At 44.9% G+C, this 102183-nt stretch overlaps 3 protein-coding genes and 2 non-coding genes across 6 annotated transcripts; 2 read left to right on the top strand and 3 right to left on the bottom strand.

The window, feature by feature from the left end:
- Positions 1 to 1588: 1588 nt before the first annotated feature.
- On the bottom strand, positions 1589 to 1661 carry TRNAF-GAA (transfer RNA phenylalanine (anticodon GAA)). Its single transcript has one exon. It is a non-coding gene; the product is annotated as a tRNA-Phe (tRNA).
- An 865-nt stretch (positions 1662 to 2526) lies between these two features.
- Positions 2527 to 2598, top strand: TRNAA-UGC (transfer RNA alanine (anticodon UGC)). The gene has a single exon. It is a non-coding gene; the product is annotated as a tRNA-Ala (tRNA).
- Positions 2599 to 5644: 3046 nt separating this feature from the next.
- Positions 5645 to 23949, bottom strand: DHX37 (DEAH-box helicase 37). 2 transcript variants are annotated; one of them, XM_054082654.1, is made up of 27 exons: positions 23781 to 23948; positions 22980 to 23149; positions 21799 to 21911; positions 20782 to 21109; positions 19918 to 20066; positions 19074 to 19163; positions 18513 to 18609; positions 18013 to 18126; positions 17271 to 17372; positions 16657 to 16771; positions 16194 to 16289; positions 15526 to 15602; positions 14656 to 14794; positions 14321 to 14397; positions 13530 to 13762; positions 12998 to 13109; positions 12308 to 12414; positions 11438 to 11626; positions 11200 to 11324; positions 10814 to 10930; positions 10506 to 10678; positions 10002 to 10116; positions 9443 to 9580; positions 9001 to 9095; positions 8493 to 8566; positions 7488 to 7585; positions 5645 to 6884 (listed from the first exon to the last, which is right to left on the bottom strand). In XM_054082654.1, the coding sequence occupies exons 1-27, from the start codon at positions 23884 to 23886 to the stop codon at positions 6802 to 6804; spliced, it is 3432 nt and encodes a 1143-aa protein (XP_053938629.1). In that variant the 5' UTR covers positions 23887 to 23948; the 3' UTR covers positions 5645 to 6801. The 2 variants fall into 2 exon arrangements, with proteins under 2 accessions (XP_053938629.1, XP_053938628.1); XM_054082653.1 differs by lacking the exons at positions 5645 to 6884; positions 7488 to 7585 and adding an exon at positions 7592 to 7917 and having other exon boundaries at positions 23781 to 23949.
- Positions 23950 to 25459: 1510 nt separating this feature from the next.
- BRI3BP (BRI3 binding protein) lies at positions 25460 to 32958 on the bottom strand. Its single transcript, XM_009555729.2, has 3 exons — positions 32736 to 32958; positions 30667 to 30769; positions 25460 to 30013 (listed from the first exon to the last, which is right to left on the bottom strand). Exons 1-3 carry the CDS (start codon positions 32922 to 32924, stop codon positions 29595 to 29597), a joined length of 711 nt encoding a protein of 236 aa, XP_009554024.2. The 5' UTR covers positions 32925 to 32958; the 3' UTR covers positions 25460 to 29594.
- A 10444-nt stretch (positions 32959 to 43402) lies between these two features.
- On the top strand, positions 43403 to 85069 carry AACS (acetoacetyl-CoA synthetase). The gene is made up of 18 exons (XM_009555728.2): positions 43403 to 43601; positions 46621 to 46724; positions 51125 to 51245; positions 54158 to 54271; positions 61758 to 61855; positions 65778 to 65892; positions 66475 to 66556; positions 67199 to 67346; positions 71365 to 71445; positions 72533 to 72657; positions 75270 to 75334; positions 75512 to 75634; positions 76797 to 76910; positions 77412 to 77537; positions 79106 to 79175; positions 80053 to 80111; positions 80945 to 81147; positions 83749 to 85069. The coding sequence occupies exons 1-18, from the start codon at positions 43484 to 43486 to the stop codon at positions 83884 to 83886; spliced, it is 2004 nt and encodes a 667-aa protein (XP_009554023.2). The 5' UTR covers positions 43403 to 43483; the 3' UTR covers positions 83887 to 85069.
- Positions 85070 to 102183: the final 17114 nt, after the last annotated feature.

Genomic DNA, 102183 nt, shown 5'->3' with positions numbered 1-102183 from the left:
CAGAGGCTGCCCAGGGAGGTGGTGGAGTACCCCTCCCTGGAGGGGTTTAAAAGTCTAGTAGATGAAGTTCTCCAGGCTATGGTTTGTAGAATCATAGAATAGTTTGGGTTGGAAGGGAGCTTAAAGATCATCCAGTTCCAACCCCCTGCCATGGGCAGGAACACCTCCCACTGGCTCAGGCTGCCCAAGGCCCATCCAACCTGGCCTTGAATGTCTCCAGGGATGGGGCAGCCACAGCTTCCCTGGGCAACCTGGGCCAGGGCCTCACCACTCTGATGGTGAAGAAACTCTTTAATATATCAATTCTAAATCTGCCCTCTCCGGTTTATACTTCATCCTATCACCAGAAGCCTTTATGAACAGCCCCTCCCCAGCTTTCTTGTAGCCCTTTCAGGTACTGGAAGGTCTCTGTAAGATCTCCTGGGAGCCTTCTCTTCTCCAGGTTGAACAACCCCAACTCTCTCAGCCTGTCCTCGTATGGGAGGTGCTCCAGCCCCCTGTTCATCTTTGTAGCCCTCCTCTGGACTTCTTTCAACAGCTCCATCTCCTTCTTATGTCGAGGATTCCAGAACTGGACGCAATCCTCCAGATAAGGTCTCAGAAGAGAGGAATAGAGGGTCAGAATACCCTCCCTTGACTTTATTTATATATATTACAGGACTCTATCACTCAACTCCAAAACATCGGGCAAAGCCCTGCCTCTTTGCTTCACAAAGCAATCCAAATATGTGTAGGATAAAAAAAGTTACCATTTCTTTGACATGTGTGAATTATGCAAAGCTGCTGGAGCCTGGGATGTTCTGAGCACCCCTTTGACAGCCAGGAGCTGCCAGGAGCAGGTGCAGCAGCACTTCTAGGCACTGACTCTGCCCCCTCCCCGGGCAGCCTCTGACAACCCTTTCAGTAAAGAAATTTCTCCTACTCAACCGAAATCTCGCCTGGTGCAACTTGATGCCACTTCCCCTGCCCAGTCCCTGGTGACGAGGGAGAGGAGACCAACCCCACCTCACTGCCCCCTTCTTCAAGGTAGGATCATAGACTCGCTCAGGTGGAAAAGACCTTTGAGGTCCCTGCCCAGCACTGAACACCTCATCTGGGGAAGGGGCTGGAGAACAAGTCTTACGAGGAGCTGCTGAAGGAACTGGGGTTGTTTAGTCTGGAGAAGAGGAGGCTGAGGGGAGACCTTACTGCTCTCTACAACTACCTGAAAGGAGGTTGTAGAGAGGAGGGAGCTGGGCTCTTCTCCCAAGTGACAGGGGACAGGACAAGGGGGAATGGCCTCAAGCGGCGCCAGGGGAGGGTCAGACTGGATATCAAGAAAAATTTTTCACCGAAAGGGTCATGGGGCTCTGGCAGAGGCTGCCCAGGGAGTCCCTATCCCTGGAGGTGTTTAAAAGACGATAGAGGATGTACTCAGGTACATGGTTTAGCGGCAGATAGGAACGGCTGGACTCGATGATCCAAGAGATCTTTTCCAATCCGGGGTTTCTATGATCTCCTCTCTTTTTAAGCCCCTCCACGTATGGGAACTCCGCCCGTTCCCTGGGCTCACAGCAGAGCAGCCTACTGGGGAGCAAGAAAACGTTCTTGCCGAAACCCGGGATCGAACCAGGGACCTTTAGATCTTCAGTCTAACGCTCTCCCAACTGAGCTATTTCGGCCGTTATAAATGTTACCGCTGCCCGTTTTCACCACCCCGCGGCGCTGCCCCCCGGCGAGAGCCACACCCACTGCAGCAAAGAGAGAGCGGTTTGGTTTGAGCTAGAGCAGTTAGCTTCCATCTAAATAATTGTGTTTTCTGAAAGTTAGAGAGGATGTCCCTCTGTTTTCTTTCAAGCAGTGTTTTTCCAGGCACTGAGTTCTTTGGAGGTGGTAACAGAAGTTCGTTCTTTGGACTGACCTTGTGTTCAGTCTGATCTGTGCCCAACAGGGGGGTGTTCTTCTGGGATCCCCTCTGTCTGCAGCCTTCCCCATCTCAAAGGCACGGTCAGGCCGAGCTGGCTCCGAAGCTCCAAACGAGCAAGAGTTTTGACTGTTGTGAAGTTGATAATAAGATAAAAATGAGTCCTTGGAAAGTAACAGAATACGCATAAGATTTCTGGGAAAATTTAGACATGCCTGTGAGTGGGAAATCTATCTTGTACCAGCTCTTGTCTCGTAGCACAGGACTGATGGAGCTCGTACCCTGGTGTTACTCAGGCCTGATAAAGGCTGTTCACTTTCTAAAACGCGTCTTTCTACATTCCTTTTGCCAGCACCTTCAGTGTCCCTCCAGAACTACTCCCCACAGCTCCCCGGCGGGGACTGCGAACCCAAATTTCCCACGCGGTACACAGGGATTTTCCCCACCGCGCTAAGCATTCCTGGCGAGGGGAAACGCTCTCCCGCCGTGTCCTGCAACGACGCGGTATCCTCGCGCCGCAGGTGCTGCTGAAGGCCCGGCGGAAGGGGCGGTGCCGCACGGGTGGAGAGAAGCGGATGCGTCCGCGCCCACTACAGATACCGCACGAAAACGTTGCCTAAGAAGGGGATGTAGCTCAGTGGTAGAGCGCATGCTTTGCATGTATGAGGTCCCGGGTTCAATCCCCGGCATCTCCACTTTTCCTGGAGAAGAACGATTAATCCCGTCTACTTACCCGGAAGAGTTGTTTTATAATTCTTAAGTAGGCCCCATGTTTTCCTTCTTTTCCCTTCCCTCCCACGAGGGAACCTGAAGGGGCTCTAGGAAAGCTGGGGAGGGTTTTTTTTACAAAGGCTGGCACTGACAGGACCAGGGGCACTGGGTATAAACCACAGAGCGGCAGAGTGAGACTGGACATGAGGAGCAATTTTTCACAATGAGGGTGGGGAGGCCCAGGTTGCTGCCGGACCCCCTGATCCAGGGTGAGGTGTCCCTGCCCGTGGCAGAGGTGGAACTGGATGGGCTTCGAGGTCATAGAATCATAGCATAGTTTGGGTTGGAAGAGACCTTAAAGATAGGTGATCAGTCCCAGTCAATACGGGTCCATGAAAGGCAGATCTTGCCAAACTAACCTAATCGCCTTCTATGACATAGTGACTCGACTACTGGATGGGGGAAAGGCTGTGGATGGAGTCTTCTTGGACTTCAGTAAAGCCTTTGACAACAGTTTCTCACAGCATTCTGCTTCAGAAACCATCAGCCTCTGGCCTGGACAGGCGCACACTCTCCTGGGTTGAAAACTGGTTGGATGGCCCAGAGAGTGGTGGTCAATGGAGTTACCTCCAGCTGGAGGTTGGTCACAAGTGGGGTTCCTCAGGGCTCGGTACTGGGTCCAGCTCTGTTCAGTGTCTCTATTAATGACCTGGATGAAGGCACTGAGTGCACCCTCAGCAAGTTTGCAGATGACACTAAGCTGGGTGGAAGTGTGGATCTGCTGGAGGGTAGGGAGGCTCCAAAGGGATCTGAACAGGCTGAGACCAATGGCATGAGGTTTAACAAGGCCAAATGCCGGGTCCTGCACTTGGGGCACAACAACCCTATGCAGTGCTACAGACTGGGGGAAGAGTGGCTGGAGAGCTGCACGGAAGAGAAGGACCTGGGGGTGCTGGTTGACAGCCACTGAACATGAGCCAGCAGTGTGCCCAGGGGGCCAAGAAGGCCAATGGCATCTTGGTTTGTATCAGAAACAGCATGACCAGCAGGTCCAGGGAGGTTATTCTCCCTCTGTACTCGGCACTGGTGAGACCGCACCTTGAGTACTGTGTTCAGTTCTGGGCCCCTCACCACAAGAAGGATGTTGAGGCTCTGGAGTGTGTCCAGAGAAGAGCAACGAAGCTGGTGAGGGAGCTGGAGAACAAGTCTTATGAGGAGCGGCTGAGAGAGCTGGGGGTGTTTAGCCTGGAGAAGAGGAGGCTGAGGGGAGACCTTATTGCTCTCTACAACTACCTGAAAGGAGGTTGTGGAGAGGAGGGAGCTGGCCTCTTCTCCCAAGTGGCAGGGGACAGGACAAGCGGGAATGGCCTCAAGCTCCGCCAGGGGAAGTTCAGGCTGGATATCAGGAAAAAATTTTTCACAGAAAGGGTCATTGGGCACTGGCAGAGGCTGCCCAGGGAGGGGTGGAGTCACCTTCCCTGGAGGTGTTTAAGGGACAGGTGGATGAGGTGTTGAGGGGCATGGTTTAGGGATTGTTAGGAGTGGTTGGACTCGATGACCCAACAGGTCCCTTCCAACCTAGTGATGATTCTATGATCATCTAGTTCCAACCCCCCGCCATGGGCAGGGACACCAGGTCCTTTCCAACCCAAACTATTCTATGATTTTGTGAGCACCCAGAGCAGTTCTCAAACTGTTTTGCAGTTCTCGCACAAGGACAGAGCCCAGCCAAGAGCTCTCAGTGGTCTCCTGCCTGTGGTGACCAACACCACGGCAGCACAGCCCAGGGAGGTGGTGGAGTCCCTGTGCCTGGATGGGTTTAAAAGATGAGTGGATAAGGTGCTCAGGGCCATGATCAAGTAGTGGACGGGGATGGCTGAACTCGATGATCTCAGAGCTCTTCTCCAACCTAGCGATTCTATGATTTACATTATAAAGGCACAGCTACCCCCTTTTCTTTCTCACTCAAAAATGAAAGCTAATGTTTTGTCAGCATTGGATATTTTTAACTCCTGCTCGTGTCCTAGCCCACAGCCCCGGAGGTGCGCTTGGGCTGCAGCAGCTTCCTCCCACCTCTGCGCAGTGTCATCAGCAACAGCAAATGCAGGGTTTACCACGGAGGAGGTGAATGGAAAGGCAAACTCAAGCCGTGTATTTTCTTTGAGGATTGCCAAAATTTCTATCTGTCAAATCAGCAGATGGAGTTAAGCCCAACCCATTTCCTAAAAGCCGCTTCATTCCCAGAAGAGCTCCAGGAAACAGAGGATGGCTCAGGAACATTTGTCTCCACAAACCAGCGCTGGCAAACCATGTAGCCGCCGGGTAAGGGCACCAGGAGTTCCAGGCACACACAGCACCAAGCCAGGCACAAGATTTGAAAAAATAATATTGAAAGCAAGATTAATGAATATTCTGGACTTGTGGCTAATTGCTAGAGAAGCAGGAAGAGAAATATTAAGGTTTGGCTGGGCTGGAGTTGATTTCTTCATAGCAGCCCATACACTGCTACGTTTTAGATTCGTGGTTAAGCCAGTGTCAATAACACACTAGCACTCTGGCTGTTTCCAAGCACTACTTGCACATCGTCGAGGGATTCTCTTTTCCCACCTCTGCTTCCTTCTTAAGTAGGCCTAGGATGGGCAAGACATGCTGGGAGGGAACCAGGAGAGCTGGCCAAACGACAGCACGTGCCACATAACGTGCTCCGATACCAGCTGGTCATCATGTAGGAAGGGGCGAGTGATAGTCTTTGCTTCATTTGGATGTTTTCATCTTCTTCCATTCAGTAATTAAACTGTCTTTATCTCAACCCATGACTTTTCTCACTTCAGTGCTTCCTACCGTGCCGGGGGCACAGGGAGCAAGAGAGCAGCTGCGTGCTGCAGAGCTGCTGGCCAGGACCAAAGGTTCAGTCTGGAATCTTGCATCTGCAGACACGCATGAGGAAGGGTCCACAAAGGTCTGAAATTCTGCTTCTTGCAGCACCCCACATAGAAAACATTTCTCCATTCTAAACCAAGAACTATACATATTTATTATAGTCCATACGACTAATATAGTCCAAAGAGAAACTTCAGATAAAATACCGATCTGTAAGATACAGGGTCCAACACAAACAACTCCAGACTAACCTATAGCTCTGGAACCAAGAGTGGAGAGGAGGTTATAGAACATGCATTGCCGGCTGAAGATGAGCCAGCAATGTGCGCTCGCAGCCCACAGAGCCAACCGTGTCCTGGGCTGCATCAGAACTGTGACCAGCAGCGTGAGAGAGGAGATTCTGCCCCTCTGCTCCACTCTCCCCTGCCTGGGGGTCTGCGTTCAGTTCTGGAGTCCTCAGCACAGGAAGAACATGGGTCCGTCAAAACGAGGCCAGAGGAGGCCATGGAGATGATCCAATGGCTGGAGCAGCTCCTGTACAAGGACAGGCTGAGAGTCGGGCTTGCTTAGCCTGGAGAAGGCTCCAGGGAGACCTTAGAGCTGCTTCCAGTACTGAAAGGGGCTCCAGTAAAGCTGGGGAAGGGCTTTTTATCAGGAAGTGGAGAGACAGGATAAGGGAGAACAGTTTTAAGCTGAAAGAAGGGAGAGTGTGATGAGATCTTAGGAAGAAATGTTTTCCTGTGATTAAGCACAGGTTGCCCAGAGCAGTGGTGGCTGCCCCATCCTTGGAGGTGTTCAAGGCCAGGTTGGATGGGGTTTGGAGCCCCTGATCCAATGGGAAACCCAGAGCAGGGGGATTGAATTGGAAGATCTTTCAGGAAGATCTTCCAACCCAAACCATTCTACGAGTCTATGAAAATAATCTGCAGAATTGCTTTGAACTTTGGCAGCATCGTACACAGCTGTGTCTCAGCTCGGGAGGGAACTATTTCAAAGGTGACTGTAATTAATTTTCTTCATTTGTTAAATAGAAAGACTTAGAGGCAGTCTTGGGGGTTTTTGTGTTGGACCTCATATAATGGATAAAATTATCCAAACATTAATATTACAAAATACCAGTGAAACAGCTGATAAGGCTTCTGGGAACACAGAAGGCTTCCCAGAAAACTAGAAGAACACCCATTTCACTTACAAAAAGGTATCACTAACAGTTAGCACATTCATCGTTGTCATCAGATTTCCAAGGAAAGCCAGGCTCTCACAACACCTCTGAGAAAAGGAGTCCATCAAGAAGAGAGTCAGGCCCTTCACAGTGCTACTGGTGGCCACTTCTTGGCTACATCATCATGCAGAGCTTCAGGGATCCACTGACAATAGGCTGTGAGCAAATCTGGAATGAAAGAGGAGTGATCAGATGGCTGTGGGACGCAGGGGCTGGAGCGGTTTTGCTGGAAAGCTGAGATCCTGTGGCATCACCCTGCCCTCACACTGAGAGCAAGAACCGACTTCCCATCCCTGGGACAGTGGTGGAGCTTAGGACACTTGCATACAGAGATAAAGGTATGAACCATAGGAGAATTACTGCGAAAGCCATCACTGCATCCCTTGGCTGCTGCTTCTATAAAGAAGCCTCATAAACTGGTCCCTGAATATTGAAAATCCATTTTGTATGGACAAAAACATTTTCCTGTATCCACTGACAGTACCATCAGAGTCTAATTTTTCAAAAGCCCAAACCAAACACTTCAACTGTGGTACAACTACAGCAAAAATTTCTTAAAAATATAAATAACGTTGCTTTCTAAAGCACAGGAAACTCCAGTTCTTCACAGGAACCAGGCATAGAGCGTTACTGTTTCTGGTAAGAAGACAGCAAATATTTGAAACTTATCAAGGAAAATCTTCCATTTTTAAAATAAGAATGCAACGGTGCTCAAAGGTACTACAAAGCCTGCCCTGACAGTACTAATAATTAAGCAAGCAGAACACTTACATTTAGGATTTTTCTTCCATGCAGCCAGTAAAGCATCGCGATTATCACAATTTTCTGCCACTAGAGCTTGCAGGAGGGCTTCTGTCCTGGGCTGAAGCCTAAATCAGTCCAAAATAAAATGGTGTGATAAAGCAGTGTTTACTACTACAGTTTAGCAAAGTGTGAGAGCATCCAGGTCACATTTCTCATTCATACTCTCAGCAGCTTGAAAGGGCTCAGTACAGATGTAGAAACACACCACCTCTGGACAGAGAGATACATCGCTGGGTCAAGAAAGTTTACCAGCACAGTTCCCCCACCTCCCCAGACTTCGCTGTTAGCAGCAGCACTGGCTGCTCTTGCTGCCGACAGCCTGGAGTTGTCCGCTATGCAGCCAGCACACGGGAAAGCACAAAGGAATCCGCAGATCCCACGCTGAGCTCTGCATCGACTAAAACAGGGAAATACTTTGTCACTGCAGGACCCTCCGAGGACATCAGTCACTTCTAAAAAAGGCTTTTGAAATCCTTGTACCCCTCCACCGCATGAAAACTCACGGAGGACTCGGGGAAAGCTTGTTTTGGTAAACGAGAGAGGATGCTGTGGGGACAGCAAGGGAAGGAACAGCTGAGGGTGCTTTGGAGGGTCACAGTTCTATAAACGGAATGAAAACCACAGGAGAAACGTGGTCTGTTGGGAACATGTTTCTGAAAGGAAATAAAGACAGCAGAATGGGCCAAACCGCAAAGAAAAGCCCAGGAAGCAGTAGTGCTCATCTGAGCTTCTTACACGTGTGAGCAGAGTCCCCGCATGAAGCAGCCTGCAGAGGTCGGCGTGTCCTTTCACGCTGCCCTCACAATCACAGAGACACAGTTTTTCTTGGTGGGAAAACTCATTTTCCTCTCCCTGCAGCTAGAGCCAAGATCACTATCTAGAACACCCCTCCCAGCACTGAACTTTAATTTAAAAGGAAGTTAAAGTGTTCGCTGGAGACAACGAAACTTAAGTTCGTTTTTAGCAACTCACTTGGACCACGTCTTCAGCATTATGAGGGGACTGGACAGCAGACAGCAGCTGTAAGCACTCAACTTTTCGATGACCTGGAAGATTTGTTACAAGAAGTATATAATGAACAAGGTAAATTAATTGTTCTGTGGAGACAATCATCAACAAAATTGAACTACTGTAGACTTTCATCCCACATCCTCTACTGCCATCTCTCTCCCATCCATGTCTCCATACCAATCTTATCCTGACTGGCTCGCTAGATGACTTTTGTGTCTCAAAACAGACACATGAGCCACAGTTCTTTTCCTCTGCAAAAGCAGGACTTAAATTTGGGGGTCTCCTTCTCCCAAATGCTGATTTTCGTGCTGACCTCTTCCCTACTACCTGCGGCAAACTCCTCCAGCCACCAGCAAGTTACAAGGAATGGGCAGGTGCACAAAGAAAGAAGCCCCAAGGCTTCCTCCTCCAAAAACTGGGCTAAAAACTTGATAACATCAAGGAAGTAATGCAGCAGGAACACACTCACCTTTCCTTCAAGCAGGAACCTGGCAAAGTATTTGTAGCAATCAATACCCTCTGGGTAATCAACTTCCACAGCCGGGAGCTGCCAGCTGACTCGATCTGAAAGGAAGATCACACCGAGTCTCCCAAATGCTCGAAGAGGAAGGTATGTTTCCAAGGGAGATGTGACAACACAAGTGCTAAGAGAAGTAGAGAGGATACTGTCACCGCTCAGCCAGCCTTTTTTCTTCACAGGGCAGCAGATAGGCAGAAAATGCCCACACCAGTGGGAAGATGCTGATATTTAAATGCTATGAATTCCACGGAGGAACCACTAAGCTATTTGAACAGTCCAAGCTGAGCTTGACCTTTCTGGTCTGCTGACAGTCTTGTTAAAAACAGCATTGCAGTAACTACAGAGCAGCCCTCAGACAAATCTGCTGAGCGAGATATTTCAAGACACTTACAAAAGACACTTGGTCTGTGACATCGGATTCGGCCTGTTTCAGGGCAGTACGACGGAGGAGGATTTTCCAGAGGCTTCCCAAAGTGGCAGTATGGTGGCAACAAGGCAGGAATCCACTCGGGTTCAACTGCAGACACACCTTAGAAAGGGAAACCCACACACATTAATGAGGGATTGCTGCTAGGAGCTGCCACTCATGAGCAGTCACGAGTACAGCGCACGGTCTGGATCTTGGCTCCACAGATTTACTCATATCTCATTTTTCAACTGAACTGTACAGATTTACGTTCTTCTGTTTGGAGACCAGCACCAGGTCTAACAGGGCTGGTGCAGAGCAGCTATTTCAGAAGCTGAGCTTTGCTCCAACCCATTGTGCTAGACAAAGAATAAGCCAGGCCAATTTTTCTCCTGGTCCCAATCTAAAAAGCACAAGGATCCAAATCCCAGGAAAGACTACCTCTCCATGTAGGAGAACTCTCAGTCAAGAGAAACATTCTGCTAAGGCATTTCTGAATTCCCCACCACACCTGCAGGACAAGAAGTGATTGCAGCACTCTCACCTTTCATATACATTTTTGTAGTCTCAACAATTTCTTGATACACCACAAACTCTGGGAGTTGTTTGAAGAGGACTGAGCTCGGATGGATGAACACTGGGTCGTCCAGAAGAGCAGTCTAAGAAAGCACAAGAAATTTAAGCAGAGGAAGATGAGGGCAATTCATTTTTTTTTCATTTCATCTGATTTCAGTCTCCTTCAGATGTACATTTATATGGTTTCCTAATGTGGTGGAGATTTTTAATAACCCCATGATTTTCTGGCTCACCTTCTCTGGTGGCTTCTAGCAGTTTGCGAGATGGACTATTGCTACTTCTTAGCTCTTTTATGACAATTCCTATATGAGGACTGGAAAATTGCAACACTGGAAATGTAAATTCTAGGGAGAAGTTGCAGAAAGCCAGCGCACACAGACCCAATGCTGCATCCAGGCAGAAGCCCAGGCTTTGCACAGGAGTGTCTTTCTGCCACACAGGAAGAGGAATTGAGTCAAATCAAGCTGTTTACCTTGTAGGCATTTTTCCATTTCTCATCCAGAAGCTCTTCTGCCTGAACCCTTCGGGCAACGTGATCCCCCAGCCCTGCCAGCACAATCTGCCTCAAGTAAGTTGCTTGAGCTTCTGTTGGGGGCTTCATCTTTGGATCAACATAGAGACCAGCATCAGTGCAAACAGAGTTCACTGCCGGTGAAAAAAAATGAGTTAAGATTCAATAGGAAAAAAAAAAAAAAAGAAAAGGTGGTAACAAACAGCCAAGTTGATTCACCACCCCCCAAAAGAGAATAAACGCATCAACTCCTCTCAAAACCCACTTACCTGCTGTTGTCAGCTGCCCCCTCAAGCGCCTGATTTCCAGCACAGCTTTGTATCGGAGCCCATTTTCTTCACAGAATTTACGGGTACACCCAGCATATTCACAGGCCCCCACTGCTCCTGGAAGCGAACAGTCAGGTGGAGAAAACAAGTCAGCTGAGCAGCTCTCCTGATTAAATCAACTGCAGCACTGTCACGGTAGCCACAAACACATCAGTTCCCACTCGTCAGCCTGGGACACGGGCAGGCTGCCCAGAGAACCAGAAAGCACCCCGCGGGACTTAGTCCTGCAGCACAGGGAAGCCTTTAGTTGTGTAAAGTCAAGAGCTCATGGGAACAGAGAGGAGAAAAGAATGGAAGTTAAGACCACAGGGAAATGTCTGCAATACCTAACATCACCATGAGGTCTCCAAGCTTTTGCATCGGCCCCTGCCCAGCCCAGATCTTTTGCATCTGTAAGAGCCTTGCTTTCTTCCCCTTCAGTTTCGCTGTCTCTTCTTCACTTACTGCTGGTCTACAAGAAACACAAACGGACATAAATGAGGGCGGGGAGACCCCAGCATCAGAGGCATCAGCTGTAAGAAGGTGACACGTGCTGTAAAGAGGGTGGCAGGCTCCCTCACTCACCTGTCAAACTCTTCAAAAAGCTCTCGGACGGTCATGGCAGACACGATGGTGATGGTGTAGGGCAGACAGTCCTGCTGCCTGCTTAACGCCAACATCTTTGCGTAGCGGGGGGCGACAGGAAAAGTGGCCATTACTCTGCCCAGGGGACTGATGGGGCAACTCAGCTTCGCTGCCAGCTGCTGCTTCAGCCTGGGGAAGGCAGAGAAAAGTCATGTAGAGAGGTGGGTGTTGGTCTCTTTGCCCAAGTACTAGGTGATAGGATGACAGGGAATGGCCTCGAGCTGCATCATGGGAGGTTCAGATTGGACATTAGGAAAAATTTCTTTACTGAAAGGGTTCTCACACACTGGCAGAGGCTGCCAGGGAGGTAGTGGACTCCCAGTCCCTGGAGGGGTTCAAAAGCCGGGTAGATGAAGTGCTTAGGGATCTGGTTTAGTAGTAGACAGGTACAGCTGGACATGATGATTTCAAAGGTCTTTTCCAACCCAGAGATTCTATGATTCTATGAACTTCTGCATTAGAAGAAGGTTGTGTTTCTGGCTTTGGCAGCCCAATTAATTTGGTGTATATTCTCAGGTTTTGTTATGCACTGGTCCTAAAGGCTGGTGAGAAGGATCCCCCCTCCTCATGCAGCTCCCACCTGCCCCGCATGGCACACGCCTCACGGAGTCTTTCCCTGCCCAAACACTAAAACAAACTTGGGTGCACCAGAGACTGTTAAACTGATGCCCGTCTCTGTACAAGAGCACATCCTTAGATGCGAGGGTTGATCTGGAAAAGCAGACAGAAGGACAGCAACGCCCACTGCCTCGATAGTGGAGGCTGAGCAGCAGTGCCAAGAAGAAATGTGTGCGGGACCACAGACATTACCTTCCTGTCATAGGGGGCTCCTTCAAAGCACCAAGGGCTATCAACAACTCCTCAGCTGCTGCCAGTGCTTCAGTCGGAGGTGGTGTTGGGAAGGGGAAGTTGATTACCTATAGACACCAAGAGAAAATGCCTCTCAGTGGACACAGCTCCCGTTGAAAAACAGAGTCTAAACACACTAACAAGTCCTTGAAGAAGCAAAACTCTCCCTCCGTTTACATGTACCAAAGAAAAACACTTCGATGTTTGCCAGGAGTGAGAGGAAACTACATAGAATAGGAGGAAACACTTAGAACAAAAACATCAACAAATGGGAATACCAGCGCCACCCTTAGCAGCCACTGACTCCAGCCACCGCCCAGGGCAGGCTGCTTTGAGGTCTGACTTTAATTATCGTGCTTTCTGAAAGTGCTTGAGTACCTCCAAAACACAACCCCTGTTTCAACCGGGTTTTACTCACTTTGAAGAATATAAGAAAGCTCTTACTGCCTGAACAAATACATCTGCTTAAGGTCTGGTGGAGTTCATGGCAGCTTCTGCATTTGCAGAACGAAAATCAAGTCCCAGGATCCTAATTTCTCACACAAGGAACACCCTCAAACGATGATGATAAAAGGCATTTATGTTTCTTTCTGCCTCCTAGGGGCAACCGCATTAATGAACACCGTAGGAGAAAGCCAATTTACACCTCACCTTTTCTATATTTAATGCCTTCATTTGCAGAATCAAGTCTTCCACCGGTCGCCTTGTTATTTCTGGAGCAGAAAATTTCTCAAAGTCCATGAAGACTGCTGAAGAGTAAAGCCTAGGGGACAAGAAGTGCTGCTCAGAGGTGTAAAAGAAATCTTAACTCAAAAGATATGCATGAAAAACAAGCAGCTGAGGGTACTATTGACATATCAATGTAATTAGGTACATGGTTGGGGCATACCGCTGTATTCACAAAAAGCTGACTTAGAGTGGAATCTGTGCTAATCGGGCCACCAAAATAAGGGGTTTCTGCAAGAGAAAGGCCCCAGAGAAGCTGAACTGTCAAACCAACATCACTGTGTCAGTTCAGGTATGGCTTCACCTCTCCTGTTTGAAAGGAGAGCAGACAAAACCCAGACTCTTTCAAGCAGTACTGGCTCCTTGTGAAAGAGGCAGCAGAACAAGGGAAGCTGTCAAATTTGGACACACATTGTGTTTCTCCTTCTTCTAATCCTCTCCACGGCGGGGAGCTGACCTGTAGCAGTGCCCTGGCTCTGTGCGGCCAGCCCTTCCTGCCCGCTGGTTGGCTGAAGCCTGAGATATCCAGGTGACTCGGAAAGACGAAACCCCAGTGATTTTGTCGTAGAAACGCTTCTTCACCTTTCCACAGTCAACAACATATTTGATACCTGGGATGGTAAGTGATGTTTCAGCCACGTTGGTGGCTACAACACACAGTCTCGTGCCAGGAGGAGGAGCCCTGAATACCTGTAAGAAGCAGATGGGCATGTGAAATGAACAGCCAACAACAGAAAAAAGACAGGCAGTTGACTTGGATGGGCTGCAGAAGGATAACAATGCATATGGCGCTGCAGGTGAAACCCAAGAGTAAGACTAAAGACTTCATTGTCTGTCTCTCTCTGCTCTGGAGCTCTCTATCCAGCTCAGTTAATCTCTTAGAACTATCTAAGGGGTGGAGCAGACACCAGTGCCAAGTTGTATTTAGTTGTATTGCTGCTACCTCCCAAGCCCAGGAGGGAGTGCAGGAATTTGTACGAACTGCCTCTTGGCAACGAACTGCCTCTTGGCAATGGGATCCTGCCAGGCCTCGGGGTGATGACTAATTTTAACTGTGCTGCAGGACTGTTACTGCTCAACCCTCCCAACCCGCCCAACTGGCACATTAGGGAGATTCCAGCTCAAGCAAGGGCTGCTCTGATCCCATCCCAACTCGCCCCCCGGGCCATTCCAGCCTGCTGCAGAGTCCAAGATTGAAATTTTAACTAAGAAAGCATCATTTACTCCTTGTGAAAATAAAGCCTTTACCTTTGCTTGTTTCTCTGGCGATAGCAAAGAATAGAGTGGGAGCACATAGAGTGGAAGGGACGAATCAGATTTCTCATCTGTGAGGAAAGAAACAGACATTGTAAAATACACAGCAAGTCAGCTTCCAGGCTCAGTCCCAATGTCTTCACAAACACCACTTCATTTAAAACCAGAAAAGTATTTGGTACAAGGCTTGCAACTGGAAATTCTTAACGGCTTTTCCATGCAACACATGTGCTGTGTTATCACACCAGTTCAGCAAAGGACAACCATCTCATGTCACACACTTCCCAGGTGACAGGAGATAGGAAACTTATGAAATGTAAGTGCCAAACCTTCTTCCGAGTCTCCATCTCCTAAATCAAGGTCACTGTCAGATCCTGCAATATCCTCATCAGTTTCAGCATCTCTGTCTTCATCTCCTTCATCCACCGGTACAACAGAGTAATTGTCCAGATCAATTTTGGGGAGTGTCTGAGAAAGACCAGAAAGATGAGGATGGAGTGTTAAAGGGGGACACAAACTGCACTGTTTCTTGATTTAAAAGCAAAGCTGAGCACTAACTCCACACATTTGACCTAAAGGTGACAGAGGGACCCAAAGATTTCATTTGTATTCTAAGGCTGAGGTTCGGCATTTGGTAACTGTGTGAATCAGAGGGAAATAACCCAGGTATTTTAAACAGCATTTTGTGCTAAGCTTCTTCACTTGAAGGATAGTGGGAAAGGGCAAAACTTCTTTGCTTCAGGCTGCTTCAGCTATGGGATGTCAGTGGACAGTATCTGTGCAATCAAGATCTCCTGCTATGAAAGTGCTTGTAGGACTTAGGTGGGAGCCGAATGCTATCCTTTCACCATAGATGCATCAGTCTTGATTTTGGGTAATGAATGGTGAGATGAGGAGCAGCCCGGGAGCCAGAAAGTCTGGAACTCCTCCCATTAAAGTTTTGGCAGTCAGTATGCAGCCACAATCCATCTCCTGCCCAAAATATCCAGGGACATGTTAGCACTGTGCTGGTCATAACACAGCAGTTATCAGTGTAGGCAGCATTACTAGATTTCCTGAGAGGAACATACGTAGCCTACACGGCCTCATGCAAGTCTAAAACAGCCTGGTGAGAAACACAGCTACACAGAAGTCCTACTCTGCAAGAAGGTACCTGATCCTTCCTGTCTCTTGGAGGAATTCTAGCCATCACACATTACCATAACTTTCTTCTGCTTCCTCGATTTCTTAAATTTTCTGATTTCTTCCACTGATTCTTCTTTGTCATCATCTCCTCCTACAAAAACAGCAAACGGAATTATCATTAGGTGAGTATGCTTTCCTCTTGGAAAAGGTAGTAGGGAGACTCTGGTCCCACTCCCTTTCTATGGGCGATTCAAGAAGTGTCACATTATGAAAGAAGCAAAGAGTTGTATTGAGGGCAGAGGGGCAGGGATGACACACAAGTTTAACGTTGTAGTTCCATTTAGGAGCCATGCAGAGGACTGACAGCACACACAGCAACTGTACGCCCTGTGGTTTAGGAGACAATTAGCTGAGAACTTGACTTCCTAAAGCCATCTTGGGAAAGGCCACTATCCTGAAAACAGTCAGCAATAAGAAGCAGCATTTTCACTTTAATTCACAAGCAACGGAAGAAAAGCAATGGATTCTGGGAAACTGGAAGGGATCATAGCCATAAACCTTTTCCCCAAACTCAAACCAGCACAAGCTTAACAACCAGACACACCAAAACCATCCACAATAAGCCCCTTCCCCAACCCATTTGTTTGTTTTAAATAAAAGCTCTTATTTTTAGGAGCAAAGTGAGCTCCTTTCTCAATGGGACAAATGTAAAGTTGAACAGTCCTTTATTCTTGAGCATTACCTGCGGTACCAGTTTTCTTGAATGGAAAGGCTTTCCTTAGTCTCCTACAGAGAGAATGAACTTCGGCTTGGCCTGTCAAGAACACCAAAATCCCACCTGCAGGAGAAGAAATCACTCTCAACCTCATAACTTTTCACCTTGGAAAGCTTCAGATCTCATTCTTGATAAAAGGCAGGTCGAACATACTCTGAAGTAACGAGGAGGAACAGCATGTTTGACTGCATTTGTTGTCTTCTCCTCTCTCTCGAAGCACGCTAATGTAACTACGACTTAACTGAAGGGTAATGTTCACAAGAAAAAACTTCTAAGTAAGAGCACACACGCATCATTGCAGTCCCACGTTCAGAGTACAAAAAACCTCACTCCAAACCAAAACAACAAAAAACTCCTCTCTCAAAAAAACCCGGAAAGCTTTGACACGTTGAGCATAAAGAATTTGAGAGGCTCCCAGCAGTGGCCTTACCTGAGGGCAACATTCGATGGATCTTACACACCTTCCTGAAGCACTCCCCACTATAGTCATCCAGGGGAGTTTTCTTGTTAAAGTGAACAGTCACAGGGAATTGCCTTGCATCTACCTATAGAGGAAATCAAGAAAAAAGGGTTTGTTTGCCATCCAAACTCCAGCACAATCATTACGGCTTTCATGGGAGAACTAGAAAAGTTCACCCTGCATTTCTGTTCAGCTCTTGGTTTTGGTAATCCACAAAACACTGGACCCACAAGTGTTATCAGCGTTGTTTAGCCTGAACACCACAAAACCAAGCTAGAAACCAAAACTTTTCAGATCATCAACTTGGATTGAGGCTTTCTAGCTCTCCTGAACTGTAACTTGCAGTTCTTCAAGACAATCAGATTCCGCCAGGACAGTTTTCTGATAAAAGTGCAAAGAAAAATACCGAGGCCCTAAAGAAACAACACTCTAAACAAAATAACTATTTTTAAATTGATATCTGATAGATATCAGCACCAACTGGAAAGATTAGAGCGCCTCTGTTTAACTGGTTTGGTAAAAGGAAGCCCTCGTTGTGTTTCAGCTGTAACATCTGACATGGACTCCAATGACAAGAACAATACCTGAATAATGGGAGGGGGAACAGAGAACAGTCTGCTGTTATCGGTGAAATCTTCAACGCGGAGGGTAGCGGACATGACGATCAGCTTCAGCGGCAGCCCCTTCTGCAGGACACAAATGTGTTATTCTGTGCCTGAGAGCACGCGGCTGGTGAGCTGCTCGGCACACAAACCCAGAGCTGTCAGCAGCACTGGATACCTATTTTCTGCACCAAAACACTCAACATCTAAGACAACAAAAGCACCCCGTCAAGGGACAGAGGATACACACAGCTTCAGAAACACCATGTCTTAAAAAACATAAAAGCCCATGCTGGCAATCCTGATGCTGACAATGCCCACTCTATTCTCTCTCCATCCATAAGTAAAACAAACACCGATGCCAAGCACTGCCCTGCGGTCCCTCCACCCCCAGCATCAGTAAGGACCAAACACTTCACAATGTCAGCCCTAAAACCTCTCTTCCTAAGCACTGCTGCTGGCAGCTTATTCCAGTGTAATTAGCTGGATACTGACTGAAAAATTATCTGTTGGTACTGAGATGTACTGTTGTTCCCCTTTTTGTAGGCTTTGTGCTGCTTTGATCATTGGGAAAGACAAACGTTAGCTGAGGGTTATTTCATGGTTTCCGTCCAGTTTCCATTGACGTTCACGTTGAAGTCCCTTCTCCCACAGAGCCTCTTCATATCTAACATCCTCCACCCCAGCACGCCTGTATCTAATGCAGAAATATCACTTCTCTTACCTTTTCACGAAGAGGCACGATGCGTGACAAGAGGCCTATCAAAATATCCGTGTACATACTCCTTTCATGGGCTTCGTCAATAATGATGACTTTGTACTTGGAAAGCAGAAAGTCCTGAGAAAAGAGATCGATTTCACCACATGAAGCCTCACCCAAGGCTATCTTTACTTCAAGGCAACCTATGGCTACACAAACACTGGCTGCTCCATCCTCCTGGCTGTAGTCTCTCCTACATATCTGAGCACAGTTTAATGAGTTCGTGCCACAAGAAGCAGCCTCGTTCCCCAGAACCTCTTCCTCGCTCCCATTTTACCCAGCAAAATAATCTTATGTTTAGGGATTTGGGGGCAGGAATATAACGGGTCGAGATGAAACACCTCTGGTGCTAAAAGGGATTTTGCTTTGTAAAGGCTGGCAACAAATGCATGCAGAGCAACTTGCCTCTCTTCCTAGCTATACAAAATACTTTTCTTTTTATAACACTGAGGACAACAACTTACCTTCTGGATTTCTTTTAGCAGCACACCATCCGTCATGAACTTGATTTGTGTTTCATCTGTAACATTGCCTTCGTATCGGATTTGATATGAAACCACTCTGTGAGGAAACACCAAGGCAGCCACAAGAAAAAGCATGGGGAGAAACAGAAAATTCACATTCAGACAATTCTTTGGCTTAACTAAATTAAGCTGTGATGCCGGGACAAGACAAAAAGCACACCACTGGCTCCCCAGAGCCCAGCACACACGCAGTGCTGGGATATACGGCAATGTCACTGAATTATTACACTGTTAGGGGATGCTTTCTCAGCTGGAGGCAAACTGGGACCACTCCCCACACACCACCTTCACAAAGCTCCCTCTAAATAACCGGCAAACACGAGCAGTAACAAATCTGCACTTTTTTTTTGTAGACAATCCCACAGAGGGGTTGAAGAACTTCCCCACAGTTCTTCACCAAAGACTGAATCAGGGAAGTGCAAGTCTTGATTTTAGTCTATGGCACACACAGAGCATCTCAGTGTTATCTTCCGAGCAAGGTCTCAGTTTTTTTCTCCTCACCTGTGTGACAAGTTCATTTCCTTAGCGACTCGCTGGGACATGGACACTGCAGCCACACGCCGAGGCTCCGTGATCCCAATAGCACCAGAACTAAAAGGGATGACGGAAAGAAAAGAAGGGGTTGTTTAGCTGCTTTTAAAGAGAGAAACACTTGGAAAGATGACAACAGGAATTCTGCACAATGGCTCTAAAATAAGCAGCATCACTTACACAGCATCACTTTTAGTCATAGTTTGAAGAAAAAGACAGAAAGCAAGCTCTGGGATTACGCTTCTGCCATGTGTGTATTGATCAGAATTTTTTTGCCAGATGCTGTAATTCCAGCTCACTGAACTCCAGCCGCCCTGGACATCCACCTGGCAATGGGGTCCATTTCAGAGGAACCGCAGCACAGAAGTTTGATGCAGCTCACAAGAAGCATCTTATGAGGTGCCCAAGCTTATAAATGTCACCAATAGTGCCGCATGAGGCACAGCTATCTTCAAAGTTGTTCTGAAGAGGTACACACATCTTCTTGCAAAGGTAAAAGCCAACCTCTGTAAGCAGAGGCTGAACTACATGAGATAGGCAGGCAATAAAGCCCTTCCGTGAAAAACGGAATAGTGGCTTTGGAGAGATCTTTTACCTTAAATCTTCCAAAAGATCACTTACGTGAAGAGACTTTTTCACAATCTTATTCTCTTCTGATTTTTTTAAAGGCCTGTTCAATATGGCACCAACACAGCACAGAACAGACCAGGTTCAGTTCAGCCACAGCAGAAAAAAAAGAACCAAAATCTGAAGTGACTGAGCTCATCGTGAATTCTTCTCATCACATGTGCTGCAAATGAAAGATGACCCATACCTGGTATAACCAGCTTCATAAAGAAACTGAGGCACTTGAGTGGTTTTCCCGCTTCCTGTCTCTCCACATATGATGACAATGGGATTCTCACTAATGGCTTCCATGATGACTTGCTCTTCGGCAAGGATCGGAAGCTTTAGTCTTGCTTCCTAAAGAATTTAAAACGCATATTTTAGTTGCACTGCTTTGCCTCTTGCTCCCTTTTTGTGTTCCACAGGACTGAAAATCTTTACTTTCCTCGGATTATAAAACCCACAAAAGGAATTCTGCAAGCTTCGTGGCTCACAAAGCTCTAACCCAGTCAACATCCCATCAGCACATCCAAGAGCTACAGCCATCAGAACAGCTTCCCCGAAAGCACCCAGCAAGCCCTGCTTTTAAACTGGTGAAATTTCAGAGTCTTTAATAACTTTATTAATACAGCACTGCAAGCAAAAATTATTTCACCACTCTGTCTTGTCTGTTCAGACACATGCAGAGCTTTTCCCATTTCTGTAGAAGCCTTGCCTACAGGAAATGGAATCAAACCACCCTGCCTAAGATACAGCGTAACGGAGAGCTAAAAGTGACTTCACAAGATCTCCCAGCAAAGAGCAACAAAAGACTAACAGTAGATTCTACATTTAAAACTAAAGACAAATGCTTATATCCTCAAAGAAAAATAAACTACATTTCCTTCTGCTAGATTAGACAGGTTTAAATCTCAGACACATATGTGTACAACTTGCCAGAAGAGGACCTGAAGCACACACTGCTGCCATGCAGCGTTGGCAAGAGACAAGGGTCAGCAGTGGCCTAACGTAACAGAGCGTACCAGAACCCTCAGCCCCCTTGAGAAGCCCTTCACTGGGCCCAGCGCCTCACCTGAATCGCAGGAGACCTGTCCACTGGAACGAAAACTGCAGGCCTGCACGGTGCTTTGTTGGAGGCTGCCTGGCAAACTGGGGCACCAGCGCCCGACGGCGCCTGCTGCGCCACTGCTTCCTTCACACCCTCGTCTGGTTTCTCAGCAGCATTCAAATCGCTGGCTGAAGACTTTTCAATTTCTTGTTTCTGCTCTTCCTTCTCCTCCTCAGAGATACTAGGTTCTTCCTCAGGCTCTGATTCCGAATCCGAGCTGTGCCTTCTCTTATTTGCACCACTGATGCTCCTGATCTTCTCAGGTACCGCGATTACTGGCTCCTGTATGATCCTAGAACAAAACATCACCATGTTAACTATGTTTTGGTTCAGGACCTCAAGTCAGACACGTCTTCCACACAAACCAGAACGGTCTCAACATTAAAAGTCACCGCCTGAGCTTGAACCCAGGTTTTACTGAAATAAGGAAAACTTCTACATTTTGGGTGCAGCACAGAGCCAGAGAGGTTACCCAGCGAGGTGGAGACAGTTCTTCAAGGATCTCCATTCTTAAGATGGTTTCCCAGCTCTGCTACAAAATCCTCATCTGAGCCGATTGGTGGATTTGTATCAAAGCATGTTCTGTACAGACAGTTATTCATTTCTTTAGAAAACATCTTTGGAGTTTAATACATATCAGCTTCTGCTAAATGCAGCTCTTGATAAATCCAGTACCTCAGCACTACATCAGTCACTGTTTTCCAACACAACAAAGAAGTAAACATTTATCCACCGATTATGTAGATGATTATAATTTGTAAGAGTACACAGATATAACTGTCATCCATCTCACCCCTTACAAAAGGGATGACCAAGTTATTTTAACCAACATCCTCTCAAGACGGTGTCAGTTCAACAGATAAAAATAGAAAAGTATTGAAGTCAATCCATTCTGAAGAACTCGTACACAGTACAAAGCAGAAAAAAAAAATTAAGTATAAAAAGCTAAGAAGACTGCCAGGTTTTCAACCACAGCTTTACCTTTTGGTCTGGTACATGCGCTCCCCAGTACCCAGTTTGGAAGTAGTAAGCAGAAGTTTCATTTCTGCCTCGGAAGCCTGGACCTCGTTCAGCTTGCTCAGCAACTCCGCTCGCTATTTGGGAAAAACAACCAAAATCAGTGGGAAATCATTTCATTTCAAGATTCTCGCTTGAGTTTTAAAGGGTGTGCTCTGGCAAATCCTGCTGTGAAGCTGTAAAGACATTCCTGCTGCCCTCCTCGATGAAGACTTCAGCCCTGCACGAGGCAGTGAAAAGCTCAGCTGCACCCTTCAAAGAACAGCAAAGAAAATGGATTGGAAGTACAATTTTGGAGTGAGGGCTGGAGCAATGGAAGCCTCCCTTCCACTCCCGTACGTGGAGGACAGCGCTGGCAGGTCAGACAGCAGCAGTTTTAAACCACTGCCAGTAAGAGAGTTCGTTTGCTAAAGCCATTATTCAGGCACAAAAATGAATAGGAAAACTGTAGTAGAAAGCTTTTACAAAGACAGAAAAAGTCTATTTGAGTACAGAAAATATAGAAAAGCTGGAAATAAATATTTCAGAAGCACCAGCAGGAGCAGAGTGAGGGTGCATTAAGCTTTGCACTTTGCAGCAGGACAAAACTGCTCAAACAATCTGCCTCACAGAATGCTTTTAAACTACAAAGTTGTTTGCCCTGCTAGCAATGTACTTCACAATACTCTTCTTATTAAGTCAGGAATAAAGAGACGATGGGAACCAGGACCCAGAAACAATGCGCTCCTGAGAGACCCGACACACAAAGAGAGGGGAATGCCCTTCCCCACAGGAGTCATGCTCAGAGCGCAGGAGCGGCGGCCTGTTTCTGCTGCAGGCCCAGCAAAACGTGGCTAACGCTGCTGTGACCTGAACTCTAAAGCTTCAGCATCCTTGAGCAGTTCCTGACAGCTTCCTTCCCCACACCTTGAGACGCTCCTGACCGTTCCCACCCTGATGCTGCTCGCGGGCTCTGCAGCGCAGTCGCGCACCTCTGCTTTTCACACCAGCCACATATTTGCACCACGTACCAGGGATCGCCGATGTTGGTGGCAGCCTCAACAGCTGCTTATTAACATCAACCTCTCCCACAAGCTGATGTTAAACTCACTTTATTGTTTTAACACAAGCCACAAAGTTGGAATTACCAGCATACACTAACATACCTGTTTTTTCTTCTCCTTCTGCTCCAAAACCTTCTGCAAGATTTTCTTCTGTTTCTTGCTCAGGGGTTTCTTTTGCTTTTGTGCCACACAGGCTACTTTTTTCTTCTTTGCTCTTTTGGCTGGCAGGACCAGGGCATTGCTTCCATCGATTCCCTTCAGCGTTGCTTCATCTGAAAGCAAGCGTTCGATTATTCACCCGGCACAGGTGGGATATTTTCAGTGCGCTGCGAAACAGCCTTGATCACAAACCACCGCAGATTTAGCTGCTTTAAACAAACACAACCCTCAACCCCAGCCAAAAACCATCTTGCTTCATCAGCAAGGGCACAAGACCGTGGAACTCAGGGCCCGAGAGCTCCAAGCTCGCTGCAGGCAGCGGATTCTCCTTGACCTCAGCAGCAACACTGATAGTTTTGCCTCTTTCTGTGCCCAGGCCGGGGGCAGCGGAGCCGCCAGGGCACGGCCTGGCCTGGGGCGACCCCGCAGCCTCTGCCTCTGCCTTTTTAATGCCGAAAATCCATATTTCTACAGTTTGAGTAATAAAATCAATATAATAAGCATGTGGGTTTTGAAGTAACAGTTGAGAACGCAAATTGTAGACACTAAAACACTTTTAACAACTGCTTTAATAAAGAATTGCTCAGACGCAGGAGCCGCTCGAGCAGCGCCGCCGCCGCGGAGCCCATCGGACCGCTCGAAGCGGCGATTTCACGCTCCGGAGATCGGCATCGTGACCCCGACAGCGACCTCGGGGGCGCGGCGAGCAGCCCGGGCCCGCAGTAACGACCGCCCCCGCCGCACCTCCCAGCTCCAGCGGCGGCAGCTCCGGCGGCAGCTCCGGCGGCGGCGCGGAGGGTCCCGCCGGGGCCCGCGCCTTCCAGTTGTGCCGGCGGCGCAGGCGGCCCATGGCGGCACCGGAGCGGCCACACGTGCCTCAACGGCGGCGCCGCTTCCGGGTGCGCCAAGTCTCGCGAGAAGAAGCGGGTCTGGCGCTCAGGGGGCGGGGCGGTTCCTCAGAGGCCGCGACTTACGCTCAGGGGGAGACGCCGAACGGTTGGGGGGCGGGGCCAGACTCTCGGGGCGGGGCCATGCGGTCAGGGGGCGGGGATTGACGCTTAGGGGGCGTGGTCTAACGGTCACTGGACTCAGCTGGCCGCTCAGGGAGAGCGGCCGAGCGCTCGGAGGGTTAGGCGGGAGCTCGGTGCTCGGGCATTCACACTTAAGGCGCGGGAGCCGAGGCTCAAGGGGGCGGAACCGGGCACTCAAGGGGCTGAGCGGGCGCTCAGGGGACGGAGCTGTAGGGGGGTGGGACCAGACCCTGGGGACGGGGCCATAGCCTCGGGGGTCGTCGTCATGCGGTTGGGGGCGGGGCCATGCGCGCAGGGGGGCGTGGTCAGGCTCTGCCTCCGCCCCCGGCGGCTGCTGCCCGTCGTGGGGAGTCTTAGACTGTCTCGGTCTTTGGGTTCATTGAGTCCGAGCGTCCCTGTGGGGCCCTGAGCGCCTCACCCACCCGCCTTATAACCCCCTCCAGGCATTGACTCTGCCCCATACCCGGGCAGCCTCCGGCAATCCTTTCAGTAAAGAAATTTCTCCTCCTACTCACCCCAGCCCTGACCCTCAGCCCGAGCCCCTCCAGGGATGGGGACTGCATCTCCCCCCGAGAGGCCTCTGCCAGGGCCCGGTTATACTTGATTATATTTTCTTTAAATTCGCTCTCAAGCCGCGCTGCCTGGCAGGACGCGTACTCCTCAAGCTGTCAGGGATGGACCGTTCCATTTCCCAAGTGCCGGGTGGCTGGAGCAGAAGCCTTGAAATGAATAAGCTTGAAAAGAACTTCCAAGTCCTTGGAAGAATGGGAGTCACCAGGTTGGAAAAGCCCTCGGAGATCATCGAGTCCAACTATCCCTATCTGCCACTAAACCATGTCCCCAAGCACCTCGTCTACCCGTCTTCTAAACACTCCCAGGGCTGGTGACTCCACCTCTCCCCTCGCAGCCTCTGCCAGTGCCCGATGACCCTTTCTGTGAAGAAGTTTTTCCTGATGTCCAATCTGAACCTCCCCAGGCACAGCTCGAGGCCAGAGACGTGGAACCAGCAGAAAATGCTTGGATCCAGAACAGCAACAATCAGAGAGCAAATCGACCTGGGTTGTAAACCAGAGATGGAGACATCAACGGGAGGTTCAGTTGGAGGCTGGCCCTCAAAGACCCCCACCTCAAATACCTGAGCACGCACAAAGGTGAGGGGAGATGTAATTAATATGTATGATTATTCTGGGAATTCTAACGATAATCCGTATTTTCTTGTAATAAAAGAACCGACAGAGCAGTTTGGCATGCACAAAAGGTGGAACGAACCCCCTGCATCCAGCTCTGCAATAAGAACACCTGCTTCCTAATACTACATCGGTATTAATCATAGAATCATCAGATTGGAAAAGACCTCTTGGATCATCAAGTCCACAAAGGAGATTTGATTTTATTTTATTCCCGATTTCTGGGCTGCTCCTCCACAGGCATTTCCCTCCGGGCTTGGCACAGGGCGGCTCAAACCCCCTCCCAGGAGACTGACGGAGGGGTGGAATGGCACTGGCAGCTGGAAGCAGCGTCCATAACCATTTTATTCCATGGCCAATGTGTGGGATCAGTCTACAGCCACTTCACATCACATGAATAACTGCACGTGAAGCTCCATAACTAATCCCTCTACAAGATATGTAACTACTTCACCACATTGTCAGTAGAACCCAGTCATTCCCTACGGATCACGCGTCAAAAGCACACATGGAGCGTTTCTTCAGACCGAATTATTTCTTACATAAACACAGTTGTACAAACTCAAGCACTACAGTCTGGAAACAGGTACAAAACAAGATGCGAGTCGCTAACAGCAGTGCCGATAATGAGTGCCACCACAGCAAAGAGCATTCGAGGAAAGGAAAGATCAGTTTTTAAATGCGCAGCCATCACAGTTGGACGGAATTACCCAAAAGTTTAAAATACATGCGGATACAATGAAACCTTTTATTTTCCAACCCGGACAAAGAGAATTACAGTCATTTATGTCATTAGCTGCCAAATACGGATCAGTACGTGAGGCAAATCACACTGAAACACTCCCACACCATTGCAGAGCTAAGGGTGATTCTGGTCTATTTTCCACACTAACGATGCAACGAGTCTTTACAAGCAAACCACAGTTTGGCAGATGCACTATGAAGTACAGCACTGATTTACACCAGGTTTTACACGTTGTACTCCAACATCCAACACCACTGTTAACAGCATTATGTTCCCAGGATGACAGGGCAGGTATCTACAGGGGAAGGTGTGCTTCCAAAGAAACAGCGACTCATGTTCGTCTTGCAAAAAAAGTGAACACATTGAAAATACTATAGTCATTTCGAATATTAGGTCTTAAGTATGAAGTTTTAAACACTTGAGACCTCACCAGCATTTCATACTGGACAGTCTGAAGTCCATCTTTAACAGTTGAATGGGGTGACATTTTCACGAGGCTGCTGCAAGCAGGATGGTCAATCGACAGGAATGGGTCCTTGCACACAGCCTCTGGAGGGAAGGGCAGCGGGGTGTGTGCCCACCTCACCCTACTGGAATAGGGGAAGCAGAAGATGTGCGACCCACCTTCCATCAAGCCATCTAGTGGTTAGAGCTGAAGGCCAGGAGCTCAGGACATGGGGTTCATTCCCATTTCACCACCGACTCGGGCAGCCTGTCACATTCGGTGTCTCGGTTTATCCACGGGTGAGGAGGCAACACCTGCGTGGCCGCGCGTTCGCACAAGGTGCTCTGGCCAATGGCAATACAAAAGCAGTGCAACCACTGTCACCGGAACGGGTTCTAAAAAACAGCAAACACCTCGATGGATCAACTTGATGACTCGGTATGGAAAATATTTCTAAAAGGTATTTACAAAAGTCAGAAGAGGTTAAATACAATACCACATTCATGTCCCCAAAGCGCTTTCACTACAGTGCATGTTTAAAAATACAGAGCATTTTTAAAGTACATATACTGAAGATTAGATTGTGCTTTAAAAAAAAAAATCATTACTTCTGAATTTGACTAACGTGAAAACTGAGCGCTGGGAAAATACTGATTAAAAATATCCCACTTTATATATACCGCTTTTCACATAACATTCTGATATACACGGGATGCAAGTAAATATAAAAATACTTTTTTTCAAGCAGCAGGGTGATCAAAATTAAGAGTATTCATATAGGAGTGCTGATTTTACAAAACTAAGATAAGTTATTAGACATGGAGAAACTATAATCCAAATTAACTTTTATATAGTATTTTAAATGAAATCTTTCTTATAGACAACCCTTAATATATAAACGATTCATTATTTTTCACTTCAGCATTAAATACAGATTATATAAAATACACTCTATGCCAAACCAACTCATGCACGTTGCCCTACTGAAGCCGACGGAGCCGCTTGCACGAGTGAGGTTTGCAGGCTTTGGTCCTCAGGCCTCAAATTTGGCAAAAAGCATCAAGACCTGACAAGCTTTGCTCATCGATTCCTCATTCCAGGTTGGTGTCTTAGCCCGGTCCTCTGCATACAACAGCAGGACGACTGAATTTACAGGGAAGACTCTGTAATACTATGGAAAATGAGCTGTAACAAGGAATATACTGCAATTTACACTTTCAGCCTAACAGAGCGGACTACTTGTTGCCATAGTACTTATCTGTGCACGGGAAAGATTCTGAGTTATGAAAAGCAGTTACTTTGCAATTCTAAATATGCGTTTCTTGGTAAATGGGGTGCAGGGGGACTCGCAGGCAACACAAAAAATTAAAATGGATTACAGCAGTGCCAACTGCAAATGAACTTCAACTGTGTTGAACTGCAGCGATCACAGTTTGGAATGAAGGCCATTGACATGGACTTTAAAGTAACCCCGCAGTCAATGTCACATACAGACCAAAAGAGCTTAGGCAAGGGACACACATTTTAAGAAGAGTATTAAACTTCAGCATTAAGAGAAAAATCAATTCACCCCACAGTCACATTCAGTTAAGCTTTGCAGCCAACAAAAGCTCCACCTAACAAAATGAGAAGCCGAAGCTGTGTTCTGGCTGGCCCTGGAGCTGGCACTTGCAGGCAAAGCAACAGCACATGGATCTCCTACTCGTATTTGCTCCCTTTTTTTTTCAGCCAGTCCCTACAACAGACCAATTTTTGTGTCGCTTTTCCTCTACTTGTTCTTTAAGACATTATGGAATACGTAGTTGTTGGCTGTGGTCCGTTTTCCCTCTGCAGTGCTCTGCACGGGTGCTTCCCCTCCCTTCCCGTTTCTATCATTGAATGCCCCGGGTTCCCACGTCAAACCACGCACCAGGCTTTCTTCCCTGAGGTGACTTTCGTTTCAATGCATCTCAGCAAACCTTACAAAGCTTTGGCAGTCTACCAAGCCAGACAATTCTAAGGTCATAAATACACAGAATCCTTCAAAATATTAACAGAATTGCTTAAAAGCTCCTACGTCACTTTGAAATCTGGCTGCTTAATACACCCATCTCACAAGGTGACTCGCTTTCCTCAAAACCCAATGGAGTGAGGACAGAGACTTCAAGCAAAAAGCTCCTATAAAACTCTTATAATTTTAGAAAAAAATCCAGATCTTCCTGAAGGTAATTTATTGCCGCTTATTGGTCCTGAGAAAGCTTTAAGCAACAATACATTTGCAGGTGTTTTAACTGCTGCCTTTTTTGAGAAAGTATGTGGGTCCTGACATTAAAAATCATGTTTTGTTCTATTCTATGCTCTTATGCTTGGAAGATGCTTCACTGTGAAGATCAAATATGAATTACAGTTTGCCATGCTACATCTCTTCCTTTTCTGTCGATTTATGAAAGCAGATTTCCTTTCATATATCATATTAAAACTCTTGGGATGACATGCAACGGAATAATGCCACACGTGCACATCTCGGCTCCTCAGACTGGACTGGCATTTAAGGACTTCAAATTTATGAAACCTTCCTTCTCCCTCATTCCCCACCTCCTATTAAAAGCTGTGGTGTGAATTTTTTGGCCTGGATACCAGAAAATTCCTCATCTGATACTCTATGAAAGGCAACTTCAAGGCAATGAAATGAGCCAACAATAAACCAAAAACAACCGCAACTTGGAAAAAAAAAAAATGTGGACCCACAGCATTTACTTCTCAATGGAAGTTGTTTGAGAGCTTGAGTTTTTTTTTTTCTTTTTAACTTTTTAAGTGTCAAATTTGCATATGTTGAGCTCAATTTCAGTATTTGAAAGACTACTTGATTTGCTTTTATAAAAACTTTACAAAAGATGTTTTTAAATGCTTGTAAAAGTAAGCTTTTATCTACTGAGAAAATTCTAGTACTGCTTAAAACTTGGAATATACAGCTGAATTGTTTAGATGGTTTTTGTTTCCTACAAGTATAATGGCTGAGTGTATAATCTAGGTAAGTTAGTCTCGCACATGATGAAAAGTTATAACTTTGCACACTTTTTACCATGTGATGTTTTGTTGCTTTGTAACTTCGAGTGAAACAGTGCTTAGGAATTTTCTAGAGCTGGTGTACAGTGGTCTGTGGGGGCTGGTTCATTGGTCGCTGGCTCTGTCCAGGTTTTCAATCACCCTAGAGAGACGTATGTTCAGAAGTCTGATCTGACTATCCAGGTGGTCCATCTTCTCCTCAAGGCTGCTGTTGGTGTTTCTTCTCCAGTAAAATCCAACTGGCCCCGTCATGAAGTAGACTGCTACAACAAAGCAGAGAGGCAGGACTGCGTGTTCTGGGTCACCTTCGTACTTCTGGAGGATGTAGATGCATGAGAGAGTGAAAAGGGCAACCCTTGCGATCCAGAAAAAGCGACCAAACAGCATGTGCAGAAGATAGAAGAAGAATCCAAGGAAGAGAGATAAAAACCAATAGGCAAGTAAAATGGCACCAATCAGGAGAAGAGCACGGGTCGGGTTGTTGGCAATTGCCGCTGGGCTGAAATAATGAGTCAAATTGGAGGCTGAAAAACAAAGGAAAATTTACAGAGCATTAACAATCACATGCCAAAGTGATAAGGGCAAAAATGCAAGCACAGCTTCAAACGGCCACCATGCAGTGGGGTCATGACTGCTTTTTCTAAAATAAGGGGTAAAGTTAGTTCATCTATTTCTGGATGGACCTTTTTTGAAATCACTGGATCAGCTCCAATGATGCAATTGAACGAATTCTTTTAAAATAGAGGTGCTAAAGGTTCTTTAAAGACAAACTACTACGGGGCCTAAGGTCAAGTTCATACTGAAGCCAAAGATCCTGCTTTTTAAAAGTTATATTCTAAAGGCTCTCGATTGCACCTTTCCTTCTTCTAGTAATCCTTTACCTCTCTGCACCACTCCTGGCCGCATGCATCCATTTAATTATGGTACCAAGAAATCAACCAAGAGCTGTAAGGTGTTATAGATGTCCTGTAGATGCATATACAGAAATGGAACAGCTGGGTTTAGTCCTCTTGTTTGAAAGTACTAATAGCAAAATCAAAGCCACGTGAAGCAGATAAAGATACCACAGATAGACATTTAATGTGTGATAAAATGTAATTGTTTCCCCACTTGGCCTATGCTTGTAAACATCAATACAGGCTGGTATGGTTCCAGAGTTAACAGGCATCACACTTACCATCAATTCCAAGAACATCTAACAAATCAGTCCATATTCTCCAGAATGTGTCCATTAATACATCCACCCCATTCACAAACCTCTCTGTCAACCTTGAGAAAAACTGAGAAATAAAATTGAAAATTAAAATAATAAAAAAAAAATCCTCAATTCCTTAAAGGCACTTTGAAACTGACTGGTCACGATCAGAATTATAATTCATGAAACACAAATTGCAAACTATTTTCAAATCCTCAAAGGAATATAACATAACTGTACACGTTTTTTAAACACTGTATCTCATAGATTTACTTATTCCAATTGCCCTTATTCTAGGTATGTAGGCGTTTCCTCCTCTCTGTTCCGCTCTTGTGAGATCCCATCTGGATCCCTGTGTCCAGTTCTGGAGTCCCCAACATAAGAAGGAGATGGAACTGTTGAATGGGTCCAGAGGAGGCCATGGAGATGATGAGAGGAATGGAGCACCTCTGCTATGAGGACAGGCTGAGAAAGATGGGGTCGTTCAGCCTGGAGAAGAGAAGGCTCTGGGGAGTGCAGCTTCTTCTGTACTTAGAGCAGCTTCCAGTACAGAGAGGGGGCTACAAGAAAGCTGGGGAGGGACTTTTTCCAAGGGCATAGAGTGACAGGACAAGGGGGAATGGCTTTAAAATGGAGAGGGGCAGATTTAGACTACAGAAAAGGAGGGAATTCTTCACAATGAGGGTGGTGAGAGCCTGGCCCAGGTTGCCCAGGGAAGTTATGACTGCCCCATCCCTGGAGGTGTTCAAGGCCAGGTTGGATGGGCCTTGGAGCCCCTGATCCAGGGCAAGGTGTCCCTGCCCAAGGCAGGGGGGTTGGCATTAGATGGGCCTTAAGGTCACTTCCAACCCAAACCATTCTAGGATTCTATGATTATGCACATACATTTATATGTTGATGGGAGTTAAAAATGCACGTTGTGGGCTTTCCCATTATCGTGATGTTTACAGGAAACACTGGTGCCATCAATGGAACAGTAAAGCAAACCAGAGAACCAGAGTTCTGATAGAAGTTCTTAGAGCAACTGAGAACCGAGCCCATCTGTCTCAGGATCTGCAGGTCGCTCTCTCAGATTCTGTTCCTTCTACCCCGGTGGAGGGGAGGGATGTGCGGGTACCGTCCCTCTGCCCAGGATGCTGTGCTGATGCGCACCCCATGTGCACAAAGAACTCCCCCACGGCCGCCTCCCCTGCCTGAAATAACCCTTATATTGAGATTTATTCATGGAGTTTTTTTGCAGCGGGCCTGGCACCAAGCATGGTTTCCCCACCCAAAGCCCCCCTCCTGCCATGGGTCCAGCACCCAGGGATGTGGGGGGCAGCCAAAGGGAAAGGAAGCGTGGGGATGGAGGGGAAAGGGAAGGGGAAGGAGGGGGAATGGAAAAGAGAAAGAAGGAGAAAGGAAAGGGGACCGGGGGAGGAAAGGGGAAGGGGAGAGGAAATGGAAAGGGGAAGGAGGGGGAATGGAAAAGGGAAAGAAGGAGAAAGGAAAGGGGAAGAGGAAATGGAAAGGGGAAGGGGAGAGGAAATGGAAAGGGGAAGGGGAGAGGAAATGGAAAGGGGAAGGGGAGAGGAAATGGAAAGGGGAAGGGGAGAGGAAATGGAAAGGGGAAGGGGAGAGGAAATGGAAAGGGGAAGGGGAGAGGAAATGGAAAGGGGAAGGGGAGAGGAAATGGAAAGGGGAAGGGGAGAGGAAATGGAAAGGGGAAGGAGGGGGAATGGAAAAGGGAAAGAAGGAGAAAGGAAAGGGGACCGGGAGAGGAAAGGGGAAGGGGAAGGAGGGGGAATGGAAAAGGGAAAGAAGGAGAAAGGAAAGGGGACCGGGAGAGGAAAGGGGAAGGGGAGGGGAAAGGGGAAGGAGGGGGAATGGAAAAGGGAAAGAAGGAGAAAGGAAAGGGGACCGGGAGAGGAAAGGGGAAGGGGAGAGGAAAGGGAAGGGAAGGAATGGAAGGGAAGGGGAAGGACAGGACACGCGGTCATGAAGGGGAAAGGGACACGCGGGATGGAGGAAAAGGATACGGCGGGATGCGGGGGGCAGGGACCGGCGCTCACCTTCTGCAAGGCCCTCACGTTTTCCTCACCGAAGACACCACTGACGCCTTGGTAGAGGCCGCTGGCGGCTCGTCGGAAGCTGTTCTGCTTGTCGGCCCCGCGGCCCCTCGCCGCCCGCGCCCCGGGCCCCGCCACGCCGCCCAGCAGCAGCACCAGCACCAACAGCGCCCGCCCCGCCGCCATCGCCATCGCCCGCGCTCGGCGGAACGGCAACTGCAACGGCAGCGCTCCCGCCCGGCACGAATAAGAATTGCAACTGCAGCGCCCCCGCCCGGCCCGAACCGGAACTGCAACTGCAGCGCCCCCGCCCGGCCTGAAAGGGAATTGCAACTGCAGCGCACCCACTCGGCCCGAACAGGACCTGCAACTGCAGCGCCCCCACCCGGCCCGAACGGGAACTGCATGGAGAGCCGCCGGGGCGCCCCCGCTCGGCCGCACAGCCAACTGCAACGTGGGCGCCCCCGCCCGGCTGCATGGCTGCAGCTGTATCAAAGGGACTCCCCGAGCCTCCTCTCCTCCAGGCTGAGCAACCGCAGCTCCCCCAGCCTGTTGGGTTCCTGTGCAGCCCCCCCTGAGACGGAAAGGTCTGTGCAAGAGATTTTATCGCTCTCTGCAACTGTCCACTATAGTGGTCAGTATAGCCCTTCTACTGAGATCATAGAATCATGGCTTGGCTTGGAAGGGACCTCAAAGCCCAACAGGGACACCTCCTGCTGGATCAGGGGCTCCAAACCCCATCGACCTGGCCTGGAACCCTCCAGGGATGGGGCAGCCACCACCGCTCTGGGCAGCCTGGGCCAGGGCCTCCCCACCCTCACCAGGAAGAATTTCCTCCTCGTGTCTGATCTAAATCTTCCCCCATGCAATTTAAAGTCATTCCCCCTCACTCTATCCCACCAGGCCCCTCCCCAGCTTTCCTGGAGCCCCTTTCACTACTGAAAGCTGCTCTAAGATCTCCTCGGAGCCTCCTCTTCTCCAGGCTGAACAACCTCTCTCAGCCTGTTAGGTTGAAATTGGTTGAAATTTAGGTGTTCTTGTGCAGTCTCCCGGAGGCACAAAGGTCTGTGCAAGACACTTTATCACTCTCTACAACTACCTAAAAGGAGATCATAGAACCACGGAATGGCTTGGCTTGGAAGCGACCCTAAAGCCCTCAGTTGCTGTAAGACCTTCTATCAGAACTCTGATTCTCTGGTTTGCTTTACTGTTCCGTTACTGACACCGGTCTTTCCTGTAAACTTCACAACAATGGGAAAGCCCATAAAGTGCATTTTTAACTCCTGTCAGCATAACAATCTACGCACATAAATTTATAAATGCATGTAAATTTACATACGTAAATGTACAAACAGAATCATAGAATCATCAAATGGTTCAGGTTGGAAGGGACATCAAAGCCCATACAGTTTCACCCCCTGCCATGGGCAGGGACACCTCCCACTGGCTCAGGCTGCCCAAGCCCCATCCAACCTGGCCTGGAACCCCTCCAGGGATGGGGCAGCCACAGCTTCCCTGGGCAGCCTGGGCCAGGGCCTCACCTCCCTCACTGTGAAGAATTTCTTCCTAATCTCAAATGCAAATCTGTTTCTTCTGATTTAAAGCCATTCCTCCTTGTCCTATCACTACAAGCCCTTGTAAAAAGTCCCTCCCCAGCTTTCTTGGGCTCAAACAGGAGCATGAGAAGTTCTGTGTGAACATGAGGAAAAGAAATCTTTCCTGTGAGGGTGCTGGGGTACTGGAACAGGCTGCCCAGGGAGGCTGTAGAGTCTCCTTCTCTGGAGATACTCAAACCCTGCCTGGACGTGTCCCTTTGCGACCGGCTCGAGGTGACCCTGCTTTAGCAGGAGGGTTGGAGGCTCCAGGGGGCCCTTCCAACCCTGACCATGCTGTGATTCTGTGACTCTGATCTTCTGACTCTCCTGCTGTCAGCATGCACCTTTGAGAAGGTTCTGGCTCAAATCTTCTCTGTTCCAGAGTTAAGGTCTTGCCTTTGCTCTCTCCGAGCCCTCTCACACACCCTGTGCTCCAGGCCCCTGCCCTGCTCTGCGCCTGCTGTTGGACTGACTCCAGTATCAACGTCCTTCTCGCAGCGTGGAGTTCAAGCCTGGGCACACCACTCCATACATGGTCTTGGAAGTGCCAAACCAATGGGAAGCATCACGTTCCTCCGCCTCCTGGCTATGCTCTTACTGGCACAGCCCAGGATGCTGCTGGGCACCTTTTCTGCAGGGGTGCATCGCCGACTCATGATCCTTTCTCGACCCCAGTTTGTCTCCTGTGGAGCTTTTAATTTCAGGTTGCTACTTAGGAGAGACTCATAAAAATCCTCAGAGAGAGTAGAGCAAGCTGCCTCTCCTGCATGGGTATCCCTCTCTGACCAGACTCCCAGGAACAATTCCCAAGGGACAAAGGGAACATAGAAGTGTAATGTGAAAAAAAAAAAATGACACCTATCTTTTTGGCAGACCATTAACTTCAGATTGAGGGATTCTGAAAGATTCTTGTGTCTTTACCATTGAGAAACTCTGACTCAGATGTACACGCTGAAATTTAGCACACTCTTTGGCGTGACTCTTTCTTCTGACAGGTTTTATGTTGATCTGTCTTGAGTAACCAGGCTAACAAAAGACCGATTAGGAAGTATAAACCCATGCTATCAGCTCCTCCTGGGCAGTGAAACCCAACCAGGATGTTAGCAGAGTGAGGAAAGAATCCCCGGGAGACAGAAAAGTGCTTTATTGCCTTCAGAGCACATTCTGATTCATTGTTAATTGCCTGAGCTAGACAACATAGGAACACAATGACAACAATATAAGATCAGATCTGTAGGTCTGTGGTGCACATTCTGCACCCACTGATGACATGAGCTGGGGCACGAAATGTTTGCTAAATCACCCAACAGCTACTTCAAGGCACTGGGGATCCCAACACCCTCCCTGAGTATCTTGTTGTGTCTTGGAAGGTTCTGGTGGCTCATAGTCACGTCTGTTGTGTGAGGATCTCTGCTTTTACCTGCCCCTTCCTGGGGAGCTCCCAGAGTCAGGGGTGCAACTGGGAGCTCTTCCAGTCTCTGCATTAACTTGAGGTACTTTTCTTGGACTTCATTCCATGCATCCCTGATGCTTAAACCTTGTGGCTGAGCCTGAGGCTTGCTGCTGTGTAGTCAAGTAGGCACCTAGAATACAGATATCCGGGTGATGGCCTTTTCCCCCAGTTTTAGTCTGGCCAAAACACTCATTTTCCTCTTTAGCAGAATGGCCTAGACCTTTCAGCATTTATTTATATTTGTCCCTTAAAGGGTTGGGCCCAGATCCAGGAAGGTACTTAGAATCTTACTTGATTTTCGGTAGGATAAAGGTTCATTATATATTTATAAATGGTGCTTTCGTTCTCTTTTAAGGTGGCATATACCTGTGTATATTCTGAAGTCTAACTCACACTTCTCCAAGAATGAGTTGTTAACTCCTGATGGATATTTCTGAGGTTCCTAGGAGGTTCCTGGATATCTGCCCTCAGCGTTGTGCCTGGGTTCCCAGCACACAGTGCAGTGGCCACTTCTGGGGCATTTCTTGCATGTAAAGAGCCATGTGGTACAAAAACACGATTATAACTTAATTAACTGTCAGAAGCGTTGTTTCCTGTGCCACTTCTATATGCATCCAGTTGGCATTCCCTGTCTGGGCCTCCCTTGGGCTGTTTCTGGTCTGATGGGTCTTGTTTCTGTGTATCTGGGGAAGTTCCTACTTCTTTATGTGACTTTCCATCATGGGATCCCCCTCAAAGACACTTCTGCAAAGTGTTTGTTGTTTCTTTCCATCCATTCTTCACAGAGGCTCAGAGGTCCATTTCAGAGGCTGCCTTTGGAAACCTGTGCTTGAGGTTGTCCTTCATACGAGGTCATATAAGGATAATCTGGGAATCTTCCCTGGCATTTAATTGATTTCCTGACCTGTCTCAGTGAGTTTATTTCAGGTACGTTCATCTCTCCAAATCCACAGCTCTTATGAAATTACGCAGTATTTCACCTTTCTCGTTTAAATAAACGAAATTGCATCTGCTCAAAGAATACATTGCATCACGGCATGAAATATTGATCTCAACCACACTGAACTTCTTAATTAGGACAACTGTGAGGTTCTAGAAAGGTCCTTTGATGAAAGTCTCACTGTAAAGAACCAGCATGAGTGGACTCTGTTTCCTGATCTGAACTAGAAACTGCATAAGATGTCTTACTCAGATACAGGGATTTCACACCGATCTGAACAGTACCTGAGAGTACATTGGAGCCTTCTTGATGTCAAAGTTTTAGCACATCATAGGATTGTCTCTTCTAAAATAAGTTTTATAATGAAAAAAAAAGCACAGCCAACTAGTGTTTCTGCGGACCAGTCCTTAACCTTACTGACCCTTATTTTTCTGTTTTTACTTCATCTCACAGCCTCAATTTGTCACAACTGATTGCTTTATGACCACTTGTCCTTTCAGGGCTTTTCTCTCCATGTTTTGCTGCCAGCTCTGCAAGGCTTTTCTTGCAATGTGTCACCGCTGCTTTCCATCTTTTTCTCTTTTCCTTTTCTTTTTTCTTCCCTTTCTGCAAACACTTTTCATCTTGATTCTGGTTGCTTGTGCTCCTGACACCACGCTGAGGTTTCAGAGATCATGGATGCCAAATGAGTCAGGAGTTTCTGGTTCTTACAGACTCATTAACCAGCTGGTGCCCACTCTCAACAGGGGATTATTTAAAACCCTTCCAAAATCTTTAGATTTCCTAAACCAGGCGTCGGATCAATGGATCACGGTCAGGCCTCGGCATACTGCATAGATTGCTGCGAGGTATTATTACAACACTTTTATCTCACAGGTCCGTGGATTTCATCACTTGTTCTAATTTCACAGACTGCTTGCAGGTGGGTTACCTCATACACCACAAACCAAGCAGTGTCATCGTTATTACTGCTAATCAACCCTGAAGCATCTTTTGCAGGGCTCCTAATTTAATCTAAAGCAGAAAACATGATTTAATCTTTAACCTATTATAAGTAGTAGGCATAAAGCAAAGCTTAAGGAGATTTTGAAATGGTCAATTCCAGTTAATTTTATCTTTCCTCACAAGGGAAGGAAGGGGAGGAGGAGATGGAGCTGAGCTCTTCTCTCTGGTGACCTTCTCTGTCCTGCAGAGAAAGACTTGGGAGTACTGGTCGATAAGAAGCTCGACGTGAGCCGGCAATGTGTGCTTGCAGCCCAGAGGGCCAACCGTGTCCTGGGCTGCATCAAAAGACGAGTGGCCAGCAGGGCGAGGGAGGGGATTCTGCCCCTCTATTCCTCTCTTGTGAGACCTCATCTGGAGTATTGTGTCCAGTTCTGGAATCCTCAACATAAGAAGGAGATGGAACTGTTGGAACGGGTCCAGAGGAGGCTACAAAGATGATCTGAGGGCTGAAGCACCTTCCACATGAGGACAGGCTGAGAGAGTTGGGCTTGTTCAGCCTGGAGAAGAGAAAGCTCCAAGGAGATCTTATCGTGACCTTCCAGTACCTGAAGAGGCTACAAGAAAGCTGGAGAGGGACTATTCATAGGGGCTTGTGGTGATAGGACAACGGTGAATGGGTATAAACTGGAGAGGGGCAGATTTAGATTAGACATAAGGAGGAACTGCAGGGATGATCTGGGGAACTACAGGCCTGTCAGTCTCACCTCAGTGCTGGGGAAAGTCATGGAACAGGTAATCTTGAGTGCTACCATGAAGCACATGCAAGAGAACCGGGTGATCAGGCCCAGGCAATACGGGTCCATGAAAGGCAGATCTTGCCAAACTAACCTGATCACCTTCTATGACATAGTGACTCAACTACTGGATGGGGGGAAAGGCTGTGGATGGAGTCTTCTTGGACTTCAGTAAAGCCTTTGACACAGTTTCTCACAGCATTCTGCTTCAGAAACTGTCAGCCTCTGGCCTGGATGGGCGCACACTCTCCTGGGTGGAAAACTGGTTGGATGGCCCAGAGAGTGGTGGTCAATGGAGTTAACTCCAGCTGGAGGCCAGTCACAAGTGGGGTTCCTCAGGGCTCAGTACTGGGTCCAGCCCTGTTCAGTGTCTTTCTCAATGACCTGGATGAAGGCATTGAGTGCACCCTTAGCAAGTTTGCAGATGACACTAAGCTGGGTGGAGGTGTGGATCTGCTGGAGGGTAGGGAGGCTCCAAAGGGATCTGAACAGGCTGGACCACTGGGCTGAGGCCAATGGCATGAGGTTTAACAAGGCCAAATGCCGGGTCCTCCACTTGGGGCACAACAACCCTATGCAGTGCTACAGACTGGGAGAAGTCTGGCTAGAAAGCTGCCTGGAGGAGAAGGACCTGGGGGTATTGGTTGACAGCGACTGAACATGAGCCAGCAGTGTGCCCAGGTGGCCAAGAAGGCCAATGGCATCTTGGCTTGTATCAGAAACAGCATGACCAGCAGGTCTGGGGACGTTATTCTCCCTCTGTACTCTGCACTGGTGAGACCGCACCTCGAATCCCGTGTTCAGTTCTGGCCCCTCACCACAAGAAGGATGTTGAGGCTCTGGAGCGTGTCCAGAGAAGAGCAATGAAGCTGGTGAGGGGGCTGGAGAACAAGTCTTATGAAGAGCGGCTGAGAGAGCTGGGGTTGTTTAGCCTGGAGAAGAGGAGGCTGAGGGGAGACCTTATCACTCTCTACAACTACCTGAAAGGAGGTTGTGGAGAGGAGGGAGCTCCCAAGTGACAGGGGACAGGACAAGGGGGAATGGCCTGAAGCTCCGCCAGGGAAGGTTCAAGCTTGTTATCAGAAAACATTCTTCACGGAAAGGGTCATTGGGTACTGGAACAGCTGCCCAGGGAGGTGGTCAAGTTGTCTTCCCTGGAGGTGTTTAAGGAAAGGGTGGATGAAGTGCTTAGAGACATGGTTTAAGGGAGTGTTAGGAATGGTTGGACTCGATGATTCAGTGGGTCCTTTCCAACCTGGTGATTCTGTGAGTCTATGAATTTCTTCATTATGAGGGAGGTGAGGCCCTGGCCCAGGCTGCCCAGGGAAGCTGTGGCTGCCCCATCCCTGAAGGTGTTCCAGGCCAGGGGCAGCCTGATCCAGTGAGAGGTGTCCCTGCCCATGGCAGGGGGATGGAACTGGATGGGCTTTAAGATGCCTTCTAACCCAAACTATTCTATGATTCTATGATAGGACATGAGGGGATGGCAGGAAGATGCCAAGGGAGAGTTAAGGTTGGACATTAGGAAAACATTCTTCCCCCAGGGGGTGGTGGAGCCCTGGAACAGCTCCCAGGGAAGCAGTCCTGGCGCCAAGCCTGACAGTATTCCAGAAATATCTGTACAATACATGGAGACACACAGGGTGAACGTTGGGGTGTCCTGGGCAGGGCCAGGAGCTGGACTCGCTGACCCCTGCGGGCCCCTTCCAACCCCGGTTGTTCTGGGATTCTGTGATGATTTGGGCTCTTTTCCTCCAGCTACGCAAATGTAGTCTCCAAACTACTTCTGGCAGTCACCACAGTCCTCTTAATGTCCATTTTCTCATTAAAGGCTTGTTTCTTTCTCCTTTTCCTTCCCATTTTTCCAAAGTCATTTTTGAAAGAAAAAACCAAAACCGTTTGAATCAAGAAAAACTGGAATGAGGACGAGGAACATGGAGGCATAACCAGTTCTAAATAAGGATGCAATAGTAACACTGCTGTTAATGACGAGAACGCCTGCCAGGCTTTCCCAAACCCCGGGTTCCAAGAATTCCCAGCGCTCCCTTCCTCGAGCACTAACGGGGTCAGTCCACTTTTAGCCTTTTTCAGCTCAACCAGAGCATTTTTTGGGTCCCTTCCCGGGTGATTCGGCTGCGCGTTTCATTTTGCGACGCACAGGCCGCTTGGCGTGGCGGAAAGATGCTTTTTCACCTTAAAACGGGAAAGATGTGGACAATCCGCGCGGCCCCCGCGGCTCCACGGAGCGACCGCGCCCCGCCCGCTGCCCATTGGGCGCGCCCCCTGCCGCCCCGCACGCTGATTGGCCCGCGGCGGCCGGCGCTTATGAGAGCCCTGCTCTGATTGGCTCGTCCCGGCGCCGGCGCGTCCCCCGTGGGAAGAGCGGGCTCTGGGCTGATGTGGGGCCAGGCGCGCGGCAGCCAATCAGGGGCCGAGGCGTCGGGATCCCTCCGCGCGCGGGGCCGGCGGGGCCGAGGCTGTGGCTGCTGCGGGTCAAGGGGTGTGTGGGGGGGGGGTTGTGCGTGAAGGCGAAAATGGGGTTAAAAATGGGAAATTAAACATTTGTTGCTAGGTGGCAGCGCAGCAGGTGTTGTGCGAGGGTCCAGAGGACGGCGCGGGGTGCTATGGGGACACACAGAGAGCAGGGGTTGTTATCCTGAAGAAGAGAAGGCTGTGGAGAGACCTCAGAGCAGCTTCCAGAGATCTCAGAGCAGCTTCCAGGGCTGAAAGGGGCTCCAGGAAAGCTGAGAGGGGCTCTTGGTCAGGGATTGCAGGGATAGGACAAGAGAAAACCGTTCTAAGTTGGAAGAAGGCAGATTTAAATTAGACATTAGAAAGAAATTATTGGCAATGAGGGTGGGGAGGCCTTGGCCCAGGTTGGGAAGCTGTGGCTGCCCCATCCCTGGAGGTGTTCATCCAGGCTGGATGGGACTTGGAGCCCCTGATCCAGTGGGAGGTGTCCCTGCCCATGGCAGGGGGTTGGAACTGGATAGGCTTTGATGTTCCTTCCAACCAGAAGGGGGCACGGGAACAATCCCTGTTGAGTCCCCATCCCTGGAGGTATTTACAAGACAGGTAGTCAAGGTGCTCAGGGACATGGTTTAGGGGCAGATAGGAATGGTTGGACTCGATGATCCACGAGGTCTTTTCCAACCTGTTGGTTCTATGATTCTGTGATTCCATGTAGTTCTTGCCATGGCTCCCTTGGCCAGCTGGAGCCGGGAAGCTCCCGTGCCCGGGACTCCTGCATCCCTCTCTCTGTCTGTGGCTGCATCTCCCACATAACCACTGCCCTCCCCAAGCACTGCTGCTGAGGTGCAGAAAAGCATACAAAGAGTCTTGATGCCACCTCTGGCTGGCCCAGGCTCTCTGGGCTCTGGGGAATTCCTTACACATGTGCCATATGGAAGAGTGTCATGGTTTAGCCCTTCCCAGCCTGACCGACAGCTAGATGTGAGCAGCTGTGATCCCAGTCCCACCAGGCCCCCAGGGAAAGGGAAATGAGGGAGAGGCTTGTGGGCTGCAAGCTAAAACTGAGAGAGCTGTAATGAAACAGTAATAACGAAAATAACGAAATTTATTGAAACAGACAAATTCATCATAGAATCATAGAATCATACAATGGTTTGGGTTGGAAATGGAACCTCTTGATGACTCTCATCATCACGGATGCTGCAGAACAGGAACAGGGAAAGTTCTTGGCACCAGGAGCTGAATCTGGGACCAGAACTCAGGAACTCATGGATCTGGGATTAGGTGCAAAAGGACACATGAGGTTTATGTTAGATGCCAGCCATCCAAGGCGAGGGCCTGACCCTTGTGGTCCGGTTGCGCTGGATGATCTTAGAGGTGTTTTCCAACCTTAATGATCCTACGACCACTCAGTTTCATACCACATGTGACATATATGACGTACACTCTGTGGTCAGTTTTGGGTCCTGTCTGCTCCTCCCTGCAGGTGTGACCCTTTTCCCCACTTTGATAATCTACCACCTCAAGGATGTCCTTCACCTCCATAGGAACAAAAAAATGCAATGGTCTTTCTGCCTGCCAGTGCTTCATTACTTTAGTGATAATTATAAATTCTCAGTGTTTTCATCTCTAGAGACAGACATTGTCTAAACACACGTGGTGAACTTAAAACAAATGAAGTTACTCAGCTGAGGTTTGGCTGAAAAGTTAGAAAATTAATAACACTTCAGCTCAAACCAGAACAAAGGTCTTTCTTGGGACAAATAAAAACAGCAGGATTGTTCAAATCTCATTGCCGTGTTTTGCAAGTTTAGTAACACAGTTGTATTTCAGCAGCCAAAAAAATCTCAGTGGAATTTATAGCGAGCATACTGTCTAGTGCATGTGTTTTACTTCTGTATTTACACCGCGTGGCTGTACCATCATCATCAAATTCGTGTTTTTCGAGGCTCCTGTGACTTAGAAGGGGAATCACGACCTTGGAAACAGCAGTTGTCTCAGCAGCACGCATCGCCATGAGGTGCTTCTCCAGCTCTCTGTGGCCAAAATGAGCTCTTGCGACACAGCGATGGTCAGCGCGAGACCTCGCGTTCCAAAAGAAGCGATCGATTTTAATCCGAGGTGCGGGATACGCGGGCGCTATGGAAGCGAACTGGGGAGAAACCTCCCAGTATTGGGTCAGATGCGTTTCCCAGGTGATGCTGCTGAACCCACCCGAGCAGCGGGGATGCTGCGGGGATTCTGCAGGGATGGGGATGCGTCGGTGGCTCCTGTGACCTTTAGCGGTTCCAGGGTGGGATCTGCCCTGGGAGGGGGTTCTACGCCCCCCGCAGCGGGCAGTGTCTCTGCGGGCGGGGCGGGGCGAGGCGCGGCGCCCGCACTCTTTTCTCTGCGGCGGAAGGTTACGGAGGGGTGGGTGCGCTGAAGCTCGGCAGCCTTTAAAGCTCGGGGCGGGGGCGGGGCCGCTCAGTTGGGGTTGCGGGGGCTGTGCTGACGAGGGGAAGCGAGCTTGGTTCCTCGCCTTCTCCAGTTCGTTCGTCTCCGCCGCCACCATGTCCCGGGAGCCCGAGATCATGGAGTCGCAGGTGATGTGGGAGCCCGACACCAAACGCAACACCCACATGGACCGCTTCCGCGCCGCCGTGGCCAGCAGCTGCGGGATCCGCCTGGGTGAGCGGTGGGCAGGGAGGCCCTGGGGCTGCGCCTCCCCAGCGCTGACCTGGCCTTAGAGAGGGGGGCGAGGGGTCCAGGCTGCGACCGCGATGCTGTGGCTGCGAAGGCCCACGGTGATGGGAAGCGCAAACAGCCTTATCTGGGGCTGCTGCTGGCTGCCGGCCCGGGCAGCGCCGGCGCTGGTACCTGCTGGCCGCTCCCGTGCGGCCGAGGCCCTGCCTGCCGGGGTTTCCAGGGAGAGGAGCGGTGCTGGAATGACTTAGGGGGTGCGGGAAGGAGCGGTTGCTGCCATCGTGGCTGTGAGGTTAAAGTAAGCCTTAATAGGGCGCTTTAACAGCGTTTATGCGTGAGCCTTGAGGTAATGCCATGCTTGCAATCTTATCTTTGTTTTTTTTTGAATCTGTGTTTTTACTTCCCAGCATACTTAAAAATTACAAGGTGGTGTGTAAGCTGGTTCGGTGGTGGAAGCCAAGTTTCTTTGCTGTGTGTCTGTCCAAGCTCTTGAACTTCACACTTTGCTTCATGCTCGTTCAGAAATACCTGTATGGTTGTGAATAGATGTGTGGTCCTCTGACACGTAAACAGCTTGTCGGTTTAGAATTTAGCCCAGCTTTTGGCCGGAGGTTGGACCTCCAGCAGTGTCTTTCATCCCAGATTGCTCTGTGTTTCAGTGACTACTGACTTTAGTGATGTCTCTAGGGTGTCAAGAGTCAGTGGTGCTGGCCATGTGGGATCTTTAACACCACGAACCAGGTGGAATTCAGCGCATGTGGGGGTCAAGCCCTCCAATGCTGACTGGCTGCTTTTATGTTGTCCGTTCTCCTTGTGTATCTGGGGACTGAGTTGCTTATGTAGCTTCTGTATAATCATCTCTCTGGTGGGGGTGGAGGGAGTAGTATTGGCAAGTGATCTGACAAGGTTCAGTCCAGTGTAAATGTCTGTGGTCTAAGCAGAGATATTCTGGAGTAGTGACAATGTTCCTAGTGCTTCTAGAAGTTCATGTCTGTAGGAGTTGTATGTATTGATTTGGAACTTAATATGTGGGCAAACCAGATCATTAGTTTGACTGCTGGGCGATTTCCCATTAGAACAGAAGTGGATGGTGTCTAACTCACCTGCTACATAGGAAGCAAGTTGCTCCAGGGTTTTGGCTAACTCCCAAGTAGAAATGTCATGTACCTGGTATTCATGTGAGCAAGAATGAATGCATTTTCAGGTGGGTTGCCCATGTTTGTAGCTGTAATGTCTAGAGCTTTTTTCACCCCACTTTGAAGTGGTTGTCTCCAGTTAAAGTGGATTCCTGTGCATATATAGAGACCTTTGTCAACTTCCATTAGATTTGAACTGATGTGCTTTTCAACAATTAAGAATGGATTCTTTATGTAATGTCAAGATGTGGACTGACTGAGGAGAGCTAAGGGCAACAGAACCATTGAAATGTCATGGCTCTGTCCAACACTGAACACACAGTAGTGAGATGCCGTGTTTAATTGCTGAGTAACAGGGCTGAGTAATAGCCCTGAAGGACTCGCATGCTAAAGCTCCTTTGGGGCAAACAGTTTAGGTAGGACAGAACAATCTCTTCATGTTATAAGAAACAAAGTTATTGATGACTTGTAGCTTTTTGCGTTTATCAAATGATTTAGAGCATGTGCTACAATTCGTTTTTCAGGAGGAGAGGGCAGCTTGAGCTTCCCTTTGTTAAAGTCTTATGTATCCCCAGAACAGCTGGAGTGCTGTATGCAGAAGTGAAGAGTAGCTTAGATGGAGTAGTAAGAGTTATTTAGATGGCTGAAATTGAAGCAATATGTGGACAAGAGTTGGGTTATGGAGAACTCTTTGCTCTTGCTTCTACTATGTGAGTAATATCTAGGGAGTAATATTGCCTTGATGGAACAGAATGACTGGGAGGGATGGAGTGGGTGGAGAAACAGCTGTAGCCATCAAGTGCGAATAACAGTGTAGAGATGGTTTTGAATGTATTTATCTTGTAAAGCTGGAAGATGTTCTCCTTGTAGGAATGGCATGGGGAGATGACTTCTGAAGCAATCAGGTGTGTAGCAGGATGACCAGCCAAAGATAATGGGAGCAAGTGACTTCAAGTGTTTAGCTGAAAGCATCAAATAGGAAACACAATTGGCAGAGCAGGAGACTGTTACTCCTGTTGGTGATGGCGAGTATTAATGTTTAATTTGGCTGTTGGCACAGCTTCAAACAGCATGGACATGACTTGGGAGTGTCATTTACGAGCTGGCAATGAGAAATCAGCTTCAGTTATTCATGTCTAAAACTATTTTACACATTGTATTTAGTTTGATTTGTGTTTTTTTGATACATGTTCTTTGGGTTACTTCATTTGCCTCATGATCATGTAAAACTTAAACTGCTCATTTCCACATGTTTCATGGCAGGTCATGGTTTTTATATCTAGCTAGCAAGCATCTTGTTTTTCTTCATTCATGCTGTTTTAGCGCAAAAAGTTAAGCTGCATTCTGTGAGAAGCCTTCTTTATTGAGCAATACTGCATGCTTCCTTTTAACAGTGTTACTATAGGTAGGTAATGAGTGTATCTTATCTGCATGCTGTCCTGGACTAGAACTATGCAGGAAAAGTCTCTTGTCAGGACAGCTTGTTTACCTTCTACTGTATGAAAACATCTTGATGATAGAGGGAGCGGAAGACACAGTGAGCAGGACTCTGTCCGGCTGTCAGAGCTTCAGTGTACTAATGGGGTGGAGGGGCAGATGCTGCGCAGTTAATTAGAAAAGGTCCCTGTCTCTCCAGTGGCAAGGGGCTTGTAACAGTTGGGTGGAACGATGCCATCTGTTCCAGTAGACTATTTCTGTTGATGCCAGAGTCACTTGCCTTGAACAGAGAAGTGATGCACTCTTCAATCGTTTTTAATTTAATGATTGTTTTAACCACAACTTTTTTTTATCCAGGATATCTCTAAAAGTAATTTGCCTAAATTACTTTAATTCTCTGCGTAACACTAATGGATTTGTGTTACTTCTAGCCAACTACGATGACTTATACCAGTGGTCAGTAGAATCCTACTCGGACTTCTGGGCAGAATTCTGGAAATACAGTAACATCGTGTGTTCTCGACTGTACGATGAGGTAAGTTGGTATTTATCTTAGTCAGGTGCCACACAAAGGGACGATAAACCTGTTCTGCAGTCAATCCTTTGACCTGCTCCTGGAACCTTTGCACGTGGTATAAAGAATCTGTCAACTGCGTAGTCCTGAATTTCCCTGTTTAGTGGATGGTGGTGTAGTTGTCCTCATGTGGTGACTAGTGGTGTTCTGTTGCTGATACACTTCAGGACAGTGATGTCCTCAAGTTCTGTTGTCCTAAACAATTCTAAACATGAGTGTCTTTTGTTGTTGTTTGCTCTCGTATACGTTGGCAGTCTTGGCTGCTAGTGAGGAGTCTGCCGGTATCCTGCCTTGCGCTTTAGGATTATGCTGGTTGAATATCATCTTGATTTTGTACATGTTGGTGTGCATTTAAGTTCATATGTGTGTTCCAAGACAGCTTACTATGTAAGCACACCTGTTCCACTCCAGTTTTGTAGAACTGATTATGGAAACCTGCAGTCAGATGTGGGCTTGAAATATTTTTGAGGGAGTGGTACTGGTTGGATGCAGTCAGAGGTGGAATACCAGACCATGCCACAATGTTGCTTTGAGATTTCTAAGTCCTTGCAAACCGAGGGCAAAGCTGGAACCCTCCTGGTGTAAGATATCGACATCACCCTGCAGTTTTCCACCTGAGCAAGATAGAGTAATTCAAAAGCTTGAGTAATTCAAAAGCTTGATGCAGGGGAACTTGGGGCCTAGTGGAGAGGGCTGGGTTTGTATCTTGATCCCTGGAGGCCATCTGTGCCAAGAACACCCAGAGTACCGGTGATTCTGTAGAGGGAACTGGTACTTTTCTTTTGCCTTTTCTGAGTTTCTGTACTGTATGCTATGATTGACACCTGCACAGGAACCACTTGATCTGTGTGACCCTCCTTTTACTGTTAATTCATCCAGAGTGCAAGAACTAGCCTGCTTTTTGAAGTATGTTGCCTGAAGCTTGGAAACATTTACTCTTATTTTTTTTTTCTATAGATGTATTTCCAGATCTGGTCAGGTTCTATTTGGGTACTGTCTATTTTCTGTGTTCTGTGCTGCTAGCAAGTATGTTTTTCTGTTTCCACATGAATGCAAATTGTCCTGGGCAAGTACTTCAGAGGAGCTGTTTTGCCCCCGTGTTTCTGTACTAAGCAGGCTGGACAGTAACACTTGTTATTCTCTTGCCTGGTTGGACCGGTACTCCTGGAAGTCTGTCCTTCCAGACACCACCACTGGCTGGTCAACTGGAAGGAAGACTGAAGCAGGCAGTGGTGGCCTGGAAATGTTTCCTGAGGATGAGAAGATGGGAATATCTAGGAAGGCTTTAACTAGACTACTTGTGAGCTTACAGGCCTCTGTGTGTCTGTTCTGCTGGAGTCTTGCTGTGATGCAAGGTCTTAAAACAGGAGAAGGCAGAGTCAGTTGATAAGTAGCTGCCCTGGAAGATACTTGACTCGCTCTTCATGAACGTTGCTGTTTGCCTCTAAGTTTCCCTCTGTCACCATGGAGTCAAGCCTTAAAAATGACACACTTTACTGAGCTTCAAAGCTAGTGTGGTGTTAGACACTTACCATTGGTCCATTTCTCTTGCATGTGAAGACAAAAGGCTAATTGCAGTACCTGAAGTGTTCTGTGGTAGTTAAAGAACTGAATAGCTTAATTAGAAGTGGCTTAAAACTTGATTCCTGCTGCTTGTTGACGTAAGCATTATACGTTGTGGGAAATAAATTTTCATGAACTAGAGCTGACTCTTTTGTTTCCTGGCCAGTGAAACTGTTTCTGGTTTTACAAGTCACTCTAAGAAAAGCAGTAGGATTTTGTGTGTATTAATGTGGGCAACCAGTGTTTATATAAACTTAAAGGCTTTAAGTATTTGATGTGGACATACTCATGTCACTCTACAGCAATTGATATCCATGTTACTTCTGAGAAGAAAAGTTCTTGCTGTATGCAAGGCTGTCCTATCCTGGCAGCACTGATGTTCTGTCAGGTTACAAGTAGCTGTTGATTTTAAATGAGGAATGTAGTTTGAACATGTTTTTGCTACAAGAAGCACCCGGTAGCTCTTCCTGTGGAGAGGCTGCTTTGAGCATTCTGATAGTATGTGTTCTCTAGCATTTCATGAGGCATGCTGTTTTGTTGCTCAGGTTGTGCAGACTGTTGTGTACCACAGCAAGGCAAGGACTGTCTGTCTCATGGGAATGATGGGATTCATTCTCAAAGGCATAGTCTCTGTTTAGGGTAAGTGGAATCTCCAGGACATGATAATGCGTAGTAATAGCACAGCTAGCAAACTGCCTCCAGGAAGGGGAATGCGGTAGTGGTGTGGGCAGAGGATGCTGCGCATGTAATGCTGCTTTTTAGATGCTGAGGTTTGGGAAGTGGTCACTGGTGAACTGCTGGAAAGAGCAATAGTAGAACAGGACTGGTAGCTTGGGAATGCAGCAGATGCCTGGCAGGTTCACCTGACTGCACAAATAAGGCCTTGTGTGCCTCAGTGCTGCTGTTAGGAGTGAAGCCTTACTTCTTAACAAGGACAGCACTTCTTACCCTTTCCTGTAGGCTTGCCTAGCATTTGTTGGGACTGTGTGAAGTGAAAGGCTTTGTGCAAAGCTCTGCGCTGTTGTAGCCTTGCTAGAATTGGGGTCTTCTAAGTAATTATCAGACCCTGAGTTTCAGTTGCTTGCTGAGAACTTGCCTGGAAGGGAGAGAGCAGGTTGTTCCTGTAACAAAGTACCACTGCCACAGAGATCTGGCTTAACTAGGAGTTTTAGGTGTTACCAGAGTAGAAAATCATGGAACATGAAGTGGGAGTCTAGCACCTTTTGCTAGTAGAGCTCTTTGAAGGGGTGTTGCACTTATGGAAAAAATGGGGTTATACTATTTACTGTCCCAGAAAACATTCTACTTGATTTTCTTCAAGCTAAAGTCAGTACTGAGTCAATTTTAAGAGTGGATTCTAATTACTGCAGTAATGTGTTGCTATTAAAAAAAATACTAGTTCAGCCTGAGTTGATAAATTGTAAATGACATAACTTGGTTCTAGGTAATTGCGACAAATGAAGAACTCTTGAGTTCCATTTTTTAGAAAAATTCATTTGAAATAGTGAAAAAATAGAGCATTTCCACGTGAGCTTTAATGTCACTGACAAAACTAAATTTTAGGACTGCCTCTGGTGATACACATACTTCATGCCTCAGAGCACAACAATATTGGGCTTTCTGAAATGGGAGGTATTTTGAGTTCTGGCTTTCAGAAGAGCCTTTTACTTGGTCTGAAAGAATAATGTTTCTGTAATGCATGTGCAGTCTGTAGAGAACTTGAGGGTAATAAACTGAAGCTTTCAAGCCCACAGCTATTAATGTTTCAATTGAAAGATTGCAAAATAAATGTACTGCTGTCCAGTTGGACCTCTAATACTGGGGTATATGAAGGCATTTACAGGCTCTTGTGGCTAATGCTAAAGGGCTTTTTAGCTATTATCATTATTAAAGGTATAGTCTTAACTGACATATTGGGATAATTGAATATTTGAGGCTTGGTTGGTTCAAGATGGGGAGGAGCTGTTTCAGTTGAGTGTATTCTTTTCACTGTGATTTTCAGTTGTTTACTTGTCTTAGCCCTAAGTGAGGAATTAATAAGGGCTTAAGTTGTTGGATGTTCTCTTTTGAAAAGAAGCAAATCAAGGGTGGTGGAAATAAAGCCTGTAATCCTGTATGTGTTAGTTGGAGAGGTTGTAGTGGTGCTTCTGAGCTGTGGAGTAATTAAATGTTTACTGCGACTTAATCTTTAAAAATGGAGAATTGGAATAATAAACTTGAACTTTCTATTTAATGTTTGATGGTGGAAGTCACTTATTTAGCCAAGGGCTAGTTTGAATTTGGGTTGTCTTAAGTTCTGAATGGTCTCTGTACCTTGTGACTCATGCACAGAAGACTGGGTACTCCCACCTTCACCTGCTGTGATGTCTATAGGAGGGGGGCTGCAGTGTGAGCTGTGATATGCTGTTCTCTGTTCAGGATGTTGCCAAAGGCAAAACCCCAGTGTGCCCTGTGGGTTGTGGGAACCTTGTGGTCTGGGTGTAGCCACAGTGGTTTGCTTTACTGGTGTATTTAGGGCTGGTTCAAAGGTAGAACTACTGACAAGGAACTGCTTCTAGTTTTGTTGTAATGATGTCTTTGCTTGTGACAGTTGACAAGTAAAGTAATCTTTCCAGGCCTGTAGTCACAGGATCTAGTGTCTGTTTGCCATCTGTAAGCAGGAAGAAATGATCCTTGATGATCAGAGTGATAATGAAATAAGAGTGTATGAAAAGCTTAGAATTAACTGATTTCTGTACATTACTCTGAAACAAATTCTATTGTAGTTTTCCAAGAATGTATTTTATTTCTTTTTCTAGGTGGTTGATACATCCAAAAGTATAGCAGATGTCCCGGAATGGTTTAAAGGCAGCCGTCTGAACTATGCAGAGAATCTTCTGAAGCACAAGGACAATGACAAGATTGCGCTGTATGCAGCAAGTAAGAAAGAGTTAATGGCTTGTATTTATAGCTCACAGGAGTAGGCCTTAAACAGCTCTGCTTTTTATGAAACATTGAAATAAACTGGCTTGGGTGAGGGGAAAAGAGGGAAATCAAGTCAGTAACTGTACAGGATCTATGATACAGCTCTGCAGATAACAGCAGAACGTGCTCTGGAAATACAGAAGTTCTTGAAAGTCCTTGGGAAACTGAAAAGTTTTGGGTGTGCTTAATGGCAGTAAGGTAGTGAAGATGGTACTGAGTTTAGCTTGCCCACTGTTTGAGCTATTACTTCATGCTTGTCAAATACTTGCCTAGTGCCTGTCTTCACGTGGTATTTTGGCACTGTGAATATTGTTCTTCCCACCCTTTTCCTGTGCCTATTATCTTAGGAATACTAGGGACTACGTGGGGCATAGGTAGGAACCAATTCTGCTTTTTGACAATACAGTTGCATGCATGGAAGACTTGGAATTTCACTTTTCTGGAACACTAAAGCTCAGTCAATTTGTTTTACTGGGGGAGATCCAAGCCTAGTAAAATCTGTATGCTCTTAATGAGGGAGGTAATATTAAGACAATAAAGTCCCTTCTGTGTACCTACTGACTTGGGTAACTTCGAAAGATGTTTCTAATCTTCTTTCAATGGGATTAGCTTCTGTGCAGGTGTGTGAATGCTTCCTTAGGGAGTTGTGTTCTGAGCTTGTCTTCTGCTGGACCTAATCCTTATCATAAGACTGACCAAGCAGTGATGCTTCTTAATAGCTTAACAATAAAAAATGCTGCCTTACAGCTCGGTAGCGGAGAAAATTATGCGGAACTATAGCTAGATTGTGTAGGTGTTAGAAGTCTTAGTTTCAGGTTTTTGGTGCATGAAGATCAGTTACTGAATTACGTCTGTATTACTGTTATTCTGAAAGCTGTTTGAAAACAATGTGAGGCAACAGAATCATCTTCTGTAAGCTTACTGCTGAAGAAATACCAGTTGCGTTTTACTTTTTGGAGGTAGGGAAGAAATCTCTCTGATCCTATATGTATGAAAATAGCTATGAGTTAAGAGAATGGGAAAACCCGTGACCTAGTTTTGGTGTAACAAGAATTGTTCTGGTGAGTTCTGACAGAAGTGGGGCTTGTAGCAGAAAGCTGGTTTCAAAGTTCTGAACTTATCACTTTAAGATTTTGAGATCATGAGAAAAGCTTCTTATGTATTATTCAATGGAGGAAAAAAAATCGATGTAGTTAAGCACATGTTGTGCATCTACTGAAAGCCACTGATCAGTGAGTCTACTCTAAATGTGTGTAGAATTGATGTGATTGATTTGTTAATGTTAAAAGCTAAATGAGAAACTTGAGAACTTGAGAAAATGGAGTCAAATACTTTCAGTTCAAATTATTGAAGGAATTATTTGGCTTGATATGGGGCTAGATTGGCCCTGTACATCTTGTTCCTGGTTAGGAAGTCATGGTGTGTACTGGAGACTCACTGCTGTGTCATCTGATCACATGTGTTAATATCAAAAGGAGCAAAACTATTTTCCAGTTGAGTAGTGTCAGTGCTGGAGTGAACACATTTGCTTCTCTGAGGTGAGCAGGCTTCCACCTGCATTACTTCATGACCTTCTGCTGTGTTTAATCTTCTTAACATCTCTTAAGTCAGAGTGTTTTTCGTTAACCCCTTACTGCTAGGTCAGAATTGGTTAGGGAACCTGTGTCAGGCTTGTGTATTCACTTGGAATGATTGTGTGGGAGCAGTGTGGGTGTAATAGAGCACAGGAAGGTAGGTGTGACTTCCCTAAACAATTTCACTTATCACTGCCTCCCACTGTGAATCTTTGTGACTCCCTCCTCCTGGGGGCTTTAATTGTGGACCAGGATCAGAGTCTCCTTTTCTGTTGTTCTGTGGGAGCACAGAATCTGTCAGCAGCCCTTGCTCAGCTTGTGAACTGCATGCTGCATTGACTTCTGTGGTGTTCTCCATCACAACCTGCTCTCTTGCTCAGCTTAAGCCCAAATTTAGTGGGATGGAAATCTTAGAAGGCAAAAGAGTAAAACTGCTGTTCTTTGCCTAAGGAAATAAGACTGATGGTAGCTGATTGGCAAGTACCTGCTGTACCAGGGCATGCAGTACACTTCTGTTACGTCAGCCTTGGCATATGTATTTTCATAAGAAGTGCTGGATAACTGGAAATGGGACAGGCCAAATGGTTTGTAGGAGTTGCACTGAGGAATTACAGGAAGGGACCTTTAGATGACAAACTTTGCCTTTCATGACATTTAGATTTGTTTATTTTTGTTTCACATTTACTAACAGCTTATGTAACATCTGACATTCAGTACCAAAATGAAAACACCCTGCAGATCTTTTCAGAAATGAATGGAGTCCAGTTCTAGTTAATTTGCTTTGAGGTATGTTGGCAAATGCAGATGTTCAGAAAGCGTATTGGAAGTCAGACCGTAGTAACTATATGTACCTGATTTCTCTAGTCTAGCAACTTGCTGTAATAAAACCTAAAAGCTGGCACCTTGCTGCTGCTTCCTGACTGAATGAGAAAACTGTGCGAAAAGGGAAAATGAAGTTATTTCTGTTAGAATGTAGTCTTGGTGAGTGCAAAGTATTAATCATGAAAGCTTTTTGAGAGCACACCTTTCATCAGTGAAGTTTGTTTTTGCAGATGTATGTTCCTGTCTTTAACAATGTCCTGGTGTCTACTGAATGAATTGTTAATGTTTAACACTTGATTTCCTTTAAAAAGGAAAGCTTGATGTGGAACTTGAAAAAGCAAAAGGTATAATTATTAGTGGAAACTCTTCTCCCAGAATTGCTTTATATTCTTCCAGAACTAATGGTTTATGCATTGCGACACAAGTAGAGTGTAGCACAACTTCTGACTTGTTTTAATTGTCTTTCTTTAGAGGAAGGCAAAGAAGAAATCTTGAAAGTTACTTTTGAAGAGCTGAGACAAGCTGTAGCTTTGTATGCTGCAGCCATGAGGAAGATGGGAATAAAAGCAGGAGACAGAGTTGTGGGTGAGTAACTTTTTTTTTTAAGGGCAGGAGGTGAAAATTTTCTTGAAATATGCAAGTGAGTATTTGGGTTTTGAAACATTCTAAAGAAAGGGTTCTTATGCTGCTATGTTTACATTTGTAAGAAATGGGCTTTTGGAGGGAAGAAAGCTGGATTAGCCTTCACCTTCTCTGGCACTGAAGGGGAAGGAAAATACCTCATTCATAGCTTCACTAAGGTCCGCTTCATAAGCTGTCTGTGGAAGCAGAAGTTGTGGAGACTTTGCATCTGGCTGAGCTTTGACTATCAAGGTCTGGCAGGTTCACACAGAGGCAGTCTTGGAAATTACATCCGCGGTTGCTGGTTCTGGTGCCAGCTGGCATTTGCTGACCCTGTGGCCCCCAGCAATGTGTTGTACTGTGAACTACAGTTCTTGAGGAATGGACTTGGAGTTCCTTCTGCCACCAGTGCTTTTGGGAGTGGAGACTTCCAGAAAGCTGAAAGTGAACAGCTGGTGAGCAGTAACTTTTCAAGTCATGTCATTGCAGACTTTTTAGTGTTTAGAACCCTGTGATTGTCTCCGTAACTCAGAATTTTCTGGAGTAATATTTCCTATCATAAGACCATAATGCAGATTTTCCTATATTGTATGAACAGCTTGTACAGTGTAGGTAATGGGAAGGAGTTACTCAAGCTGGCCTCAATCCACTTATTTCTAAATTGCTCTGTTTGGTCTTCCAGATGAGCTGCTTAATCTCTGTTTCTTATGCTCTGTTACATATGCTCTTTAGTTTGTCTTTATGGCGCAAGTCAAAACTGTGCCATCCTTGAAACTTTGACTCTTAGCTGGTGGTTCTGCTGATGTGTGTATCCATCTCACTATTGGAACCACATGTTCTTTGAGCAATACTTGGGCATTATCCTAAGTATGTGTAAATTCTTATATGATGCAAAACCAAAGTGATGAAACTTTTTTCTGCATGTTACAAACCACAACTGGAACTCTTGCCTTCAAAAGACAGAACGGTATGCATTATTATTTTTAGTAAACTTGCAAATACAACCTGCAGATGTAAAATATCCTTGAGGGAGCTCATACTTAATGCATGCATTCTTTGGAACTGGTAACTGAACATTTAATTATCCCAGCTGGTGGGTTGGTTTTTTTACACAAAATTAGAGCTAAATCCTTAATTGAGTACGAACCATCCTGTGAAGTCAGGAAGGTTTGTCTGAATTAAGACAAAGTTAAGATGTTCTAGTTTTGTCTCCATTTTCAGTCTTAACACAGTCATGTTTGTATCTGACGGCTTGCTGAGCAGGAGCAGCCTCTGTCTGAAACCAAACAAATGAATCAGAAAACTTGAGCTTTATGAAGCTGAAGTATTTAGAATTTTAGGTGTTTCTTGCTACCTGTCCTCCATCTAATGTGATGCTAAATGAGTTTAATCTCCATGAAGAAAATACTGCTCACTAGGGTAACAGATGGAAACTGATGTTTGAGTATGACCAGCTCTGATCACGTTTATTGACAACATTCATTCTGAATTAAGATTAAAGTATTTTACCTACATGAGAGTGCTTTGTGTGTTTTAAGTTGTGAATTAAAAGTCCCGTTAGCAACCTGGTTGTCACTGCTAGAACTCTTCTAATCAAAACCAGTTAGAAATACTGTTTGGGAAAAGAAGACAACATGATGCGATCTTATCTGTACTCATTTTGTGAGTGGTTCTTGCACTTTGCAGGGGAAATTTTCTCTGTAGTCAGAGAAAATGCACTACTGAAATACAGTTGCTGGTGCTAATAATTAGGCTAGCAATGCTATTATAATTTTAATAACAGTTATAGTGACAGGATTTTGCTTAGTACAACTGGAGCTTGGCTGTCTCTTGAATCTTGTTTGTCTTGGGAGCTGGTTTACCTCTACTTCTTTTAAATTAAAAAGCAGTTGATATTTAAAAAAAATTGTATGAATAAAATAGCATGCATTAGATACTGCTTATTTTTATTTATATGGGCTTATTACATACTTGCAGAAGGTAGCAATTCCAAGTTTCTGTTAAAAATTAATCCTTAATGTCAGGGCTTCCTCCCACAAAGGGGAGGATTAACCCTGCACTTTGTCTTGCTCTTGGGAGAGAGAATGTGCACATTGATGCCAATGGAAAACCTGGAAGGATTTTTAGTGATTTCAAGAGGAGGCACAAATTGCAGTCTGTCTGTCTGCTGGTGGTACTGCTATTTAAAAAATAACTACCAAAACCCCAACAAACAAAGGGAACAAATATATTGAAAATACAATTACAACCACTGTTTGTATTCCAGCTTGTTAAATCTCTGGAGTTAAGCTCCCCTTGTTTGAGTAAGCTGCAGCTCTGTTTTTTCCCTTGGCCTTTTTGTGCATTTCCTGTCTGCCATGTCCTCAGCAGGACCCTTCTGCCTGGCTGCCGTAGGTACCAAGTGTTGGTCCTTGCCCCCTTCAGCATTTCAGTGACTTACACAGGTCTTTATGAGCACTTATAGCTTATTTATGGAAGTGGGCTTGCGTTGTGCTTGAAGCCCTTTTACAAAGACTTTTACTTTTGATAACAAGGAAGATTAATGAATCTAGGAAACCTCTTTGTTTCGTTAAGATCGTGGTACAGTTTTGGGCTCAGGTAGAGCTTTTAAAATTATCCAGAGTCTGTGTGCTTTTTTTCTTTCTAGGCAATTTCTCAGTTCTATTTTTTTTTTTCCATTCTTCCCCCTTACCTTGGCTGATGAGAGACTATTTCCCTGTTAACTTGAGTCAGATGAACCCATGTCAGCTCCCATCAGCTGAGCTGTTGTGCAGATCCCCCTCTCTTCCTCTGGTGCCCCAAGTCGTAGGCTCCTGTCTCACAGGTTGGTTTGTGTTGGGTAGCAGCCCATGTGTAGGAAGAGCTCCTCTATGAAAGAATCTGATGGGATTTTAACAGCAGTCCACCTATTTAGAGAGAGATATGTATCAAATTTGGTCTCAACTTTTGCTATGTTTCTTTTCTATGCCAGAGGATATAGTGGCAGTGCTTGGAGGAGCTGAAACGTAACGAGTGGTCAGTGATTGAGGCTGCAGGTTGTTCTCCAAATCCCAAATTGAAATGGTGGAGAGACATTAAGTCTTGGGTGGGAAAGTGAGTCATACACCCACTTGTGGCATCAGAGCTCGGAGACTCTAAATCTTGGCAAAAATCTGCTGAGACCTAATTTGGTTCAAAATTGATAGCAGATGGCAGAAGGGCGATTCTTCATGTGGTTTGTAGCAGTAACACAGGGCCTGCTTTTGCTGCTTCTGAAAAATCCGCCTTTAAATAGAAGGGAGATATTTTATTATAATTGCTTAGCACCTGGTCAGCCTGCCAGGTTCTGATGCCCTCTTTTGCCAGTTTCTCTTAACCACTTGAAATCTTGAACTGTAAGAATTATACACAAGATGAATAACACTGTTTTCTTGTGAATTTCATCGCTGTGCTTTACTGCTTCTAAGGCAAGACTAATTTTTCGTTGTACTTAACATATCCCCTCGTTCCTTCAATATGATTTATGATTGCATCATGACAGTAACAGTATGTTAAAGTTGGAGGTGGGTGAATGTGGGTGGACAAGCTGCCATGTCAGCACTTTTTCAGCTTTATTTCCTCCTAGTCTTTGCTTTCTATCACTAAGGCGATAGCACTTAATAGTAAACATAACTGAAACAGATGTATGGTGAAACATATCCCTTTGTCAAAGGAAGTCTTGCTGTACTGTCAGTGGTGCTTAAACAGTTGAAAGAGGCACATAGAATATGTAACGCGAGCTACGCAGATCCACAAGGCACACAGAATACGTAACGTGAGCTACACAGATCCACGTGTGAAGGGCTCCTGGTCTCCCACTGGCCATCTGTTCAGCAAATAACAATGACTGCAGCAGGAATAAACTCAAGCAGGGAACGTCTAGGTTGCTTCTATTATATCCGTGTAGCCAGCTTTGTTCTATTACAAGTCAGCAGTTAAATAAACTAATCTTCCCCATGTGTTCACACAAAAAATCCTTAGCCAAACATCAATGAATGACATTTTTTTAAAGCTGATATTTTATCTATAGTAACTGTATTAGCCCTAGTTGCTTACGTGGGTTTTAAAGCTAGCTTTGTAAGAAGATTATCATGTTACTAATAGTCTCAGACAACAGTAATGTTAGGTGGGATTGCCATTCTGAAGTCCTACGGGAGTATGAAATGTTATATTACCATCCGAGAGAAACTGGAAGTGTGATCTTTCTGCTTCTTGAGGGGCTGCTGTAGATCAGTAGTATAAGCGATTGAGAGGATATTTCAATTGCAGCTCCCTACTTTCCTTCCTCCTGATGCGTTCTTTCAAGGCTTGAACAGAATCTGTGATGTAAGGTCCAGTTTTTTTTCATTCAGATTACTACAAATATTTTGATGCCTCTGTTTGAGTATGTATTTATTGTGCTTTATGAAGACATGAGGTGCTTGCAGGGAATGTGTTCTCAGCACTCTGAACTGAGGCTTTGGCATAGTTTCCAGCATGATTATACCAGAAATTTTTAGCTACAATTTTAACCTATCCTTTTGGTAAAGGGTTGTAGTGTAAATGAACAAATCTAGGTTTAATTTCAGTGTACACTAGATTAAGTAAATAGCAACTGACAGAAAAGGCTGTGCTGAGCTGATTTGGCTCAAGTGCCTCTTAAAAAAAAATCCATACAATGTAAGTTTAGAAATTTGCCACAGGCTTTGTCAAAGTAAAGCTTTTATTTCTTTGTCCTTATGGAAATTTTATATGAATGAGTCAGGAGAAATGCTGCTAGAACAGTTGGTACATCATGCTCTGAATTCCTAGGTGCTGAGTTACCAACTCCTGGGCCCTCTCTTCAGTTGCTTTCTAGTTCCCTCAAAGAGAGTCTGAGGTTCTAGTAACGCAGGTAGTTTCTTCCTTTTTTACGAGCTTCAAGAAAGGGTTAGGTGAAAATAGAGAAGTACCTGCTGTAGGCTACGCCTGTGTTGACAAATGCTAGGTTTGATCCTTAGCTGAAATGTCCTACGAATATAGAGTTTCTAGTTAAATATATGAACAAATGCATCATCAATATTTGGATGAGCTGTACCATTCTTCTGTAGTACAGTGTGTTTGTACAGAGGTCACTGTTCTGTGACCCCTGCTGTGAATCCAGCATAAAAAGTTGGGTATTTCATCTTCTTTGTCAGCAACATTCCTGTTCACCAAGACACTCATGACCTCTGTCAGCCTCCTGAATGCTTGGAGGAGTCAGTTGACACCTCAAGGGACATGCTCACATGCAGGGAGTTTTACATACGTGACAGTTACTGTAATTGGTTTGCAGAATCTCTGATGTGAGAAAGGGAGAAATTGGTTTTATTTCTGAGAATCCAGTTTTAATCTGAAAGACTGACGGGAGAAGTAGTTTGTGCCATTCAGAAATGGGAGAAAAAGTCCTTTTGAGAGAAAAGCAACTTGAGTTCTTACATAGCTGTTTGGACAATTGCTTTCTTGAGCAGAACTACATGTTATTTGTAATACCTGTTGTTGGGGATTAGGAAAAATAGATGAAGACCCTGGTGAGCCAGCAGGCTCAAGATACAGAAATGCAGAGTAAGTTGCCTTGTGTGTTTTGTACCCTCTGGCATTTTTGGCTGATACCCTCTAAAGCTCAAACACTACCTCAAAACAACTGACAAATGAAAGTAATGATTTAATTGTCTGGCTCACAATAGTAAGCAGAGACTTGTTCTCGCCTGGAGGGCTATCGCAGGAGTGGTGAAAAGGAGAACTTGCTTATAATAGAGCTAGTGCTTGTGAGCCATGGCAAGGTAATAACTGCTCCAGAGCATGAAGAGACAGCTTTCAGTTTTAGTTGCACTCTGGCCCCAATAATCCCATCCAAGAAATACTTGGTGGAAATATTTGGCATCGATTAAAAATAGAACTGCTTGCATCACGCAATGACACTTCAGTCTATTCTGGTTCATAAATTCCAAATTTCAAATTATTGTTCAGGGAGGAGGATTTCTCAGAAATCACTAAAATCCTGGGATATTGTGCATTGTATCATAAACCTTGACCCTAAGGGAAAAATAGCAGAATAAATAATGCCTTTATGGGATTGAGGTTTTGCTGCACTTCATGTACTTAAGTACTTCACTGAACAAACCACCACAAACTGTAGGCAGTTCTAGGGAGTAATTTGTATCTTACTGTGGTTGAGGTTTTTATTTACAGTTGTGGGTTGTTACAGAAATTGTTGGCCTTAAGTCATGATGCTGTTTTCAAAGTTGCTACTCCCAAAAGCACAGGAGCTTACAGATGAACTGAGGTGGTCAAAGTGGTTTCAAGAAACAGAACTCACTGTTTGAACTGTGAAGAAAAATCTGTTTAAATTACTGCTCAATTTTAAAGTCTATATTTTGCAAAGTAGAAAAGATTTTTTTTTTCAAGCTGTGTAGACAAACTGGCAAAACCTGAGCTCAGCGCCCTCCTACTTGATCAGGTTAACTTAACAGAAGCTGCTCTTGAGATCCGAGATCTTAGTTCCTGTCCTGAAATGTACATTCATAAATATCTCGCTAGAGCCTAGCACTAGAGTTTTTGCTGGGTGATGTGCTTAAGGAGCACCTGCAGCTTGCACTGCAGCCCAAGAGCTGCCAGTTCTCACCAGTTTGGTTAAATGGGTTGGAAAGCATGGTTATTGCTATTTAAGCTTGCTTTGTAATTAGATGTCCAAGCACTGCAATTAGGCTTCTCATGTGCCTCTTCTTAAGTAATTGGACTTAATTTTTATGGCGTAAGAATATGCCACGATAAACTGAATTTAAGTCTTGAAATCTCCCTGCAAGCCAGTGAGATAAACCTGAAGAGCTACACTTGTAGGGGAATTTTACAGGGCTTATCCTGCTCTACTATTCCGTTGTCAGCTGAGACACTGATTTTGTTTGTATTTAAGATTCTGGCAGTGTCTGCCAGGTGAGTTTTATCTTTGTCAAGCTGAATATCTGCTTTTGAATTGATGATTTCTAATCTTCACTTCCAGATACTCTTTCCTCCTTTAGTGGCTGTTTCTACATACCTGTTCCATGCCCCTGTGTAATACTGGGTTCTTGGTCTCACTGTACCCTCTTCAATCCATGAATTTACTCTCTTCTAGTTCTTATTTCCATCTTGCTGCTTTCTTTTCCTGAAAATCTCATTTATTAAGCAGGAACGCTTGTAAATTAGAAGTAACCTTGTAGATACGAAACCTGAAACAACAGTTTCATAAAGGGAATTATTCTGAATTCCTTGTGTAACTGATTTGATTTTGAAGGAGGATGTTATTGATCTTGTGGAACACTTTAAAGGATGCTTCAGTCTAGGATTCTTTATTTTTTTTCATCTATTTAAACTAGCTGTCGTATACGTTCTATTTACTGTAAAATTTCATGTGCGTTAGTTTTTCTCCATCTCTAACCATTCAAATTCTCCACAGGTTACTTGCCAAACAGCATTCATGCGGTGGAGGCAATGCTGGCTGCTGCGAGTATTGGTGCTATCTGGAGCTCAACATCACCAGATTTTGGTGTTAATGTGAGTAACTTTCCTATTGCCTGTTCCAGAAAAGTTATCCTTGTGTTTCAGGCAAATGTGAAGGTAATAAATTAAAGTGGTAGATTCTGTTCAGTTTAGTCTTACTGCTACTGCCAAGTACACCGGATTTTTTTTAGCTACCCGTGCTTTCAGTTGTCAATGACTTTCAGCACAGCACTTTGAGTATCTTTGGCTAACGGACCGTTGGGATATTTTCAGGCAGAATCCATAGTCTTAGTGAGATTTTACGGTGTTAAATGTGCAAATGAGCAGCAGTGACAGTTCTCTGGGGCTTGGCCCTTCCTTCACAAATCTCATTTCCCATGCTGCCTTGTCACACTCCCGTTTCTTTGCCTAAATAGTCCCTTCCTCTTCCTCCTGTGTTGGTAAAGTGAACAACACCCCAGCTGGTCTTTTTCAGAAGGAGTTGTTTGCCAGCCAGTGGAGGAATTTCTGGCTAATATCATAAACTTTTTAGTGTAGGAATAAATGCTGTGCATAAAATATGGTAAAAATGTTCATGGTATCCAAACAGACATCAGTGTGCCCTCCAAGCTTTTGGAATATAGTCTGCTTTTTCTGGAAAGCCTTTAGTACACATCACAAGCAGCAACAGATACAAATCACTTTTAAGATGGAGTGTGGAACCTTTATCTAAAATTCGTCTTCCCAGGGAAGTGCTGGATTAATCTATACTGGACGTTTAAGCCTCACTTTGATGGGATTCTGGGCCATCTCATTTAAACTATACATCGCTTAAAAGGTCGGACCAGATGATCCCCAAGGTTCCTTCCAACTTGGCATTCTGTGAATTCTGTGATGAAAGTTTGCACGAGAGCATTTGGAGAATGTCCTGTTGGTGCATTGCAGAGCATAGAAAATACTGAAGTTTTCAGGCAGTGTATGAGTTCATCCTGTTTAATCATAGGAGCTGGTTAACTGTGTGGCACTATCTGTAGATAAGCGCTAGAGGGCAGCAGAATTCCACTTTCTGACACTGGAGGTTGTCTCATTGGCGAAAATGATTAAGAAAAATGATTACAGCATGTAATGATCAGTCTGTTCTACAAATATTTTCTGCTTGCTCAGAAAATGACAGTATGGAGTATTTTCTTTGCAATGTGATTTGATCTCCCGTCTCGGGGAAGATTGTTCATTTTGCTTGCTTTAGAGTACTGGTACTTTTTCCTTCCATGTTGATGTGAAGTTATTTCCAGTGCCCAGCTTTAGTTTTTGTGGTAGTTTTTTAACGAAATTTAGCCTTGGAGCAGCAGTGCCATTGATATAATTTATTCTCCTTTGGCTTGACAGCATCTGTTGGCATGAATTCAAACCCTAAAATCTTGAGGCAGATCAGCAGAGGTCCTTGGGGATATTGGCTTCCCTTCTAAGGAAGAGAGATTCCTCCTCCTGTGTGGGTGCATTAGTTGTGTTAACATAAATGAAGATTTTGTTTTGGGAAATAGTGTAGTGTGTTAAGCACTTCAAATCCAGTTGTGTGTGTCTTGTGAGGCTTAGAAATGTCACTTTTCAGAGCTGCCTATGTGTTGCAAGCTCTGAATGCCATACATCCAAAGATTTCACAAGCGCTTGGGAAGTCTGCTGTCAGAACTGGTGAGCTCCTTCTCCTGCTGAATTGCTGCTCTTGGCAGCTTTCGCTTCAGTTCTCTGGTTGCTGTTATCCTTTTAGGTATATTAATAGGAAAATGATTCTTTGCGGCCTGTCTATAAGAAACTTGGATCTACAAGTTTAAAAAGAGGTGCTGCTCTTGGAACTATATGCAAACCTGCTAGGCCCTAGCAAAGTCAATGCAGCTCTGTTCATGGGGCCCTGTACAATTTTTGGTATAGGGTTGGAGGCTCATGGACTAAAATGAGCCATATCTGGTACACCTGAGCTTTTTATGAAAGCAATTTCTTGCTGAGCCATCTGGTTGGATTAAAGTTCCAGCATAGCAATTACATTTTCCATCTGTTTGTATTCCCTTTGTATCACACCAAGCTGCCCTATGGGATTTGATCCTGCTAGTGCTAATGAATCCAACTGGGTGTGTTTGCAGGATTAATAAAAGCCTGAGAATTTCTGTTTCTGATTCACACTTATCTTCAGATCTGATTCTTCTGTTAGGAGTACCCTTAGTTCTGTTGTTGCTCTTCATTTTTATACATCAGGCAGTGTGGACCTGGGGCTTGTGTGTTCTGTGGTCAGCGTGAATGTCTATTTGCATATGCACGTGTGTGCATACATACATGCACACAGGCTGTAATTTGGCTGCTTGGTCTGTTCTTTGAAAAGGGTATGAGGAAGTAGGTATGATAACATACCTAAGAAAGCAGGAAAATTCATTTCATACACTCTTAGAGTAACTGTAATGCATTAATTAAATCTGCATTTCTGAGTGTTAGATGATGCATTAGGGCTGCTTGGAAAACCTCTTCTGCCACCAAAACAGATTCTAGTGTGCTTGGTTTTTTTTAAAAAAACCCTAATTGATGAAGTTGGATATCAGTGCATTGTCATTGTATTTTCTTATGATGTGAACAAAGAAAAGGAAATGCATCTCTGGGTGAGAGGAGAGAAAGCTGTTAAGTGAAATTCAACAGGCACGGTTGCATATTGATATTTACTTGTATCCCTGTACCTTACCTGTGGTGGTCAGTGAACTTTCCTAAAGACAATATGGAGATGTTGTCAGACCAGGACCTCTGTACGTTTGCAGTCAATGTTCTTGCAACCCTAACTGGTCCAGCTTGGAAAGGAGGAGTTGTAACAGAGATTAGTTGATTGTGATGTTTTTGCATTGGTCTTTGGTGATTTGGTAATAATTTCTACTTCATTTTAACTGCAAAGTAGAGGACAAAGCAGGAGAATTATGAATGCTGGGAGAAATAAGCATGACCAAAGTCTGAGTTTTGCAATATGATTTAGGAGATGGTTCTTGAACAGTTAGCTGACAATTTTATAGTAGAGAGTAATCCTGTAGTTCTTAATGTTTCAAGTAATGCAGCTAGAGAGATGAACATTACTGCGTGCTGAGAGCTTTTAGTAAAAGGGTTTGCTTCTCACTGTTGTGTATGATAAGATCATTTTCTGAATTCCACTGCTGCATGCAGTGTACCTGAAAAATGAAAGAAATGCCAGGAGGGTTTTTCTCTCAATTGAGAATAGCTATGGTAAATTCCTGCGGATATTGTAAGCTGGAGGAGATGCCTGAAAAATTAGCATTTGGATGTGTCCTGCCCTAGAGGTTTCCAAGGAGCTGTGGTAGTGTTTTGGTGGTATGCATGTGTGTTCAATACCTACTTGTGGTGCAGTTTCCTTTGTTAATCCTATTAGAACAAAGCTGTGAGTTTGTGTGAAGTGCCACCTTGCCATATGATAAATGAATCTTCCAGAAGACCAGTGTCTTTCAGTTTTCCCTGCATGCAGACTGCAAAACTACTGGTACCTTGTTAAAGCATCACTGCTGGTAGTTTACAAGGGCATTTGGAGCACCTGCCTGCAGATGTGGACAGGAGTCTGGTGGGCCTTCAAGGAAATTTAGTGCCCACCTCCTGCCCACATCAAAATTAAATGCTTGTCCTCTTCAGGTAAGCTTGCAAGTCTGATTCTCAAGGTGAATTTTGAATTGCTTAGATACTGTTGGGAACTTGATGCTTCAGTGAACAGTGTTCTGTGATCTCTGGTGATTTTGTCATTGTTACTGGTTGAATATATTTGGAGGTTGCGAAATAGGTGATTTCAAACCCATTATATCTGGAAGATCTTGGGTGAGTAAAAGACAAGTAGGTGGTCAACAATCTTCCTGCCAATTCCTGTCCTTGTTCCTTGTTTGAAATGAGACTTACATTTAGCACCCAGTGGGTTTCCTTACTGTGTAGCAATTAATTTCTTTCTTTAACTGCTTTTTCTTGTCCCTAGGGTGTACTGGACAGATTCTCCCAAATTCAGCCTAAGCTCGTCTTCTCTGTTGAAGCTGTTATATACAATGGCAAAGAACATAATCACTTGGAAAAGCTGCTTAGTGTGGTAAAAGGTATTTTTGCCATGTACCATCTACTTTTAGTTATACTGTAGTTCTCTGGGCACTCAAAGCCTGCACTGCCACTGGAAGTGACAGCTTGGAGTGCTTCTTGCTGTCCTTTCTCCTTTCTAGCATGTCTGTGGCCACTTAGAGTTGCAGAACTGATTTAAGTAAAAACCAATCAGTCTTTTGTGAGTTTTTAAGTCTTTTGCTAAGCTTAGCTTAAATTTCTAAGTGTTTCTATTGGCATCAGTTAGCTGGCAGTGTGAGTGGGGAAACGTGGACTGGTGGTGGTGTTTTGGGTTTTTTAAGCCCATGGGAAGTGCTGTGAAGACAAATGAAGAGGTATTGCAGCACGAGGGCTTGCAGATTACACGTGCATTTTTAAAAGGCTGGCAATATTGATGAAATAGCATCTTGGGTAACAATTCAGTCTTCTGGGGTTTCTTAACATTTAAAACAATATTGAATACTCGGTATACCAGTATTAGTTCTGTTACTTAGTGCATGATGCTGTGCGATGCAATCAGACAGAAAAGTCTTTGGTTTATGTAACTGAATGTAGGAAATGTTGGTTTTTCTTCTGTCTTCCAGGACTTCCAGATCTGAAGAAAGTGGTTGTGATTCCATATGTCTTCTCAAGAGAAACCATAGATATTTCTAAGATTCCAAACAGGTAATGGGAGCTTTTGAGCAAACCAATGGTGGATGCCAATAGCTATTGAAACTGCCTGACCTCTTGAACTTGAGGAAGCTAGGATTTAGCCAGATGCTTAATGGAGTCCAGCGTCGTACTGAAAACAGTAGTAGTACATTGCTGCAGATTATTTTGCTTCTACAAAACCACTGTTGGTATTAGTGATTCTTAAATGAAGCCAAAATTGAGTAGGGTATAGCAGGGAGAAAAAGTGGCTTCCAGAAATAAACAATTAATAAAGTGGCGTCTTGTAGAGAGAACTTGTTTTGCTTATTTACTAGTCAGGAATAAGTGTTTGATACCTTTTGGTAATGGTTGAGTTTCCAGAGTCTATTTGGGATAAGATTGTTCTGCTTTGACCTGTGACTGACAGGTGATTAGAGGAGCAGATTTATTGGCTTGATTGTGTTACTGCTCAATATTTTACTAATATTTTATTTTAAAACAGAAAAAGGGAACGAGACAATTGGCAATTGAGAGTAGAAAGAAATAAAAATAATATATATGTAGTTTGAGTATGTAGTTTGTAAAAGCTATTAGGTACAGAGGTAATATTATATATGGGCTGGGGTAATGCTTTGAAAAAAACCCAAAATGTTCCTTTATTCTCCTTCTATGCAGTGTCTTTTTGGAAGACTTCCTTGCTGCTGGAAAAGGCGACCAGGCTCCCCAGCTGGAGTTTGAACAGCTGCCTTTCAGTCACCCTCTCTTTATCATGTATTCATCAGGCACAACGGGGGCACCAAAATGCATGGTGCATTCAGCAGGGGTATGTCTTCCCTCCTGGAGCTGCGCCATATATATCTAATTACCTGGGTTATAGTTTTCCTTTAACAGTATCAGATCTAACTGTACTTCAAGGAAGAATTGATTGCTGACAGTTGTTCAGTAATTTGCAATGAAACTCTATTTGTAACTGACTGTTGGAAAGCAAATATGGATTAATAGGGGTATAAAACAATTCAGCTTAGAGAATGGTATGGAGACTTTTCAGAGATTTCACCTGTTTCCTAGGAGCAAGTGTCTGTCACCACAGCAGCAGTAGAACTGGCCTGAGTGACACTTGTAGAAGAAAGGGCAGAAAACTTGAATTGAGTGCTTGTAACTGATTTTTGGACACTGTCAAGTGGCCCATAGGGAGCTTGCATTTTTATTACGTAGAATTTTTTTTGACCTTAAACTTTACTTATGTTTATCAGTTCAGAGCATGTCATCCACATCAATCTTCCTTTAAAGAAGGAAGCCAGAAGGTTAGCTCTCTCTTTGAATGTAGGTTTTGCTTTATATGGGAGCTTTGCTTTGGGCAGTGTTTTGTTGTAACTAAAGTTATATGCAGTGTTACTGCCAAAATCACTTGTGCTCACGTGCTTTTACTACTCATGTTCAGAAGCTGTTCTAGGCAACTTAAGGTTTCAACACTATGGCTGATGGCTCGAGTCGCTTCCTGCACTTTAACTCTGCCGTTAGTGCAGTCTTTAATAAAAGGCAAGTCTTTCCTCCTTAAGGCAGGCAGAATTTGTGATTTGTACCAACTTGTACAAATTAAACTGCACTATTCTTAGCCAGTGTCCATTGTCTCTCCTGCTCTCTCTGAAAGTCAGGATAAGCCTCTTGCGAGACTGGCCATAGTCACTTAGGTATCCTGAGGGCAGGATTGCTTTGATGGCAAGGACCAGAGGATTTGCCCTCAGACAAATTCCACACTTCGTGTAAACACCAGCCTTATATACTGTCAGCAGGAGATCATGCCAGGCAGCATGTGACTTAGCATTTATGTCCCAAAGGGACCATTTTGTGTTTGTGAAGAAGAAAGGAGGAGGTGTATTTTGAAGCTTGACGGCCATTTTGAAGCTGTGCTGGCTTTAGGCTGGTTAAGTACTTAAAAAGGTGGTTTAGTGAAAACAGGACAGGTTTTGTTCAGCAATGCGTGATAAACAATTGGGAGATGAAAAACACAGATGTAGATCAGACAACAGGACTTTACTCTGTTGCAAAGTTCTTTCCCTTCCCATGCTATCAGCTTAGCTTGCCTCTGCTCTCCCTCTGAATCATCTTTTTGGCTCAAACAGAGCTACTTCAGAGTTGAGGTAGAGTCTACTCATCCTTCCTGGAGAGGAGGGAATGTTTGGGTTTGTTAAATAGTCTCTTATTTATGAGGATTCTGTGTTCCCTCTGTTCCTGTATTGCCGGGTGACTTTGAAGTTCTGGTGCTAACACCTCTGAGAGCCTAAAAGCACACAGTTGTATCGGAGGCGTCCTTGGTTTGCGTGCTGTGTGTATGCCAGTTTGGATAGGGCCTACAGTAAAATCCATGCAAAGAAATTATTGGATGCGTTCTGCATGCTTGATTGGGTTTCTTGGTTTGTTCTTGGCTTAATCTTGTTTCCAGTGTAATTAATAGTAGGATTCTCATTGATTTCAACAAAAGCAGAATTAGCCCATGGTCTGCTTCAGATTAACCGGTTTGGTTTTGATAGTTAAAAATACAAGAGGTGACATTTCAGTAAAGACATTTCAATTATTGCTTATTTGCAGTGTGCTTCAATGCTGTTTTTATTACTGTACTGATTTTACAGATGCTAATAGGCAGTTTACTTTAAATTCACAGCTCAAATTATCTAATGCTGCAGTATGTTTCTGGTCTGTTTTCTCTGCTTATATTCTGTTTTCTTGACACATGGTGAAATCACACATGTAAATATGAAAATGAAGCCAGGTCACAGGAGATGATTTAAAAAGCAGTGCCTCAGACGGAGTAAGATCTTTCTGATCTTGGAAGCAGAGTGGTATCGTATTGAACAATTGGGTGTTCTATGGATGGACTTTTATTGAAAAACGTTAGTGAGTAATTGTTATTCGATATAGTGCTGAAAACATTGGTTCTGCTTCTTACCTCTTTTTGGTTACTCCCTATGTCCAACTGTCTAAGGAAAGAACTTCTTGGTAAAATCCTAATCAGTTCATTTCTGTCCATTGTAAGGACTTGTAAGACCTGGGCTTGAAGAGCTGCACTGCTATAGGCTTCTTGTAACCGTAGGCAAATTGCTCTGAGGATTTTTCATGCTTGGACTCTTTCTGAACACTGTAGAGAACACTGTGTTTGAGACCGGGCCCAGCAGCTGTGAGTAGCTGCCCTCTCAGCTATGGAACCGCTTAGCGCAGGTCCCTTGTGTTCTCCTGGTGTGTGGCTCAGTAGCATCAGTGCCTACTGAGCTTTTGTCACTCCAGATGTTCAGAGCTTTATCAGCACTGTTGAGCCCAGTGAAGACAAGCAGACCAGTAAGTTTTTATCAGCTGTCATGAAATGCTAAATGCTTAGGATTTATTTGGAGGGTCATATGCGTCCTATAAATAAACTTGAGAGAGCATCTTGGGCCAGAAGTTCTTCAGAACAGCTATGCCTTCTGCCAGGACACTTTTGTTTTCAGACCAAGAGTTACCAGATTTTGCAGGAGATAAGTTCACAGCCTCTGCCTAAATTGTTAAAAACTTCCTTTTGGTTCCAAAACTGAAACAGCAACAGTTAAATGAAGGGAAAAGAAATCCAGTATTTATTTTAATTGAATATGACTTTTAATTTCACTGTTTTGTGTGGCTCTTCCAGATTCTCCTGCAGGAACCATGTGCTTGCTTTTATAAATAAATGAAATAATTATGTTAACACCTCCAGTTCTTTTGCCAACCTTAATTAAGTTAGACATAAGTCTTTCTAAATCCTGACTTGTTCTAATTTTTAGATGTAGATGATGGCGGCTGTAGGTAGGTGGCAGCATTGTGACAGCTTAGTGCATTCAAACAGTAACAGGTGAATTCAGACCTAGTTCCTTTGAGCTGCAGAGAGAAAATAAGATTTACTCCTTTATTTTTATTTAATGCTTTCTGCCTTTTCTTCTGAAGCGTGTGCCAGTTTTATGACTCACCTTTTTCATTTCAAATGTTTACCTGTAATCTCTTTTCTTTCAGCATAAATCTTGTTTCATGCTTGTGAGGCTCTTAATAGTTCCACTATAACTTCTTGCATAAATGCAACCCCCATCTTGATGTTGAAATCAGCCACATTAAGTTGTCACTGCAGTGGAGTAGTGAAGTAATGAAGTAGTTTGTAAATTTATTTATCCTAATTAGTTATGCCTTAATGATGATCAGGTAGGTACTTCAGCAGTCTTTGCAACAAAAGAGAAAAGAAATAGATGTAACCACATTGTTTATCTTGATTTGAGCAGTGAGAATTTTCATGTTGCGAGTCACCTCAGTGCTTACAAGAGGTGGGTTAGGTCTTTTGCCTCCTACATGCTAACAGATAAGGTAGTTTGAGTAAATAGTGCTAATGTATAGCAGCTGCTGCTGTTTGTAGCAGCTCTAGCTTCCAGTTGCCTAGATATACTGAAAATGAAGCTCTGTCAAAGGGCTTATCTTGGAAAAATCTGACTGGTAAAAGCATGTAGTTAAAATTATAGCCTGCATGGAGTACTCTGCAACTCTGACTGGGCAGAGTTGGAAGTGAAGGAAGTTATTTATTCGGTGGATTACAAGTGATGTGTAGTGGGAATTGCTGAGGTCTAATGAGAGAGGCTGAGAAGTTATGTGAGAAAATGGAGAAGGCGATTTGCTGCTGCTGTTGACAGGCTCTAGAATTCACTTCAGCTGTGGTTAAAAGGAAATACTTGCCTGTAATCCTGCAGTACATCCTGTGAAGAATTGACAACACCAGGCTTTTTAAAGTCTTAATGTGCTGTCAGTTTTGCTTTCATTTATGTGAACTTATGTTTCTTTCACCACTTTTTCAGGGTACGTTAATACAGCATCTGAAGGAGCACATTCTTCATGGCAACATGACCAGCAATGATGTTATTATGTACTATACAACGGCAAGTGTGGCTTATTAAGGCGTTTTAAAAACACTTCAATGTATTTTTTGTATAAAGATGGGAGAGCTTTTCCTACAAATTGACAAGTACTTTCTTATGTATTTGTAATCTGTGTTCTGCAAGGGATTGTCCTATTTAAGAATGCAAAAAAAACAACCCGGGGGAATAATCAAATAGGACCTTTTTGATGAAATGTCAAACCATGTTAAAAGATTCTGATCTACTTAATGAGGAGAATGGATTGATTTTTACTGTCTTAGGTTTATTGATCTCTCATCAATATCACCTGCAAAACAGGCTCCACATTCCTGTGTTAAGAAGGGCTTGACGGTGATGAAGATGAGAATTTACCTCCTTCTGTTTTGATGAGAAGGAAAGAGGCTGCCCAACTCTCAGCCTAGTAAACAAAAGGGACGAACTGATGTATGTAGTTCAGTTATGTGGTAGTTTCATTTTTCTAATGCTGCGGTAAAGAAAATTGTTCCAAATTCTTCTGTTACTATAACATTTTGAGAAGGCTCATGCCTTTGCTGGCGAGTTCCTTTCTGAATGTTGACATTACTGGTCAGTTTGTAGTAATATCTGCATGGAGGAATCACCATAATTACCTTATCCCAAAGCTCTCCTGTCTCTTGACTTATGCCTTAGGCATGTGTATAGAGATGTGTGGAATCCGCCTTTCTTTAGGTAAGGATAAGTTAGATGAACATGCATCAGGAAATTGTACCTTGGGGCAAGTGAGAGGATAGACAGTGCTCCAGCCTTACTTTCTGATTCCTAAGTGATTGGACCTAATCGGCAGAGATAGGCATGAACTCAAGTGTTGGTTTAGCAGTTTTTTTTAAAGCAGGGAGACTTCAGAAAAGGGAAGTGGAGGGAAAGATGGCCCCTCATGCAAAAGGAAGTGTGCTTTGGTCCAGATAATTCTGCCCAAAGCTACACCTGTCCATCATTTTCTAGTGCCTGTAGGCTCCTCTACCAGCATATGACAGCAAGCAACACTCGTGATCCTGTGACAGAGCTGCCAGGAAAGTGGACAGCTAGCTGACAAAGATGGAAACCAATAGAGGTATTTTCTTTTTTCCAGACGGGCTGGATGATGTGGAATTGGTTAGTGACTGCGCTTGCTACAGGAGCTTCAGTTGTCCTTTATGATGGCTCTCCTCTAATTCCATCACCAAATGTGCTCTGGGACTTGACTGACAGACTAGGGTATGTAAACAAGATTTAATGAAAGGATAATGGTCTTTGTTCGTGTTACGGCGATTCCATACAAGCAACCTTATTAAAAAGTGTCATTCTTGTGGTCAGAAACTGTTGTGTAGCATCACAGAGTTTCTTTTGGTTTAGCCTTGAGTGGAAATATATTTTAAAATTTTGTACTAAAACAGTATTTGAGAGAGAACAGAAGAGACAAAGAGCTGATTGTTTCAGATTTTAGTGAAGTATTTGGATTCCAGGCAAACAAAGAATTTTGGTTCAATAGTCAGTTTTCAAGAGCAGCCTTTTCAAAAGGCAGTGATTGGGAGCTAGCTGAAGAGTATTTTCTCAGCACGCTCATAACGTAGAAAATAGAAATCCTTCATTTCGAGCAGCTCCAACATAAGAGTCAATATCGCGCTTTGACATAAAGACACAGATTGACTGTAAACGCTTAGCAAGGTTGCTTATATTTTCATATTTTGCTTTTTAGTCTATAATGCTTAATTCTCCCTGTCAAGCTGTTTGTTAATTTTTTCACAGTTCGTTGTCTAAATACACTCAGAGTGCCCTCTCTCGAAACCTAGAGAAATGGCAGGTATTGGATGAACAGCTGTAAAATCCGGTGGTGGTATTTAACTTTATACATTGATTAAACTTAGTTTTTTTATAACTTGCCTGTTTTGCCCGCTGGATGTAAGGAGTAGATCTCAATGGTATTACTGGTAAAATAACAAGTGTCATTTTTAATTGTCAATTAAAATTAATTCATTTATAGGAAGTGAATGTAAAAAAGTAGTTTTCTGACTCTTGATAATTTAAACTTTACTCGTTTTGTGACCTGTAGTCTCTGGCTGTTATGATTGAAGGTTAGTACCTAGTTGGAATGCTTCCAGTAAAGAAAAACAACAAAAAACCCAACACAAAACCCCACAAACTTGAGATATGTTCCCCCTCCTCTAAAAAAACCCAACCTAGTAGAACAGGCAAAAATTTAGACTCGAGAAATAACACAGCTTATTTTTAAGCATTGTTTCTACATGCCAAAGTAAGTGAAGATAACTGAAATGTGTCTGCATGTCTCGCTTTGTAATCTGGTGCTAAAAGCAGTGGCCATCTGTGTGGTACTTCATAATGCAGTCTGTTCCCAGCTCAGTCATATGTTACATATTTGAAAGAAAAGACTTCATGTTAAGACTACCTTCCATCTCTGAAAATGTACCATATTTCCCTTCAGATAGCATTTTCTTGTGCTATCATCAGGATATCTCATATTGCAGGACAAGGATTGCATAAGTGGACATCAGCTAAAGACCTGTTGAAGTGAACTGTGTTTAGTCACCAACTATTATGTAGCACTTGGGAGGAAATAATTGGAGAGTAGGCTCTACAGGTGCTGTAGAAGAAGTGTCAAAGCTTAAAAATAGGGAAGCGTTATGTATTCTAACGGTAAAATGAGTGATAATTTGAAGCATGGAAGGAAAGTAAGATGTTACACAAGAGTAAAAATAGTTCATAGGGCTGTGGTATGTGTTAACTGGAGGAGTCGTATCCTTCAGGTGCCGTTCCCATGTACCTAATAAATTGCTCTGTGCGCTGGTGTGTTTGTGCAAAGAGCCTATCCTTACCGGAGAGGTGGCAGCCTCTCAGCAACTGTCATTCACCTAAATGGCCGAGGAAGATGTGCCCACTTGGGAGTGCTGAAATAGCCCTCTCTCCATTTCTGAAACTATACTGTTCTCTCAAGAGCAGTTCTACCTTCCATCGTACCTTTAGACTGAAAGCAAGGACAGCAGGATGTTATTTTAAGTTCTACTGGTGTATGTATTGCCCATATTCTGTGCACTCCGACTGTTTCCTTTATCCTTACTTTTGTGTTTTCTTGAGTGAGTTTACTGCTGTGATGTAAAATGAATTAGTAGACTGCAGAGAAGATTTCCTGGAAGTCAGCAGGAACATTAAACCAGCACTTCCATCAATAGGATAGGGAAAGGGTGCAGCCTTCATTTCAAATTTTAATATGTTGTTTTGGGGAGCTCTAAATATACTTTTTGCAAGGGTGGCATTCAGTTCTTCTTCTTCAGGCCGTATTTCCTGTTCAGTTAGGCACCTGCAACTCAGGCTTCTGTCAGTGGGAACCGAACAGGTATCTAAGAGAAAATCACCGGCTGCTGTCTTCAGAGCGAAGTATTCTTTGTGTAACTGAGCCTTGAAATGGCAAAATGTTTATATGTAAGAGTAACAAGGCAGCAGTTTTGTTAAACAGCCTAGAGGCAATTATGGCCCATTAATGAAGTAAATGTTATAACATTTTATGATGTCTTTGGAGTGTTCTGCAGTTATGAATTCCTGTAAATGAAAGCGAACGTTTTCCATGAGGTGGGAACACTTTACTTAATATTTAAAGATAGAATTAAAAGTTTCAAAGCTGCAGAGATATGTGATCTGACTAATTTTGATTGCTCAAAAGGATGTGCCTTGCACTTAAAAAGCTTTAAGAGACTGCATAACTTGACTTATCAATGTACAGTGTCTCCAGCCTCTGCTTGCTGCAGCGGGAATTGCAGGTCTTCAGAATGTTAGCATATTAAAATATGCGAAACATTTAAACTTTCTCCCTCTAGGATCACCATTCTTGGAACGGGTGCAAAGTGGCTGGCTGTGCTAGAAGAGAAAAATTTAAAGCCATGTAAGCCTCAAAAAGCTATTGAATCCCTTCTGTCCTCCCTCTTGCCTTTCCTCTCCAGGTTCTGTATCTTGTCACAAAGTCCCTCATGTAATTATTCTGGATTGTAGTGATGAATAGTTACAAACTCTGGAAAAAGTTCTACCTTAACCTGTCTTGTTGATTTCCTGCTTTCTTAAGGTGAAACACACAATCTCCAAACGCTCCACACTATCCTGTCTACAGGATCACCGCTCAAATCTCAAAGCTATGAGTATGTCTACAAACACATAAAAAGCAGTGTCCTCTTGGGATCCATTTCAGGTGATGCCTTTATGCTACACATTACTAATTCTGTTCATTGCTTGTGTGGTTCCTTCTTGTTTGCCGCTGTGTATTTGGGAAGCTTAAGCCTTGGATCATTCAGCCTTGGTTATAGTTAAACTGGAATTAATTGTCTTTTTAGTGCAGAGATTTTCTGCATAATTCAGTGTGCCATAATGAAGCTTGTACACTCAAAGGCTTTTAGTGGAATGTTTCTGACATGGTAGATGTTTTGGGTTTTAGCTTTTTTTTAAGCAGGATCATTTATTTTGACTAGCTGTCCTTAGGGGTAGCAGGGTGAGATCAAGAAGAGAGTCTATTAACCTATGGAATGTACTGTTCTGCAAATAGCTGACTCTAGCAGAAAATACCTCTTGGAGAATTTTTTGCGTTCCTGTTTCAATTCTTTCATGACAAGTAACTGGCACTGCAGACAGTTTTTTTTTTTTGTAAATTATGTAATTAGAGAAATATCAAGCCCACATACTGTGTGGTTTGTTGTGAGGACCACTAGCCGAGGTAACTTCTATTCGCATAAGGTCCACCACAGGAGCTCCTCATTCAGATTTGTAATGAGGACTGCCTCTTTCAAAGGGCTTTTTAACTCAGTTTAGTTTGATTCCTTTAAAGTCTGACTATTCTGCTACTGACCCTGGTCTTAGTGCTGAATCTTGAACTTGCCACTGTAGACATTTGTAGTCTCAAATGCAGAAGATTATTTTTGAGGAAAGCTGACATGATTGATTTGTCTTAATTCTACTTCCTTGAAGTCCTAGAAAGACTATAAACATTCCAGTTAACAAAAGCACTTTGACAGTATCTATTTTTAAGATAACTGTTCATCCTATAGGCATTTACTTATTCTTATATAATGGCATTTGCCTTAAATGAGATTAAAGAAATAGGTAGAAGGTGAAAGTTATGCCTCGAGGAATATTTCTGCATATGGCATGTATGTGTAAGATGTATAAAGTAAGAAGAAACCTCCTTTTGTCAAAAGTCATGTAAGATCCTAGCTAATACTGTGTGTTCTATGCTGTTTTATGGGCATCAGAGGGTTTGGCAAAGGTGGGAGTTTGCTGTTCTAGAGTTCTTCTGTAATCTTCAGTTTTGATTTTCCCAAAAAGTATTGTGTGTTCTAAATGGACTTCTTTTATTTTAGGTGGGACAGATATAATTTCATGTTTCATGGGTCAGAATGTTACAATTCCAGTTTACAAAGGAGAAATTCAGGCCAGAAATCTTGGAATGGCTGTAGAAGCATGGAATGATGAAGGTAATGGTTATCCAAAATATCATGCACAGTTATGAAATGCAGTAGTTACGTGACCTTAAATTCGATCAGATGGGTAAACAGCTGTTAAATGGGCGATTACTCTTTGGAAGCATGTTCCGCAAAGCCTGGATCTGGATCCACCTGATGTGGATCGTACAGGACTCTAGGGAAGATTACCAATGTGTAAAATGGCACTCCTTTTCCATAACACTGCTAAAGCCCATCAAGGCCAAATTATAGCCTCTGGTGTCTGTGCTAATTAACTCTGTTACTGTGTGTGCCAGGCTGATGTCCACCATGTGGTGTGACTCTCCTGAAGTTACTGAGGCTAAGGTAGAGATGAGCTTAGGACTCAACACAAGATGTTGAGAGCACCAGTCAGCTCATCGTATACCTACATCAGCATTTGGTATGTAAGTAGTAACTGTAGGTGCTATTTGCTTTGGTAGCCTGTTTTTTACAGAAGGGAAATGCAGAAAATACCTTTTCTTTTGTAAACAGGAAAACCGGTTTGGGGTGAAAGTGGAGAGCTGGTTTGTACCAAGCCTATTCCCTGTCAGCCTACGCACTTCTGGAATGATGAGAATGGAAACAAGTACAGGAAAGCTTATTTTTCGAAATTCCCAGGTATGTAATGAAGGACTATGGATGTTGCTCAGACTGACCAAGGGCAGAGACTGTATTGCTGCTTTTAGGAAGGTACTGATTTATTCTTGCCCAGTGATAGGCAGGTGCAGCTTTGGATCTAGTTTTCCTGGGTGAGAACCCCACGACATGTTTCATAATCTCACTCTGTTTTCTAGTGCTTTGTTTTGAACATGGATCCAAAAAAATTTAAGTCTCTGGAAAGCTCCAATTCCATTTTGCTTCTCATTAGGCAGATATGGCTGCAACAGCCTCATAATCTGTAGTGCAGACATAGACTGCTTGGCGTGAGTGTGAAATGCAAGTGCTGAATAGGTCAGGGAGCAATCCTCTATTAATGAGTGCTACTTGCACCTCTGCCAGACTGCTCCTTCCTAGCTGGAGGAGTGAATCCTAGGGGATAAGTGCTGACTTGCTACCTCATTAGCATGAGGTTTAAGTATATGCTGCCTCAGACATGCATATTCTGCATTCATACAGTCTTTCAGTAGTGGCGAGTGTAAAGGAACAAGAACTGTGTGCCAGAGACTTTCCTCCTGATAATCGTGGAGGACTCTGCTTGTCTAGAGCTTTTGCTTATGCGGCACAGCAGTGCTGAACTCCTGCTCCCTACAGGGCAGGGGATTTTATAGGAGCAGGACCTCAAGCTGCTTCTTTTTGGAGGTGGAGGCTTTTTTGTAAATAGCAGCAATAGAGTGGATTCACAAGAGAAGCTGGGATGTGCAGCAGGGGATAATCGTATAGGAAAATAGAGGGAATGTTGCAGTCTGCATGTAACCCTGACAACAATAAATGGAAAATAAAAAGTCTCTGACAGTTGTTAGACTGAAATCACAGTGGTCCAGAGCTTCTGGCTGAAACACCTTTCCTGGTTTTCCTTGTATGTAGGCTTAAGGTAGTAACTGTTAAGTTAGAAAATGGTCTTTTGTGCACATGTGTGGGCAAATAATTGATGTGTTTTTTTCTTTAGAAAAAGTTGAATAGAATTGGCTTGTATTTCTGTTTGTGGCAGGCTGCTGTGGTGGTATTCATCTTTTAAAATACAAAAGTTATTCTAGCTCTGAGAAGTAGAATCTGAGTGTACATTAACACAAATCAAGAATATAAAGCACACAGACTCCCTAGGGAATCGTTGAGCCCTATCGTGCCAGCCTAGAAAGCTTCTTGTACAGAATTGTGCAGCATAAAAGTGGATCAAGGAAGACTGGAGGGAATATTGTGTGGAAGTCTTCCGCCTTCCTCAGAATGTGGTGTTCAGGACAGCTATTTGTTTTCTAAAGGGTGCTGTATAGACATGCAGACAAGCAATGAGAAGATAACCTAGGGTATGATTTTAATGCGAGAGCTACTTTTGTGTGTGCTAAGTCTTTGTGAATGCACTGTGGATTTTGTGTAACTGCTGTATTTACTGTGAGTGGTTCTAAAAGTCTATCTGATATGTTACATTTTTATATATATTTTACTAAGTTATGTGAGTTGATTTACACAAATGTCTCCTGTGAGCGGATGAGTAAGAAATCGGCTGCTTAACCTCTGTCATTCTCTAATAGGTGTTTGGGCCCACGGGGATTACTGCAAAATTAATCCCAAGACAGGAGGAATTGTCATGCTGGGTCGCAGGTACAATATCTTGGTGGAAGTGTTCTGAGTGAATAAGTGCTAAAACTTGCAAACTTCACCTTGGAGCATAATCTACGTGATTGTCATGCCTGTCAGCTTTTATATTAGTTTTGTTAAATCCAGTATTGTAGATTTCAACCCTTGAATTAGAGCAGCTGGATTAGAGAGGAGGGGGCCTATTTGTGTATGTGAATACAGGACTTATTGGACTTGGTTTTGTGTTTCATGACTTATAATGATGATCTAAGAGTTTGAGTTGGGGGTGCAGCACATTCACTTCACCAAGTGAAGGTGGTGAGATGGGAAACTTTTTGTCTGGTCTTGGCTCTGCCATTGACTTGCTTTACAGCAAAACTTAATTACAGAAGGTCAGATATTAATTTGTGCCTGTTAGTGAACATAGCCACGATCGCCATCATGGCTAAGCTTTCTGCTTGCATTTAAAAGCTGCTGTTCCAAACAAAGTTGAGTGAATGCCTTGAAGCTGGCTCTGACATTGTCGCTAACAGAGCTGCTCAGCAGACATACGGTGTGAGGCTGCTGTGCTTGAAACAAGTTCCAGCTGTAAGAGACTGGGAAGTGATGATGTGCAATTGCAATATGGTGGAATACTACAAAGGTCTGTTTTGTCATCTGTAGGTTGTAGGCTACTGGAAAGGGGAGGGACTGGGAAAGGTGAATGAATAATGTTGATGTTCTCTGTACAACTTCATTGCAAAATGCCTTCTTGAATTAAATCCGTTTAAAATTTTCTAATGTGGCTGCATATTCACTGCGTGAAATGTACAGAGACTTGGTTAATTGCATCAATTCTTCTCTTTTCATCAGACTCTAATCACATTTTAATGCTTCTTTGTTTTGTTTGTCTGATTTTCAGTGATGGTACATTAAATCCAAATGGTGTAAGATTCGGAAGTTCTGAAATCTATAACATAGGTATGAAATTAACTTTCCACCTCTTTCAGCTATGACATGGTTGCCTTAAATCTGAAATGTAAGCATTATAAAGATGTTTGGAAGGATTAAGTAATAAAAGACTTGCAGAGTTTCAAATGAGAGACAGTAGAGAGCATATTAGCATTAACAGAAATTCTGTTTTGTAGACTTGAAATTGATTGCTTTCCTGATGTATCTGTAGGACTGGAGATAAGTAGTCAAGATGTTTTCCATAGGATGTAGCTTTCATATAATAAGGCCTTACAAACTAATTATATCATTCAGGTTTATAAGAGAATACCTAACTTCTGAGGCTTTGCTTTTTTTTTTTCCCCAAGACAAGCTCTTGACAGTGGTTTTATTGTGTCTTAATAATTAGATTAGGTTCTTTAGCTTGTGCTTTGTATTTCAAAGCAGGTCTGGCTTGTGAAAGGCAATGAAACTGTGCCTCCAAAGGTGCTAATCTGACATTTAAGAACCTCTTGCCTCTCCTTGTTCTTGTGTGATCAAGCGTGATAGTTTTGTCTATGCAGCAGTGAGGTTTGTGAGGAAAGCCAAAGAAAATGGCTTAGCATAGAACCCCGTTATCTGTCCCAGAAGTTATAGCAGCATTTTTTAGTCTGGGCCTAAGTTCCTGGTCCTTAAACCTGGGTTTTCCCCTGAGCAGGAGTTAAAATTTCAGAGCACCCAGAGGGGGCAGCTCATTGTAGCCAGGACATGTTTTGTGTTTCCAGCTCTAGGAAGGGTGATGCTTCTTTTGGTGCAACCAGAAAAAATATGCCGTCAGAATAATAATATGCAATTGCTGATAAGGACGCTTCCTTTATTTTCAGTTGAAGCCTTCGAGGAGGTTTCTGATAGCCTCTGTGTCCCTCAGTACAACAAAGATGGGGAGGAGAGGGTGATACTCTTCCTGAAGATGGCATCAAACCATGTGTTCAGCGAGGATCTGGTGAAAAGAATTCGAGATGCAATACGTATAGCGCTTTCTGCTAGGCATGTTCCAAGCCTCATTCTAGAAACCAAAGGCATTCCGGTATGTCATGAAAAATGCTGCCTACTTTTTTTCTTTGTCACCTTGAATAGTAGTTAAGGAGCAGTTGTCATTGCTCTTCAAACCCACATGCGTGGAAATTTTAGCATCTCAAGAGTGTATTCAAGCTTTATAAATAGTTGTCTATGTTGCTTAGCAACATCATTTCTCCTTTTCAGCTAAGCATGTTCTTGTTTTTTTAACAATACCTAAAAATGCTCATTCTTAGTTTATAAATGTTGTGTTTTCTCAGTAATGCATACTTTAGCCTTTTAAAGGAAAATGTTAAAAAGGTAATTTAACTTTAGCTTTTCTGGCTACCCATAAGGTTACTTCATTTTTGTTTTCCTGTTTCAAGTGACATTCTTATGAAAGCTGCGAGCTCTGAACAAATTTATAAAATCATCTTGTAAATCATTTCACTTTTACATCTGTTTAGCCGCTTAAATGTAGTTCTGACTGTCTTAACTGTAGCAGTAACTAAAATAAAATCTTTGTGCTTAGGCTGAGAAGGGCGAGGAGGGAGAAATTTGTACAGCCAAAGGTTCTCCATGCTTAGTCTTCTGGTACAGTGCTCTTCCTTGCTGTGTGAAGTCTTTAGTTGGAATGCCTGTTTTTTTTTGTAGTCCTCTCTGATGCTAGAGCCTCCTCAACAGCTCTGTTTGCACTTAAGACTTGAGCGTGCATAGCGAAAAGTCTTGAGGCCTCAGACCAATTGATATTGATGCCCATTTACTGTCAACGTAGGCTTCAATGTGAAAGCAGTCTTGGGTTCAGGACTGCCAGCCTCTGTGGTGCACACAGCTGTCTGGTTCTGATCTGTTAAGTTACTTCTGTTTCAGGCCACTGTTGGCAAATAATACTTGGCTCAAAAGATTCTTTGCACGTGTATAAAATCCCCTGCACCTGATAGTCTGGATTTTCTGTGTTGCAACTGAGCTTCTGCATGAAATGTTGAACTCTTAAACTGTGTAAATCACCTGACTGTACAGCTGAGGTATTTGTGATGGGCTGCCCCTCAGAAAAGCCTGCTTAGATCACTAATAGGCTCACACTTTAAATTTACAATTTAATTACCTTTCAGGTAAATATGCTAGCGGTAAAGTGATCGAAGCTGTCTCATATCTCTCTTCGAAAGTTTTGCTAGGAAGGGAAACATTTTTTCTGCTACTTTTAGAAATGTATTGAATCCTCATCTGAAGGTACAACCTAATCCTGACTGTGTGCTGACACTGAACGCTGGTAGGAGTAGTACAGCTGTGGGAGGTGATTAGTACTTCATTAACACAAAGCATGGTTTTTAATTGAGGTATCCAGGTGTTATAAAACATACTGCAGACTGTTTGAGCAAATCTTTTGAGTCCTGTCCTGACCATGTGAGCATTCTGGTCATCATCCACAAGATGTTTACTTAAAGGAAGCAAATTTGCTTTACTGGACAGTCTGTCTCATAATTTTTTAAAGGGGGCGCTTCCCTTGCAGGCCACTGACGTCTTCTGGTTTCTGAGCATTGAAAATTTGTTTGCTAATCGTTGAGGAGGAAGAGTGGTTGGTTAAGGTGGTTCAGGAGGGTAGGATTACATGTGGCTTCAGTATGGAAAAGTTTGTTGTAGCAAAATCAATATTGCAAGAGCGTATTGAGGGTTTTTTAGCCAGCGCAGAAAGATCCCTGATGAAAAATCATGGTGCCAGGAGTTCAGGAGTTTCAGTGACTTTGGAGGCCAGGAACAACCTGGGTTCCTCACTCAGCAGATTCAGTAGTAAAGCAAGTGGTGTTTCTGCTCTCAAACCTGACAGACAAAGCTGAGGAGATACTTGGAAGTCAGCTTTTCCAAGCTGCCATCCCCTAAAGCTTCTCATGGCACCAGCCTGAGGAAGGTTGTGTTAAAGCCTTGGTGCCTGTGAAAGCAGAGAGCACCTAAAATGGGGCCTGGTGGTTCCTGTTCAAGTTGGCGTAGTTCTTCCTTACTGTAATTTCCTAGCTGGAAATTAGTGATCTGGTCTCAAGAAGAGCAGAACTAGTGTTATTTTTTTCTGCCATGTTGTTACTTTTAGAATAACACAGTGTAATAGAATGTATGTGATTCATAAGTGGAGGTGAAGCTGCAGCTTATTGTGGTTTGTTTTGAAAATGTAACTTTCAGCTCAGTGTTTCGCTTTAACTTACTAGAAAAAGACTGTCTATTTAAGAGATGAAAGTCATGGGTTTCTTCTCCCAAAGACCAATGGAGTTGGGCTTTGTTTTTTGAGCCCGGTCTTAGAAAATTAAAAATTGGATGTGTTGGAGCATAAACAATAAAAATCTTTAATTTTTTTATACCATGATTCTGATCTTGTTTCAGTGGTTTAAGTTGGAGCTGGATCAGATTTTCAGTGTTACCACAAAGGACTAATAAACTAAAATGACATAAACTCTTCTTTGAATCCCACTTACTCTTCCAGTGATTTTCAGCAGAAAAATGCTGGTGCCTCAAGTGTAACAGAGAAGGGAAGACATTATGCTAAATTTTGATTGAGTTCTGGGAAGGGTGGAGGTTCATGTATATTTCCATTAAGTTACTATATGAAAAGTGTAATTTTACCATTGCTGGTTTTGTTTTTCAGTATACAATAAACGGGAAGAAAGTGGAAGTAGCTGTGAAGCAAATGATTGCGGGGAAAAACGTTGAGCAGCGGGGAGCTTTCTCAAACCCAGAGACTTTGGACCTGTACCAAAATATTCCAGAGCTACAGAACTTCTAAAGTCACTTGTTTGATTATTTTTTTTTTGCATCTGTCTTGGTTCTGTTTGTTTTGTATATATCAATAATGTATGTAAAGAAAAAGCTTTATTTAATACTGGTGGTTCTTTCTTTTAAAAGAAAAAATTTCATTAAGTGCATTACAAAAGGCTTGGGTAAAGCTTAGCTCCCTTTTATTGGTTAAATATGCCATACATCTTGGAGTTTTTTCCAGCCTGGAAGGAGGAACCTGCCTGTTTTGATTTTTTTTTTTTATATATATGTATATGAGTGCATCTTTTCTGGTTAGTTTTACATCAGCAGCCCATCAAATGGGAGCACAGATAGCATAAGTCACAGCTGCAAATAGAATACTTCAATAAAATGTTGGCTTTCTTCTTTTTAAACTGGATTTTTTAGCAACTTTTTTTTTGATCCATGTGTTTCAGTCAACTGTAAGGAATATACAGTGATTTTAACTACCTGACTGCGTAACATGAGTGCTCTGTACGTAGTGTGCATTTAAATGTTTTTATAACCTGTTTGACTTGGAGTAATTTCAGTTTTGAAATAGCTCACGGTACCCTTGAAAGTAATCGGTGCTTCATTTTCTGGTGTAACCTTTCTATTGTTTCTATTTAGCTGATAGACTTCTGGTGGTTCAGAAGGCGAAGGAGCAATCACTGCCTCCTTCCTGGTGTAAATCCAGGTTATTTCCATGGAATTTACTGTCATTACTCTGGGTTAACATTGCAGTTGAAGACAGCGTTTCGCTTCCTTGTTTTGAAGTTCGTTTGCTATGAGTCAACAATCCCATGTTAATTAGCTGAATAATTCCAGTGTGTTTGTTTATTAAAAGCTGGTTTTGTAATTTTTTACTGTATGTCACATTGAAAGCAAAACAATGTTTTCTAGCTCTGTATCCTTCCAGTTTATAAAGGGAAAAATACTATAATGAGCATACTAAAACAGTGAAATGGAAGCACTAAAACATTGTTTTGTTTTTCATGAAATACTGTTGCAGTATTTGTACCGAACCTCTGGCATTCAGGATCTCCTGCACTATTTGAATTTTGTGGATTAAGTATTTAATGCATTAAAATCATGGATGTCCTTGCAGTTGTGTTGAATACATTCAGCATTGATAAACAGTTAATTAAAATAAATTGATTCTTTATATATAATATATATTATACTTATTTCAATGTTCACTCAGTTATTTTGTCTTATTTTTATTTTCCTTTTTAGTGCTATGGAATCATTTTTAGCTTAATTTCTTAAAGATTTTAATCCCAAGTTCACACCACTACAAAACTCTTGTTCTCTGAAAGTTTTATCCTTTTTTCTTATGCAGAGCCCAGGACAAGTAAAACATTGCTGCTAATTACATATGCATGGTTGGCTCATTGAGAAGGTCACAGGTGAAAAGGAGTGGAAGAAAATGTGATGAAAGTGAGCCTTGTGTCAGTACAGTAAGGAGTTGTAGGCTGTGATGTGTTAATGCTGCTAAAAGGAATACTGCGCGCTGCAAGGTGCGTACTCTGTTACTTAGGGCAAAATCTAAACTGTCGTGTTTAGCTGCAGCTTGTAAGTGTATTGTTTTTCTTCCACCCTGTGCTCGGCTCGCTTGCTCCAGTGAAGCTGAAGGCCGTTGCAAAATACGTCAAATACTGCTGCTAATAATTCAGGAAGAATAAAACCGCCTGTGAATGTGGCTGAGCAGTAGCCCCTCTCAGGTGGTCTGCGAATCAAAAGAACACAGTCGCTGCAGGATGCAGAAATGCCTCATTAGCAAATGAGGCTTTAAATGAGCTGGTCTTCATTTGAGTTTCTGAACTGTAGAGAGTCAGACAATATACCATGCTGGCATGATAGATGTGATAATATAAATACCAAGCACCCATTAGGAAAGTATAAAAATGAGCTATCCAGCTGCCAATAACCTATGATTAAAAGTACCTTTAAACTCCTTTCCCCTCTGGCATGCTATATATAAATTTTACATTAACTGTGACTTTGTATTCATTAAAACTTCATTATATTGTTCTTTAATTCATGCAAAATGTCTGGAGTTTACAAACCCCACAGATCCTTATTAATAAATAATTTGGGGATATTTAATTAATTAAAGATAGTTTAGAAGCACAGATACATTAAGAACGTATACAATGCCTAGAAGCTGCTTTTTCAATCCTTTATCCTCCTGGCAACCCTGTAGAAAGTTTAACAGATATAATTTGATCTCTTGCAAATATCAGATGTTGCAAAGCTTTTCCCAGACTATGGTTACAAATGAAAAAGTAGATGTATTTATAGATTGGTCTGTGCACTTATAGCTGGTTTCAAGGATCTGAGTTTCAGAAGTGCTGGATGCTGATAGCTCATGGAGTTCCAAGGAGGAGGAGAGGTAAGTGGACACTTCTGTTAGGCTGTGAAATGACTTGCACTTTAACTGCAAGTTCCCAGCACTTGCAGAGCTGAGAACACCATCCAGATTTGCTGCATCCAGCGTGGACCACCTGTTCCAAATGCTGTCCTCCAAACAACCAACATGCACTAGAGGTGAGCAAAGGTAAATGCGAGTGACCCATGGCTTTGGGTGCTGCCATGGAGCTGTGAGCATGGCTGTGCTCCAGCAAAATGCTTGTGTGAAAGCAGGCAGTTGGAATCATGACAATTTGTAAAGGAGGAGCGCAATGTTTCCTTTCTGCTTCCCATACTTGGTTATAAACCAGCTGTGTTCTTTCCAGGGCTTGAGCATAGGGCGAGTGTGGTCAAATGTGGTGTCGTAGGGTCCTTGCAGACTAGTGGCACCCGGGTGCTCAGCTGCAGAGAGAACGTCTATAGAGAGAACTGTTGGCAACAAAAGATCCCATGTGTACCATGGTTCCAGCTCCAGGAGCTGTTAGTGCTGGTCTACCTCATGTGCGTTTAATTCAGTTTTGATGCCTTAGTGCTGTCAGTGTGTAACTGGTTTTACCTTGTATTGTGTAGCCCCCTTCTTTTTTGTTGGTTCTTTATAACCTGGGGTTCACACTGTTGGCTGGAAAGTTACAAAGGCAGATTTTAGCGGCGTGCAAATAGAACTAGTTCTGGAAACAGCTTTAAGCCTCTGACATAGATGTCAGAGCAGAGGTCTTCAACTTAATTTTTTTTTTTCCTTACTCAGTCTTCTGCAGGTTTGAGCTTTTTGATCTCTGAATTTTGCGATGGAATTGGTGCATTTGCACTGGACTCGGACACAGTTTTATCACTCTCCTTTTAGAAATGAGCTGTTGTCAGCTCCTGTTAGAGCAGGTACTTCCCCCTCCCACTACCTTATGATTTCAATTAATTGCCCTAGTTAGTGGTGGTTCTCAAAGAAATAAAATGAGGTGGTACACAACAGCCTAAGCAGAGAACAGCTGATAAAATTGTTTATTGTTGTGTGCAGGAGAAATTGGTTGTATGAATCACTTTTTCAGTGATTTTAAAAACACAGGTAATTGCCTGTTGGAATGCAACTTCCCTGGGGCCATTATTGTCTTTCAGTTTAATGCATACATATTTAAAAGGATATATTTTACAAGACAGAGCAGTCAGTCACACAGGTAAATGCATGTTAAAGTAATATTTAAAATGTGTTAGTAAGGAGTACTGGTTTGTTCTTGAGATGGAACTGTAGGGCTTTTGGTTTGTGGGGGGCAAACAGTGTCTATAGGGAATGCTCTGGAAGGGAGATGGTGTCAAGGTGCGATGGATGGTGTCCAAGTGAGTCTTTGTGTGAGATGTTTGGGAATGATATTCCCCACGTCACATCCATGGATGCAAGTCCTGCCAGAGTCTTCCTGTTGGTAAGTGTAGCTCCAGCTGGGACACAGCAGGGCTTTGGGGTGGCTAAATAGCAAAAGCGAGTTAAGAGTCTTTCTAGATGGTATGTGAATCATCAGCTCAGCAGGCTGTGGAGGGAGGAGAAGGTTTGTGGATAGCGAGCACTTTTGCAAACAAGAGACCTGTGGTGGAGCACAGCACCAGAGCTGCATGACGCAGGCCCTGGCATTGGGATCTGTCTTGGTGCTCAGAGGCACAAGAGTTTGGGTAAGGTGGGAATGGCACGTTTGTCAGCTAATGGGTTTGAAATCACCTGATGTGTTGTTCTTGGCATGGGGCGTCGAACACATGTTGATTCAAAAGTTGTTTTCTGAATAATGTTTCATTTCTGTTTCTGCACTTCCCTTTCTTCCAGAGGGTCCCTTTATGGAGCACTTCAACTCTGTCTCCCTTTGAGACTCTGATCAGAGATGTTTCAGTGTGTCGGAAAGCTTTGGTCTTCTTACAGGTGATCTTTGGAGCCCTACATTGAGCAACTTCTCTTAAATCTTGTAGCTCATTACTGGTTTCCTGAGGTTTGTTGGCTGGTTCTTGTGTCCTACAAAACTGAGATGATAAATCCAAAAATGCTTGGTTCATCTTTCTCCCTTCGTGAGGAAGATATTTTTAGGTCTTAAATAATCAGGTCTCAGACAGCACTGAGATGCAACTTAATTTTCTTATACATCTTTTGCAAAAAAAGGAAGCTACGTGTCATAAGTTGTATTCTTCTAGAAATTAAACCAGGGTACAAATTGCTGTGAAGCATGGCCACAGTCCAGCATGGCAGCCTTAGAGTTGGTGAGAGCCCCACATATTTTCCTTGCTGGGAATTGGGGGCCTTTTTAGATTCAAATAATGAGATAATCAACATCAGTTTGAGCATCTTGCTCTACATGATCTGTGTGCAAAGTGGGACTGAATCTGTTATGCAAAGGAGAGAGAAACAGCCTCTGAAATGCTATTAGCGAGTCAAAGTGTGTCTCAGAACAATTTCAGTTGCAGAACAATAAGATGTCCCAAAGTATTAATGTAGCAGGCTGCAGCTGTCCACACGATTTCTCATCATCGCTTCTGATGGCCAGAGAAATTCTTTCAAACCACCAGTCGGAGATGAACTTAAGTGATAAAACAGTGGTGGGGGTGGGAAAATCCTTGGCATGCCGTTGTTTAACTGGGTTATGTAGCACATTAGTGAAAGCTTAATTGGACCTTGTAGTTCTTAATTAGAAGACCTTAACGAATTCTCATCTTACTACTTTTGACAAGTGGTTTTGCAAAGTTCAAGAGGCTTATCAGCATTCAGGCTGAGGTTCTAGCTGAAATGCTAATGTTCCTTGGAAAAAAAAACATCTCCAGGATTGTTAATTAGTTTACAATAGCATATTAAAGTATAGATGTAGGAGTTTGCATCACTAATGAGGAGTCTGCTCAAAAAACCCAACCCTTTTTCAGTTTTGTTACCTCTTCTGTAGTGCTATAAAAGAAAAGAAGAGTCGGTTGTTACAGGGTAATGGTCCTACTGAGCCTATTCCTGTGTGGTTTCTTGTAGTTTAATGAAGATACTGTTTCTATAGTCCATTCTTTGCCAAGGAATGGGAGAGCATTTATTCTCTGTGTGGTTTGCATGCTGTTAGAAACATGGCTTGGTTGTACTACCTTGTTCTCCAGAGCCCTGGATTCACCGTTACAGAAAAGAAGCTCCAACACCGCTCTTCAAAGGAGGAGGCTGTTTTATGAGAACAAGCTCCAAGCCGAGCATTAATTGCTGGCCAAGGAGAGCTGCAGTCGGTAGTGATGTGAAGGTTTGAGAGTGGATGGACAGGGATGCGTGTGTCTGGGGCAGGAGAAAGTGAGGATGGAGGAAGAGATCATGGTGGTGCTCCTTGCTCTACAGTCCTTGGATGCACTGATATTTGAGAGCCTGCAGCTGAATGCCCGTGCCTAGGAGATGCCTCGTTTGGCTTCAGTACTTTGAAAACCACATTTTGGAAGCAAAACCTATTCTCAACTGAAAAATTTCTCATGACCATTACGGGGATGAGCTCTAGCGTCATGTTAAAGAGCCCAGTTATCACTCTAAGCTGGGGCTTAATGAAGGGCTTTTACTTCTCTAAAAAGCAGAGTTTACCTCAAGCTCTTTGTAGAGCAGCTAGAGAAGGACAATCCTAGTCTGCTTCTAATGCTGTTACATCTCTCAATAGCTCTGTCTGGGTCTGCAGCATTTTTCGTTGCCCAGCAAAAGGTGTTTTTTTAGGAACCCATCAACTTGAGTTATGTCCACTTACTTTGCAGCGGAGTTTAAACTGATGGAACCCACCTGGTGCAGCTGGTTCTGTGGGCACCTGGATAAGGGGAGTGGGACAGGCGCAAACACTGCAGCTGTTCATGTGGGGAGCTATGCCCTGAGACCCTAATCATAATTAACTTCTGGTAATGCATTTATTTTCCTTTAAACCTGATGTATTTCTCTTCAGCTTGTGTTAGCTACAAAGAGGTTAAAGCTAAATGGAAATAGGTTGTATAAAGAAAACTAGGAGAACTTGTGCTAGTTTAACTGACTTGGTTTAAAAGGTGAGCTGAGTTTAAACGAGTGAGACTTCTAAGCTTGACAAGGCCTAAGGAGGCAGCCTTGAGTGTGCAAATGTGATATTCAACTGAGAATTTTAATTTGCCTAGTTCTCATGTATAATAAAATATGCTAGATACATGACACTTCATGAATTAATGCAAGAGTTTAAACCATGAAGAGAGATTCCTGCACAGGATTTGTTCTTATAATGCAAATGCCAAGCAAGGCTTTAGATGGCCCTGGCTATCTGGAATCATGGGGCCTATTTCATGCTTCACTTGAGGGTTTTGTCCTGTTTGCTGAAGCAGGTCATTATTGGAGGGGGTGTGCATGCATGTGGGGAGGGAAATTGGTAAGAAAATACCCAGACCAGCACAAGCCATCTAAACACCTGCACAAGTATGTGAGCTTTTAGCACATGGAGGGCCCTTGTGGTTGTTACCAGGTGGTGGAATAGTTGGGAAGGAGCACTGGGAGAGATCCGCCTGTTAGCAAACTGTCCTCAGTGTGCCTCTTGGGGGAAGGTAGTATTCAAATCTGTGAGCTGGATACCTGGGGCTGTTGGGGTGGGGGAGAAAAAGGCTGGACTGCTTTTGTTCAGGTGCTTTGCCCTCTTTAATTTCATGAAATGGAGATAAAATAAAAAATAAATGGAGATATTGCCAGGGTATATGAGGTATTGCCAGGTAATGAGAATGATCCATGCCTGTAATCCTGGGGGTTACGTATGCTGCTGGATGGCAGCCCTGTGGCTGCTCTGGTTTGGAGACAAGACACTGCTGTCCTGCCTGCAGTGAGGGAGGATGCTGCGGGCATCGTGAGGGGAGCTCAGCTCATCCTCTATCCAGATGGCTCCGCTGGTCGCTCCATCTCTGTGCCACGGCTGTTCACAGGGGCTGATGATCCATTCATCCTTCCTCCACCACCCTGGTCAGGTGATGCTGGCTTGAAGGCACCCTCTGTCTCTTACTGTGTCTCAGCAGTGCTGCCGCCTGGGTGCCAGCGTGGGGAACAGTTGGCAAGTTCACAGGTGGCGTAGCAGACATGAACTCCGCGTCTTTGCAGAGAGGGATGCAGGGGGGCGGGTGGTCATGGCAGGCTGCATTCTCCTCACCAAAACTTTCTCCTGCCTATGCAGAAGTGAGCCTGGACCCTGCTCTGAGCGCTGCAAGCTGAAGGGAGGGCAGCCCTGTCCCCAGTGCGTTTGTGCCAGCAGCTCTAGTGTGACAGATGAAGAATCTGCAGCAAAAACAAAACCTCCAGTCAAGGCTGATGATAAAGTAGTGAAATACGGAAAGTGCCAAAGACAGCTACAGGCCCACACCGATACCAGGATGTTCTCACTCCCCTGGTAAAACCTGTAATTAGATTGAGGAGATGACAGATGATTCTGATGGCATAGAAATATTGAGACATGGCTGCGAGAAAACATTTTCTCCTAATGCAGCTGGAATGAAAACTGGGAAGGGGGGGGACAGAGATTCTGATAGCTCATAAAAATAAACCCGTTTTTCCTGAATCAGTTTATTATCTTAATCTCTGGGAGAGTAAAGCAGCTATGTAAATGGGAAGAAGAAAGTTCTTGTCCCTGTGGCTCCAGACTGGAATTATGGTGGTTACAAGTAGTGAGTGTGGTCAGTACCCACCCTCTGGTAATGTTTTTTCCCATCTCCCACCATTTGGCCCATCCAGACTGCGTGTGTGTTGGGCGCTTGGCACCTCAGGCTCCTGCTGAAAACCAGCGCTTGCTTTCAGAGAGCAAGTAGTGCTGGAAACCACTGGGCAGCGAAAAGGTTGAATACATTTCCTGTCTTGTTTAAGAGATTCTGCCTTTATTCCCTGATGCAAAACCTCAGTTCCCACCAAGTTCTATATGAAATAATTACTTTCATGTACAAACTGGAGGAAAAGAAGTTTTTAAGCTGTGTGAAATCCAATGTGACAATTCTATTAGGTGTTGGTGGGTACCTGCTTGACCCTGTAAATTGAAACTCTGAAAGGTCACTCCCTGTGTATTATCATGGTATTTAATTTTCTGTGCTTCAGCAGCAGGGAGTGAAGGGAAGCTGGAATGCATTTATTCAAATCTAAGTAGGAATTGAATGCAACGAAAATAACTCAGTTTTTAAGAATGGCTCTAATCACGCAGATAGTGTTGCTCTTTCTGTTCTTCCCTGGCTCCTGGGCTGGGAAGGCAGGTTTGTGGATCGAAATGATAGATCAGCCTGTTGGGGAGTTGTGAACTCCTCTGCATCCCACGCTTGTTTTTCACTTTTAGCATTATAAACCTGTCCTTAATAGAGACTTTAATTCGCATTGTAAAGACAGGGTTGAGAAGAGCTATAACTAACGTCCAGCTCTGAGCTGCCTCCTTAGCTAATTCCTGCGTTTAGGGTCACTGTAAATGCCACGTATGTGCATTAAGGCACTAATGTCATTAAGAAAGTGCCAGGTTGACATAATTTGGAAATAGTTAATATGCCAAGAACTTCAGCTCCTCGGAAGAAGCATTTTGTTGGGAGAGAGTGGTGTGATTTACTGACACCTCCCCTTCCCCTCCAAACCTTCCTGAACATTCATTATGCCTTAAATATCCTCACACTGAGTTTTTTCCATTTTTCTAATTATAAACTTCATTATAATTGTTCATTAGTTTTATTTTGTTCAATTAGCTTAACAAGTTGCCAAATGAAATACAAAACTGGCAATTAGCTTGATCTAATTGTAATGAGCCACTCAAATTGGGTCACCAAATATGTTCATTTATAGCACTTCTTTTTTTTTTTTCCCCGGTTGGTGAACAATAACATCAATAGTCTGAGCATGTCCTGATCTAAGTAGGGAAGGGCCTTGTCTGCTGAGCCTGTCTTAAGATGACCCACACAGGCTTTGCCTGCAGCCCCACTGAGCTGCTGGCTTGGTGATGTTGGACCCATAGATGAGGCTAACATGGTGTTAGCTCAGACAGGCTCCTCGGGAGAACTGGGAAAAAGGATTCCAAATTCCGATTGCTGTAGGGCAACACACATCATACAACTAGAGGATGTTCTGGGGTGGAAGAGACCTTGGAAGATCATCCAGATAGAACCTGACTGGTGCTCTGAGGGATACCACAGTGCCCTGATCTGTGCCCCTTTGGCAAAGGGCATTGGGAGGCTTTGGGCAGCTGAAGACTTCAGTTTGAGCTGCTCTGGTTGGAAGAAGGTTTTTGGACGTGTTCAGCCCTGTGCAGCAGCTGGTTTTGCTATGATTTTTGGATAACCCTGAGCTGCTTTTTTTTTTTTTCCTTTCTGTTGTTGCTTGGCTTCTGTTTGCCACACAGCCCTCGGATCTGCTCCTGTTAAGTATCTGCTTAGCAGGAGCTCTTGGCTCATATGGTCGAGTGGATTCACTGCAGCCTCTCCCAGAGGCTAATATGGGCAGAAGAAATTACTCGGTATGAATAATTCCACCTGCACATCATGCACTGCACATCTAAATCGCAGGGACGAGCTGCACAGTCGTGGCTCCTTAGCAAACCTAAGTGGTGGCATTAACAGGACTCAGCCCCAAACTTTGATTTCTCTGGGCCCTCGTCCTGCATCTGACCGATAAAAACACAATAAAATATTAAACCAGCCTGGAGACTACAACTACCTGTAAGTAATTCATAGAACACAGCTGTGATGGCAACTACTGTGGGTCGAGGAAGTCATGCAGTGGCTCTGCCGCTCGCTCTATAACTCGGCGTGGGTGCTGCCAGCCCCAAGCCACGCTCCTTCCCTGCAAAACGTCTACCAAACCCATCCCTGATGGATGTGTTTCATCTATTTAACGTAATCTCTTAGTTTCTGCCAGGGACCTTGTTCCATGGAGGAAGGGGGAGAGGAGTTACTTGTGCTCTCTGAAGGATAAATCCCCCTCGGCAGATGGTGCCCCTACAGTCCCTTTTTGCTCCGCAACCCCCTTTGATGCAGCGCTGTCTCTCACACAGGCTCTAATTAGTTGTGTTTGCCAACCAGGACGCGGATGGTGTCAGCGCTCGGCTCGCTGAGCGGGTTGAGATTAAAGACACTGACGGTGCATAATGGGAGAAAATTCACACCTCTGCCTTTCATGCCACAGGCAGCTACATCAGCTCTTCAACTATCATCCAAAGGCATTGTTCAGCTTAATGAACACATCCAGAGTGTCTGCATCTGGGCTGCTGCACAAGAGTGCTTTTACTTCAAGCACGTCCTCATGGTGTTTTTCACTCTGCTCTCTCTGCCCTATCCTGACCCCTTGGCAGCTGGAGAGATGCAGGGGCGCCTCTGCTCCCGGGTGGGGTGTCCCCTGCCTGCATGGTGCAGGTGACACCAGGCACGAAGGAACAGGTCTGGCAGCTGGGTTTGTGCCTTTGTTCCTCTCCCTGGTACCTGCTGGCCTTTGACCCACTGAGCACCAGCACGACACCTCTGCCCGGGGCCAGGAGAGAGCTGCTCTCCCAGCAGTTGTGTTAGGAGCATCTCTGCTCCTCAGTCGCTTTGCTCGCTTTATACTCATTTTATTCCTACTCGGCTTAAATGGGGCAGGGACAGATGTAAACAGGCTTGCAATAAATTGCTAAGATGGCAAAAAGGCTGTGTTGACACATGGCTTTGCATTTGATTCAAGTAGTTATAATATCCATTCATTTTTCTAGTCCTTCTGGGGCCAAAAGTCTTTCCTTTACATTAAGCCTGAATTTCTAAAGATCCTGGCACAGGATAGAGCCTGCTCGGCACTGGCCCTGTAAGAAGTCCCTTTCTTTTGTTCCTACAGACGCTGGCTGGGAGTGGGGCCTTGGCCATGGCACGTGGTCCCCCCCCCTCAGGCTTCATCGGAGGCTCTGAACTGTTCCTGCTCGGCATTCCCAGAGCCACGCTGTGAGGTGAAGGGTGGGTGGGCTGGTTTAAAAAACCCATATATATATATATTTTCCAGGCAAAAATTCCTCAGTATAAATGTTGAAGCAAAGCAGTGTCACACATGACAGCTCTTCAAAGCCAAAGCACAGAAAGGGAGGAAACCAGGCGGATCCCCCTCCCTTGATTAGCAAGGCTTTCCAGGCGCAAGCTCGCTCCCTTTCTGTCTCCAGGCTGCCTTTGAAACAGCCCCTTTGACGGCTTCAGGCATTTCTTAGTTTAGCTAAGAATGAACAAACAGAAGAAATCTGTAGGAATGACAGGTCCTGTGTGTGTTTTTTAGATGCATTTCTGGAGCACAAAGACTGTTTTAACGAGCCAGCAAGCAGGTAGCTGTGTGTGACTCCTGTTTTCAGCCGCTGTTTGGTGGCAGTGTTACCTGAGAACCTTCCCAGCTATTACATCGATGGAAAACACTTGAGGGTTTGGATTGATTTTATTTTTTCAGCGTGGGGCTGAGTTCCTTGTCCCCATCCCAGGATGACTTCTCCAGATACAGCTGCGTCCTCCCTGTCCCCAAGCCTGCAGGGTTTGCCGGGTACCCTGCGGCGGGGGGTGATCCCTCCTGCTTTTAAACATCACTGCTTTGCTTTGCAGGCTGCCCCTGGCCTGGACAGGCGCACACTCTCCTGGGTGGAAAACTGGTTGGATGGCCCAGAGAGTGGTGGTCAATGGAGTTAACTCCAGCTGGAGGCCAGTCACAAGTGGGGTTCCTCAGGGCTCAGTACTGGGTCCAGCCCTGTTCAATGTCTTTATCAATGACCTGGATGAAGGCATTGAGTGCACCCTTAGCAAGTTTGCAGATGACACTAAGCTGGGTGGAAGTGTGGATCTGCTGGAGGGTAGGGAGGCTCTGCAAAGGGATCTGAACAGGCTGGATTGATGGGCTGAGACCAATGGCATGAGGTTCAACAAGGCCAAATGCCGGGTCCTGCACTTGGGGCACAACAACCCTATGCAGTGCTACAGACTGGGGGAAGTCTGGCTAGAAAGCTGCCTGGAGGAGAAGGACCTGGGGGTGTTGGTTGACAGCGACTGAACATGATCCAGCAGTGGCCCAGGAGGCCAAGAAGGCCAATGGCATCTTGGCTTGTATCAGAAACGGTGTGACCAGCAGGTCCAGGGAGGTGTTTCTGCCCCTGGACTCGGCACTGGTGAGGCTGCACCTCTAATCCTGTGTTCAGTTCTGGCCCCTCACCACAAGAAGGATGTTGAGGCTCTGGAGTGTGTCCAGAGAAGAGCAATGAAGCTGGTGAGGGGGCTGGAGAACAAGTCTTATGAGGAGCGGCTGAGAGAGCTGGGGTTGTTTAGCCTGGAGAAGAGGAGGCTGAGGGGAGACCTTATTACTCTCTACAACTACCTGAAAGGAGGTTGTGGAGAGGAGGGAGCTGGGCTCTTCTCCCAAGTGACAGAGGACAGGACAAGGGGGAATGGCCTCAAGCTGTGCCAGGGGAGGTTCAGGCTGGACATCAGGAAAAAATTTTTCACTGAAAGGGTCATGGGGCCCTGGCAGAGTCTGCCCAGGGAGGGGGTGGAATCCCCATCCCTGGAGGCATTTAAAAGGTGGGCAGATGAGGTGCTCAGGGATGTGGTTTAGTGGCAGATAGGAATGGTTGGACTCGATGATCCAAGAGATCTTTTCCAACCTGGTGGTTCTATGATTCATTATTCCTTTTTCCCACCCTGGCGTGGCACACCAGCTCATGGAGACTTTTGCTCCTGCACTTGCAGCATCTGAATGTGAACTTGGTTGAGCGAGGGCTGCGGACTGCTTGCTGCTGGTCCCAGGCAGGAGACAGCAGCTGTGCAAAGTCGCTCAGCACCAGTAGGTTTCTGTACAAGCTCATCTTTGCACAGCCCTGTCTTTAGGCATCAGGGTGCAGCATCAGGGGATGATTTTCAGCATTTTGGGAAGGATGGGGTGTGAGTTGGGCTGGTGCAGGAACCCTTTGCAGCTGTGCTGGCTTGGGAGAGCCTTAGGCTGCTGGGAGAAGTGCGAAGTGTGCACACAGCACACACTCCCTTGCTGTTCATTAATTTTTTTTAGGAATTTTGTTCTGTGTTTTCCCAGAGCTGCAGAGATCCCAGGCTCTTGTGAGCTCTCTGTGACTGTGCAAGCTTGACTTGGTGGAGGTGGGGGGTTTCACGTGCCATCCTTTGAGCCTAAGGGAGGATGAACGTGTGGCCACTGGCCCTTTTTATGCTCCCCATTACCTGGGATGTGTGATCAACCACGGTCCTGCTCCTTCCACTGCTCTCCTGGCCCCCAGCCCATGGCAGAGGGGTTGGAACTAGGTTACCTTTAAGGTCCCTTCCAACCCTAACTATTCTGTGATTCTATAATTCTACGCTGGAAACCCCTTCAGAGCTACAGGAGGAAAGTCCCTTCTTTGCCATAAATAAATAAACCATTTATTTGTGCCTCATCCTGCCTTTTCCCTCTCTGGTGCCTCATCGACCAGAGGAGACACATCACCATGGGGCTGAGGATGGGGTGCCCACACCCCATCTCCTTTGTGGGTGGCTCATGCTGCTGGCATGGGGCATTTCAACCCGGCACGTGCATGTGGGTTTTGCCAAGCATCCCCCACCCGGGCTGCCCCCTCACACGCAGGTGTTTTAAATTACACTGAGAGAAATCAGTCTCCCACTCAGACCTGTCTTAAACCAATTTAATTAAACGCAGGTAAAGGAGGGAGCTGAAATTATGGCAATTCATCACCTTTTAGTCTCTGCAGGTGCTTGGCTGCAGTGGGGCACCACAATTCCCACTGCTCTGTGTTTTTCCTCCTGGGAGTGATTAACTTGCTCCTGTATGGCGAGCAAAGCCCCCTCCACCTCTGGGAAGAGGCTTTAAGGATAATGAGAGAGAGAAGATGATTAAAAGCCAAAAAAAAAAAAATAAAAGAATATCCCTGATTCAGTTCCTGCCTTGCTCACAGGTTTCCTATGTGATGCTGGGTGAATCACTCGTCTCCTGTGAGTCACGCTGGCCCCATGCTGCCAGGTGAACAACGGCTCCTTCTCCCTGCTCGGCCCTTTGGTTTCTCCCTCTGCACGATGGGGCAGATCCGTGGAGGACCCCATTTTTGTATTAGGAGGCCACGTTACAAGCAGTGGTGCAGGTGGCAAAGTTCCTATTGAAGGGAAGGACAGCTCACAGGGCTTGAGTTTCCTCAGAGCAGCCCTAAACGGCAGCGCCAATGTGCTTCCCCGCCAGCAAAATGGGGACTGCGATGATTTGTCTCCTCTTCTGCTCAAGGCAGAGCACAACATCCTATGGAGCAGAGACTTCCCGATCAGCAGCCACCACCGACGCAACAGCCTCAGCCCTGCAGACTGAGGATTCATTACCCTCGTGTTTTCCAACATTGCAAAATGGATGCAACTCTGTTTTTGCAAAATCTGGGCTTTCTCTGACCAGGTGCTAACAGTCTTTCTTGCAACTTGCAAGAAAGCAGTCAGCAGGCGTGCTCTGATGGGACACCATGCCTTAATGATACTCTAAACGAATCAGGCTTTCTAAGGGGGCCAGATGGCACCCTGGCAGAGTTTCTGGCTATCTGCTCTCTGCACACAGCATTCGGGCAGCTTCTTGCAAGGGAGCCGGCTGACTGATTTGCGGCTTCCAGTTGGTGCCGATTAATAGCCAAGGTTGAGCAGGCTGGCAGCTCGTGCAGCAGCATTTCATGTTTTCACCCAGGATACCAGCGCTGAGTAATGTGGTGCTGGGCTCTTGTAGGGTGCCGGTGCCCGAGTTTGCTGCAGTTCTCTTTGCCATGTCCACAGGACCACAGGGACAGCCAGAGTTTTGCCTCTCTTTATTGCTGAGGTTTCCCTCCCACAGTTAAATCTGGAGCCCCACACAAGCTATAGGACGAGGTGCTCTTGTTTCTTCGCAAGATCTGAGGAGGAAGTGCTAGAATAAGAGTAAATTTCATCTGGGTCCTATCAAAGCCTCTTCCCACCCCTTAGGGAGCAACTGGTGGCTTTCAGTGGTGGCAAATCCACCACCTAATATAGCAGTTTCTTCCCAATGTTGCCCTGCCCGCCAGGGCAGTCCCGTGAGTGCAGACACAGAGCTGAGCTCATGAGCTTCCAGATCTCACTACAGGTCCTGGTGCCAACGTTTCCTGTGCTGCAGACCAGATCTGGGTTTATTCCCTTTTTCCAGAGTTGCTCATGGTTTTCCTTGTTCCAGAGGCACCTGATGCCTTGATGAATGCAGCCCCTCTGATTTCACAGTGCACTGCAGGTCATGACTTGTCCTGCTGGGAAGAAAGTGTTTTGCTTCCCTATAATCTCCCCCTTCATACTTCAAACCAAAGAAATTAACAAGGTCCATCTCCAAAGATGCTCAACACACAAAATCAAAACATTTCTGTTCAAAAGCAGCAAAAATATTCAGACGTTACCATTATCTTCCCCCAGCCACAACTGGTTGTGGAGTTTGACCTGGATTCTCAAGCTGCTTTAGTGATCCCTGAACAGGACAAATTGGGGTTGTATTTTTTTTGTAAGCACGTAACTGGTTTTGTATCTGGCAGACTTTTATTATAAATGCTGATCTAACGAGCTTGGCCACAAACATACAAAGTGATAAAAGCTATGGGCTTCCAAATACTGCAACACACCTCAAAGAGTAATTAATTCTTTCCTGTCATTAACATGCGCTGGTGAAGGAAAAGCTGGGATAAGAAAATATTCAACTTCTTCCCACTTTATCAGCTATTGCTCCACTTCTCACAGTAACTTTGCAGGTCCTTTGCGGCAGATGCTCCCTCCTCGCTCTCAAGTCCAAACGGGGACAGCAGCAGGAGTGAATGCCCGCTGGCCGCGTTCTCCAGCCCAGAGCAGGTGTCGTCGCAGTTTCACTCCAGCAGGGCAGCAGGAGCCCTGTGCTGAGTGTTTGGATGAGATGGGGAAGGATGGGGAGGTCCCGCTGCCCGGCACTGGGAGGGAGGGACCCCTACCCTTCCCAGAAAGGGGTTTCTTTGTCAAACTGATTTGAGTATGTGGCGACCACATGCATCAAACTTAACCCAAGCAATGGCATTTCTGCGGTCCCCTCTGTGCTGCACATATTCCAGGGGGTTCTCAGGCTCCTTATTAGCTCCAGGGTGTAAGTGTTTAAACACAGCTCAGGGTCTGGCCTCCATCCTTACCTCTCCGTATCTCCCAGAAGGGATTTTGCCTCCCAATATGCTAAGACATCTTTAAAATTCTCATCCTTACTGTTTACCTAAGGGCACTCCCAAAACCTTCAGTCTTTTGACATTTGAGTGATGTAAAAACCAACAGCTTTCCGTAATGCTGCAAAGTCTTTCAAGTCTTTCATAACACAGGTTACCTCTGTGTGCAAAAATCACTTCGGCAGAAAGAAAGTATAGCAACATCCTACTGGAACGACTTAAAAGCAAATCTCCTTAGGGAAATGAATTATTTTGAGGATCGCATATGGGAGACTCCGATTATGGCACCAACAGGCTCTGAGGGGCTTGGCTGTCTCAGTGGCATCTCCTCATTTGGCTTTTGCTGCTCTTGCACCAGAAGAAGACAGGAAAAGACAAGCCACGCTGTAAGCCAGCTCAGGAGCTTGGGAATGGCTCTGTGCATGATACAGAAACCAGAAGCCCCGATGAATTGTGCGGACTCAGTCAATGAGCATTTGCTGTCCTGTTGCTCTGACAAGGGGGCTGCTCTTCATCAGCTGTAACTGTTTGTTTTGTTGATTCATTTGCAACTCTTCCTTACGCTTTTTGTTTTCCCCAATAATCCCCATTTGTTGTCTCACACCTCCTCTTTTAAACTCAATGAGAGAAATAAATGCCAGTTGCCCATATAGTCAGTGATCAGCTGGATTCTCCACGGGGTTTGCTCTCCCATACGGAAATGCCTGCAGAGATCCCCAAAGCCCCTATTATGGCAGCAACTCCTGCACTGTGGTCTTACCCCGCAAGGCGCTTTCTGTGCTGGAAAATCTCTAATTCTGATGCCCTTTCTCTATGATAACTGCTGTTTCCACCTCCTTGTTTGTACACAGCCCCTAGCGCTCAGCAGCAAAACCTTCAGAAGAGTTTATTACTGTTTGTATTTTATTTTGTTCTGGTTTGGTTCTTGCAACACAAACAAGCAAACCTGCAGGAAGAGGAGAGAGGGCAATGCCAGAGCAACCATCCTACAGTCCGTAGATAGCACCTAATGCCTGTTTTCCACTTCATTTTTACCTGAATGCATGAGCTTACGACAAAAGCATTGGAGCATTTTGCAGAGGAGGGAAGAGAACTTACTTCTTTTTGTCCATTTTGTCCATTTTGTCCATTTTGTCCACATTTGTCCGAGAGGAATGTGAATCAGGACAGCTTTACTACCCATCTTCAGCACGAGCGTGGAGGGTTATTAACCAGACCAGTCCTGTGTGCAGCTGACAGGATGGGGCTGAGCACCTCTCGGCCAATGCACCTGCATCTATAGGAATAGCATCGGTTCTTTGACAGCACTGTTCCAGTCTGCAAAACTTCTCACTTTGGATTTTCTTTCAAATATTGGTTATAAAATCACACTTCAAGTGTAGCGATGCTGGAATAAAGGCTAAATGCTGCCATGAAAGCGAGGTTGTGGTCGAAGCCCTTGGCAGGACTTGCAGGCGAGGCAAGGGGCACAAGAGAAAGTGCTGGTCCAGCGTCCTCTGGCTGGGCATTGCCTCTGGTTTTGAGCTGACGGACACTCCTCTTGTCCCTAACTGTGCCCGGCACGCAGCTCTGGGTGCCCGTCACCCCCCGCCCGCCCTGCGCTGCCGCCCCTGGGGTGGGCAGCCACACCACAGGGCAAAACTCATGGGTGGCTTTGGGGTGTGCTCTGCAATCTCTTGGGTACACCCCTTCGCACAGAACTTTTGTAGTGGCACAAACCTCACAGCAGCCCGCTGGAGGCGAGGGGCAGCGTGGGTACCTCCACCTGCCCGGCCACCGCC

Source organism: Cuculus canorus, chromosome 17, assembly GCF_017976375.1.
Source record: "Cuculus canorus isolate bCucCan1 chromosome 17, bCucCan1.pri, whole genome shotgun sequence".
Taxonomy (NCBI): domain Eukaryota; kingdom Metazoa; phylum Chordata; class Aves; order Cuculiformes; family Cuculidae; genus Cuculus; species Cuculus canorus.
Note: the sequence above shows the minus strand (reverse complement) of the source record. Positions and strands in the feature narration are given on the sequence as shown.

Coding starts and splice junctions, on each gene's coding strand:
- BRI3BP (XM_009555729.2), bottom strand. CDS start 32,924: ATGGCGATGGCGGCGGGGCGGGCGCTGTTGGTGCTGGTGCTGCTGCTG. Junction 30,770..32,735: donor ACGTGAGGGCCTTGCAGAAG/GTGAGCGCCGGT, acceptor TTTATTTCTCAG/TTTTTCTCAAGGTTGACAGA. Junction 30,014..30,666: donor AGATGTTCTTGGAATTGATG/GTAAGTGTGATG, acceptor TTTGTTTTTCAG/CCTCCAATTTGACTCATTAT.
- AACS (XM_009555728.2), top strand. CDS start 43,484: ATGTCCCGGGAGCCCGAGATCATGGAGTCGCAGGTGATGTGGGAGCCC. Junction 46,725..51,124: donor GTTCTCGACTGTACGATGAG/GTAAGTTGGTAT, acceptor TTCTTTTTCTAG/GTGGTTGATACATCCAAAAG. Junction 71,446..72,532: donor TTATTATGTACTATACAACG/GCAAGTGTGGCT, acceptor TCTTTTTTCCAG/ACGGGCTGGATGATGTGGAA.
- DHX37 (XM_054082653.1), bottom strand. CDS start 23,886: ATGGGCCGCCTGCGCCGCCGGCACAACTGGAAGGCGCGGGCCCCGGCG. Junction 11,627..12,307: donor GAGCCCCCTATGACAGGAAG/GTAATGTCTGTG, acceptor TGCCTTCCCCAG/GCTGAAGCAGCAGCTGGCAG. Junction 7,918..8,492: donor ATGCTGAAGACGTGGTCCAA/GTGAGTTGCTAA, acceptor TCCCTGTTTTAG/TCGATGCAGAGCTCAGCGTG.